This window comes from Nannobrachium achirus (assembly GCF_963921795.1).
Source record: "Nannobrachium achirus genome assembly, chromosome: 17".
Lineage (NCBI taxonomy): Eukaryota > Metazoa > Chordata > Actinopteri > Myctophiformes > Myctophidae > Nannobrachium > Nannobrachium achirus.
This window is the reverse complement of record NC_137824.1, coordinates 37,221,547-37,365,725: the sequence shown is the minus strand read 5'-3', so window position 1 is coordinate 37,365,725 and position 144,179 is coordinate 37,221,547. Positions and strand designations below refer to the sequence as shown.

Below are 144,179 nucleotides of genomic sequence, written 5' to 3'. Positions count from 1 at the left end.
AACGTACAGTACATAGTAATCGGGAAGTCAAAACAATAACTTCAAGAAATGTGCAGGAGTGGATAAAAGAAAAGAAAAATCTCTTAATGTGAAACATTCAACATAAAGACAACAAAAATGTAATACGAACAAATATATGAATATAATAGCTCAGTTAAAACATTATTACTGAGCTTTTTTAATGAAAATTGTTACTTACAAGCATAATTATAATGGCACAGCATGATTACGATGTTGCATTGCTTAATTGCACCAATAAACAATTTAGTTTCTTCTTGAATTAGTTACTTTGGAACAATGCAGTCTCTAATGTGACACAGTGAAAAATAAAAAGGTCTTTGGAATCTAATATAGAATTGGCTAAATGTTGTCTTAAAGAAGGTGGGATAAAGATTACTGGCTGACCTTATATTGTAAAGGGCTGTCCATACTGTCTCCGACCGCTGGAACCTTTCTTCGGAAAGTTCCGGTTCAACTACAAAATGTCGTCTCTTACAACTTCTGAAAAGCATTACCCCGAATTTAGAGTTCGGAGTCGGAACTTTCCGACATAATTTTCGGTGGTCGGAGACAGTATGGACAGGCCTCCATGATAGATTTGGGAATGGAAATGAAATACATTTGAGAAACAAACAAAAGCATTTCCGCTTTCAATTCTTAACCCATTTAGACCGGGAACGCATTATATTAACCATTATCTTATGCTTTAACAATTGAAAAATAGCAGATATACAAGCTCTCAGCGCAGCACCGAGTGCCGCGCTGTGAGCTTGTAGATCTGCTATTTTTTTTAAGTGAATATTTTTGACCTGATTCTATAAATGTCTCCTAAATCCTTCTTCTAAATCAGTGGTTTTCGAACTTTTTCAGGTCAAGGACCCCCAAAATGACATTTATTTGGCCACAGACCCCCATCTCAAAATATTACGTTTTTCAATAGCTAAAGTATAAAATAATTCCAGTTCTAAATGTGGTTAAATCTCCTGATTTACATCAACTGTTTTTTTAAAGGTTTGACCTGCTGGCCAACGGCGGTGCCTCGCTGACCCTGAACTACGAGCGCGCTCCGTTCCCGGCGCTGCAGCGCACGGTGTGGATTCCCTGGAGCGTCTTCCACGTGATGGACACGGTGGTGATGAAGAGGGAGGAGAACGACATCCCCGCCTGCTACCTGACGGGCCTCGCCACGCCCAGCACGCTCATCCTGGCCACGCCCCTCTCCACGCTGTACCGCACCTCGCCCGAGGACAACCCCATCATCCCCGAGACACAGGTGAGACCGAGAGACAAGTGAGTGAGAGAGAAAGGGAAGATGCATACTCCACTTTTAGAGACAATTTACAATTTAGGCATTTAGCAGACGCTCTTAATCCAGAGTGATTTACAATAAGCTAGTTAATACATCAATACGATAAGCAAAGGTAATACATCAATACATCAACATCAATACAAATGCATAGAAATATCAATCAGACAAAATAACGCAGGTAGACCGAGCACCTAATCAGTAAAAAGCTTTATACAAACCCTAAATGCTATCTAGCTTTCGTATATGGTCATTGGGGTGTAGGCGAGTTTATGTATATTATTCGCCCCCTCTATTGATGCACCTTCTCTTTATTGGTACTGTACTGCTCTTGTCTTTGTTTGTTTTTTTTCCCCCTCTTATCTATCTTTTCTTACGTCTCTGTAACTTTGTAAATAACTGTATACTGCTGTGCTTCTACTGGACAACTGAATTTCCCCCTTGGGATAATAAAGGTATCTATCTATCTATCTAAGTGCTATGGGCTTAGGTGGAGACAAATTGGAGACAAATTTATTTCGGTTCAGCTCTGTCTAAACTACAATTATGAAGTCATTCAGAGGTTCGGGGTGGGGTCGGGTACCGTCATTAGTTTGGCTGTTCGGTGCTGCCGAGATTTTGTGACTCCCTGAACCAAACCGAAATAAATTCGGCTCTAAAAGTGGACTATGCATCGGCCCAAACACGTTAGACAGAGACACAGTGGAGACAGAGAGAGACACACAGCAGGGCCGTGCACAGAGCACTGAGGGGGCAGGTGCTCAAACCTCACAAAAGGGGCACTTTTTTTCCCGTACTTTTTGTGGGCGTCCCTCGTGCAATTTCACACCAGTTGCTGCCTGTCTCAAATAAAGTTGTTTGCAGCTGCAAGGTTAACAAGGTGGGGGGGCACTTGACATCACTGCACAGGTGAAAAGTGAAACTAAAACTGACTGATAGCTGCTAGCTCATTTAAATTGTAATTATTACATATTTATTATGATAGCAAAATTATAATTATTTGTCAATCAAATGTTTTCTTGATAAGGGCCCCCTGCACGTGTTTCTGACACAGTGAGACAGAGAGATACAGTGCAGAGAGACTGTAGGACGGATGAGACAGAGACACAGATGAGACAGAGAGACCAGTGGGACAGAGAGATGAGGTGAAACGGCTGAGACAGAGACACAGATGGTGAGACAGAGACACAGGTCAGAGAGATACAGCTGCGACATATCAGACTAATATGAGAGAGAGAATATACTTAAAGCCTTATCTTTTTTTTATTTCTTTTGTGTAGCAACCTGTTTGTCTCTTTGGTTTTATTACTTGGTAATTGGTCTTAACACTAATAGTGCCTCTTAATCTGAAGGTTGCTTGGTGCCTCGGTGCCACGCCGTTTCCTCCATAGGCCGTCGCTATTATTTTGAAGGGCTGGAAGGGGGTTGTTTTTGTTTTTTTGGATTATCACTTGACGGCAACGATTACGTCATCTAGTCACATGACAGTGTGGGTCCAGAAGGGAAACATGGCTGCGCGCATCCCGTGTCTAGAGTGTGCAGAGTGGAGACCCCTTTTTGTATACAAATGTCTTTTATGAGTTATTGAAGTTTCTTTATGGGCCTCTCAATGGATTTACTATGGAGGAGCTTCACTTCGCGTGCACGCCCGACGTGCGTTGTAAACAAATCGCGGACATTACCGATGCGGGCGGGACTGGAGCGACGTACAGTAAGTAATAATATCTTTACTGTATATACAGTAAGATTGACAGTCCTCACCGTCAACGGCGCCATGGTATTAACCCTTTCAATGACGGTGAGCGTCGTCAACAGCAGCAGAACAGTTTTTAATGTGACTGTATGATTTGTTAAGTGTGTCAATTAACTCCTGTTTCACTACAGTACAGGATGATACAGATTTGTATTATACTGAATGATGCAAGATGCCACCTTCATCCTGTTCAGATGGATCAAAGGCGTCCCTGATTTTCACCTGGCCTCTCCACGCACGCTCTGTCCATGTGTCACTTTATAGTGCAGTTGCCTACTAATTTAAAGTCACAGGTGTGGATGAGGCTTATCGGTTAGCTTACGGGGTGGTGCGTTAGGTTATTGCTATGTTCCCGTCGGGGACCTGAGTTGCATTGTCATTCTTTAAATAGACAGCTTTCTGAAAAGTAGAGAACCGTTACACAATAGGGGAATATTTTTAGAAAATTGTCACCTATAACGACATTCAGAAAATAGGGAAGCCAAGTTGAAAGTGCTTAACCCTTTAAGACCTGGAAAGTATCACTTCAGATTTGAACTACTTTAACCATTATTTTATACTTAAGCTATTCAGAAAATGTGTGCAGATCTTTGAATATATATTTCTAAAGCGAAGTGTAACTAAAATCTTTGATTCTGGGGGGTCCCTGGAACAAAATATATTGAAATGGGGGTCGGTGGCCAAATAAAATACATATAATTATGGGGGTACTTGATATGAAAATGTTTGAGCACCACTGCTATAGAAACACACATATGCTGTGTTCTGCCCCCCAAAAAAATACAAATTCCTAAAAAACAGCCTCATCTTCTTTGCTGTCAGGTGCTTCATGAGCAGGTGGCCATCCCAGGCAGTGACCTCAACCTGGTGTACCTGAGCTCGCGGGCGGCGGGCTACAGACCCCTCCTCAAGGTGCTGCTCACGCCGGACCGCCTGCCCTTCGGCCTGATGAAGGTCCACCTCATGGTGGCCGTCATGGGCCGGCAGTTCCAGAAGACCTTCCCGGCGTTCCCGGACCTGTCCTACACCTTCATCTGGGACAAGACGGACGCCTACAACCAGAAGGTGTACGGACTGGCCGAGGCCGTGGGTGAGTTTCACTCACACTCACTGGCTGCTTGTGTGCTTGTGTCAGAGTTCCCACGGTCATGAAATTCCTGGAAATATTTTGAAATTAGAAAGATATTTTTCCAGTACTGGAAAAGTTTTGGAATTTATCAAGGGTCCTGGAAGGTCCTGGAAAAAAATAGCTCTGCATTGTCTTTGGTTATTGATTTTGTTAATACCTCTGAAATGACAAATTAAACATTGGCCAAATTGTCAAAAATTAGAGGCAGAAATTGTGAAAATAAACGATCTACATGCTCACAACGCCTCGCAATCCGAGGCGTTGTGAGCATGTAGATCTGCTATTTTCACAATAGAAACGTGTTATACAAAATTCTTCAACTCTTAGTGCTCGTCAGGTTGGGGGGTCCCCAGTTAAAACATGATTGTTTCGGGGGTCATGGCCTGAAAAGGTTGAGAACCACTGGCATACACTACATGTCTTTGGGCATTGCACATAGGAGTAAGCGACCTGTTATTGAGCTGAATTTTGTTATAGTCTTGGAAATTGGGTTAAATATTCTGGAATAGTTTTGGAAAAGTTTTGGAAATGAATTGGTAAAAATGTGTGGGAACCCTGTTGTGTGCGTGTGCGTGTGTGCGTCAGTGGTGGAAAAAGTACTCACATTATTTACAGATAAAAGTATCAATACTGCAATATAGAAATACTCTGTTGCAAGTAAAAGTCCGGAATTCAATATGTACTTGAGTAAAAGTATGAAAGTTTTGGCATCAAATGTATTTAAAGTACCAAAAGTAAAAGCGATGGGACGCGTTGTCAGCTTATAGATCGGATATGTTCAAATAGCCAAGGAATAAAATTGGAGAGAGGGCGAGATTTAGCGACCTACAACCGGGTCGCGACGTGGTCGGTAGTTTTCAGCGACCGGGTCGCAAAATCGAGCGACCGGGTCGCTAAATGGAGCGACCGGGTCGCTAAATCACCGACCGCGGCACTAAAGCGAGCGACCGGGTCGCTAAATGGAGCGACCGGGTCGCTAAATCACCGACCGCGGCACTAAAGCGAGCGACCGGGTCGCTAAATCGACCGACTGGGACGCTAATTCCATCGACCGGGACGCTAATTCCACCGACTGGGACGCTAATCCAGCGACCGGGTAGGTAAATCCACCGACCGGTGGTCGCTTCCACCGACCTACTAACCCTAACCCTAACCCTAACCCTAAACCTAACCTCAGTAACCTTACCTCAGTTAGGCTAACCTGCCACGCAACCTCCCGACCGTTACCTCAGTTAGGCTAACCTGCCACGCAACCTCCCGACCGGGTCGCTAAATCACCGACCGCGTCGCTAAATGACCGACCGCGTCGCTAAAGCGAGCGACCGGGTCGCTAAATCGACCGACTGGGGCGCAAAATCTTCCGACCGGGTCGCTAAATCTACCGACCTAAAACTGCAGGCAGGTCGGTAGATTTAGCGACCGGGTCGGTCGATTTAGCGGCGCGGTCGGTGATTTAGCGACCCGGTCGCTCGATTTAGCGACCCGGTCGCTGAAAACTACCGACCACGTCGCGACCCGGTTGTAGGTCGCTAAATGATCTCGCTCCTACTGTAAAATTGTGCTAAAGTGGTTAATGTATATTTTATAAAATTATAATTGATATCTGCAAAGTAACTACTAACTAAAGTTTTCAAATGTAGTGGAGTAAAAATATAATATTTGGATCCGAGATGTAGTGGAGTAGAAGTAAAAGTATTGGAAATTGGAAATACTCAAGTAAAGTACAAATACCTGTGTGTTTGGATATGAGGCAGTACCACTGGTATAGAGCAGGGTTTCCCAAACATAGGGATATTTGTATGTTGTGAGTTAAATATGAAAGAGGTGGTGCCATGGTTTTGTACTTGTTCTGTTGTGTATGTGTCTATGGAGTTAACATTACTCTAATATACCCCAAGGTGTGGTGTGGTCACATACAGTAAAACATAATTTTAACACTTTCTGTACACTTTTTTGAAAAAAATCTTCCAAGTATAATCATAATACCTGATGATCACGTTGTAGGGGGGAAAAATTACGGCGCCCCGTCTTGAAGCATTTATAACCTTTCCTGCAAAGAAGTAAATCACTAATTTCCTACCCCGTAGCTCTCAAAGTATTCAGAGACTATATTAATGATTGACAGCTGTGTTTTGTGACACCATGTAGACATCAGAGCGGCTGACAGCAGCTGTTCCTGTTGTTCTAGCGGCAGGCGATGAACCGCACGTGAACTCGACGCCTTTTGTAAAGTTGTGCATTGTTTCTGGTTTCCGCACGTAATAAAGATTTAGCAGCTGGTGTGAACGCAATTCAACACATGAAATCCCATACGGCTGCATTTCTGAAGGCCACTGTTCTTCTGCTGACTGTTGTATTTTGCATGTATAATATTTCATCAAGGGCACTATGGCTAAATAAAATATTGCCTAACAGGCGCTGACCTGAAACAAGTCTGGGATTAAGTCAATAATCCTTTTTCTAAAATATTTTTTGTGGAAAAATGGAGCAGTCCTGCACACTGTCTTCACTTCACAACACTTTTTATAGAGTAACGAAGTCATGATGTCACTCGCTCATCCCCCGGTTCACGGAAGTCATTTATCTATGGAGAATAACATTGAGTCATCTTAAAATCATCTCATATAAGCATTGTGGTCTAAAAATAAACAAACGGTCTCCGCAATATTTTCGGGGAGGTGGCTCTGTATGGTTTATGATTGTCAGTCACTAATATTTGATACAGTCTGTTTCTGGTGAAAGTGTAACTAATTCGGCGACAGTAATATTAGCGTTTTCTCACCATCAGTTGATTCTTCATATTCATATGAGTCAAACCACTGAGATAATATGTTTATGTTTGGAACACAGTTCTTATATGACGCGATATGAAAAAGGTCTATGGGAATTCAGAATGGGGGGAAAAAATGTGAACCAGGTAGGATGTGTAAATGACATCAAACTTCGTTACTCTATTGGTAGGCAACGTTTCGTTCATGTAAGTGAAGACATTTGTGAGGGACTCCTCCATTTTTCCACTTGTCAAGTTCACTCCCCCGACACACCTGTCCCTCTGTAGGTGTGCAAAAGGACCCTTTTCTTCTAAATTGATCATCCATGTGAAAGTTTGAGAAACACTGTTCTACAGCAGTGGTTTTCAACCTGTGGGTCGGGACTCCCAAGGGGGTCCCCAAATTATTTTGGGGGGTCCCCAGATGATTAACTTAATGTACAATGATGTTTTCTCACTCAACAGTAAACAAACCAACATAAAGATTAAGTGTATAGAGGGCATCGACAAAGTGACAATTTATGGACGTTTTAATACCTCTAAAATGACAAATTAAACATTGGCCAAATTGTCAAATATTAGAGGCAGAAATTGTGAAAATAGCCGATCGTTGCGCGGCGTTGTGAGCATGTAGAGCTACTATTTTCACAATAGAACCGTGTTATACAAAATGTAATGCCTCAACTCTTAGTGCTCGTCAGGGTGGGGGGTCCCCAGTTAGAATATGATTATTTTGGGGGTTGTAGCCTGAAAGCGTTGAGAACCACTGTTCTACATAACAGGAGTGTGTAGTGACTGCAGTGTTGCTGTGTGGTGTTTTTTTGGTTCCAGTGTCCGTGGGCTACGAGTATGAGTCCTGTCTGGACGTGGTGCTGTGGGAGAAGAGGACGGCGGTCTTGCAGGGCTACGAGCTGGACGCCTCCTACATGGGTGGATGGATGCTGGACAAACACCACATACTGGACGTTCAGAACGGTAAGACACGCAACTGACACACGCTGGTGTGAACGGCAGGGATGGAACCATATGAGCATTTTATGTCACGATTAATGTGACTAAAGGAATTGCTATTTACGATATTATCGCAATAATCGAAATATCCCTAACGTCAATTATCCTGGGGCGGAACGTTTGCCCAAAAAATAGTCAATCTACAAGCTCACAGCGAGCTTGTAGATCGGCAGTTTTTTGCCAAAGAGATTTGGTAGACAGTAAAAAAAAGAAAAAGACTGTATCAAGTACATTATTTACAGGTCAGTTTGACCAATTATAGAGGGTTTAAATGGTACCGTATATGTAGCTCGGCAAATAAAAGGTGAATTGATCCCAGTGCATGACGGAGGACGATTTCACGATAAATTAAATCTCCACGATATGATTATCGTGAGTGTTTTTTATCACGATAAACGATAACAGCGATTATCGTCCCATCCCTAGTGAACTGTTGGTGTTTGTGTGTGCACACTTTGAAGAGTGTACTTGTGCACGTGTGTATCTGTGTGTCAGAGACAGGTGGTCCTTTTTAGAGTTCTGAACAGGTGGTCTTTACTCTGCGATCGCTGCAATAAATACTCGAATCAAGATGAAATATGGTTCGTCATCTCTGCCGCAGATAATAGAGGAGAACGGTGAAAGGCCAATCATTCACCTTAATGATGGAATAAATCAAGAGTGAAAGACGCCAGTAGACCTGTGTTCACGACGCTTTCACCCTGCTCAGCTGTTTTAGGGAGAGAAACCGGCCTCCTTGTTTCATGCGGATCAGGAGAGCAGTGACATGCTTAACCCTTTCATTTACATAGATGACCTGGTGAATTGCTCCCTGCATCAATCACACTCACTTTGCTGCAGAGTAAAACATAACGCTGCCAACGCCCTCCGGGCTGGTGACACATACGATGCTATCGCGTTACACTCTGACTTGACATGACACAGGGCCAACAGGATCTCATATACCGCTCAAGGGTGTGCCAGTGTAAGACATATGACAGACAAGAGGACCGTAGATGTTGGCCTATAAATACACACTCAGGACAAGGCATTGAATCGATACAGCTCTGTAACACTGGCCAAAAAGTTGAAGAAAGCAGCGCTACAATCAATGACGTGCACGAAAATGGCTCGTGCAGGAAGTGACATCAGAGTACAGTATGTCATTGTCTCCCAGGGGGGAGGGTTACAAAGATCAGTTGGGCGTTGCCTGTTTGGAGGGAGTCCTAACTTGCTTTCATCCACTTTCAAACTGGCATTGCTATTTTGGGCATGTCAAAATATTGTAAAAAGGATCCCTATATAACTTTATAATATATAAATTTGAAATAAAAAATAATTTGAATTAGTTCATCTTTCACTCAATAGGGACCACTCCCGTCGCAAGCTGACGATGTCTGTGTGTGGTCCAGCCCTATGGAATGTATGGAATGCATGTGCTAATAAAAACAACGTAATACTTCCTCAGGTTAACATGAGCATGAAAGCAATATTCTTTCTGTGTTTGTGGAGTTTGAATGTTCTCCCCGTGTTCCCTAGGGTAGGTACTAGGTACCCTCACAAAAAACATGTAGTAATCCTGGTCTCTATATCCGCCTGGTGGAGGGGAAAGGAACTGGTTGGAATAACGTGTTCCTTCCACGTGGTTACGTGTTACGTCCAACTGGGGAAACCCGTCAGGTGATAAGAAGCAGCCTGCTCACTCCTCATGCACTGAAGGCAGCATGAGCTCAGTTCGGGGCTCTCCCCAGGGAAAGCAGTGCCCAGGATTACAGCTTAGGCAATTGGCACTGGATGAAAAATGGGTTACAAAATCATGGGATAAAAATGTATACAAAAAAGAAGAAATTTAGTTATAGAGGGCAATTATAATGTATTGAAACATAAAAGGCTTATTAGCCGCTGATCCTTGAATCAAAAACGTTTAAATAAAAACAGGGTAAAAGAAGAGATGCCTAGTGAGCTTGTAAATTGGCTATTTTCGTCTAGATTGGCTATTTTCACTGTTAGACTATTTCACCGTAGGGTGTGTGTGACACTTATTCTATGTACGATAAAGGAGAATTAAGTCTATTTTTAATTACTCCCCAAGGGGTAATTACTTCCCTGCATTGACCCGGCATTCACCCAGCAGTGGCTTTGCTCCAAGTGTCAGAAGTAAGAACAGGGTTCTCTGAGGAAAAAAGGGTTGGGAACCACTGCATATGATGAGAAACGCACCCTCAGCTAGTGTAGCGTGTGTTATGCTGCTGTTTGTTGTTAACCCATTTAGGCCTAGAATTATTGAATGCTTTAAAGGTGATACACCATGCATTTAAAAAGTATTTATGTCATATTGTTTATGTCCCAAAAACGTTTTTCAAAAGGTTTGAGGCTAAATTACCCCTCCTGAATAGAGAGCCCCTCTCATTTTTGAATGGCTCTCAGAGCATTTTCAGCTGCAGTACCACCTTGGGCCTGAACTTCGCCACCCCCCACCCCACCAAAAAAAAGGTGCTGCCGTCAGCGACGGCAGCAAATCTGGACAGCCTGTTTTGAGAACCTCAAAACAGTGGGATGCTTTTAACCTCCGCCTTCCCAAAACCAGCGAAAGACACAACGGTCAGAAATGGGACTTTGTGAGGATAGAAGGTGCTAGTGGGACCCCAAAAAAAGGTTTTAAAATAGGAAAAGTGAAATGTCATGGTGTATCACCTTTAACCGGTGAAAGATTGCAGATATACAAGCTCACAGCGCGGCACCGAGTGCCGCGCTGCGAGCTTGTAGATCTGCTATTTTTGAAAAAGCCGTGAAAATGTGTGCAAATCTTTGAATATATGTATTTTCAAAGCGAACGTTTGTAACTCAAATTTTGCTTCTGGGGGGGTCCCTGGAACTAAATATTTTGAGATGGGGGTCTGTGGCCAAATACATATCATTTTGGGGGTCCTTCAAATGAAAAGGTTTGAGCACCACTGACATAGTAGTCTCTCAAGAACAGACTAACTGAGCTCCATTTAAGTGAAAAGGACCTTTTCTTTGACGATGGCTAGCCAGATTGCTGACACAGAAACATTCAGAAAGGATTCAAAAGACACTTATAGAATCGGGTAAAAATTCAAATTTTCTAAAATAGCAGATCCGCGCTCGCGCTCCGAGCTTGTATATCTGCTATTTTTCAATAGTTAAAGCATAAAATAATGATACACAATAATGTGTACCCGTTCTGAATATGGAGTATGGTTATGCCTGCCTGTATTGTTATTGTAGCACAGTGTAACGTGTTTTATTGTTAGTGGGATTGGGCTTCTCATTTCCCCGCTTGCTGTAAATGACACTAAACCCAGTCTGTCCTGCCGTCTTTGTCACAGATGATTGATTGATTTGTTACAGTTGTCACACAGGATTTGTGTCCTTGCCCGAGGTCACGGCCCACTGCCGCTCTGTGCAGCGTTCATTTCAATGTTTAATTAATTCACCCTAATAGCATCAGTTTGGAAATAGTGTCTAGATTCTCGCTTTCCGATCTCTTAGTCAGTGGTGTGTGTGTGTGTGTGTGTGTGTGTGTGTGTGTGTGTGTGTGTGTGTGTGTGTGTGTGTGTGTGTGTGTGTGTGTGTGTGTGTGTGTGTGTGTGTGTGTGTGTGTGTGTGTGTGTGTGTGTGTGTGTGTGTGTGTGTGTGTGCGTGCGTGTGTGTTTATCTCATGCATCATATTCAATCATATTCAATTCCTTCTTTCCTAACCCTAACCCCTAACCTCACTCATTCTCTCTCAGTAATTATTTTGTTCACGCTTTTGTGTAACTTTTGCCCAAATGATTAACCACTTAAGCTACTTAAGCCTTACAGGGCTGTGAGCTTGTAGATCGGTTATTTTCTGTATATTTTAAATCTTTTGTAGATTGTAGATTAACTGCCATGTATATATCTTTCCTATTGTTTTATACCTGATTTTCGGTGGCGGTGGCCCCCGTTCACGGCCGTTCAACGTCTTGTCTTTCACACGGAGAGGAAAAAATCCAACCTCTGTTCGAAGTGGAGCTGTGTGTGTGTGTGTGTGTGTGTGTGTGTGTGACAGACACAGACAGACACGGAGACAGACAGACAGACCCACACACACGGCCACGTATAGGGAGCTTGTGTTCCACACAGCTCCAAAAATACAACCGCAGCGATAAATGAGTCAGATACAGCCCATAGAACATGGCGCTGTCTTGACCAAACGAGCAATGTGGGAAAACAACAGGGAGAAAAGGCCATTTTACTGAACCCAGATAGAATTGATGTGAATGAGGAATTGGACCCGGCAGGGCATGGCTTTCGAGATGCATCATGGGATATGAACCTTTTTCGCTCATCAGCGGCCACCGCAACACCTGTTTACCTGGTTACCATGGTAAACAGCTAACACGTCCCTGGACGTGATAACGGAGCTGTGTGATGTTGCACCGCGGTAATTCTTATCACGTTTCTCGATGTTTTTGTCATCCCAAGTGTTAAAGTGATTAACATTACAGTTTCACTTCCAATATTTTTGTGACACCAATCAAATCCTCCTACTATATACGTCTAGGTTGGTAGTTTGATTTAATGGTATTTGTCATAGTATTCTTTTTATAGAAATGTTACCGTGGTACAGGTAGTTCTGAACTACAGGTAGTTCTGCAGTGCTTAAGTATCCAAGATGTCAATATAATAATCACAGTAAAATGAAATGAATTAGTCTTGATGACGTTGGTGGGGAGATATTGTGTTATTATCATAGCACAGTATACGTACATTGAGGAACAGTACAGAGATAAATCAAAGCTCTCAGACTCTGTCTTTTATGAGGGATGTGTAAGAGTTTATGTGGAAATACTTTGTTGAATGTAACACTAGTAAATATGACCTCTTGGAGTTTCCAGAGAGACAGATGGTTCCAGCATGTGGGTCAGTGCAGCATGGATGTAGGTTTATCTGTGAAGAAACTAAAATCTTCTATTTCTTAACCACATGAAACCCAACGTCCCTATTCTGGGGCAAACATTTGTGTTAAAATGGCCAAAATAAAAGCTCACAAAGCGTTGCATCGCAATACGTTGTGAGCTTGTAGAGCAGCTATTTTTAGCCATTTTTTCGTGTAGAAGTGTAGACCCTTCGGGGACCCCGGTCAAATACGCATATGATATACTGTAGGGTTTCATTGGTTAAGTCCTCCCCAGCTAAAAAGCATCATGTTGGGACGATGTGTCTTTTTTATGATGTTTAAAAGCTACGTGTCTGGTAATCTCTGATCAGAGATCTCTACTGATCCTATTGATATGCCTGGTGACATCATGAGATTGAGATCTAAATTCAATGAGTGGGATAAAACCGTGTGGAAACCATAAAAAAAAAATCGAAAGACTTTAGGGCATTCCCTCATATTGGGACTGAATCAGGATCGATGTAAGCAATTTACCCCGAGTGAGAGGACATTATGCTCTGATAATGTCCTGTGTTAGGGGGTGATCGGACGAGGCGAAGCCGAGTCCGATAACCCCCTAACACAGGACATTATCAGAGCATAATGTCCGACCCCGAGTGGTAAATAGCTTTTCTACCACTTTTTCCCATATACATGAAAGAAAACACATAGTTGTAACTTGCAAGGATCTTAAGTTACAATCATTATTGCCTATAAAACTTCCGCCATAACAACAAATAGTGCCACAAACAACATCTTCTACTCACCACCAGATGGCGCCAACTCCATGCTGAGACGCGACCGAGTATTTCCCGGTGAATCTGTGCGCAAAGGTGGGGGCCGATGGGCAAGGAGGGTTGCGAGCTTATGAGAAACAACTAAAATAATAATAATATAAACTTGGCGAAAACAGTTGCGTGCATTAGCGCAAATGGAAAACATTCAATTAACTTCTGAAAAGCCTACACGGCCTTTAAACAGCGTGCATACGGTGCATTAGCGCAAGATTAGATGAGGATAAAGGAAATCATTAAATGGAAAACATTAAATTAACTTCTGAAAAGGCTTCTTCTAAGCCTACACTATATAGCCTACTAAAAACGAGTGAATCTTGCCACACGTGAATAATTGTGGTTCAGTGGTTGTAAACAATAACACAGACAATATAAAATCCTTAGTTGTGGGAAGAAAAGGATATCATCATCATCATCATGGCCCCAAATAACTTTTAAATATCTTGCAATTGGAGACGAGTCTCTTACTAAATCGGCAAGAGTGCCTCTCATTTTCAATACATAAAAGCTAAGCTATACTATAACCTCATCATCATCCGCAATAGTCAGTGGTGCACACTCCCAAGCCCCCACCTTTGCGCACAGATTCACCGGGAAATACTCGGTCGCTGCTGAGACAGATGTCTAGCTTACAGCTAAGCTAACGTCAGTTAAAAGCACCGTTCCGGCCGTAAATAGAGGCTGTTCGCTTCCAGAAAGGCATAGGTTCAGAGAAAAGGGGCTTTAAAGTTGGCGGATTGCATTGGATCCAAATAAATCGGCGACGATAGTACGCACGTTAGTAAACATAGGACGGCTGCGACCGTCATTTTTTGGTGGGGGGAAAGGTGTTCCGACCATGGGTTCCGACTCCCTCCTGAAGTCCCCGGATGCGTTCATCGCGTATTGATCTCGGAAATGTGCCTCATTTGCATGTACATCCGGGCATTTCACACATTCCGGCTATTGTGGCCTCATTTACTACTGTTTTAAGCCAATCACAATCCAGTATTTGAACACGTGACTAGAAAAAGTGGTAGAACTTTCCTTTTTTCACCCCCATTTAGTCATTATGCCAATTGATTCCTCCACATGCACAATTGTGTGTTGTCACTGCTGTTGCATCCTACTGACTGGTCTGCCAGTGAGGAGCCCCCACCGGGAGGACGTAGAGCGAGCCCTCATCTTACTCCTCCCGCCCAACACCCACTGCTGACAGGTGTTGCCCCCCAGCCCGTAGGAATACATGCAATGACGAGTATCACCCTCCGCGCGCTGCTTCCCTCCCTCGAACACTGGCCAATTGTGTTCGTATAGACCAGGGGTCTTCAAGGTTTTCAGGCCAAGGACCCCGTAGTTGAGAGAGAGATGAAGCAGGGACCCCCACAACCTTTTCATAGAGTCCATATGGTTTCATTGGTTGACATCACAATCATAGTGTATTTTGGATTCATTCAAATTGGTGTTTCAGAAATCTAACCACTTGAATAGTCTGCTCTTTTTCCCCATACACCAAACCTCTTTGCGCTGCGCCCCCCTGCAGTAACTCTGAGGACCCCCTAGGGGTCCCGGACCCCCTGTTGAAGACCCTTGGTATAGACGCTTGTCAAATCAGTGGACACTGGACAGGCGCTTTGCCACTGCGCCACACCAAGCACACCACGAACCAGGAAAGTATAGCTACTATACCATCAAAAGGAGAAAGAGGAAACAGGGTAGGTAGAGAAACACCTGGAGACGCTTCACACTCCAAGACCTAAAGAATATTGGAGTGAGCTGGCTGGAAGCAAAAGCCCAGGCCAAGAAGAGAGTGAGATGGAGAGCTCTGGTCTGGACTGGTGAACACCCTATGCCCCTCAACGGGGTAAAGAGGATTATGTCCAAATGTAATTCACCCGAGCGCCCAGGATTGATTTTCAAAGCAGTGGGCGTAGATTTGTTACCGGTGGTTTTCTCTGCAGTCCAAGGCAGGCCCATATCAATACATTTAGATTTCCACACACGTATCGTTAGGAAGAAATCTGTGACCATCTGGCTACACACGTACCTGTCTGGATGTTCCTACTTAAAATCTCTGTAAAAAAAAAAGGTAAATAATAGTTGCTATAGTTGAAAGGCAAAATGTGCTGCGCTAAGTTATGTGGCTGTTACGCTCCTAAAAACTGTGATTTGTTACATTTTAATTTGTCCTTGTGATATCATCAGAGGGACACTTATTCTATGTACGATAAAGGAGAATTAAGGGTATTTTTAAGTGCTCCCCAAGGGGTAATTACTTCGCTGCAGTGACCCAGCAGTGGCTTGCTCCGAGTGAGCCAGCCACCGGGGAGCAGTTGGAGGTTAAGTGTCTTGATCAGGGGACACTTAACCAGGTGACACGAAGCCTGGAGGAGTCGAGGATCGAACCAGGGACCCTCGGATTCCCAGACGCTACTCTAGTTCCTGAAGATGTGGACTACTTAGTAGAGATATTGTAGTGTTAAATCCAGCTCAGTGAAGTCTAATGGGAAATAAAGTAACGCATGGTCTAAAGCCAGTAAGCCACACATAACATCTTTTATACACACAGATTTTTAGGTGTTTAATACAAAGAATTACAAACAAATTCACATTTAACTACAGATGTCAGTGAAAAGCCAGGGCTCTCTGGGAATCAGACAAGTTGGGATATACAATCAGAAATATATGTTTGAACTATACTCTGGTTAAATTCATGTCCCATTCTAAACTGACATGAAGGATGACTTAGGGAAGGAAATCTTTAAACATCCTATGACGGTGATCAGTACTGTTCTGTACACAATTTCAGACCAGAAAGGTCTGAAATTGTGTACAGTACAACATTAACAGCTGGTTCTCAAGTTGTGTGCTGTTATCAATTATCTTTGAACTTATTATATCACTACCAAATACAAAGGAAAACTATACTCATATCATCATCGGTAAAGCTTTTAAGTCATAATTTATGTATTTATTTACAAATCTTTTCTAAAATAGCAGATCTATAAGCTCACAACACATCACGATGTGATGCTATTTTCACTATTCTTGGAGATATTTTCACTATTCTTGAAGAAGTATGAAAGTGGTCAAATTGTCAATTTGGCATTGGCAAATAACACACAAAAACGTTAAATCACTGATTATTATGATTCTGATGGTAGATTTCCTCTTTGATTGGCCATTTCCGTCATTCTCAACTCGTGGCAATTGGTGCTGAAAAGAGAAGAAGGATGTTCCACTGAACAATCTTATTGTAATTTAAAGACAGTGCTGTAGTTATTCTTGGTAAGTAAGTCATTTATGGTTAGAAGTTGTCCTTGGAGAACAAGGAGAGAGAACTTGTCCCACTTCCTGCAGGAGCTCTGGCGTCTCTCCAGAGTTCCCCTCAGTGATCATTTTCATCTCCCTTTTGTTCAGACCTCTTCAATTTAATCCATGTGGACCGGGAACACATTATTACTCTAACCGTTATTTTATGCTTTAAATAGTGAAAAATAGCAAATATACAGTTCCAGGGACCCCCCGAAAAAAAATATATATTCAAAGATTTGCACACATTTTCAAGATTTTTCAAAAATAGCAGATCTACAAGCTCGCAGCGTGGCACTCGGTGCCACGCTGTGAGCTTGTATATCTGCTATTTTTTCAATAGCTAAAGCATAAAATAATTCCAGGCCTAATTGGTTTAATGCCGCAATATTTTTGTTTATATCTAATAGTAGATCAGCTAATATAATTAAGCGTGCCCCACTTTGGGCCTTGATTCACCAAGGGAAGGCCGTGCTGAGTAATTATGCGGTTTTAATGCGGCTTCGCGCGCATTCGCTTCCGCACGCCCCCACACCTGGGAGCTGCCCAGTGCAAACACTGGTGTTGTGCCGTGGGGCACAAAAGCTGTTCCACTGGAGGGAGGTGGAGGTTAAGTGCCTTATACTCGAGGGGCAGCCCGCTGGCAGCTGCTAAGGCATGAAAGGGCATTTCTCATTTACTGTCCCCTGGCCTGATATTTTTCCTGCCTGGTCCCCGGGCGTCGAACCCCTGATTGTGATTCTCCGGTCACGAGACCACATCTCCAAAGAGACCACATCTTCAAACAGTCCGCTTCCACAGACTGCAGTGTACATTTTTAAAACAGACCAATCCATCCATTGATATTATTCCTTCAGAAACCTTTACATATATCATCAATGTTTTTTATTTTAAGTAACACCTTTTTTAAATAGCCAATCTACAAGCTCGTGTGTGCTTGTGGATATGGCCACACACATACATTTTCAACATTTTTGAATAATTGTGCCTATAATGATATGCCCAAAATAGAAAGAAAGTGGTTAAGCATGTCTGTGGGTTTATACTGTAGATATTTAACCAATGAAAAATATGAACGAAAGCCACATAAAAACGACATACATTGGATCCATTGAAATGTAAGTTCTTCTTATTTTTTTATTTTTTTCATTTCCTAAAAAAAACTTTTTGCACATACACGGTTTCTGCCTAACAGCGACGACAGTCTGGGTCCATGTGCTGGTGCTGATGTAAACCTCTTGTGTGTAAGGTTCCAGGAACTGCTTTCTGTCGCGTAAGATTTTGGAAAACTAAAAAAACAACAACACAGCAGGCCATCAGTTTGAAAAAAAAAGAAGACAAGTGTAACTCTGCATCCTTGGTGTTGATTGTTTACGCCAAACTCTGCCAGCTTCTCTTTGTTAGTCACTGAAAATAACAGGCTTACAGCCGAACACAATCTGTCAAACAGCCATCTCATGCGTGTTTGCAAAGAAGGAACATTGAAATGCATTTGTAGCGCCGACTGCCTCCGGTTGCATCTCGTTTCATCCCACCTGTCTTAAGGTACGACGCCCACATCACCAAAGCCTTTCACTGAGGCATGTGTCACAGCGGGGGGCAGAGCTGCTGGAAAGATGAGACCGCATTTGTGATCAGCGGATAGATGCCGATGTGCAAGGTTTCATCTCGGGAATGTGTGATATGCTAATAAGACGCGTGTCCTTTATTTGGGATTGAGCCGTGTTGAGCAATTGGGGTTTATCTTAACGATTTGATGTCTCTGCGGTTGCACATCGTCACGTGCACATCGTGTAGTACTTACACAGATGCTGTAAATAGCAGAAATAAAACACAGATGGTTTGGGCTTTTTTTTGTTTTTAAACAGCAACATGCCCTGAGAAGTTTTTTTTTCTTATTTTTCCTTCTGTTCTGTTAATGGAATCTCTTTCCCATAGCAGATTGCAAGATCCAGACTCCAAATGTAAAAGGTTCCAAAGCAATTTCACCAAAGTCATGTTTTCTGCCTCATCTCTGTTCTCATCTGCGTTGGTTTGTCAAAAGGACTTCCTAACCCAATCCCATTAGCTCAGACGAAAGACGGTGAGCTTTGTAGTCCAGATTGTTTGTTTTGTTTTGAGTATTTCAGTATATGCTTGCTCACATCAAAGTGCCAAAGATCCCCTCACCAGTCGCTATCTGCCTCTGTGTGTGCCAATAGAACGATATCACAGCGTCCTTTGATTATGCATTTTCTCAATCCAAACTGAATTATTCAGTTTGAAGTTAAGCCATTTTATTCAATTTTTTGACATTTTAGATTCACGGTCCACACGGGGGTTGTGGACGTGCCGACGTTGTTCAGTAATACTCGCCGCCACCGAGATGAATCCAAATATCACTGTTTGCCTACGCTGCTGCCCCCCGCCATCGATTCCTTAATGCCGCAAACAAACCTTGACTAATGTCCTCGTCCCTGCAACAAGCAAGGCCACAGTGGTCCACTCGCAGGCGGAGTAGTGACAGGCTAAGTCCAGATGGTCGCTATCATTCTCCTCTCATGACTTAGGCTTCATTTTCTTTGCTTTCTTGTCCGTCTGAGAGCTTGACTGTGATGTGTGCCAATAAAGCATTTTCCACTCTCATCCTCCCTGGCAGTGCTCTCTCCATCTCTCTCTCCAGAGTCTGTCGGACCAGATAAAGGCAAATTACTGCTGTCTGTGCTTTAGTCGTGTTCCCCCCCCTCCATCTCCCTCGCTCTGTTCATTAAAAGAGGATCCAGCCGTTCCTCAATCAGAAACTTGCCTCTCCATCCAGGCTAACAGGCCATTCTTATTTGTCCGCTGCCATGAGTTCACCAACTTAGTATATTACACGAATCACCTCGCATCTCTCAAATGCTGTCTTTCAAACTGTGAGAGTGGCTTCCTGTCAGCTTGTACTCTTGTACGGTTCAATCCTGGCTCCTTCTGGCGTTGTACTGTACGTTGATGAGCAGATGCCTCGCATGGCTGACTCCACTCTACCGCCAGCGCGTGAATGTGAGGTGCGAGCGCGACTGCATGAATGTGAGGCAGAAATTGTAAGGCACTTTGAACGGCTGAGATGACTAGAACGGCGCTTACATAAATGCATGTCCATTCACTGTCACGGCAGACATCTTACATGACGACAAGGGAAAGAGGAGAAAAGGTAGAAGGTGCAATTAAAGCGCTCATCCCTCTCGCCTGCCAGGCCGAGCTCTATGTGAGCATCGGCAGGGTGACATTGCTCGGGGCAACGTGACAGTTTTTGTCAGGTGATGATGGTGCCGTCTGGCACAGGTAGACTCTCGCTCGCAGCCGCAGAAGCAAATTCTACCAATACATGACTCGAATTAGGAATGTTTTGTAAGTGATTAAACTTGTGTGGTGACTGAGTGCGAAAGAAACTCCAGTGTAAGAAGTGCTCCTCTGAGTGTGAACAACACTCCAGAGTTTAAATGTACGCCTCGAAATCACAAGCGATGTGACTGTCTGCGTTATTATGATCATTACCGGTTTGTCCCTGTGCGAGATGTTGAACCCCTGTGCCCAGGGTTCGTGGCATGTTCTTAACCACTATTTTTGCTATTGTTGAAACTTGCCCCAAATACTAATAATAGGGTTAATGTGGTTAAGATACATTTCAATTAAAATTGTAAATACTGATATTATCATGCATGAATGTCAGCTGGCGCTAATCAAATTAATAATGGGTGTGTTAGGTTTTTAATTATTGCACATTGGCATGCTCTGGACACACCTATGAAAACACACTAATTATTTGTTTTGTGTTCCTTACTAGTCTGCCAAGTTCTTAATCTGCTTTTTTTTCTTTCTTTTTTTTCTTTTTTAACCTGAACTGGAAAACGAACTACAAAATCAGCCTGGGGTTTCATTCCCCTTTAACGAAAAGAAGCGCATGCATTTAAATCAGTTTGACCGGAATCAGGGATAATAAAACATGTTCCCACTGGGGATACAAATGAATGACCAGGGGGGACCAAAAGCACAGGCATGGGTCCCCAGTTTTTCCTATGGACATGTCCGTTGAAACCCTAACGCCTAACCCCAACATCTGTCTCTCTGGATAAGGGCATCAGATGCTGTAGATGCCTAAAGCGTAATAATCAGATTTGATACTTCTATACAAATAACATTGCCCACATGTTGTATGTTGTGCTCAGGGATGGTGCGGGTTATGATTGATTGTTGTATTTAATGCATTCCATTAGTCTGTCTAATAGCCTATGGGAAGACTTGTCTGCATTGTAAACTCTGATTGAAGTGTAAATGGAGGGGAACGTGGCAGACTGCCAGAACTATACCTCAGTATCAGATATGTATTTTTAGCTCAAGTGCACAGTCAAAGTGTTATATTGCTGTTTTGCCGCAGTAAGAGTGTTGGCCGCCCCATGTATTTAGACACATGGATGTATCGAGATCATCAGAGACATTACCTAGAGGCTGTTTGCTGTTCGTAGTGTTTCTATATCTGTATCCTCCAGGGCGTGGGAGTCAGCAGTTTCGCATCAGCGACGGTGGCGTTCACGACGCGTTGCCGTCGGTTACTGGGAACGCACACATCGTGGCTCACTCCCGAGTCCCAAGGTCGCACGTCTGATGGCGTCACAAATGGAGCCTGTGTGCCCGTACCGATCCGTCTTTGTTAGCGATGCATTTATAACACTCGCGCTGTACAAAAGGGCCCGCCGCTCCAGGGAGGGTCCTGTCAAGAGAGAGTCTCACCAGACCATGTCTCCATTTGAATTCGCCCTTCAATCGATTAAGCAAATGTATGGAACCCAGTGGAGGGACACTGTAGCATGGTGGCATGTGGCACGATTTCACTGCCTTACATGGAGGGGTTATGGCCACTCGTTGGGGCGATGTACAGTAGGGATGGGATGATAAGCGATATTATCGTTTATTGTGATGAAAAACATCCCATGATAATCTTATCGTGGAGATTTAATTTATCGTGATATTGTCCTCCGTCATGCACTGGGATCAATTCACCTTTTATTTGCCGTGCTGCATATCCGGTACAACTTAAAAGTATTTTTTTCACTCTCTCAAATATCTTTGCCAAAAAATAGCCGATCTACAAGCTCACAACACGTTGCAGCGCGACACTTTGTGAGTGCTCTCAGCATGCCTCCCCTGATACCTCCACCCACCCCTATGACGTCCCTGTCCCTATCATATCCCACCCCTACCCACCCCTATGACATCCCTGTCCCCATCATATCCCACCCCTACCCACCCCTATGACGTCCCTGTCCCATCATATCCCACCCCTATGACATCCCTGTCCCCATCATATCCCACCCCTACCCACCCCTATGACATCCCTGTCCCCATCATATCCCACCCCTACCCACCCCTATGACATCCCTGTCCCCATCATATCCCACCCCTACCCACCCCTATGACGTCCCTGTCCCATCATATCCCACCCCTATGACATCCCTGTCCCCATCATATCCCACCCCTACCCACCCCTATGACATCCCTGTCCCCATCATATCCCACCCCTACCCACCCCTATGACTTCCCTGTCCCCCATCATGTCCCACCCCGTTCTCCACCAAACACTCACTCAATTCCGTAATAAAAATGTAGTTAAAATCTGCCTCTCCCGTTTTAAATATTAATCTGCTGTGACTCGCCATATTCTGTGTCTCGGCGGAGGAATGGATGTCTTGTGGAGGTTGGCGGGGCCACAATGCACCACATTAATCTTCCCTCCCCTTTCGCTGTGACCGAGGGGGAAGCGTGTTCCTTACAAGATTAAAGGGACATTCCATTCCATAACATATGTTACTGTTTGTTGTTGATTTTCAGAGAGCCACTGGAGTGATGATATAAAAGCACAGGCTGCGGAGGTATTAAGCTTGATTTATACATAGCTGCGCGGCGGTGTTGCGCAGCGGAAATACTTTCTGTGTGCAACACGATGCGCAACTAAGTATAAATCAGCCATTAGTGTCCACCGCTAGGATTGATGCTCGCTGCATCGAGGCTCCATTACACCAAGACCACACATCAGTGTCTTAGGCTAAGAGACGCTGATAGAATACATTTACGTTGAGCCTAGCCTTTATTCATGTGTAATAAAGGTAGAAGTAGATATAATCGGTTTTCATGACTGTACAATATAAATGCAATTTAAAAGACAAAGCAATGTGGTGCCGCTATACTCTCGGTTCCATACTGTACATGTGATCCTTCCATTTAGTGAGGACAACTACGGTATAGCCTATAGCATAACTTTCTGTTCGGTGACAACTTAAATATTGCCTTTATCACAAGGTAAATGTCCCATGCCATTTAGATTATATTTGCATTAAAATCTGATCATTTGACAGCATTTAATTAAAGCTGCAATCCTTAACTTACCCAAGAATCAAACCCCGGTCCCCTGTGCGAGTGAAGCATCTTTTTTACTGCTGGCCTACAGTAATACAGAGAACTCGTTTGGACAGAGGATAAATTGCATTTTGAGTTTCATACCACTATGCATTTCTCTATAGAAGAGCAGGTACAGTACAGTAATAATTGTACCTAAGGGCGAGAACAACAAAGACTGACACAATATGTCCATTATGGGCATTCCCAGATATGGACTTATAGTAAGATGACATCAAGGATCTCCATATATGGACATCAAAGGGACAAGGACGGAATTAATTTGCAAGTGTGACTCACATCATGACAACCACACAGGTTATCATGAGACTGACACAATATGTCATTGTCCATATACCTCTATGGGCATTCCCAGATATGCTTAATATTAATGACATCAGGGATCTCCATATGGGCATAGGGACAAGGACAGAATACTTTTGCAAGTGTGGTTGCCGTGACACGTGACGTCTTTTGAATAACACACCATTTAGTCTTAGTCTTAGACTAGTCTTCTGAAATTGTTTAATCTTAGTCTTAGTCTTAGGACTAAATATCAAAAATCTTAGTCTTTTAGTGTTAGTCTTAATGCAGTGTTAATTTTGACAGCAAAGATTTAGTCTTAGTCTTTTGAATAACACACCATTTAGTCTTAGTCTTAGACTAGTGCGACTCTGAAATTGTTTAGCCTTAGTCTTAAGTCAACTAAATGAACACTGCACCAGATGTGGGAAATGAATTGAAGCGTACCGTGTGTTGTTGTTCCCAGGCATTCTGTACAAAGGCAGCGGGGAGAACCAGTTCATCTCCCTCCAGCCGCCCGTCATCTCCACCGTCATGGGGAACGGCCGGCGTCGGAGCATCTCCTGCCCCAGCTGCAACGGCCAGGCCCAGGGCAACAAGCTGCTGGCTCCCGTGGCCCTGGCGTGGGGCGTCGACGGCAGCCTGTACGTCGGAGACTTCAACTACATCCGTCGCATCTACCCGTCTGGCAATGTCACCAGTGTCATGGAGCTCAGGTACAACTATAGGGTCTTTTTTTTATTTTCACTGCATGGCTGAACCACACCTGCAGAGGGACATCAGTCAAGTGAAGCGCACTCTCTGCATGTGTGACATATTGAATTGGATGTGTGTCATCTGGAATGGAAAGATATAGGATAAGATGACGTCGTTGTCGTGGTGGAAACCTTGTATGTACAAAACCGTCCTTTTTTGTTGTTATTTTAAAAACGATTTAAAGAAGTGAGAATAGCCGATCTACAAGCACACAACGCCTCGCATTGCGAGGCGTTGTGTGCTTGTAGATCTGCTATTTTCACTACTTTTGTGGGACACTTTTGTGTGATGTAGGTCTTTAATTTATAAGAAAACAAACTTTGAAACTTGGAGATACAAGGTTTCTGCTTGACAGTGACGATGAATTATATCCTATTCTATGGAACTTAATTTTGGATCTTATGTGCCATGAATCGTGCATGTAAGACTACAAAGTAGGCAACACACTGGGACCATAGACAGCTAAAACATTACATTCTAAGAACACACTATAAAATATGTTAAAAAATAGAGCTATTTGAAGGAGCTCTAGCTGTCTGTGGATTGTACACCCCATCCACAGTAGAATGAGGCTCATCCTTCCCCTGCCCACCAAATTTAAACATATTTTTTCCAATCCATCTCAATTATTAGGAAAGACATCTCGTCTTCACAGTGTAATTGCGATGATTTACGCCCTCATGCCAACTTGGCCGGTCTCTCCGATGAGCCTCGCTTGGCCAATTGCCGTTTTCCAAAATGTCATGATGTTGATTAAATGTACGCCGGCCCCGTCGTCGTACAGTTTACTATACTAATCTCTAAGAGGAAATAGTTCATTAGGCCGTTCCACAAGACCTTGGCAGTTGAGCGTTGTCAAGGTCGTGTGAGCGAGTGAGTGATGCTGTCTGGTTGTGTGAGAGAGTTGTGTGATCGGGTGGTTTGTGAGGTTGTGAGGTTGTCATTGTGAGGTTGTGTTAGTGAGGAAGTGTGGCTGTGCAAGGGAGGTTGTGTGGTTTTGTGAAAAGCCTGGACATAGAAAGGGAATGAGTAATGCTCGTCCCCTCCCTCAGCAGTGAGGTGCCCTTGAACAAGACACTCGTACATCAGTTGCTCCATTGAAGTTGCCCCAGGCCGCTCCCAGGCACCTCCCAGGTGTGAATATGCATAGCTATATAAATGAGAAGCATGTTGATGCTGGAAATTAGAGCATACAGTACATTAAAAAAAAACTTAAACTCAGACCCTTTCGGAGAGAGTTTTTATAAAGTACAATTTTTACTGTTGATACTGTACAGTATAGCCTATCAAAAGTTATAGCTGCGGTATCTCAAATCCAGCAGGAAAATTACATTTGTAGCTCTGCCTAATGAAAATTGAAGTAATAATTACTGAATAAAAGTCTATGGCTGTGAGTTGTGAGCCAAATGACCCCTTAGATCTGTTTCTTATCATGTCAGCATCAGATTTGCCAAAGCAGAAGCCAGAAAAGTGAGGCACGGTAAATCTGAGGGTTTTAGTTTGAAAAGGCCCAGACACCTTGTCTTATTGATCTAATGTCATTTGTAATATGCCAAAAAATATTGTTATTATCTCGATGCTGAGATTGTTCTGCTTCTTGTAGTATATGACATGACACAAGTTTTGCATTTAATAATACCGTTTGAGCGTGTCATTTAAAAGACACCTTGCCCCCACTGGTGGGAGTGTATCAGTTTAGCAAAATAAAAGGAAATGTTACCTTTAATATTATATAATTTCATTCTCAGCAACGAGGAAGTAATAGACTCTTGTTTGATGAAAACTGTCCTGCCAATAGAAACACATGCATGGAAGCTGTTGGTACCTAACTGCTTTCATACCCAAGTGGTTCATTTTAAGTTCTGACTTTTATCCAGTGGAGGAAAAGAAAAACTATTCCACAAAATACACTAGATCTACAGCTGCAGAATTTCTGCTTACACATGCTGGATGTATAGTTCCAGGTACTGTGTATGCAGGAGCTGAAGCGGTTTAATTGCATGGGAAGATATGTATAATGCATGCGTGTTCTGCACAACCAGAATACATGGTATTCCCAGAACCCCTTGTAACTTCCGCTTGAGTTGCTGTCAATGTAAAGTCTGTATTTAGATACTGACCTCAGAGGCTTGTGGGACAAGTGTCAGGATCAATAATCCAATAGGAGAGGTTGAGATGAAGTAAAAACAGACAGTGGTCATGTGGGATTAGACCAGGAGGGAGCGTAGTCTCTGGGGCTTCAGGCTTAATCCCCAGGCATTATTGTTGTTGTTTCTTGGCACCGTTGAAAATGAGGATATTTTCCTCAACGTTTTTCCGATAATTTAATTAGAGCTAATGTTATTTTTAATAATTAATGATGATTAACTAGGGATGTTCAGTCAAGTTTCTTTTCCTATTTTTTTTACTGCGATTTTGAGTGTCTGCTGATACAGGGCCAAGATCTTATCTTTTATATTTTTCAAGATCATACAGTTGTGCAGTGCACTCTTCAAGTAAATTAAAATGAGACAAATCCAATATACAAGAGAAAATGCTTGACTCTTATCCCCATAAGTGGCTTTTGGACTGCTTTCATCACTAAATTATCACTAAATTATCCACAACTTGTTATTTTCAAATATGACATGCTCGTATTAGAATGGTTCGTCTTTTAATTAAACTCTTCCGAGACATTGCTGTCTCGAGGTCGTCACTCTAAATTGAAATTGTAGATTCGATTTTAGTCAGAATCTATCAATCAAGGACATAACTTTTTTTTTTTCATTTACCGTGATAAATAATGGAAACAAGTCCCCAGGACTTGTTTGTGTTATCCTTTTAGCTCAAATGTCTGACTGTACCTCGCGCTGTTTACATTTCTGTATTCAATCAATCAATAAATCAATCAATACCTGTTCCCCTCCTTTTTCTCTTCACCTAAAACAGCCCATCTACAATAAGCCCGCTTGCAGATCTGATATTTTTTTCCAGGATTTTTGCCAATTTTCACAGAATGTTTGCCTATTATGACATGCCCAGAATAGGGACGCTGAGGTTCTGTTTATGGTTAAACTTACTCTTACAATTTAGGCACATAATCTCCTTGCTGCAGACATTTAGCTGCTGCTACACAGTGAAGACGTCGGGTTTTCAACTTGCTGTTGGATAATGTGAGTTCATATGACACCAATGACAGCTGACGTAGACAGAGTGAAATGGCTTAAATATACAAAGGATTCGTTTTTGATCTTGCCAGTAAGTAGCCAATGCTGTTCAATCATTTTTGTGATTGGACATCACTATTATTTACCGACAAGCCTACAAAAGACCAGAAAACCCTTATGTGCTGCTCCTGGATTGTAGTGTTGCCTTGGATCTCTTCATAAGAACAAAGTCTTGACATTTTATGTTTTTTTTTTTTTTTTTTGCTGAATTGAAATTGACTGAAATTTAAAATGTCATGTCTTTACATCTGACACTCCTCACCTCAATTTCCTTTTCCTTCTTTCACCGCTGTCCTTCCTGCCTCCCCGTAGAAATAAAGACTTTAGACACAGGTACAGTATGTGCACGCTGTGTTCATTTCCTCTCTGTCTCCATCTCTATTAAAATCTCTTATACAGTGGGGTTTTTCTAATAGGAATTAGATTTTATCTCTTATCTCTGTTTTTTTATTTCTCATTCAAAGCATCTGGATTGACTCGTAAAAGCTGGTGGGGTTTTATGATTCTGTTTCATTGTATTATACCGTCGTTGTCGGGCAGAAACCTTGTATCTCCCAAAGTTTCAAATTTGTACTTTTTTTGTGTGTGTGCTTGTAGATCTGCTATTTTCACTATTTTAAATCATTTTTAAAATGATAAATAAAAAACAAACGGTTTTGGACATACAAGGTTTCCACCCGACAACATCGATATCCTCTCTGTCTCCATATCTATTAAAATCTTATATTCAGTGATTTTCTTTTTTTTAATTAGAATTTGATACATTTTATCTCTTTACCTCTTATCTTTTCATTTCTTATTTAAAGCATCTGGTTTTGACTCATAAAAGCGGTTGGGGTTTTATGCTTCTGTTTCATGGTATTATACACTGTAGATGTTCGACTGTGATCACCGTGTTCACTTTAACTGCCTTGCTTTATCCCCTTCTAAATCCATCCAGTATTGATTGAGGTATCGTTAAACTTGAGTGTACCCCCCAAAGCTCAATCTATCGCCTTAAAATTAAACTCTTTCTTTTTAAATGGAGCACATTGATGTCCCCTAATCACCTGTTCTGTGATGCATTACATTGAGGAAAGTTAAAGGTCTGCTCAGTCAATGTTTGGCAAACATTATAGCTAGCATTTAATCTGATATTATGTTATAAACATATTTGTAATGTTATCATAGGCTACGCCTGAAAATATTATCTATTACATTTGTTTATCATTCTATGTAGGCTGCCTTTTCCTATGTGAGTGGGAATTGTATGACACAGGTGACTGCAGTCAACCAACAAAGCTATAGCAAGAAGTTGTCCAATTTGTGTGGAAACCATTGACCAGGTTAATACAATACTGTATAGTATAAGCACAAATACCTGGATGTGCATCTATTTGGTAGGGCTGCACCCAATCTGTCATTCCGATATGGATCTGAATCGAAATATAACTATTCGACCATTTGACGATTAAACTGAGAGAGAAAGGCAGTGGATTGAGGGCTCTGTGATTCCTATCATGGACTTTTAGTGGGCAGCCCTTGCAGGGGCACTCCACCACCTCTTGATAACAGAAAACTGCTGCTGCATGTGTCATGTGCTCCGCTTGTAATTTCCTTCCGACGATACTGAATGACTGAGTGGACCTTTAATGAATCCATAATGTCTTTACTAAGTAGGCAGTGGACAATTAAGATCCTGTACCATAATTGGCTGAATGGCTGTAGTAAATTTTCATGCAAACGTTTCCTGTGTCCAGCTGACAAATGATTTCTTAATTTGCTTTTTGGAGAAAAAAATGGAGGCATTTTTCACTACTAATCCTTATTCTACCTCATTCTGAGGGGGTGTTAGGGGTCCATTTGTTAATGTTTTTAAAAGGTTGTCAATTAGCAGAGCCAGATGCAACCCCACCAGTGTTGCCTGTAGGGATGGGACGATAGGAAAACTTCATCACGATTATTGTGACAAAAGAAATCGCGATTTACGATATTAACTCATTGAGTGCCAGCCTATCACCACTAGAGGGCGCCCAGTGACCAGAGAATAATAGAGATATGCTGGTAATGCATGCCCACGCCCTGGAGCCATGACTTGCCTGAACACTTTCCTTTGTGCATGTACAGGAAGAGGATGAAGTTAGCTTGAAGTTAGCTATTGGCTACCAAGCATTTTAGAAGCCTTATTTTCGTCAACTTAGCCATGATTAAACCTTGCACACCTCATGCATGGGAAAAAAACAGAGAAGAATGAGCTCTAAAAAATCCAATGCAATCCTGGATTGCATTGGAGTGGATTTGTGCAGTTTGTTCACAGCTTTCAAACAAAAAAATCCGATTGGAAATCCGTTCAGGCATTCTTGAGATAATCGCCATTATGTTTTACATGTAATGTAAACAAAAATGGCTGCCCTGTATGTTAGATGGGGTTGTATGGGGGTGGAACATGCAAAATCGCGATTGAAATCATGTTCACCAGATTTGATGGGGTCCAAAAAAAAAAAAAAAAAATTCAAAAAAAAAAATTTCAATTTTTTTTTTTTTTTTTTTTTTTAAAAGCCGAACTTGTTCGGGATCGGCACTCTACGATACGCTAATAAAGCCGAACTAGTTCGGGATTGGCACTCAATGAGTTAAGGCGATAATCAAAATTCATTATCCTGGGGGGGAACATTTGCCCGAAAATAGCCGATCTACAAGCTCACAGCATTGTGAGCTTGTGGTTCGGCTATTTTTTGGCCAAGACATTTCATAGAGAGAGAGAGAGAAAAAAAAAGACTGTATCAAGTAAGTATATTAAAAGTACCTTTTACCAATTATAGCAGCTCACATAAAATGCCGTAACTCCGGCTAGGAGAGACCGGGACAGCCGGGGCCGGTACCTATTCGTCCGCCTTGCCGGCGCGGAGACCCCACCCCTCATTTCTCACATGGCCCTCTTCTAGCGCCCTCTTCTAGCGTGAGTGTTTGAATGGTACCGGATATGCAGCTCGGCAAATAAAAGGTGAATTGATCCCATTGCATGATGGAGGACAATATCACGATAAATTAAATCTCCACGATACGATTATCGTGAGTGTTTTTATCACGATAAACGATAATATCGCTTAGCGTCCCATCCCTAAAGCAGAGCCCGATGCAACTCGACCTTAGCACAGAGGACTGACAGTTGAATAATCTAGAAAGTTGTCATCTTCACTTTGTCATCTGTTGGTAAACCTCGCATCATCCTTCCTGTTACTGTCCCTGTGACAACAATGTCCTTTACAAGTAACACACTCTGCTTTTTTCTTTTACTTACACCCTCTTTCTCTCTCTTCCTCGCTTTCTCTTTTTATCTTTCTTGTTTTCTCGGTTTCTCTGCTTGCTAGTCAATATATCTCTCTGCCTCCCCTCTCATTCTCTTTCATCTCAGTAGTTCATCTGCTATGGAGAATCCCCGCACAGATCTTAATGTCGCTTTCATATTGATAAAAATAAAAACTATCTCACAACTCCCTAAAGGTCTATTATCCAGAGTGTCATAATTTCTCTTTCTGTATGTATACAGGGGAAACAGTATGCATGATTATAGTAAGGTTTCCTCTAATAAAAAAAGAAGGAAAAGAATATATATATTTTTTTTTAAACACACTCATTCTATTAAATACCTGTACTAATCAAAGTTGAGTACTAAATTCACATACAGATCTCAGCAGGACTATTTTTCTCCTACCAGATTAAAATAGTCAGTAACCTACATTGGATATACTGTTATAAGCACAAGGACAATATATTCTCAATTACATTTTACGAGATAAATACATAATCTAATTGAGCTCCATTTTATTCAAACTAAATAAATTACCTGAGAGATTATATTTGATTATATTCTGCATCAATGCATCTCAATTTCAACAGCTGTTTTGTCAACTTCACATGTTTGTTGATGTGTTTCTAAACAACACAGCGAATATCATTGACATAACTCATCTTTTCCTTTAACCACAGTAACAACCCTGCACACCGTTACTACCTGGCCACTGATCCAGTGACTGGTCAGTTGTACGTGTCCGACACCAACTCTCGGAGGCTCTACCGGCCCAAGTCTTTGACTGGATCCAAGGACCTGCAGACCAACGCGGAGGTGGTGGCTGGGACTGGGGAGCATTGCCTCCCGTTCGACGAGAACCACTGTGGGGATGGAGGCAAAGCCACAGAGGCCTCCCTCACTGGACCCAAAGGTACTCCTCCATATGACTCAATCCCTCACTGGAGGGATAGAATAGATAGGCCAACCGATTTGTAATGTAATGAAGCAATAATAGCGACTCAATAACTGCGCTCAAGGCCAAATTAAGACGTTGTGATAAAAATGTTTTTCACACTTTTAGAGCATACCTGTGGTCATAACGAGGACATATCTCAATAGATGCAAAAAAATATTTTTATACCAAAAATCCCTACAATGTATTTTTTACTTCCTGCAAACGTGATGTGTGATGACATTGATAGGCCTGCATGAATATACATGAATCTTGATTTCATTCGCCTGCAAAATTTCCATACCTCACGTTCTTCCACACAATCTGAAAACATTGGAGGTGAGAAATAAGCAGTGTAGTAACATAAACATGCTTCACTCTGCCCCCTCTCTCTCCCTGGGGCTGCGTGAAATGCAGGCTACAAACGCATTCTCTGGCTAATGTATTCCCATAGCCCAAGGGGATGGGACCTTCCGATAAATAGGGTCTGAATGCAAACCACAGAAACCCAGGAGGCGGATTCTTGAATCCGCCTCCCCCTGTTCATTACAGGGGGAGGTGGATTCTAAAGAATCCTAAAACCACCCCGGTACGGTTAGGTTCTTGTAAAGGAGTGCTCGTTTTCTATTGACCCCGTGAGACACTGGCGCCGTGTCTAGTGGTGCGGAGGTCGCACAAGCCGACTCTGCGCCTTTAGAATGTGTAAACAGTAACACATCCACGCACCTCCCAGGTTTTGAGACTGTGTGTACTTTATGTGATAGAAGAGCAAAAGGGGCGCTCTGTTTGAGGAGAGGTTCAGCTAGGAGATCATTACTACCTGCTTATATAATCATCTTTAAAACAATGTTTCCCAAACACATTTGTAGGTCGCGGTCCCTTTGTTTTTTGTTTCCTACATTTTGATTTTGAATTATTATTATTCCAAATATTTTCAAAAGCATTTTTCATGAACTAAAAACAAAATTAATTTCATGAAGAAATCAAAGAAATTCCATACATTTGAAAACAAATGTTTAAGAATAGTGAAAATAGCCGATCTACAAGCTCACTACGCGGCGCGACGCGTTGTGAACTTAGATCTGCTGTTTTCACTAGTTTGGGTCCCGGGCAAATATCAAATTTCTCTTTTGGGTCACAGGCTAAAAGGTTTGGGATCCACTGCTTTAAAAGACAACCAAATGTGCTTAAATTCTTGGAGAGAAATTGCGCTGACAGTCGTAAAACATTTAAGTGTGTGCACTGCAGGCAGAAGTGTACAGCAAGTATCTGTGACAGATTTTGATTTGCAGTGCCCGTGTGAGGTACACGAGCACGTCTGTACTTATCCACCATCCGCGGACCCTCGTAATGGGCCGTCACGATGAAAAAAGTCAGACGTGGTTTGTTTTTCATCGGTCGCTGCCAGCACTGAATGCCAATTGTCATTGCTCAGCCTCTGCTGGGGGCTTGAAAGGTTTGTGTGCAAAGTCAAGTCTAACACAGAGAAGTGAGTCTCTAACGATTGTGGGGGTGGGGGTGAGAACAAAGAGCAGATGACTTTCTTCTGCCTTCAGACATTTGACGATGAACTCCGCTCAAACGTGACACTTTTCATCTGTCTGAGAATCCCAGACGGTCAAATAGCCTTTCTCCCCAGGATCCACCGCAGGATCACTATAGGCCATCAATGTTTCAGCAGGTAGCAACCTGACTTAGGCCTGGCCCACGGGTCAAACCCTACCACTCAACTCTCTCAAAAGCTTTTAACCACGTGAACCCAGGCATCCCTATTCTGGAGTGTACATTCGGCGAATATAGCAAGCTCACTGTGAGCTTGTAGATTTGCTATTTTCAGGCGTATATAGTAAATAGGATTTAAGTTGTTGGATTTTATTTTAATACAAATTATACTCTGGAGATAAAGCCAAGAGATAAGATTGATGTTTAAGCTTAATCTAAAGGCAGGATGCTTCACATGGACGCTACCTGAGAAGCAAGATGTTTTTAATTGTTTAGAATTAGTTTTAAAATCACAGCAGTGTGTTATAGGACTATTATAGTGGTATAACATGTTTAGAAGATTGACTATGGTATTGGCTCACGGACACCTGAATCCCACCAGGCAAATCAATAAAGGTTTATCTTGGTTGACTTTCATGGTAGTCATTGGTGATTTTAGTGCAGTACGGAAGTCAATGTGCAGAGACTTTGTAAAGTTCCAACATCCAACATAATGAACTGTATTGCTCCCTTAATACAGTAGTTACGTGTTTTAATGCATTTTAAAGTATGAATTGAAAAGACTAGCCGCAAAATAATCCCAGAAGAAAAGTTTGATTTATAATTGCAATTCAACTGTCCGTCAGACTTCTTAACTGCCCCATGATGTACAATAGGCCTATAATCAACATCGACTCAATTATTCAGATATTGTCAGTAATGTTTTAAAAATTATGGGGGGCCTTCAAAATCAAAAGATAAAGCCATCAACTGGATAATGGTCTATGTGTTGATCCAATATGATATATGACAGAAGCTGTGAATAAGCAAGTATGGAGGGCAGTAATGTCCAAACGTGTTTCTCAAAAGCAGGGAGAGAATGCATGCAAGGTTTAATTGAATTCCCATTGGTGCTGGTTGCCTGGTTTCTATTAGACAGCTCAGTGACAGAGAGAGAGAGAGAGAGAGAGAGAGAGAGAGAGAGAGAGAGAGGGAGGTGTAGACACAGAGAGAGAGACAGACTGAGACAGAGAGAGATGTGGGGGCTGGCACAGCCTGCTAATGTACTCTCCCCATGTGGGACAAACCGACAGCAGCAAACTCAGACCGTGGATCACCTGCAGCACTCTGAGCCCCTGATCCCCGACAACACTCAGTCAGTCGGACAATTTAGTCCTCTGCCCGCGTCCCCATGGCAACCGCTTGTTTGCCACCTCTTTCAACAACAAAAAAATGTCATGTCTGATCATGCTGTCATTTCCTCCCTGGCGTTCATCCCTTCCTCAAACAGAGGACAGATTGTTGATGATTGCAGGCTACCGGCGGAACATTTTCCCTGACAAAACGCACCACTCAGCAACACACGAGGCACAGCTCCCGGGGTCTGTTTTTAGACCTGGGGAATGGGCGGGGCCAGGGGGGGGTGGGTGGTTTTAGATAAAGAGAGCCAGGCCCAGGCAGAAACACACTCATATGCCGTATACGAATACAGCCTTTCCCACTTTCTATCTGAGAAATTATTTAATAGCAGAAAAGCAGCGGCGTCAATTATTGATGCCCGTGCTTTTTTTCCAGTGACCTGAATAATGGGAAGGCAAACTCGACACATGTATCCGTCGTTGTTCCGTCCTCGGAGTCGTGTGAGTGGTGGAGAGACGCGGCGTCCGTCGCAACCCACCTCCGTTCTCTCTTTACCTTCCCCCCCAGTTTACAGTTTACAGTTTAGGCATTTAGCAGACGCTTTTAATCCAAAGCGACTTACAATAAGCAGATACAAAACATCACAAGATAATATGTCAGTACATCAACAGCAATATAACAAGTGCAAATGGATATCTATCTAGAAAAAAACACAATAAAATCCTCCCACCCCCCTCTTTCCACCTCTGTTTCTCAGTGGTGTAAAGTAACTCAGTAAATTTCGTATTGTACTGTACTGTACTGTACTTAAGTACCGCACAATTTTTAGGTGTTATTTGTACTTTACTTGAGTGTTTCCAATTTTCAGTACTTTTACTTTTACTCCACTAAGTTTATTTGAAAACTTTAGTTACTAGTTACTTTGCAGATGTAAATTATGATATTAAAACATACATTAAAGGTGATACACCATGCATTTAAAAAGTATGTCATATTGTTTATGTCCCAAAAACGTTTTTCAAAAGGTTTGAGGCTAAATTACCACTCCTGAATAGAGAGCCTCTCATTTTTGAATGGCTCTCAGAGCATTTTCAGCTGCAGTACCACCTTTGGCCTGAACTGGAAAAAAAACAAAAAAAAAGAAAACGGCAGCAAATCTGGAAAGCCTTTTTTGAGAACCCATGGGATGCTTTTAACCTCCACCTTCCCAAAACCAGAGAAAGACACAACGGTCTGAAATGGGACTTTGTGAGGATAGAAGGTGCTAGTGGGACCCCAAAAAAAGGTTTTAAAATAGGAAAGGGAATTTTCATGGTGTATCACCTTTAACCACTTTAACCCTATGTTATACCTAGGCTATTTCAAAATAGCCGATCTACAAGCTCACAACGCGCTGCATTGCTATTTTCAAACATTTTGTGCTTTAAAATTTGGTACCTTAGTAACTTTTTGATGCCAATACTTTCATACCTTTACATTTTGAAATCCCAGACTTTTACTTGTAACAGATGTATGTCTACATTGCAGTATTGATACTTTTACTTAAGCAAAACATTTGACTACTTTTTCCACCACTGCTGTTTCGTTTCCCTTCCACCTCTGGTCTCCACAGGCGTCGCCTTGGACAAGAACGGCTTGATTTACTTCGTGGACGGAACGACCATCCGGAAGGTGGATCAAAATGGCATCATTTCCACATTCCTCGGCTCCAACGACCTCACGTCTGCCCGGCCCCTGACCTGTGACAGCAGCATGGACATCAATCAGGTGACTGACGTGCCGAGCAAACGATGGCCCACGTGACTGTTGTTGAGGCTCCTCCAACCTGCTCTCACAGAGCCTCACGGCACGATTCAATTTGATTTTGTTTTTCTTATAGTAGACTATGGGGTCCGGGGACCCCCAGGGGTCCTCGGGGGAGTTCCAGGGCGTCCCCAGCTAAATGATAGTTAGGAACCAAATGGACCCTTATTGGTCTGTAAGTCAGAGAGTGTACAAATGGAACCAAATGGACCCGTACAAATAATGGATTTGGTTCCATTTGTACACTTTCAGAGTTAAATTGACATTGATTGTACATTAAAAATGTGGGTCTCAGAGATAGATATGCCATTAAATGGGGGTCCGTAGCCTAATGCATGTCAAACTGGGGGTCCTTGAAATCACATTAAAATGAAATCACTGCTAGAGCAGTAAAAACCTTCTCTTATGGGTGTCCCTGGCATATCTTTGCAAATGGAAGTTCACGGGCTAATAAGTGTCAATTTCGGGGTCCTTGACATGAAAAAGTTTGAGAAGAACTGGACTATACTAGACTGTACATTAGACACAACATCCATTCAGAAAGTGGACACCTGTGACTACTGGGTTCTGTGGATTTCAGGTGATTGTGGAGTGTCTACGAATGTTTAAGAATTCACTTTGACTTTGAGGTTTTTGGACATTAGCCAGTGTTATTACATCCCGACTCACTTACAATCAGTGCTGCTCCGGGATAAGCTTCACTCCTTTCACTGCCAGAGTTAAAACATTGTCTATCCGCCACTGCCAAGATTCATCAAGTCTTTTCACTAACCCTTTGTAAATCATAGAATATTGTTCTTCACAGCGATCCACACACCGATCGCTTTAAAACATGTAGTGGAGTAGCAGAGAATCTGAGCAAGAACTTCGGACCGTCGTGATAATCCGTTCCATGATAGTTATGGCCAATTGAGTGGAGCTTGGTTTCCGGGAAAACAAAAGAGGAATGCCATATGACATACTGTAGATGTCAACCATGTACCATGGGAGTGAATGAAATGATATTTTTTGGGGGGCCAGTTAGATACAGCATGGCTGTCGTTACTCGTTAGTCAAACTCCCACATCGCCAGCAGAATATTGCTCACACACCCACATTATTACTGCCACATCCGCAGCGATGGTTTACGCTCACAGTTCTAGGGAATCATGGCTCTGACATGACATTAATGTTAGAACTCGTTCAGACAACGCTGTGATAGATTGTTATGATATTTCTTTGAAAATAGCCGAGGCGTTGTGAGCATGTTGATATGCTATTTTCACAATAGAACCGTGTTATACAAAATGTAATGCCTCAACTCTTAGTGCTTAGTGGGTTAAATGACCTTCTGCTAAGTATTTTCACTTTTGCACTCAATTCTTGGTTGGGGCTCCTTTTACACAAGGAACCCGAAACGTTTCAGATGAAAGTTGAATTTTAGTGCTATTTAGTGCTATTTTTGGGGTCGCTGCCTGAAAAGGTTGAGAACCACTGCGCTAGAAGACCAAAAATGAGTTTGTTCCACAACAGAGCTGCCTCTCTCTCCTCCGCATCCTCCTCAGAATTTATCTGCCCTGTCCTTCCCATTACCGTCACCCTCGCACCTGGCACCCAGGAATAATGACAAAGAAAATAAAAGCCAGGGAAAAGCTTTCATGAGATTAAAATGAATGTGTTTGTGGCACGTCATAATAATAATCAGGTTCTCTCTGGAAGGAGAATCTTTAAAAGTGCCCTGGCTGCTGAGAATGAGATTGGACCGGGATCGGAGGGCTCTTTACCTCTGTGCCCTTCGAGCTCCATCACACATGACCTTGGGCTTTCTCATTAGTTTTATCTTCAACCGCTTTTACATTTTAGACGTTTAGCTGACGCTCATGTCCGGGGGGACTTACAAGTGCAATCGTAGGATAAAGTTTTAAACTGCTTAGATCGCCAACTTTACAAGCCACCCCAGCAGTGACAAGTCAAAGGGTGGAGGAAGCCACATCGTCTAGACGGCAGCATGTACCAAACGTTTTCCATTTCATTGGAATGATGATGTATGATAGCGGAAGGCGCTATATGCACAGACATATATAGAGAGGAGAGCAGTGGTGGAAAAATGTATCAATATTACTTAAGTAAAAATATCAATAATACAATATAGAATTATTCTGTTACAAGTACAAGTCCGGAAATGAAAAGTATCGGTATAAAAATGTACTCAAAGTACCAAAATAATAGTATAAAGTACTCATTATGCAGCATGTCCCATTTCACAATTTTCAAATGTATACAAATCTTTTGAAAACAAGCTCACAATACTTGTAGATCGGCTATTTTCAAATGGCCGAAATGTATATAGGGTTGAAGTGGTTAATGTATGTTTTGTTATAATAATCAATCTACAAAGTAACTATAGTAACATAAATGTAAAAGTACAATATTTTCCTTTGAGATGTAGTGGAGTAGAAGTAAAAGTATTGGAAATTGGAAGTACCCAAGTAAAGTACAAAAAACTCAAAATTGTACAGTACTTTTGTAAATATATCTATTTACTTTACACCACTGGAGGAGACATTATACGTTCCTTTAGAAAACAAGAAAATCTGTGTTTGTGTGAGAGAGAGAGAGAGAGAGAGAGAGAGAGAGAGAGAGAGAGAGAGAGAGAGAGAGAGAGAGAGAAACTGTATGTATGTGTTGTTCTGGGAGGTCAGCAGAGCTCTGCGATGCCTGCTGATTAATCAGAGAACAAAGCATTTGGAATGTCACAGAGAGGATTGTTCATTAGCAGAGATGCTCTGGTAGGAGCCAGTAAAGACAAGACTCAGGCCAGACGGAAAGACCCTGAGGCAACAGACTGCAGAATAAAGACCTGTCATGGAGTGTCTGGAGAGACGCTACCGACCAATACTAAGCACACTTTGGCATGCTGGATGAGTGACAGCGAAAAGAGGGATTGTTATATTATTATCACGTCCAAACATTCTGGAGACTCAGAGTGCACTCTAGTCTAATATTTAATATCTTTTTTTATTAGACCATAGACTATTAAGATACCTTTCACTGAATGTTTGAAGATGTCGCTGTGATGGATTGAAGACACAGAAAGGCTTTTGTATTCTCACCTAATTTTAAAAAGCCAAGAGATTTACTAATGTTTGAATAAGACACTTTAATTCACTTTACTTTAGATTTAGAAACCAGAGGTTCTCTGTCAACCTCACAACTCACATTAGAACAGTGTTATCCTGACGAGATTGTTGTTACTTTACTTTGTATGTCTGTGCTTTTAGCGATGGTTTGTTGCTCAGTCTGTCCATCCACCACAATTCCTAAACAAAAAATTATCTCAGAAACGAATGCTTCCCGCCTACAAATCAGTGGTGTGAAGTAACTAAGAATGTTTACTTAAGTACTGTACTTAAGTACAATTTTGAGATATTATTTTAAAAATTTAGTTACCGGTACTAGTTACTTTGTAGATTTCTATTATTATTACAAAACATACATTAACCACTTCAGCCCTATATACATTGTGGCTTCGCAACGCATTGTGAGCTTGTACCGGTAGATCTGCTATTTTCCAAATATTTTTATACATTTGAAAACTTGAAATGGGACACTGCACAACGAGTACATTTTGAATTTTTAAGGCTTTTACTCGTAAGGCTGCACCCACATCAAAGTAAAAGTACCTATGAGAGTGGAATCCCCATTCCGCCAATGCATTTCAATGGGAAGGGGCCGTTTCATGCCAGTAGATATCTGCGCGCCGCGCCGACCTTGCGTTTATGCTGGAGCAGTTTTCCCCCTCTGTCCAATCAGTTGAGTCAAAGGCGGAATGGGGAGGGTTCTGGAAGTGACTGACAGGCGCGCAACTGGCTTTGGAACAGAATGCGCTCTCTGCGTTTTTCGTCAGCCGGGCACAAAAAGAGTTGATCCGCTGGCAACCATACTTTGGTGTGGTGCAGCCTAACAGAGTATTTCTATACTGCAGTATTGATACTTTTACTTGAGTAAAATATGCAAGTACTTTTTCCACCTCTGCTCATTCTCCATGGGGGTGGGCATGAACTTTCCACTTCACCACCTGGACGTCATTCTTGATGGTTTCAACTGATGACAGAACACAGTGACCTTTCTCACGGTTGACCAACTGACGTCTGACATCCAATGTGTTAATGTTGTGCAGGTGATCTTGGAGTGGCCCACTGACCTGGCTGTCAGCCCCATGGACAACTCTCTCTACGTCCTGGACAACAACATCGTCCTGCGCATCACCCAGAACGGCCAGGTGAGCAGTGGTGTAAAGTAACAAAGTACTACTTAAAGTTATTCCTGAAATCTGGAGGCCTCTGAGTAAAAAGGCCCAACTGAAAAACACTGATTTAATGACATCATAAACTCATCCCCTCTCCTTTTACCATTCACCCAACACTGTGGGTGTGGCTAATTCCAGCTGGGTCACCACCCACCTGACAACCAGGCATAATTAATGAATAGGTGCGTGTGGCCACATAAAAACACAATTTTAACACATCCTGTACACTTTTTTGGAAAATATCTTCCTCCTAGTATAATCGTACAACCTGATCATCATGTTTTAGCAGGGAAAAAATCATGGCACCGCCTCTTATAGTAATAAATGGGAGTACCTTTCCCACAGGTGAGCATCGCAGCCGGGCGGCCGGTCCACTGCCCACTGGCCGGCATGGATCACGGTGTGGCCGGGGGCCAGCGGGCGCTGCTGACGCCCCTGGAGTCGGCCGTGGCCATCGCCGTGTCCTACCACGGAGCCTTCTACATAGCCGAAACGGACGAGCGCAAGATGAGCCGCATCCGCATGGTGTCGGCGGACGGCGAGATCACGCACATGGCCGGCACGCCGTCCGACTGTGACTGCAAGAACGATGCCAACTGCGACTGCTACCAGACAGGCGACGGCTACGCCAAGGACGCCCGGCTCAACGCGCCGTCCTCCCTGGTGGCCGGGCCCGATGGCACGCTGTACGTGGCCGACCTGGGGAACATCCGCATCCGCGCCATCTCCCGTAATGGGCCCACGGCCACCGCCTCGGGGTCTGCAGGCCTGCAGTACGAGGTCGCCTCGCCCGACGCCCAGGTACAGATGTTAACAATTCATCTGAAATCGATTATTTATAAATTATTCGATTAAATTAAACACTAATCGTTTTGCTTTTCTTAAAAAAAAGAAAAAAAGAAAAAAACTTTTTTTTATGTTACAGGTATGGTGTGTGTGATATAAAATGTGAGGATACCATAATCACAGTAATCCTTAATCATATTCCATCACGTTCAAGGGCTTTTGGAGAGAAATGAAACACTCCTTAAAGCAATGAAAAGGGCAGGTGTGTGTGTCTGTGTCCAGCTGAAGCTCGTTGACGCTTGTTAATGTTATGATGTTATAAGAATAAGAATTTTCCTTTTGGCCCTAAAAAAAGTTCATCAATTAATCGATAAGATGATCAACTTTCCAATAATGAATGAATCGACCATTTGCACCCTAACACCCAGGAGCTCTACGTGTTCGACGTCAATGGGACACACCAGCACACGTCCAGCCTGCTCACGGGGGACTTCAAGTACACGTTCGGCTACAGTGCCGAGAACGACGTCACTGCGGTGACGGACAGCAGCGGCAACACCCTGCGCATCCGCCGGGACGCCAGTCGCATGCCGGTCCGCATCGTGGCCCCGGACAACCAGGTGATCTGGATGACCATGGGGACCAACGGGGGCCTGAAGACACTCACCGCCCAGGGGCTGGAACTGGTGCTCCTCACCTACCACGGTAACAACGGGCTGCTGGCCACCAAGACCTCCGAGATTGGCTGGACAACGTTCTACGAGTGAGTACTTTGAGTTTAGTTGATATACCTGGAAGACGCCCCCTAAGGGCGATCTCCATATCGTCGCTGTCGGGTGGAAACCTTGCATGTCCAAAACCTTCCTTTTTTAGTTATTATTTGAAAAACGATTTAAACTAGTGAAAATAGCTGACCGACAAGCACACAACGCCTCGCACCGCAAGACGTTGTGTGCTTGTAGATCTGCTATTTTCACTAGTTTTGTGCGACAGTCTTTTATGATGGAGCAGGGCTTTACTTTACGAAAAAACGTACAAATTTGAAACTAGGAGATACAAGGTTTCTGCCCGACAGTGACGATATATGGGTTTAATATGGATGACATCAGGGAACTCCATATATGGGCATAAAAGGGAGAAGGACGGAATTCATCTGCAAGTGTGACTTAATATGGCGCGTGACATGAGGCGTAGCTGACTGACTGACTGACATGAGGTGGAGGTTTTGACACTAACTTCTCCCTACGGTCGAAATTAGTTCCCAAAGCTTTTAAATTCAACGACCCCCATAACTCTGAGTGACAGACCTGCAAGGGTCCATTTGGAACCTCAGGAACTGTGAGGATCTCCAGATCCCACTTTGAGAACCATTGTATTATTTTATTTTATATACAGTATATGTTATGTACGTTGATCTAAAGAAAATCTCCCACCACAATAGTCATTCAAAATACAATAACAAAAGAAAGACAGTAACTGATTCAATTCATACCTACCTGTGAGGAATCACACAACCTGTCGCTTGACTGAATGTTTTTTTTTTTTTTTTTGTAAACGTCATTTTCGTTTAGTGGCGCTTGTTGTAACAAAGTATGAATTAGCTTTCATTGTGTATGGCCTAAGGGGCTTGTCACTTGGATGAGAACGAACTCCACTGAACTGCATTACAGAAACCTAATTTCAATATCACATTCATCAGAGATGTAAAACATTTATCTGGATAGATCGGTGTCAAAGTCCAGCACCAAAGATTGATCTAATCTTATAAGTTGGTTCGTTCGGATCAACACAACCTACTTCCAGCCAGTGGTGTAAAGTAACTAAGTATGTTTACTTAAGTACTGTACTTAAGTACAATTTGGAGGTACTTCTACTTTACTTGTGTATTTCTGATTTCCAATACTTCTTTTTACTTCTACTCCACTACATCTTGAATCCAAATGAAATATTGTACTTTTACTCCACTAAATTTATTTGAAAACTTTAGTTACTAGTTACTTTGCAGATATACATTATAAAATTATAAAACATACATAAACTACTTAAGCCCAATTTTATACCTTAGCTATTTGAAAATAGATAGATTGTGAGCTTGTAGATCTGCTATTTTCAATCATTTTGACTTTAAGTACTTATTGATACTCATTACATAGCGTAATGCGTCCCTATGTATCGGTATCAGTTGTAAAGATTTGTATTTTTAACATAATTCTTTTTCTTTTATAATATGAAAAATATATAATTATGTACAATAGAAAAAACTAAAGATAATAATATTATTAAAATGTGCCAATTAGTTGGCCCACTTGCAATATCCTCATGGCCACTGGTGGGTTATTTGTAATGTTCTTGTGGGGTCACCAGGGCAGTAAGGTTAAATCGTGCTGCACTGCAGTGCCTTAAAACAGTTTTAACCTCTGCATCTACAGTGCCTTATCATGCACATTGATATTTAGAACGAATAGAACTCTGTGGAATGTCCTTCATGGTTGTTTGAAGGAGAACCCGGAGTCGAGCTTCCAGTTCTAGGTTTTATATTTAATGAACTTCCACTTTAGTTCGGCACTGGATTGTCAACCTATTTAGACAGCTATATTTTACAGTATCAAGTGAATAAAACTTGGAGGTGAAAAGACTGTGTGTGTGTGTGTGTGTGTGTGTGTGTGTGTGTGTGTGTGTGTGTGTGTGTGTGTGTGTGTGTGTGTGTGTGTGTGTGTGTGTGTGTGTGTGTGGGGGTGTGTGTGTGTGTGTGTGTGTGTGTGTGTGTGTGTGTGGGGGTGTGTGTGTGGGGGTGTGTGTGTGTGTGTGTGTGTGTGTGTGTGTGTGTGTGTGTGTGTGTGTGTGTGTGTGTGTGTGTGTGTGTGTGTGTGTGTGTGTGTGTGTGTTGAGTCTATAATTGCTATCCTTACTTACCTGCCTACCGCTTTAGGGCGCACAATTAATTGAAACCTAATTAAAAAGAAATTGCCTCCCATCTGTAAAGCGAGCCCTGTTAGGTCTGTAATAACCCAAAGGGATGCCTTAAAGTTGTACTATGTAACTTTTTTTATAAAACAAATCTTAAAATTCTCCTAACTATTAAATCACAAAAGTTTTAGAAGATCCACGCCGTGAATTTCAGCCTGTAAAGCCTTCTCTGTATGTAAACTGAGATCCTTGCCGTGGACCGGATCTCGCGCCAAAATTGCGTCATCACACTACCGGCCAATCACAGCGAGGGTTATACAACTGCCGGCCAATCACAGCGCATCTTGAAGTGGGGTCGCTATGGCAGCCATATTTGTTGTCGCCCGTTTGTACCATCCCTTCTCTAGGTAATTTCGCCTACCAGGCAGGGTGAAGGAGTCCGTATCTCTGGAATTACTGAACGCACAGGAACAAGGGACCCCTTAAAAGATAGATCTCAGCGAGGTGGAGGCAGACGCGGGGGTCTGAAGGTACGAAAAACGTCCGAAAGACGCGGACGCGACCGCGGTTTGCTATAGGGCTAATGACCACTAGTTGGGCATCTTACACAGTATGGCTTTAATTTTGCAGTATTTTATTAAACCTATATCTTATAATATCCATAAATTATCCAGAGGTCAGATGGCTGAAGCGAAGGAACATAAAGTCCTGATTATATCATGTGGAATTGATTTATGTGCATTCAATAAAAGAAATAAAATGGGAAATAAATAGTAATTAAACTAACAACCTCAGCAAATGACTGGACCGTAACGCTCTGTACCACCTGGGATGTAATCAGTGGTGTAAAGTAACTAAGTAGATTTACTTAAGTAATGTATTTAAGTACAATTTTGAGGTGTTTGTACTTTACTTGAGTATTTCCAATTTCCAATACTTCTATTCCACTACATCTCAGATCTAAATACTGTACTTTTACCTCCACTACATTTATTTGAAAACTTTAGTTACTAGTTTCTTTGTAGATTTTGATTTATATTACAAAACACACATTAACCACATCAGCCATTATACTGTATCCATTTTGGACATTTGAAAATAGACAATCTACAAACTCAAAATGCATCGCGATACATTTTAAAAGGGGCATTCTGCCTAATGAGTACTTTTACTTTTGGTACTTAACCACATTTTCATACCAATACTTTTGTACTTTTTGGCTGGATTCCCCATTCCGCCTATGCATTTCAATGAGAATGGATTTTTTTTTTTTTTTTTTTCTGAAATCCTCTACTGGCATGAAAACGCTCCATTCTCATTGAAATGCATTGGCAAATGGCTAATCCACTCTCATACATACTGTAGGTACTTTGGTGTGGCTTTAGCCTTTGTCAAGTACATTTTGAAATACGGACTTTTACTTGTAACAGAGTACTTCTACATTCAAAATAAATTCAAAAGGGGATAAAATAGTAACTAACAATCTAAGTAAATGACTGGGCCATAACGCCCCGTACCACCTGGAATGTTATCTGGAAATGCAGTAGTTCAGTTTGAAACAGTTATGTAACATTAAGGATAATTATACATGACACGGTAGCAACCGCAACAGCCCCCCCAGTCAATGACACTGAAATGACACATCAATCTTCCAAATTGAATTAATGTAGAATGTAAATGACCGTCACGAGTGTGTGTTTTTAATCTTGAAATTGACAGCTGATGACACCATGTATTCGTGTTTGATGAACACTGTGCTTTGATGTGGCAGCCTCTTCAGTCAACCTCTAAATCATTTTCTTTTGCTTTTCCAAGTGACATTTGACATTTGAATTACAGGGAAAGAGAACGGTCTCATTCACTAAGTTTAACCAATCAAGACCGAGAACGCATCCGTGAACACTGTGAGAAAATTTGCAAACCTTTAAATATATTTTCTTTTAGAGTGTACATTTGTAACTCAAATCTTTGCTTCTGGGGGTCCCTGGAACAAAGTATTTTGAAATGGGAGTCCGCGGCCAAATACATACAGTGTAATCCTAGGGGTCCTTGACATTAAAAAAAAACTTTGAGCACCACAGATAAAGAAACATACGTTTTTCAGAAAGCCATTAGGATTTTGAAGACATTTTAGGTAAATCCAACGATTTTCTGAAAAAAACGTATGTTTCTATATGATCAGTGCAAGGTTCTCAAACTTTTCCTGTCTAGGATCCTCCAAATTATATGTATACAGTACGCTGACCCCCCATCTCAAAATATGTCGTTAACCCCCCAGAAGCAAAGATTTTAGTTAAAAATGTAAAAAAAAAATACATGTATATATTCAAAGATTTGCACAATTGTCACGATTTTTCTAAAACAGCAGATCTACAAGCTCGCATCGCGGCACCCGGTGCCGTGCTGCGAGCTTGTAGATCTGCCATTTTTCAATAGCTAAAGTATCAAATAATTTCAGGTCTTGATGTTTTAAAGATTGGTGATAATTGAATGTCCTGTCTTCCTCTCTCCTCTCCCGCCTCGCAGCTACGACAGTGACGGGAGGCTAATGAACGTGACCTTCCCCACTGGCATGGTGAACAACCTGTACACGGACCTGTACAGCGCTCTGACCGTGGACATCGAGAGCTCACTGAGCGAGGAGGAGATCAGCATCACCACCAACACCTCCACCATCCGTGCCTTCTACACCCTGGCTCAGGGTAGGACACACACACACACGCACACACACACACACACACACACACACACACACACACACACACACACACACACACACACACACACACACACACACACACACACACACACACCAGGGGTCATCATTGTGTCCGTACACAGACATTTCTCAATTTTTGTGCTCCATTTTTGTCTAATAAAATACTCATTCAATCAATCAATTTGGCAAGTACTTGGTCCAGTCCGTGGCACATTTTAGATCTTCTTTTACACAAACCATTACAATGTTCTTATTTTGGTCATAAGACCCAATTACTGAATGTCAGGTCTCCAGGTTTTCTTCAGATTCAGAATATGTCTGACTAGGGATGGGACAATATGAAAATGTCATATCACGATTATTGTGACAAAAGAAATCACGATTTACGATATTATCACGATAATCAAAATCCATTATCCTGGGGTGGAACATTTGCCCAAAAATAGTAGATCTTCAAGCTCACAACGCATCGTGATGCACTAATACTATTGGTTCTCAAATGTTTCATTTGCAAGGACCCCCATGACTCTGAGAGTGTACAAATGGAACCAAATGGACCCGTAAGGGCCATCCCACAGACGTGTTATGGCCATTCGGGGCTACATAGCTCTTTAAGTGTTTCTGGTAATATTATTGTCTAGTCATTTTGGGTGTCTGTGGCAAAGATTTGATTTTGACAAAACTGTCCACCACAAGCCAGCATGGCGATGACCCCTTACACACACACACACACACACACACACACACACACACACACACACACACACACAACTTGCCGTCCTCCCAGGCGTTGCAGCTACAACAAGTCCTGTTCTTCACGGCACGCTTGTTGAACTACTGCTCCACTGTGATTGTGAAAATTCTCAGCCATCAGGCGTTTGCAAGGGTCTGTTAACTAATAACGTAACTACGTATACATTCATTTTGTTCTTCGGTTCAACAATAAAGGCAAACAAGATGGAGTCTAAATGAGGCATTGCGTTAGTTCATGCAGGGCACGGGTAATCAGCTGTCATTCTGCTGATTGCTTTCAATCAGCCACGCTTGCCTACATGCCAATCACACCTCTTTCCCTCAATAGGCGATCCGTTTAAATATGGCTCCCTCCTACACTGGAGTTCTACTTTTCCTTGCTGCCACATGCTGTTGCTGCTGGCACAGCTTGCCTCCACCACCCAGCCACCACCTCATAGTCCAGAGGCTTGCATTAATCAAACATTTAAACTGTTGAACTGAAATTCATGTGTGCACGGCTCTAAAGTAAACTGGAATTCAATGTTCGCATGGCTCTAAACTGATTCAATTGATTCGCATCGCAACGCATTGTGAGCTTCGGCTATTTTTCAAATGTCCGAAATGTATATAGGACTGAAGTGGTTTCTGTATGTTTTGTGATAATAATCAAAATCTACAAAGTAAATAGTAACTAAAGTTTTCAAATAAATGTAGTGGAGTTGAAAATTGGAAATACTCAAGTAAAGTACAGTACAAATACCTCAAAACTGTACCCATTCCCATCCCTATATAAGTATAGACTAGGGCTGGCTGTCATGATCATAATTATTTTGTTGACGATTGTCATACCGTACAAACAATTACGATTTTTGACATTGAACATTGGAACATACAGTACAGTTCATAAATAGAAAACCTTTGAATTTTCAAATTGCTCAAAATAGCTTTCAAAATGCAGATATGACAAATAACTTAAAGCAGCACTATGTCACTTTCCTCTTCTACCCCGGATTTGATCCGATAGTGCTTAAAATGACATTTTATTCATTGAAAAGAAGCTGCACAGTAAGGCTTTAAATACACAAAGAAATGACTGACAAATACACCACTGCTGGATGTCTAAATGGTTTTATGTGGGGCTCAACATCCAGATGGCCCATTTTCCCCTTCTATAGACACTTCAGTTTCGGTCCTTTTGATCCGAAAACGCTCCAATTTGAAACAAGTGCCTTCAAAGTCATTTAGCACAATTATCCCCCAGGATCGTTAATAACGGATTCCTCCACATAATTACCCATTATGCTGTGTTTTAACCCATTTAGAACGGGTACACATATTGTGTATCATTATTTTATGCTTTAACTATTGAAAAATAGCAGATATACAAGCTCACAGCGCGGCTGTGAGCTTGTAGATCTGCTATGTTTGAAAAAATCGTGAAAATTAGAATTTTGACCTGATTTTATCAGTTTCTTTTGAATCCTTCTAAGGTTTTTTGAAAAACCCTATGTTTCTATGTCAGCAATCTGGCCAGCCATCGTCAAAGAAAAGGTCCTTTTCACTTAAATGGAGCTTAGTTATGTCAGTGTTTCTCAAACTTTTTCATGAGAAGGACCCCAAAAATTATATTTGGCCATGGACCCCCATCTCAAAATATTTAGTTCCAGGCACCCCCCAGAAGCAAAATTTGAGTTACAAACGTTCGCTTTGAAAATACATATATTCAAAGATTTGCACACATTTTCACGACTTTTTCCAAAAATAGCAGATCTACAAGCTCGCAGCGCGGCACCGAGTGCCGCGCTGCACCGAGTGCTCGAGTGCTCGCAGCGCGGCACTCGGTGCCGCGCTGTGAGCCTGTATATCTGCTATTTTTCACCGGTTAAAGCATTCAATAATTCTAGGCCTAAATGGGTTTTAATTGCCCTTCTGCTTCATGCCTTCCGTCTCTCCAGACCAGTGCAGGAGCAGCTACCAGGTGGGCGTGGACAACTCTCTGAGGATCACTTACGCCAACGGCATGGACACCCACTACCAGACGGAGCCCCACATCCTGGCGGGGGCCGCCAACCCCACCGTGGCCCGCCGCAACATGAGCCTGCCGGGAGACAGCGGGCAGAACCTGGTGGAGTGGCGCTTCCGCAAGGAGCAGGCCAGGGGGAAGGTCATCGTGTTCGGCCGCAAGCTCAGAGTGAGATATTTTTTGTTTGTTTTTTTTTGTTTTTTTTGCTGTGACATGGAAAAATATCAAGAACCAAGGTCATACTAACTGTACCCTTGGTGGGTTTGGCAAAAGGGCCTTTCTGTGTGGAGTTTGCATGTTCTCCCTGTGTCCCCTAGTGCAGTGGTTCTCAACCCCCAGATGATTAACTTCATGTGAAACATTGTTTTCTCACTCAACAGTAAACAAACCAACATTTCTAAAGTGACAATTTAAGGACTTTAAAGGAGTAGTTCACACCAAAATGACTTTTTTTCTATTGATTACTCATGCCATGGAGAGTAGAGTTCAATAATATTTTTTGGTTTTTGTTACATTCCTAAGACAAAAATTTGATTCGAGTAAATTTACCCCCCATTGATTCCGGATGGGGACCCGTTTCGAAACGGGTCCCCATCCGGAACGAATGGGGGTAAATTTATTGTTATCACATTTTTGTCTTAGGAATGTGACAAAAAACTAAAAATATTATTGAACTCTAGTCTCCATGGCATGAGTAATCAATAGAAAAAAAGTCATTTTGGGGGTGAACTACTCCTTTAAAGAAATGTTTTAGTACTTTAGTCAGACATTGGTCAAATTGTCAAAAATTAGAGGCAGCGTTGTGAGCATGTCGATCGGCCATTTTCACAATGGAATAGATTGGGTTAAACTAAATGTAAGGCCAACTCCTCCAAATGCTTGTGCAAGGTGGTGGGGTCCCCAGTTCAAATATGATTATTTTGGGGGTCGCAGCCTGAAAAGGTTGAGAACCACTGTCCTAGGTTAGGTACCCTCACGAAACACATGCAGTAATCCTGGTCTCTATACTGCCTCCCCCTGGCCAGCCTGAAAGGAATGAGTTGCACTTGTTACACAAGCTTAGGTCTGCCGCTTTATGGAGTTTGAATCGTGACATATGAGGTTTCCACCCGACAGAGACTATAAAGACTGTCTTTGTTCGTTCTTTGCTGGATTTTCGTTTGTTGTGAGATCCAAGTAAAGTCTAGTTACACTTGTCTTGAGATTGTCCTCTTCTCTTTTAACCTGAACTGGAAAACAAACTAGACATTCAGTCTAGGGTTTCATGTCCCTTCAAGCCCTATATATTTCATCATATAGTTGTTGTCGGGTGGAAACCTTGTATGTCCAGAACCGTTCGTTTTGTAATTATCATTTTAAAAATGATTTAAAATAGTGAAAATAGCTGATCTACAAGCACACAACGCCTCACGATGCGAGGCGTTGCGTGCGTGTAGATCTACTATTTTCACTAGATTTGTGCGATAATCTTGTACTATGTGATGAAGCAGGGCTTTACTTTACGAAAAAAAACATACCAATTTGAAACCTGGAGATACAAGGTTTCTGCGCGACAGTGACAATATGATAGATAAAAAAATCTAAATCTAATCTAATCTAAAATCTCACAACACAGCAGTTTCAGCATTGTTTTAGCTATTTTTAAATTATTTAATGATGATGATGATGAAATAGATTTTCTCAAAATAGGGACGCCAGGTTTAAAGTGGTTAATATTGCTAGGGTTGGCGTTTAGTTTTTATTTTGTTTGTTTTTGCTACTATTTTATCTACTGCCAACCACATTAAAACTTCATGCATCCATGGTACTGTAAAGTCACTTACCAAAAGTCTCCTGCCTTTGAAGGTGAAGAAAAGTACTGCGTTAAACCTGCCTTTTCTCCCCCCCTGTCTTCCCCTGGGCCTTTATGGGTCATATAAACATTTAAACTTGCATATAATGGGGATATCAATATTTCCTGCACTGTATATTACTTCACGTCGTATATACCCCTCCCCAGAAACTGTCTGTTCGATTGATGGTTTGCTTTATGAACTTAACTGGGGTAGTTACTTTGCCTCACAGCAATTTTCGTCTCCAGTAAATTTAAGGGGGGTTGCGGGTGTCGGGGTGTGATTTAAGCGCACCTGAGCGATTGCCAGAGTGTCTAATGAAGCCAGCAATGGGGGCTGTTAATCTCTCTTTGACGTCCACAGGGCAGTAAGAGCTCACAGCATTTTAAAACACTGCCACAGAAAGAATATGTGAACCTCTCCAAATGTATCCCTGTTTCAAGTTGCTCTTTTTTATTTGTATTTAATGTAACTCTAGTTTTTTAATGCATTCAAGTGCTCTGCAGCCTTGGGTGTGCAAGGTTTAATCATTGCGACTTACTTGCCCCAATAACCTGGCATACATAAAACAGATGCTCACAGTAGAAGAATGGAACAAAAGAAATGCAGACAATATACGTGATATAAAATACAAGTAAATGAACAATATAAAGTGCAGAAAGCGACTTCCACTGCTGCTAAGCTCATAACCTCCCTCCAATCCACTTCTTGTATCAACCTCCAACCCTTTATTTGAACAGATTATGACAGCGGTTCTCAAATTGGGGTCCGTGGACCCCCAGGGGTCCTTGAGGGAGTTCCAAAGGGTCCCCACCAAATGGACCCCTACAAGTCTGTACAGACTGTACAAATGAAACCAAGTTAAATTGACATCGTTTTTACTTTACGGTCCCAGAGATAGAAATGCCATTAAATTGGGGTCCGTAGTCTAATGCAAGTCAAACTGGGGCTTGAGGCGTAAAGATCTTCTCTTACTGGGGTCCTTGCTCCTTGGCATATCTTTTCAAAAGGAGTGTGCAAGCTAATAAGTGTCATTTTGGGCATCCTTGACATGAAGAAGTTTTTAGAACCACTGGATTATAATCCTTAATTCTTTATCCTGAATCCCGGCAGGTGAACGGTCGGAACATCCTCTCCGTGGACTACGACCGCACTCTCCGCACGGAGAAGATCTACGACGACCACAGAAAGTTCCTGCTGAAGATCATCTACGACGCGGCGGGCCACCCGGTGCTGTGGGTGCCCAGCAGCAAGCTGCTGCCCGTCAACGTGTCGCGCAGCAGCGGCGGGCAGATCAGCGCCCTGCAGCGCGGTCCCACCACCGAGAGGGTGGAGTACGACACCCAGGGACGGCTGGTGTCCAGGGTGTTCGCCGACGGGAAGACGTGGAGCTACACCTACCTGGAGAAGGTGAGGAGAAGTGCTAACGCCGTCAAATCCTTTTCCACTTCTCTAATGACCACACTATTTCTTAACCACTTAAATGACGACTCTATTTCTTAACCACTTGAACCCCCTGGTCTTAGTGAAACGGACCTCAGTTGCAACAGTACTTGGGAGATGCAACAGTACAGAACGGATTGCCGATCTACAAGCTCACAATGCGGCACGTTGTGAAGCACTGTGAGCTTGTAGACCGGCTGTTTTTTTTAATAATTCCCCCCTGGAATAGGGTTGCTGCAGTTCAAGTGGTTAAGGTGCAGTCACACTGGAAGCAATATAATGATTGCAATGCTTGAATCGTGGGAAACGCTTGATGCAATATATCCCCCGTACTGGCTGATGCTCAGTTTGCTTCGGTGAAAATTGGCTTTATTTTCAATATTTTTTTTTACTTTCATGTCATTTTGATGGGAAATATTTCTCCATGTTGCATCTTTATCATTTTTACGTTAATATTGAATCGTGTGCGAATTAACCTTTACTCTGAGCAGAGAAAGGATTTCAGGGAAAGAAACCTTGGAGTTGGAGTTGCAAACCCTGCCTTGCTGGAAACTAATGTATGGCTAGAATGTATATGGTGGGGTAGAGGAAGCACCCACCATCCACATGGATCACCTTAATATACTTTTTAAAATAGGGTTGTTCGTCTGCTCTGGTTCAGCACCTCCTGACTCCGAACAGTTCCCAACACCAGCAGGAAATAGATTGCCGGTGCGCTGTGGAAACCTCGCTGTAAAGTTCACTCAGGTGTGCCTGCGCGGTGTGTTCCAATTTTGACCAGGCCGGATTTAATTTAACTTCCCTCCATGTGAACATGTACCCAGACAACAGGTTTTTGTTCTCACTCTCTCTCTCTCTCTCTCTCTCTCTCTCTCTCTGTCTCTCCATCTCTCTCTCTCTCTCTCTCTCTCTCTCCATCTTTCCTTCTGTCTCTGTCTCTACCCGTCCGTCTGTCTGTTTAGTTCTCTTTTATTTTCTCTGTCTATCTGTTTTTCTCTCCCTCTCTTTCAGTCTATTTCTTCCTTTGTCCAGTTGCTCTCTGTCCTTCTCTCTCTCTCTCTCTCTCTCTCTCTCTCTCTATTTAATTCAGCTCAATTCAGTATTCTTTATTGGCATGAATGTCAGTAATATTGCCTAAGCGTCAAAGATAATACTGTTCAATAATGGGATGAAAACAACATGAATACAATTCATAAAATTAATATAATAAAAAGAAAAAAAAAAAACTAACCATTAGGTTTTAAAAACAAAATGCTTATGTTATTTCACATACCAGCCTGTCTGGGGTCGCTTTAGTTGGCAGAGAAGACTACTGTAGTGCTCCCAGGAATACAATCCATGGCTTATTTTCTGCTTGCTTGCCTGCTTTTTCACCTTGTTGTTTAGGCTATCATCTATCATGGATTCATGTCTAATCTGTTTGTACACAATCTTCTGTCACACGTTTTTTTTAAAGACATTAAACAATGTTCTGAGCCGAGCACTGTCGTATGATGCTCGCTCGCACGCACTCGTATCGTCTTGCGCAGGCAACTTAATGTGGACTGAACCTACAGTCCATGGGAAGGGATTGTGTAGGGGGTGGAGACTGTGTCTTAGCAACACTGTGTTAATAAGCCAATGGGCTGCTTACAAACAGTGCAGCGCCTCTCACAGCAATAAGATGCAGCACTTGTCTCAGAGGAGAGCTGAGTGGAAGCTCACTGACAGGCAGAATCGCTGTCATTTCTCAATTAAATCATCCCGTCATTCATATTTATCCCCCAACCTTCAAATACGGGACAAAGAGCGTCCCGGTTCAGTTCAATACGGGACACGTCTTTTAGTTTCCAAAAAAGGGACGATCCCGTATTTTACGGGACGGTTGGTAACCCTACTACGTGCGCATCCCGCATCAAAAACTCATTCAAGTCACCCAGGGACTCATTCATGTCATGGTCCTGGGGTCCATGTTAAAATAATTTACCGCGTTGCGGTAAAAGAAAAAATAAAGACATTCCACCGACAGCACCATTGTTCATGGGTGAAAGCATCCTACTTTACCCTACGTTGACACAAATAAAATCCACGTAGAAAGTCTTAAACAGGCGATAGAAACATCAAAGTTTTGATTCCACCGACGTCCGACGCCATTTTGTGCACGTAAACTTTATATTGAGGACTCATAAAACTTTTCTGGGACCCATTTGAATGACCACCTGTGGGTCCCACCCGGGACCCATTACATTGAAAACCTAGTAACATCACTGTGTGTGTGTGTGCGCGCGCGCGTATGTGTGTGTGTGTGTGTGTGCGTGCACGTGCATGCGTGAGTGTGTTAGTACAAGTATATTACTATACTTACGAGGGCCTGTAATTGAGAAACAGCCTTCTGGTGAGGTCCTTTTCCTCAAGTGAAGAAAGTGTTCAAAATATATGAATACAAAAGCATGCATGTAAAAGACAAAAGTTAAGTAGAAGAGAAGCAGGAAATGTTGCTCTGTCTCCACCTCTCTTCTGTAGACAGAGCTGACACAGCCTGAAACAAACTCTTTGCAAACAGCGCACATCAAAACAGCTGCTCCATTTTTGTCTGTGTACAGTACAGCCCCCAAACCAGCTGTGCTAGACGCACACCAGTGCTTGTCCACGTTCCGCCTAGCGACCCTTCACCCCACTGTTCTATTTCCAGGCATCATCACCGCTACTGAAAAAAAAAGATTTAGTTTTATGCACCCAGGTACCCATAAGAATGGCAACTAGATAAACGATAATATCGCTTATCGTTCCATCCTTAGCATAGACTTGAGCATAGAAGTGGTGGCATTGGGGTAGAGTGGCTGGTAGAGTTCGAACCCGGGCTCCCTTAGAGTTAGTGTCGAAAAGTCCTTGAGCAAGACTCTGAACACACTAATTGCTCCCGATGTGCAGGTTGGTACCTTGCATGATTGTCTCTGCCATCGGTGTATGAATGTGTGTGAATGGGTGAATGTAATGCACAATTCATGTAAAGCGCTTTGGATAAAAAGCACTATTATAAATGCACCATTTATAGACTCCAGTTACAAAAACAAAAACTTGCCGGGTGCAGGACTCCAAAAGTACACTTTTTATTTTATTATAGAAATAGGCTTAGAGGAGAAGTCCTTATGCACACCTACAAGGACAGGTGCGTCTGAACAGTGACGGTGATAAATGGAGAAAAGGAGTCCCGCACCCTGTCTTCACTCTCAAGAAAAAACGCTTCGGTCATTCAAAACGACCGAAATGTTGACCGAAACGTTGTAATAAATGTCTTGTGAATGAAGACAGTGTGCGGGACTCCTTTTCTCCATTATAGAAATAGGCAACATGACAAACCCGGTCGTGTTTCAGTTACAAAGCCTTCCTCAGTGTGCCAATGACGCAGGGGAAGGCTTTGTAGTCGAAGCGCGTCCGGTTGTGCTTGTGCGGCGGCAGCAGATTCCAAAGCTGCAGACTGGTCCCAACCTGTTGTTGTGGCACAATAGAGAAGGACAGACTGATCAGCCATAGCTCTGGAGATTGGCGATTCAGCTGAGGAATCAAGATGCCTCTGACAGAACAAAATGTCCCACAATGTGTGCATATCGTCACTGTCGGGCAGAAACCTTGTATCTCAAGTTTCACATGTGTATGTTTTTTGGTCAATTAAAGCCCTACGTCATCATACGCACACAACGCACACAACACCTCGCTGTGCGAGGCGTTGTGTGCTTGTACAGTAGATCGGCTATTTTCACAATTTTAAATTGTTTTTAAAATAACAAAAAAAGGAAGGTTTTTGACACGTAAGGTTTCCACCCGAAAACGACGATATCCATTGGTGCTCTCCCTGCAGAGTGTGGCAGTGTGACGCTTACTGTTGGTGCTGTGGGAGGTACTTCACTGCGCTGTCAGTGTTTTGCACTAAAGACTGATTTATACGGCGTCGCACGACAGTGTGACGTGCTGAAATACCAAGCTCTGTGAGCGCTGTGAGCTTGTACATCTGCTATTTTCAGCCCCCACAATACCACTGTAGGCTACGGTAGGACAAAGTATAAATCAGACTTTAGGCAGCCAGGTCTGTGTCAGCCACTCTCTTGTGTAGTTTCTGATCAGTTTTGGTGCTCAGATGGTGTACTGAGCCAAAAAGCATTGAACTTTGCTTTTAGTTTTTGTGGTAGATGGCCAATAGTTAATGTAATGTTCTGTTTCTTGAGCTATAATGTAGTTGGAGCAGATTGTGTGTGGGGGCAGTGAGCCTGAGGACCAGCTGGCTGAGGGGACTCTTTATCACTATATGTTCTCCTCTTGGAGGCGGAGGGCTTTGTAATGGTGGGAGTTGGTTTCATTTGCTTTTAGGCAGTGGTGGAAAAAGTACTAATTTTTTTTTACTTAAGTATATGTATCAATTCTACAATATAGAAATACTCTGTTAGGGTGCCCTCACACCAAAATACCTAGAGTGGAATCCACCAATGCATTTCAATGAGAATGGAGCGTTTTTTTGCCAGTAGAGGATTTCTGCAAAAAAACGCTCTAATCAATTCAAATAGATGTAGTGGATTAAAAGTACAACATTTTGATCCGATATGTAGTGGAGTACAAGTAAAAGTACTGAAAATTGGAAATACTCAAATAAAGTACAAATACCTCAAAATTGTACCTAAAAGTACAATACTTAAGTAAATGTACTTAGTTACTTTCCACCACTGCTTTTAGGTATTTGTAGAATTTGATTGAGTATTTTCATTTATTTATTTATTTTTCTATCCTATTTAGGGGGAAATTGGCAGAGTTCATTGTCGGGAGTGCTCATGTGTACTCTGAGATTGCTCACAGTGAAACAGTTTAAACAAGTTAAATTATTTTGACGGACTTTGAATTATTGATGGTGAAATTGTTTTCGGGTGTTGTGTCTGTGTACAGTTTTGAGAATTATGTATAGTGTTTCAGTAATTGTGTTTAAACTTCTGAGAAAAAAACAGGATGGGCTGAGACTGCAGCCTCAATTTTCATAGCACATTTATTATTATGCAGTACATTGTTTTAATTATATCATAGATTTACCCCCTATGTCCTTTTCAATTAATTTCATGAACAGACCATTGCAGCAAAATGAGTAAAATCTTTTCATGAAAATCTACAAAACGAGAGAAAACAAGAGGAAATAAATAATACATGTTTATTAATGAGGGTGTGGAGGATGAGTACTGTAGTCGGCTGTTAAAGGAGTAGTTCACCCCCAAAATGACTTTTTTTCTATTGATTAGTCACGCCATGGAGACTAGAGTTCAATAATATTTTTAGTTTTTTGTCGCATTCCTAAGACAAAAATGTGATAACAATAAATTTACCCCCATCCGGAATCAATGGGGGTAAATTTACTCAAATCAAATTTTTGTCTTAGGAATGTGACAAAAACCAAAACATATTATTGAACTCTAGACTCCATGGCGTGACTAATTTTGGGGGTGAACTACTCCTTTAAGGATGCTTCAGAATAACTTTTCTCAGGTTGTTGCTGACGCATTCTGCCTCAGTATTCGTTTGGGTCACATGTATTTCTATTTTTAAAGATTGATGTGATAATTCCTTCGCTCCAGATGTCAAGCTGGAGGCTCAACTCTCTCTCTCCTCCATCTTCTCTCTCTCCGTGTCTTCTCTCTCTTTTCTCTGTTCCTGTCTTCTCTCTCTCTCTCTGTGTGTCATATCCCTCCATGGTCTCTCTATCAATCAACCATCAATATTGTCATTGGCATTTTATGCTTCAGTGGTAGACCATACAAATACTGTTAAAGGGATATTCCACTTTCAAAAAAACTTTTGGTCATTTTATCATCTAATCAGGCTTTTATGAACACCCTGAACAGATTTTAAGTTGCTTCATTCAATATTTAGATATTTGATGTAAATGTTATCAGGCCCTCCAGGCCCAGTTCCTCTCCACATACACACCCATTGTAACTTCAAACTCCATTTTAACCATGATAGATTAATTAAAAACAACCATTATTTTTTCTGGTGACTCATAATACCCTCCTAATACGTGAGCAGGCCGTGTTTTTTCGATAACTTTTTTCGTATCCAATTGACGCCTCTGCTCGGCCACTCTCGGGCCACTCGTCCTGGTTGCGTGACCGAGGCGAGGTGGTGTCAGCGAGGTGATACGGGCAGCTCCGAGCGCTCAGGGACCTCAGAGCAACCTCTCTGACACAACGCATGACTGAACCTGGCATCTCTGCAGCCAGGGTGGCGAACCTCTGCAAACCCCACTCTAATCCAAAGTGCATATGAATTAATCAAATAAAGTCTGGATGGGGCTTAGTTAAAAATAAACACACGGCTGTTTGTTCGTTTGGACCGCGCACCCGTGTTTGTGTGTGTGTGTGTGTGTGTGTGTGTGTGTGTGTGTGTGTGTGTGTGTGTGTGTGTGTGTGTGTGTGTGTGTGTGTGTGTGTGTGTGTGTGTCTGTCTGTTGACATTTCTTGACATTTCCAACTTTAAGTTAACAATTTAATTAGGGTTGCAAAAAAGTAAATATAAATTTTAATAAAATGCTAGATTTTCTAAAAGATCTAAAAATAGCTCAAAGCTCATAAGTTGGGAGCGTGTAGATCGGCTATTTTGGCACGACAATGTATGACAATCAGACTAACAAATATAATTGATTAAAAACAAATTATTAGAATTATTATCATCATATTATACATTATTTTTTTATTTTGTAAAAAACACGCAGAATAAGATTATCAATAGAATAATTACTAAGATAATTGATAGTTGCAGCCCTAGGTTACACATCTCCATTTAGAAACATTGCCATTCAGAAGATTGACTTCCATTATTCTAAATGGCGGTGTCACCTAAACCTAACCTTAACCCTAACCTCAGTGGGGGTGTTTCTGAATAACAATTATGAATTATTCATTTACAGTACCAAAACTTGTGTTTGTTTTGTTATTGACCTCTTCTCTGACTCTCTCTCAGGGGCGTCAATTGGGTATGGCAGGGGTATGCAGCTGCCATACCCTGGGTCCAGGGGGGAAAATAAAAGTTACTTTTAAATACAAATCCTTTGTCTATCTGTGCTGGTTATTATGTTGTTAAATTACATAAAAATTGCCACAAATGCAAAATGTAACAAAATGGTCACTTTAACAAGGTATTATAATTATATTCTTCACACTTGTATTCTACCCATCTTGACAAAATGGTATATACCCAGGTTCCGCAGGTCAGCTGCACAGGTGCAATGCGTTATTGTTAATTGTGGCACGTTTACTAACATGCCAAGTTTAGCTGCACTTGAACAACCATTCCAGGCTGCCATATCCAGCCCAAGAAACCGTAGAAACGGGGGGGGGGGGGGAAATAAAATGTACCATGAAAATAAATGTATCATGCCTGTTGCCTTCGCGCGCGTGCAAGACACCAGTCATGTTGCCATACCTTAGCTTTTTCTGAACTGACGCCACTGCTCTCTCTCTCTCTCCCTTCTCCCTTCTCCCTCTCCCACCCCCCCTCTCTCTCTCTCTAGTCCATGGTGCTGCTGCTGCACAGCCAGCGTCAGTACATCTTCGACTTTGACGCCCTGGAGCGGCTGTCGGCCGTCACCATGCCCAGCGTGGCGCGCTACACCATGCAGACGGTGCGCTCGGTGGGCTACTACCGCAACCTGTACCGGCCCCCCGAGAGCAACGCCTCCGTGGCCGTGGACTACAGCGAGGACGGCCTGCTGCTGCGCGTCTCCCACCTGGGCACGGGCCGCCGCGTCCTCTACAAGGTGTGGAACGTGTGCGTGCATAGTGGACCTGTGGGGTCGGGACCCCCAAGGGGGCTCAAGTTATTTTGGGGGGGTTCCCCAGATGATTAACTGTGTGCAAAATTGTTTTCTCACTCAACAGCAAACAAACCATCATAAAGTTTAAGTGTACTATAGAGGGTATATGCATATTTCTAAAGTGACCATTTAATACCTCTAAAATGTTTTTTTTTACATTGGCCGAATTGCGGCCCGGGTGGGGGGTCCCCAGTTAAAATATGATTATTTTGGGGTTCGCGGCCTGAAAAAGTTGAGAACCACTGGCATACAATACTGCAGGGAGAAGCTTCTTTTGGCAAATGTTCCGCCACAGGACAATGGATGTTGGGGATATTTTGATTATCGCGATAACATTGTAAATCGCGATTTATTTGGTCACAATAATCGTGACATGACATTCTCATATGGTCCCATCCCTAGCCGTGGGATAATAAAGGTATCTATCTATCTATCTTAAGTACCGGCGGCAGAACAAGCTGTCGGAGATCCTGTACGACTCCACGAGGGTCAGCTTCACCTACGACGAGACGGCGGGCGTGCTGAAGACGGTCAACCTGCAGAGCGAGGGCTTCATCTGCTCCATCCGCTACCGGCAGGTGGGCCCGCTGGTGGACCGCCAGATCTTCCGCTTCAGCGAGGACGGCATGGTGAACGCACGCTTCGACTACACCTACGACAGCAGCCTGCGCGTCACCAGCGTCCAGGTGGGGTTCGGTTTCGCCGACAGAAAGTCTGACGAAAAATGTCTGTCGACTTTTTTTCACTGATGAAAGCTAAATAAAAACGAAACAAAAACGAATTTATGATGACTAAAACTAAGACTAAATATATTGACAATTTCGTCAGCAAATAAAAACTAGACTAAAATGTTTGACAGGGACTTGTAGAGAAGAGATCCAGTAGATCTAAAAAGACATGTCATTTTATGTTTGGTTGCGGTCTAGATCTACAAGCTCACAACGCGTTACAACGTGCCCGGCTATTTTCAGCATGCAACCAAGTGTAAAATCTGCCATTACGACGCCATCAAGGCCAGCCAAAACACATTTTAGTTGACAAAATCAACTGTAGATTTAGTAGCCGAAAATCTTATGATATTTGTGATAAAACTAAACTAAAACTAAAACTTTTCAGATGACTAAACATAAACTAAATGGAGTTTTATTCAAAAGACTACAACTAAAACTAAATGAAAAAATGTGTTTTCAACACCATGTCCAGGGCGTGATCAACGAGACGCCGCTGCCCATCGACCTGTACCAGTTCGACGACATCTCCGGCAAGGTGGAGCAGTTCGGCAAGTTCGGCGTCATCTACTACGACATCAACCAGATCATCTCCACGGCCGTCATGACCTACACCAAGCACTTTGACGCCCACGGCCGCATCAAGGAGATCCAGTACGAGATCTTCCGCTCGCTCATGTACTGGATCACCTTCCAGTACGACGACGTGGGGCGAGTCACCAGGCGGGAGATCAAGATCGGCCCGTTCGCCAACACCACCAAGTACAGCTACGACTACGACGTGGACGGCCAGCTGCAAACGGTCTACCTCAACGACAAGGTGAGCCGTGGTGTAAAAGTAGTGGTCCCCAGATGTCCCCAGATGATTAACTTAATGTGAAACATTGTAAACAAACCAACATAAAGTTTAAGTGTGTAGAGGCGGGTATCTGCATATAAGGACTTTTTAATACATCTAAAATGACAAATTAAACATTGTCCAAATTGTCATATATTAGAGGCAGAAATTGTGAATTTGTCATATATTAGAGGCAGCATTTGTGAAAATAGCCGATCTACGTATATGCTCACAACGTCTCTCACAATAGAACTGTGTTATACAAAATGTAATGCCTCAACTCTTAGTGCTCGTCAGGGTGGGGGGGTCGGTAACCTAACCTAACCCTTAGTCGAAATAATGACACGTAGAAATAGCGACATTTCTCCCTTTTTTCCGCCCCTTAAGGTGACGTGGCGCTACACCTACGACCTCAACGGGAACCTCCACCTCCTGAACCCGGGCAACAGCGCCCGGCTCCTGCCCCTGCGCTACGACCTGCGTGACCGCATCACGCGCCTCGGGGACATCCAGTACCGCATGGACGAGGACGGCTTCCTCCGGCAGCGCGGTGCCGAGATCTTCGAGTACAACTCCAAAGGTTGCTCTCAAGTTAACTGTAACCTAACTAACTTTAACTGGAACCATAGTTGTACTGACTCTGACCTCTAAGGACTTTTCCAGGGAGGGTTCCCTTTGACACTTTTGCCGTGTCACAGCCAAAAAACACTTTTGTTGTGACTGTTAGATCGCAGTTTAGTATGTGAACTGTCACGGCTTGACCGTATCTCTATCACGCCTGACAATGTGGTCCCTCTGACACGTCACTGTGACATCACAGTGATGTCAGATACTCAGAGCAGGGATCTCCATATATGGGCATAAAAGGGATTCATGGCCATGACAGATGGCATATCTAACTATTAATTTAGCAAAAATGTCTGTCTGACCTTCTGCATGCTGATACTGCACAGTTTCTCTGCCATGGTAACCGTCTGTCTGCATGCTGACATGTCATACTCTGACGTCATAGTAATGACATCACAGACTGGCCTGGACACGGAACGCCATGTATGGGCATAAAGATCTGCCCAACGGGCACTCCAACATGGAACACCATATATGGGCATAAAGATCTGCCCAATGGGCACTCCAACATTACTTCTGAGACTCCTACATTCAATCCCTCAGATACTGTTCACACCCCTGTGCACAGTGCACACCCCCCTGGCGCAGGACTAGTATTCTTGATTTTTCTTTTGTCCTTGTTTTTTCGCTTTTCTTTTGTACTCTTTTCTTTTCATACTTCTCTGTAACTTTGTAACCTTAACTGCTGTGCCGCCTCTGGGCAACTGATTTCCCCCCTTGGGATAAAGGTGTCTAACTGTCTATCTATCTATCTATCTATCTATCTATCTATCTATCTATCTATCTATCTAAAGGGCTGCTGGTGAGGGTATACAGCAAGGTGCAGCAAGGCTGGACCATCCAGTATCGCTACGACGGGCTGGGCCGCAGGGTCTCCACCAAGACCAGCCTGGGCCAGCACCTACAGTACTTCTACGCCGACCTGAGCTACCCGGCCCGGATCACGCACGTCTACAACCACTCCAGCTCGGAGATCACCTCGCTCTACTACGACCTGCAGGGCCACCTGTTCGCCATGGAGATCAGCAGCGGCGAGGAGTTCTACATCGCATGCGACAACACCGGCACGCCGGTGGCTGTTTTCACCAGCAACGGGCTGCTGGTCAAACAGGTAACTGTAACCTAGGACAACTGTTACCTAAGTCAACTGGAACAAAAGTTGTACTGACTCTGACCTATAAGGGCTTTTCCAGGGAGGGTTACTTGTGGTGTCTTGCTGTGTCTCCCTTTCTTGTTTTTATTCTTGTTTTATTTGCACTGACAAATGGAAACTTATTGTTTGGCCCTGCTCTATTGGGTTGTGTTGGTAGTATTGAGTACTATTGCTGTGTTTGACATGGCGGTGAGATACTTGTGTAGCACTGCATTGTTAAGTTGTGCTTTCAGTATTGCTATTTGTGTTGTGACATGACACTTATGAGCGTTGACAGTTTTTTGACACTTTATATATATATCGTCGTTGTCCGATGAAAACCTTGTATGTCCAAAACCGTTCGTTTTGCATTTATCATTTTAAAAATTATTTAAACTAGTGAAAACAGCCGATCTACAAGCACACAACGCCTCGCGGTGCGAGGCGGTGTGTGTTTGTAGATCGGCTGTTTTCACTACTTTTGTGCGACGGCCTTGTATGATTAAGCAGGGCTTTACTTCGCGAAAGAACCTACAAATTTGAAACTTGGAGATACGAGGTTTCCACCCGACAACGACGATATATTCTTCTTTTATTGTGCCTTGCTCTTTTTGACTGTACACAACAGTACTTTTTTTCCTTTTCATAATTCTCTGTAACTTTGTAAACCTTATACTGCTGTGCTGCTTCTGGGCGGCTGATTTTCCCCCTTGGAATAATAAAAGTATCTGTCTGTCTGTCTATCTATCTATCTATCTAGGTCCAGTACACAGCCTACGGGGAGGTCTACTTCGACTCCAACCCGGACTTCCAGCTGGTGCTGGGGTTCCACGGAGGGCTGTACGACCCGCTGACCAAGCTGTTGCATTTCGGGGAGCGGGACTATGACATAATGCCCGGCAGGTGGACCGTTCCCGACGTCACCACTTGGAAGAGAATTGGCAACGAGCCGGCGCCGTTCAACTTGTACATGTTCAGGAACAACAACCCTATCAGCAAAGTGCATGAAGTCAGAGAGTACGTCGCCGGTAAGAAAGTCGATTGAACATGGCACTTATTATTATGACTATTTACTATTATTGATATTACTATTTACTGAATTATTATAGTACTTTTATTTGTATTTACCAAATGCTGGATTTCTCCAATCATCTCAATTTGTGGTGTTGATGTTTTAAAATGTGTTTATGGCATAGTATAAACTGTTAAAGGACCTACACCATGAATTTTCACTTTTTCTATTTTAAAACCTTTTTTTGGGGTCCCACTGGCACCTTCTATCCTCACAAAGTCCTATTTCTGTACATTGTGTCTTTCTCTGGTTTTGGGAAGACAGAGATGAAAAGCTTTCCACAGGTTCTCAGAACAGTGCTGTTCTGAGAGTTGACGCATGTGACGTCACACGCGTTTCCCGTTTTTTTTTTCAGAGTCAAAAAAAAAAAAAAATCCCAAAAAAAAATTTTTTTTAAAAAAAATTTTTTCAAAAAGTTTTTCTTTTCAAAAGTTTTTTTTTTTTTGAAATTTTTCAAAAAAAAATGTTTTTTTTCAAAAACTGTCAAAAAGTCAAAAAAAAAATTCAAAAAATTTTTTTTTTCAAACTTTTTTTCAAAACTTTTTTCAAATTTTTTTTTCAAAAAACCTTTTTTTTCAAAAAAAAATTTTTTCAAAAAACTTTTTTTTCAAAAAACTTTTTTTTCAAAAACTTTTTTTTTTCAAAACACTTTTTCAAAAAACTTTTTTTTTCAAAAACTTTTTTTTTTTCAAAAAACTTCTTTTTTTTCAAAAAACAGAGGCCGTTTTGGTATTGCAGCTGGAGAGCCTCATTATAGTAGAGCTAGAACAAACAAAAAGAATGGTCAGAGTGTTTGTTGAGGGTTAAAACCTGTCTAAGACTCAATTTTGAGCATATATTTATACAAAAAATATAGTTTTAAAAGCATGGTGTAGGCCCTTTAACATCTCAATCAAGCTGTCTCTCCACACAGTGCACTTAAACTATTGTACATATGTACCTATATGTGTACAGTGTGTTCTCTGCAGTATGTACAGTAGCTGAGTAGCTGACCTCATTGACTTCCAAACAGATATGTAAATATTTCAGGCTTCAATGTCTTCTCTCTCCCCCAGATGTCAACAGCTGGCTGGTAACCTTTGGCTTTCATCTTCACAACACCATCCCTGGCTTCCCTGTGCCAAAGTTTGACCTGAGCATGCCATCGTACGAACTGGGGAAGAGCCAGCTCTGGGATGATCTGCCGGTTGGTCCTCTGAATCTTTTGTTTTGTGTAGAATGTTGAATTTAAATGTGACAGAACGGTAGAGGACCAGAGCTACAAAACAAGGTATCACCTGCAGCATTCTACAAGCTGAACTTTTTTCAGCTTGGGCAGGGCTTCCTGAACCAAAGAAAGAAACCATGCAAGGACAAAACTGTTTTATACTCGATACTTAACTTTATACACGCGGCCACGACTGAGTCGACTTTTTCGTTAATGCCCTACTATAAATTCAAGTTATTATTATTATAGTAGGGTATTAACGAAAAAGTCGACTCAGTCGACTTCATTACACAAGTCGACTCGCACCAGAGAAAGTTCAAAGTCGAATTTGAAAAAATAAAATAATGCTTTCTATTGTGAAAATAGCAGATCGCGAGGCGTTGTGAGCATGTAGATAGGCTATTTTCACAATTTCTGCCTCTATATATTTGACAATTTGGACAATGTTTAATTTGTCATTTTAGATGTATTAAAAAGTCATTTAATTGGCACTTTAGAAATGTGAAGAAACCCTCTATAAATTGTTGGTTTGTTTACAGTTGAGTGAGAAAAGAATGTTTCACATTAAGTTAATCATCTGGGGACCCCCCAAAATAATTGGGGGGTCGTGTGTGACGTGATGACGTCATCAAACGATAAAGTCGACTTCAACTCAACTTTTTACTGAGTCGAGTTGACTTGCAAAAATCACAAGGTGTTAATGCCCTACTGTATAGACAAATCCACAGAGCTGCCCTATAGGTGGTGAAATCATAACTGCAGTGTCAGACTCCTGTTGTGTTGTGGAAATAAGCAGTTTTGCTCTGTTATACTACCTCTATTTTTAGTACTAATATTTTACTGACAAAATCCTCTGGCAGATACAAAGTGTCACTGATGTTCATCAAGTTATAAATGTCACATGTTCACATTGGGTCAAATAGTCTATTATATTCGGCTGAATTGCAATTGTTAATTCATAATTTCAACCGCATCATACCGACGACAGCAGACATGAATGTTAAGGGACAAAACATCAACATCAACATAATTCTGTCTGTGCGAAAAATTCATACAATGCTGGACCACCATAACCTAATGTTCGGCTAGCAGAAGTGTTCGGCAAACCAACTGGTGAGGCACTGCCGAGGTTAACTTTCTTTCTTCCCCTTCTTTTTTAATGAACGTACATTTGACAGTTTTAAAATGTTTCATTGTTACAGTAAAAGAAAAAGAAAAAAGGTGTGCCTGACACTGGCACAGAGGTTGCCATGTGTTATAGAATAAAGTTAAGTTAATTAACACCCCCCAAATGTGAGAAGACAGTGAACTGTTTGGTAGAACTCTGCCGACGCTCTGTTGGTTTGTCGTCTCTGAGGGTTTACAATAAAGCAAGCTCACATTAATTAATAGATAGAATTTCCACAACACACACAAAAGCCCCTAAAATCATCACAGGGGATTCATCTACTTTTGTCTGCAGAACTAAGCTCGAAAACACCATTATCTTGATGAGGAGACGAGAAACCTTTTGAAGCAGAGCAGCTCCGTGCTCCTAAATGGCTGTGGGGAGTCAGGTAGTGTCATGTTCAGGCGTTAACGTTTCACTGCACACTCCCTCCTACAGTCCATCTCTGGGGTCCAGCAGGAAGTCGGCAGACAAGCGCGCTCTCTCCTGTCATTCGAACGTCTGCCGGAGGTCCATCTGAGCCGGGGCCGCCGGGGAGAGAAGTCGTGGCTCTGGTTCTCGGCGGCAACCTCCCCCATCGGCCGGGCGGTCATGTTCGCCATCTACAAGGGCGGCGTCCACACGCACGCGCTCAACGTGGCCGGCGAGGACTGCGTCAAGGTAGGGGTGGACGATAGGTTGATGAATATTATTGAGACGATACAATGTCTCCACGATACAATGTCTCCATGCAGGCCCGTTGCAGGTCAGTTTTTCACCCGCGCACAGGAAATTATTCATTTTTCAAGTAAAAAAAACGGTTAAAACGGTTAACCGTTTATGCTTAATATAATAGGGTTTATATAAAGCATGATGTCTTAATTTTACCTTGCGAGACGAGTTGATGTTCCTATTTTCTCTCTACAAGATGTATAACGGCGAGCGGGGATGCTCTTGCTGGCAGAGGCCTTCTGTCCATGTTCTGCTCCAAACGTACAAATGCTATATATAAGGTGCTCACCGCATTGTCTAAACTGTTTCTACCGACCCGCAAACTCCTCACCATGTGTTAGTCCATATGTTTCCAATAAATGAATGTTTACTCAAACTTGTCTCAGAGTCTAGCGTTTCCTCGTCGCCGCAATGCTTCCGCAAACAAACAAGACATGAATGCTTCCGCCTGTAAAACGTCATGTCCTAGTATGAGCGAATAGCGAAGGAGATTAAGTGATATTTTCACCCAATGAGATTCCAAGATTCCGCAGTGGAAACGTTAATGACATCACTGAGCCTACCGTAACTGACAGTGTAAGTGCGCCCTCAAATCGACCCGAGTCAAAACGGCCCGAGTCCTGTTGAACTCAAGTGTTTAACGGGCCGGGGCCCCCACCCCCGCAGTTTCTCCGGAATACCTGGACGCACGGGAACCAGGGACCCCTCTAAAGATACATCTCGGCGAGGTGCAGGCGGACGCGGTGGTCTGAGGCCCGGTCCGCGGCGAAAACTGCCGAAAAAAGTAGACACGACCGCAGTTTGCTATACAGCTACTGACCACTAGTTGAGCAACTTATACAGTATAGCTTTAACTCTGACTGTATACAAATGAAACCAAATGGACCCATTTGGTTTCATTTGTATACTGTCAGAGTTACATACTTGCAAAGGGTCAATTTAGACCTCCCAAAAGGAACCCAGAGAGTCCCTGGACTCCACTTCGAGGACCACTGACTGGTCTAAATGGTCTGTTACTCCTTTTTCTTGTAGTTTTTGTTACCTTGTAGTGGTTGTACTGTCAAGTAACTTGAAAAATAACCATAAAAACCAACATAAAAAATAATCGCGATAAGATCGTGTATCGTGATACAGCTTGGAAAAATATCGTGATATTGTATTTTTTCCACATCATCGCCCATCCCTGCGTCAAGGTGGCCACCGTCCTCAACAACGCCTTCTACCTGGAGGACCTGCACTTCACCATCGAGGGCCACGACACGCACTACTTCGTCAAGCCGGGGCTCCCGGACGGCGACCTGGCGGCGCTGCACCTGACCAGCGGGCACAAGACGCTGGAGAACGGCGTCAACGTCAGCGTGTCGCAGGCCACCACCGTCATGGACGGGCGGACGCGGCGCTTCGCCGACGTGGAGATCCGGCGGGGCGCGCTGGCGCTGCACGTGCGCTACGGCTCCACCGTGGACGAGGAGAAGGCGCGCGTGGTGGAGCTGGCCCGGCAGCGGGCGCTGGCGAGCGCCTGGGCCCGGGAGCAGCAGAGGGTGCGGGACGGCGAGGAGGGGATTCGGCCGTGGACCGAGGGGGAGAAGAGGCAGCTGCTCAGCAGCGGGAAGGTCCTGGGGTACGACGGGTACTTTGTGCTCTCCATCGAGCAGTACCCCGAGCTGGCCGACAGTGCCAATAACGTTCAGTTCCTGCGGCAAAACGAAATTGGCAAAAGGTAACAAAACAGAGTTGCTTTTTTTCCTCCCCCTTTTTTTCTTCCTTTCTTTTTTTTTTTTTTTTTTTTTTGCCAAAGAGACTTCTTGGGTAGATGAACACTGATGGGTGAATGAACAGCAGACCTCTGAGGTTAGAGGTTGTTATGTACACAGAGCTGTCAATGTGTGTTTTTTTGTTACAAAGATGATGAAAAAATCAAGGTCAAAAGCAATGCTGTGCATTGTGACCCTGGGACTGCAGAGTAAATGTATAACTACACACAAGCCTTAACATGGCAATTACAGGTCAGCTCCTCTGTAGCACAAAACCTTTTGGACTGTGGACTCCGTGAAGTGAATCAGAGGAACGCTTGTGTGTGTTTAGGGGTGAACTATTTTAGGAGTTTGGTTTTTGCTCTCTTTTGATTTGGGGAGGTTTTTGCTCCTCTGAGAGTATTTAAAGAGGACAGGAAATGTTTACAATATGCATATCTGCACTTCTTCTGGAACAATGATATAACAAGGCTTGCAGAGCTAGCTGTGTGCGCTTCTTGTTTCTTTTTTTTTTTCTTTTTGTTGTGTTTTTTTAATCAAAGACCTCTACTTTTGGAGATATTCACACCAAACAACCACTATGTAAACCAGAAATCAGCACTGTAAAACAGCAAAATGTCTTATTCTATTCTAGTTCTACTTTTAAAAAATATATATATAAAAAAAATCAATGTTGTAATAAATCCCATGTTTAAAGACTCAATATCCATGTCGGGTCAAAGGACAATAACGGTAGGTTGACAAAACAAAAGGCACAGCTGTGTCTTGGATTGCGCAGGGACACCATGTTTTGTAAATTATGCAAGAGTTTTATGGGTTGTTTTTTTTTTTAAACTGAAATTGAATAATTGTCCGTACTGCTCATATTAACAGTAATTTATGTTGTGTTTATACATTACAAATAAAACCGAACCAATTTAGATTATTATTATTATTTTCATTTTTGAAACATGCGGAGTGTTACATTACAGCTTATTATTTTTTTATTTAATTTGTTACATTGGCGATATTCTTTACATCTATTTAGCAGAAATCTGTACATGTAGTGACTGGTGAATACAAGGTGTATCTATAACAAGCAGTGAAATATTGTTTCCACTAGATTTAATGTTTATTGGGCATGGTGCCTTATGACCTGGCTTCCTGTCCAATGAATATTTCATCAACACAAATATTTCATGAACCCATTTCACATAAACAAGGTTTCCATGTTTCCAGATAAAGACTCCATCCATCCATATTCTTAATACTGTAGGTATGTCCATAGCTTGTGTTTGAAAGTTCAATGCACTCATACTAAGAGGAAAATGTTTCAGTTTGTTGCATTTTTATTTGCGTCATTTTCAGTGAAGAAACAACAGCGCTTGTTTTTCTTTCTTTTCTTTCCCCAGATGGTAAATGGTAAAGATGATGTTTTTTAGGTGGTGTTTTTCAGCTCAAGAATAAAAAGAGAAATGTGATGTCTTCCCAGGACTCAAACTTACAAAAACACATTATAAATTAATCACTTTGGCCCAATTTTGTAATAGTATAAATCGCAGATCTACATAGAAGCTAAAAAGATGTTGCATCAAAAAATTGATTTGTTTGGAGGGAACATTTATTTTTATTTCCATAAAATATATATATTTATTATTCTTTTTTTGGAAAGGGGAAATAACTTCAACAACATCACAACTGCTTCACCAAAATGTTCACAAATTCTGCTGCATGACCTCAGTATTGACCACTGTCAACCTCACATCCCTATTTTGGGAATGGAAGAATTTATTTTTTCATGAAAAGATGTTCATGAAATTCCAAATGTCAAGATTTTTCTAAATTCTTTCATTCTTCAAAAATGCCGGAAAAAGCATATCAGCTCACAATGCGTTGTGAGGTTGTAGATCCGCTATTTGAACGACTCCTTCACTCCTTGTAGCGCAGAGTATATAGTATACTGTATAGGGATTACTTCAAAAATACAACAAAAATATAACATGGCCAGGGGAGAAAAAAACGAAAAAGCATAATTTAAACTACAAAGAAGGAGAGGAGAAATCCTGCTGTCCTTTGAAGTCAGCTGTTTGAAGTTGGGCTAAATTCTGACTAGGGCAAAATGTGAATGTAACGACTTTAACCTGATTCCTTTACAGCAGCTCCCTGCATAATACAATATTCTCATTCAGCGTCATAATCCCATGATTTCTGCGTCTTAGCTTCTGTGTGAACAGTGTCTAAATGCACTTTTAATTACGTGTAATTAATGAGCTGTGATTGCACTGAGGCGAACAGCTGATCAAAGCAGGGAAGAGTTTATCTGCTGACAAGGACACAGATCACTGCTAACAATCCTTTGATGTGATGCTAATTTAGTGTTCCATGGCAAACTTTGGCAACCATGAGGTGTGGATGTGTATGGAGGTTCTGTTCTGTGTGTCTGTGTGTACCCAACCTGCACAGTTTAACTTACATGTTATTAAACTAGAGTTTAATAATGTGTTAGTCGATATAATTACAATGAAATAGTGCATGTACAGTAGAGACCAGCAGGGTACTGCAATTGTGAACTATTCGTTTCCCGTTGTTATTTCCCTGTGTGTTATGAAATATTAATTATCATGAGTTTGTTTGCGAAATCAAAATGAACTCGTGCAAATCCAAAGTGTTTTGATGGGTCCCTAAAGAGATCATTTGAAACCACAGAAAGTGAGGGGAGAAAGACTCTCCCACAATGAAAGGCCTAAATCTTGTCACAGTCTTGCTCTCCAATGCCCCCTAGTGGTTCAGAACCATCAGTTCCCAAAGTATATGTATTCAAGCAGCTGAAGGATGGATAAATTAGCAACTAAATATATATTTTACATACATTTTTGTCAAGGAACACTTGTCTGAAAAGTCATTCAACTGTCTGTAAGTCTGCTATGCCTTAACAGCTATTTGAATGAGCTATGTGTCACTGTCACACCAGATATATCACAACATAAAACACACACTATAGGCTAATTCCAACAGAGCTGGCCATGGTCAGACATTGTTCCAATGATTTAAGGAGACATCAAACGGAATAGGTGAACAAATATAGAGACATGCGTGTCAGTAGCCTACTTTCCAGAAGTGTGACCAGTGTGATCGCAGCAGGCTTGTTCAAAGCAGCATGAACAGCAGAGACCAGCAGCAGAGCATCTAGACCTACTTCAAAGGCAAAAGAGATGGCACGACTTTGCAATGACATCAAAGACATCGTGCAATAACAGCATCATAACACCCCAATGTTCTTTTATTCAACTGAGTGGCATTCATTGCAGTGCAGCAGCACAAAGGTAAAACGTGTTCAAAGATTGACATATGTCTGCAATCAACTCATTCAGCAAGCAGTTTATTTCTGGTTCTATAATATGCTAATTCACCTTTGCATTGCAGGGCCCATGTTTAGGCCTATACTTTGTTGATGGAGTTTTAGGTTAAATGAGTAGTTCACCCCAAAATGACCTTTTTCCCTATTGATTACCCATGCCATGGAGACAAAAGATTGGTTGTCGTAAATTTACCCCCATTGATTCCGGTTGGAGGTATATTCATTGCAATGAAATTATTATCTTAGGAATGCGACCAAAACTAAAACAATATTATTGAACTGAAGTCTCTATGGCATGAGTAATCAATAGGGGGAAAAAAGTCATTTTGGGGGCCATTAGTGTACTACTAGGGTTAGTTACTGTAGTACTATACAAAAAAATCCTCAAAAAGTGTACGTAAAAGTGTAAAAGTAAGTACACTTTTTGAAATGTTACCTTTTAAACACTCAGGAGTTTGCTGGGTACTTACCCTTACAGTACGTGAATTTAAAGCTAGGATACAGTATTTACATTATGAATTCATCTTTGATCTGTTGGCATTGGCTTTGTCGCCCTCTTCAGGATTATCTTTCAATAATATGATGAATGTTACCAAAAGGAAAACTGGCATTGAGTCTACTAGAGGGTAGTGAAATTCAGGGATGTGCTGGCCATTGGGAAAAGCGGGACAACTCCCGAACGGCCGGTCCATTCCCGGCCGGTCCAGGCCGGAAATTAAAAAAGAAAAAAAAACATTGGCCGCTGGTAATTACGGTAACTGCCTTCGTTCCATTTTGAGGGCTGGGTGGCCCACAAAGTAAATATAACTCATGTAATAGGCCCACTGGCTTGTCTCTCATGATCTGAAATGGACAATCGTTGACTTAGCAGCAGTGCTATAGAGAGAGATCTCTCTCTCATGGCTGCCACCGCCTATGTTACCAGTTTTGCCATAGCAACACTACTTTTCCTGGTGGTATTGCCTGGCAACACCACACTCATATGTATCATATGGCATTTTATTTAGTTTTGAGCATTTGTTTTTAATTAAAATATAAACCCAGAAAATGTGGTTAAAAAGTTAAATGTAGGCCTACGTCGTCATGTACCGTACCATGTACAAGGGTGCGGAACATTCAAATGATAAGTAATGCCCAAATGCGTCTATAAAAACTAAATATAGCAAAACTACTGAGAATGTATTAAATATTTCAACCATCACAAATCAATCAACAAACTTTTTTTCTTTTACAAAAAATACTTAATAAACTCCTTATTGTCTATGCCAATGTGCTACACATTTTACAATGATAGTATGTCTGCATTAACCACTGAGCCACAACGAAACATAATAAGCCATTGTTTTGAAAGCCAATGTATAAGCTCACAACACATTTTCAGAAATGTTTCTCATCATTACGTATTTATTTATTTACTTGGCCTTCAATGACATGCCCAAAATGGGGCATGCCAGGTTACATATTCTGAAGAAAACCTTAAGACTTCCAGGAGGTTAAGACAGGCATTAAATATGGCATGGTGAAAGTCTATTACGTATTTGGGATTTCAATATTTGGGTATTATCTGTACATTTAGTACTTTATCGCACATTAAATGAGCCAAAGGGCCATTTAGGATGGGTGCAGACAGAGGTGAGTGGCTGCGTGTCATATGCTTATTGTAGAGATTGCTGGCTTGTCAGAGGTTATAGCTGAGGTGAGGAGACCAAGTTCTACCAGTTCTACCTTATCAATCCAAAACTTTTTTGGTACGGTAGCTTCGACAGTTTCTTTCCATTGGGGTGATATCTTGATGAGAAATCTTCTATCATGATGACACAGTCTAGACCTTGCAGAGTTGTGATACAAGATATGTGGAACAATGGAAATAGGTCATGTACTGTACGTGACGTACATGACCAGTGATTAGACAATGATGGCATGGCAGGATTTAAAGGAATGCAGTGTCACGTGACGTCTACTGTCATGCAATGTCTACTAACTTTAATCAGAGGTGAGCATATTTATAAGCCGGAGGTCTGATGGTGATTGTATGTGGACCCTAGGCTGTGGTCAGTGGTTTCCACTGAATATGATTATGGAGTATTACTACTAGTAGCATATTGTTATTTTTGGACACTTTCAAACACTTTCTCTGAAGGGTTTACTTGTCCAGTGCTGCCCCTCCTTTGCCCTCCTTTGCTTCTGAACAGATCTGTTTTTGATCTTTACCTGCACAATTCTTCACTGCGGTCCCATTGACCTTAGCTGTTTCATTGTCTGACCACCATATGAATCCATTGTCCAAAAATAGGTTTCTCCAACAAAAGATTAAACACACTTTTTGCTATTTTCAGGGAATTCAGGTTATTATCAAATATTACTTCTAGCTGTCTTGTTCTCATCTGATGCAATCATGTACCATGTACCATGTACAGTACCACAAATCTCTTGCAACATATTAATGAGAAAGTCATCCCAACACAATTAGGTACTCAACAAAGACAATATTTATATAGACTATAGACAAGTACATAGACAAGTCTTGCAATCACATTGGCCCCACTGGCTTGTCTATCATGTGAATACCCCCCCCCCCCCACCACCACCAAATCTGGCGCACTGCTAATAATAGCCATGCACAATGAGGGCCTCTCCAATTCCTTTTCCCGGGCTGAATCAGGGGCCCAACACGACCCTGGTGAAATTGATTTTAAGATTGCAATAATCAATATTGAAGAAGCCCACTATTCAGACCAGGTTTCATTCCTGAATGTAAAATGTAACAAAATAATTGTAGGATCGCAAAACATCACAGAATTAAAATACATCACAGCTTTGTATTCTAATCCAATTGTGAAATCCTCCTCACTGAGAAACATCAATCACAATCACAATTCAATTCTCACTTGACCCTAAACCCAATAAGCCACATCAAGGCCACGGCTTTCATCTAAAAGCAAACAGCTGAGCCTCCGTTTCAGTGCTGGAATTCTTCCCAGAGCCGTGAACTGCCGGGGCACCAGAGGTCAGAGCAACTTTCTGCTCCTTTCACAGCCTTCTTTGATTGACAATTTAGAGAGTTTTCTATGTGCTCTTATGTTCCCATCCTGGCAAGAAATGACAGAAGGACTCCAGGCACAGATTGATGTTTTCTGTCATTTCTTGTGTTGCTGGAATAGAGCCTCAGGGTACCAATAGCCTACATCAGAGCTCCTATATTAGAGCAGTGGTTCTCAACCATTCAGGCCACGACCCCCAAAATAATCATATTTTACCCTCACCCCTCACCCTGATGAGATAAGAGTTAAGGCATTACATTTTGTATATAACACGGTTCTATTGTGAAAATAGCAGATCTACGCTGCGAGGCGTTGTGAGCATGTAGATCGGCTATTTTCAGAATTTCTGCCTCTTATATTTGACAATTTAGCCAATGTTTAATTTGTCATTTTAGAGGTATTAAAAAGTCCTTCGATTGTCACTTTAGAAATGTGCTATACACTTAATCTTTATGTTGGTTCCTTTACCGTGAGAAAACAATGTTGCACATTACTGTAAGTTAATCATCTGGGGACCCCCCAAAATAATTTGGGGACCCCTCTCTGGATCCCGACCCACAGGTTGAGAACCATGGTATTAGAGGGATGTCTGTGTTTGGGTTTTAGTTGAAGTTTGTTTTTCGGAATGTTTCTGGAATTCCTGTTATGAGTCATCTGGTGCTTCGTCGTCAGAGATTCTGTGGTGTTTGTTTACAAATAATTAACATGGAACATTAATATTGTTGTTATTTTTTATTCATCATCAGATTTTCTGTTCAGACAGGCACAGTGAAGAGAGAGAGATTGTGTATGCTGGTTGGGGATGTGAAATAAGCTTGTGCTGCAGCGCAATATATGGAGGAACAAAGTTGTTGGCAGCTTGCCGACAGTGTAGGAAACCATGCAAGGCATCAACCTGCTCTTTGGTAGTAGCCTAATTAGGGATTCAGTCATGCTCATGGACACTTCCAGGAACACTTATAAGTATATGGCATGGTTATGCCAGATTTACATCATAACCTGTCTGTAAGCAGCAGAACAGAGGATCAAAATGAATGAATGACATACTGTAAAAGGTGTGTACAGGGTGTACAGGACACTACTATCACCTTGCGTGATCTTTTATTCACAATTATACCAAGCCGTTTGTAGATGTTGCCTGAGGATGAACTGTGTAAACTACTTTGGTGTTGACTCTAGTTGTGTTGATCGGTTCCTTTCCAATAGAAGATGGTGAGCCTAAATGATAGCATGTCAGGTCCTTCCCCCCAGGGGTTTGTTCTGTAATTACTCATTTACCACATATTCTAAATTAATAATAATAATAATAATAATAATCTTTATTCCTCCCAAGGTAAATAGCCATTAACACAACACAAACATATCACAAAGACAGATCATCAGGTCCCCACTATATGCACAGAAAACCATCCTACCGTCAGAGGCGAGGCAGTTTGTTTTAGTTAGTTAGAAAGTTTTTTAGTTAGTTAGAAAGTTTTTATTTCGGTCCCATTTGGCAGCCAGTATAGCCAGTATAGATATTTCTAGATAAGGATATATAATAAACATACACATCTATACTATAATTTTGCGAATGTCTGTCTGAGTGAGTGAGTGTCTGTCTGTATGAAACAGCGTTTCTCCTCGGTGGCTGGAGCAATTGATCTGAAATCGCATCACCATTAGCATATGAACACACCTGACATAACTGTGAAGCCCGTTTGTCACTTTCACAAATCGTATGCTGTATAATAGCATTTTTATGGTGTATCTATATCTATTTAGCCTACAGTACCTTTTGTGACCACACATGTTAAGGGAGGGGCGCTGTTGTTCAGGCCATGCACAATCACACACAAACCCACACACACACACACACACACACACACACACACACGGGGGGGGGGGGGGGGGGGGGGTGCCCTGTTACAGATGTTGTCCAAAAATCATGCAGATCGGTACACAGTATCTCTGTAGCCGTTAAATGGAACAGGTATTTCTTACATTGATGCTCCTACATATTAGCATGCAAGCACCAGTTAAAGTTACTTTCCATCCCTCATATACTGTGTGCACAGTGCACATCCCATAACCCACACACTGCACATCATTTCGGAGCTCATATCTTTGAACGGGTAAGGGCTAGTGTAATATAAACAGTAAGACTCACACCCACTATAGTACCGATGTTATATTTTATACATTTATTACTTATTTATAATAAATGCATTAATATATTTATAAATGTGTGTGTATTTATTTATAATGCTAATATAATTTTAATATATTATAATGTTCTGTATTTATTTATTATCTTTGTTTTGAACATTCTTTTGAATTTAGTGATTGATGTCCACACTTTCAGTTCTTTATCCAAGCTATTCCATATGCTTACCCCTCTTACAGATAGACACCTGTCTTTTATGTTGGTTCTTGGGGTTGATCCCTCAAATACATGTGTCCCCCTGAGTTGGTACTGGGTCTCACGAGTGCAGCGATGGCTAAGGGGACAAAACTGTCGGTACGGCTAGCTCACATTTGTACTACACGTCTTGTAGAGTAAGGTTTGCCATGTGAAGGAGGTGATAAGGTGGTAAGAAGCGCCACAGTTCCTTGCCAACATCCGCCTGAGGATGAACTGTGTAAACTACTTTGGTGTTGACTCTAGTTGTGTTGATCGGTTCCTTTCCAATTGAAGATGGTGAGCCTAAATGATAGCATGTCAGGTCCTTCCCCCCAGGGGTTTGTTCTGTAATTACTCATTTACCACATATTCTAAATTATTAATAATAATAATAATAATAATCTTTATTCCTCCCAAGGTAAATAGCCATTAACACAACACAAACATATCACAAAGACAGATCATCAGGTCCCCACTATATGCACAGAAAACCATCCTACCGTCAGAGGCGAGGCAGTTTGTTTTAGTGCAGCGATGGCTAAGGGGACAAAACTGTCGGTACGGCTAGCTCACATTTGTACTACACGTCTTGTAGAGTAAGGTTTGCCATGTGAAGGAGGTGATAAGGTGGTAAGAAGCACCACAGTTCCTTGCCAACATCAGTCATGGATATCAACAAGATGGATCAGAATTGTTGCTTAGCTATCTGAAGAACATTAAACAGGTGTGTGGTGTGTTGCAACTAACTATAGTTCTTTGTTTTTAGACAGCTGTGGTGGGCCGGTCTGGCCCAAAATGTCCAGGGCAAAAATGTTGTCGCAGTCCAGCTCTGGAGAGATAGGAAATGCTGACATAGTCATCTGGTGCTTCATTGTTGTTGGTATGTATTTTATTATTATTTCATGCTTTATTCAGACAGGTACAGTGAAGAGAGAGGCAGGACATGTGGACAAAGATCAGAAGAGTGACATGCAGCAAATGGCCCGGCCAGCAGGGAATCGAACCGGGTACTTGCTGTCAGGCCTATGTGGTACAACTCTGCTATCTGGTCGCCCAACATGGTATATTATTAACATGTTTATTGTGCACCGGGTCACCCAGATAGAAGAACTCCACGTGCTGTTGAAATGTGGAGGTCGAGGGGTCATTGGAAACGAGCAGCCCTGGGCCCCCAGGACCCAATAGCAGGCATAGAGCTCAAGGACAGAGGTCAGTCCAAGAGAAAAGCAGTATAAAAGTAACATTTTATGTGGCAGTAAGACATGTTGAAATATTGGTTTTGGCTTACATGCATACCTCTTCTCTTATAATAAGTGACAGGCATACCAAGAATAATAACTGTAAAGATAACTTTAACGATAATGTGAGCATCGACTCTCTGATGATGATAACGTTCTGTAAACATGTTGCACGTGGAGTGATGTGTTGAAAGTGATGCCCTGTAAATTAGCTTGGATGGATAATTGGATATCAGTCTTTTTATCTTTCAAAAGAAGTTAAACGTTTATGGTTCTTCTTGGTGTGGACGGCCATTTAGACCTTGGAGATTGATGTTGATTGCTGCAGCTTTAAAGGTTAAATTTCACTTTTTTTCCGATTCACAAAACATCATCTCCATATGGGTTCTCACATTAGTTATATTCATTATAAGATGGTACCATTTCTAAGATGGAATGTCGAACATTTGCCTACCAATGACATCATCTTTCATGATCCGCAGTTCCCATTTACCGCAGTTCCCATTATATGTAATCCCCAGAATGTCCGAACTATAGCCTATAGTGACTAGACAGAAATGGCATCATTGTATAATGAGCATTAGCTGAGGACCAATTAGCCTATATGAAGATAAGGTTGAAAATAGGTGAAGTGTTCCCTTTAACAGTGCAGCGTTCAGCCTGGCTGCTTCCACGCCCCAGTTCAGAAATAGTTGCTTGTTATCGTCTCTCACATCTTCTGAGGACAGTTGCATGGGCTTTGGGGACTGCAGCTACAAAGAGCCAGGGTGGGAAACAAGGGTGCTGCTGCTGAGGGTGGGTGGGAGGATTTGAGTCGTTCTGATGAAACTGGGTTAAGCATTCTTAAAAGGCCTTTGATGCTGATTGACAGCGGTTGCTGTGATGTTGTTTTTCTGATGGTTGCTTGAGGGGGTAAACTGATCATCCTTTCCAACTAGACTATAGCCTGATGTTGTGAATTAACGAATATTTCCCTTGTATCATATAGGTGATTATGTCAGACTAGTGGCTAGAGGCAGGTTCAGAATAATTATGATGATTATAATGATGATGATGATTATATTTATTTATGGTATTTGAAAAAGAGAGATCGAGGCATTTTCAGGCCCAGGACTCCGGATCCAGCCCTGTAAGCAAAACAATAAAACAAGAGAAAGCAAAAGGATATAATATAATGATATAAATGATATATAAAAAAATATAGTTAAAGTGATTTTTTTTTAAATTATTTGATCTTTAACTCATTGGCCGCCTCCCCCGATAGTCACGAGAAAATTCCAATGTCGCTCCCCGCCAGGCCCGATAGTCCCGAGAATTTGCTTTTATATAATGTAATGTTTAATTACATAATTATGCAGCCCGTGAAAAAGTTTGAGCTTTCAGTCATATAACGAACCAAAGATATCACTCATCAAAGTAAGTGTGTTTGAAAACAAGAGTGTAATAACGTATAAATCTCAATAGAAATGAATAAAACTCCCAATAAACCACAGTGAATGCATTTAGCGTGGCAGAGCGCAGCCCGCAGAGTGCAATCAGCGGCACACTGGCCACACGCATGTAAAGGGATGTGGGGCAGGGATGTGCAGAGAATATTTAGAGAGGCAGGGGCTGACATTTCTAAAGGGGCCTTTTGGTGGACAATTCTATTGAATGCAGCCCTCAGGGGCAGGGGCTCAAGCCCCCTTTGATGTCTATGTGTGTACATGCCTGGTGAAGGGGCTGGCAGAAGCGACAACGGAGCAGCTGGATCTGAGACCATTTTGCACAAATCAAACAAAATCCAGTAAAATGTTCACTTGGAAAGCCATGACCTGCCTCATTGGCCAACAACACACAGCTTCATCATAACCCCCAAAGTCTCGACAACAAAATATTATGTCCCAGGCAGCCAGACAACAACGAAGATCAGAAGATCAGATCAGCAGGAGCGTCACAAGGGAAAAGTGGGACGAGTCTGAGTTACTAGGGCCCAAGGTGGAAGGGGCTTCATTATTTTATACTTTTGCTATTGAAAAATAGCAGATCTACAAGCTTGCAGCGCGACACTCGGTGCCATGCTGTGAGCTTGTATATATCTATTTTTTTAAATCCCCCTATGTAGAAAATTCATGGGGGGCCCGCAGTGAATCCTTGTACCCAGGGCCCAGCACCGACACCCAGTTGGAACAGATCCTCAGCCCACTACAAAGTGTACAAACACAACGTATAGAAAGCCTGGTGAGGCGAGGCCGAGGTTACAAACAACACAATCACCTACTGGACAAGATGCAGTCGGCCGGTCCAGTCACCACCAACCGATCTTCAAGCCCTGCTACGGGAGTGGAGAGGAGAAAATATCCCCCCCCCCCGGCGGAGTCCTCAATCAGGCGACCATTGTCTGAAGAAAAGCAACGTGTTGCGTCCATATAACTTCCATCGGTATGTAACAAAACTGGTGAAAATAGCAGATCTGCAAGCACACAACGCCTCGCATCCAAGCGCGACCATGGAGCCTGATGGAGGAGTTGTTCTAGGTGTATTATATTCCAGTTATCAGGAAAGGGTCGCGTCCAAACTCCCAGCGGTGGAACAAAAAAAAAGGAGTGAAAATAGCAGATCTACAACGCGTCGCGACAGTGGAATCCAACAGGGAAGAAACGAAAACACGGCGATCGTCATTGTCAGTAAGTTACTGTTGTTTCCATCCTCCTAACCTAAACTAACTGTAACAGTTAGCTTACCTAGGCTAGAAGACTCTTCCTGCTCACTTGGCTGATATGCTCCTGCGTGCGTCCCTATGGCGTGCACGCGCAATCGCGCATGTGCGCGTGTTTGAGGCGTGCCGCGCAACAAGTCCTTGCAGCCTGAAGCCGTGAAGGAAGGAAACGAGCTCGCGCCTGAGGCAATATCACCACTGGGCGTATGTGATCGCTGCAGTCTGTTCCGCTCTAAAGCCCGCCTACTGTATCCGGTTATGTAACACTCACATGCATGCAAGACACGTTTCCGCATCCGGTAATAGACCCAGGCCGGATCACCAACAAGCAGAGTAACTTGATTGCTATCAGTTCTCTACCAAGCCACCGAGGCAAGCCAGTAGTTTGCGCACATCAAGAGAGCTGCTCTCATGCTCTGTCAGAGCATGAGAGCGATTCAATTCAAAGGAACGTTATTGGCATGAGAAAACATAGGCTACGTTTACATCGCCAAAGCAAGTGCCACAAATAAATAAAAGTGTGTGTGTGTGTGTGAAAATGTGATCTGTGCAAAATAAAACACTTGAATGCTGAATAAAAGGTAAAAAGCTTATTTATATTTGTGTGAAGTCAGTATGACGCCCTAAGGGCAAGAGGTGACCTATTACAGCCCTATTACACTATTCCAGTTATTGCCCTATTACACAATTACACTTATTACACTAGTAAACTTATCTGATAAGTGCCTGACGCCATAAATACAAATATCAACTGAATTATCCACTTGAAAAGCGATCGATCACAAAAAGGTCAATATCTCCAGTTTTATCAATTAGAGCTGGATTTTGGTCAAAAATGGCTATTTTGAGATGGCTGCAACTATAGAAAAAAAAGCTTTTTATTTTATTTTTTTATTTTTTGGTGAGACTAGAGGTTGTCTTCTTTCTTTTCAGGTACTGTAAGACATTGTCGAAAAAACACAGAATTTAGGAAAAATGTCAATATAAAAAAAATATATAAATTTTTTTATTAAACAAAATGGCAGGAGAGCCATACAGTCAATGTTAAAATGGCGGCCAATGTGTTAATGTATTCATTTGTGTAATGTTGCAGCCGGTGGAGCTAATTTTAATTACCTTATTTAAGCTGGGTAGCTTATCCTATTTACAAATACCACATTTAATCTAAATATGCATAAGTAACAACAGTAGCAACTAAAGCAGTCAAATAAATTAAGTAAAAATACAATATTTCCCTCTGAAATGTAGTGAAGCAGCATACAATGTAAATACTCAGCTATAGTTCAACTTGAGTAAATGCAGATAGTTACTGTACATTCCGTCACTGGTCTATAATGAGTTACAAACAAAACCCAAATACTCTTGTTGAGATAATCATCACTAATCTACAGTACGGTCACCTTATTTCAACAGGCAATTGAAAGACCAAACAGTGACGTGCAGTAATCATATTCCAGGAAAAACACACACACACACACACACACACACACACACACACACACACACACACACACACACAGGTTGCAAGCAACAAAGCACGTAAACACAAGAGATGTTCATACAAAGATGGAAGTACTTATTAACTAAGCTTGGCTGAGTCAATATTTACAGGTTGGTTCCGTGAATCCTGTATTGGCATTCATCAGGTCACCATCAGCTTGCATAACAAGCGTGCAGGGGAAACGTTATGTCTACAAGGAGGGATGTGAATGCACTGTGGTAAATGGTCATGACAGACATTTTGATATGGCCACACAAATGTGAGCACGCACTTTCAGTTGAAATATAGTTTAGGGTTAAACATTTAAGACAATCCATCAATGAAAAACTAACAGTACAGTATTCAAAAAGGCCTCTTTAATGAAGAAAATAATGGATATCAAATTAAGTTAGATTGAAACAACAGCATATTAACAATAACCACACATAATTGTCTTCTTCTTCTTCTTTTTATTATTATTATTATTATTGGCCAAATGTGACTTATTGGGGGCTAGTAGGCCTTTAGTAAATAGTAAGAAATCACTGGCTTATTTTGTCTAAAAAGACATAATTAGCCACTTGACATAATTGCCCCCTCACACTCAAATAAAAATCCTAAAATTGTTAAATCTATCAAATGTAAAAAAATAAAGATAAATAACACTCAGCATTTCTTTTCTCTAATTACAATCTAAAATATGAACCCTTGTTGTAAAAAAGACAAAGTTGTCCTTTAAAGATTAAAGAAGAAGAATTAGATGTGAGAGGAGCAGTCTGAGGATTGAATTCCCGTTCATCTGAGGACATCTACCATTTTTTCAGATGTTTTGATCACATATAGAACACAAACAACAAACTCACGTTTTAGAGGTATCTGTTTACATCAAAATGGAAATATCCATGTGACTTTTTGTCACATGAAAGTACAGCAGGTTCATCAAACACACAGAATAAACACAAGGAACATGGAGGCGGGCCGGATGGACAGATTCATCCTGCTGTCTGATTGGACAAGGTGAGCCTTTAAAAGTCGGAACTGCGTAAAGGATGAGCTTAGTAAAACCTAGTAAAGCCCAGAGAAGCACATCTTCGCTGCAACCCTATTGGATAATCATGAGTGGATGTCCGTACTTTGAAAAGAAGCACTTGTACGTTGAGTCCTCTTCCATCCTCTGGAGCAATCTGTCTGCTTTTAGAGACAGCTGACGGAGGGCTATTCTATTAACCGCTTGAACCCCAACATGCCTATTCTGGGCGGAACATTCGACAAAAATAGAAGATCTACAAGATCAAAACGCTTCGCACCGCACCGCGTTTTGAGCTTGTGGATCGGCTATTTTTTGCGAAGCGATTTGGTGACTTAAAAAAACGGTCCGAGTTGTAACTCATCTGAGTTATACGTTTGTTTCACTTAGGCAAGAGGGTTTACGTGTTTACATTTTAATTCAGATATTCTCAATTGATCTATAACAGCTCTTGGAGCGGTGGTTCTCAAAGTGGATTTCAGGGACTCTCTAGGTTCCTTTAGGGGGTCTAAATTGACCCTTACAAGTCTGTACCTTTGACGTGGTTCCATTTTTACACTGTCAAAGTTAAGGGGAGACCTTTAAATTTCAAAGTTTGAGAGACACTGCCTCTTGGAGCATTTAAGTGCTCAACATCATCAGTTTCTTGTCCCTGCTGATGGCTTGTCTCTCCACACTGCAGGTTATTCAAAAACAAACCTCCTCCGCCCGAGGAGGATGACGCCGCCCAGGCTGGGGTCAACAAGGCCAGTAAAGGGGGCATCATGTATGGCGACTACCTTCAGGTAGAGAACCTCCACAAGCCGCTTTAGCTTGATGTTCAGCTAAAGCGTTTCAGAGGAATTTGATGAGCACATTTTCGTTTATATTTATATCTAGTTGTGTGTCTTTCAGCTTGACAAAGTCCTGAGAGCCCAGGTGCTTCAGAGCGAACTGAAAAATGATAAGATCCATGATGAGCACCTCTTCATTGTCACCCACCAAGGTACAGTAAATAGCAGCTCCGCTGTCTAAATACTACACGAGTTGACACATTCTTTATTCTGTTTAGAATTTGACCAAATCTATTGATCAGAAGACATGCATTTTTCTTTTGTTTCCCCCTTTGTATTGCAATCTTTTAAAGAATATTCTTCTAAAAGTGCAGTGGTTTATTTTACATTCTTTTGATACAGCTTATGAGCTGTGGTTCAAGCAGATTCTATGGGAACTCGACTCTGTGCGAGAGATCTTCATCAGTGGACATGTGAGTTTGCCGGGGACACACTGAAACAGTATTTCCATTTTTGGGGGCTTTTTCTTATTTAATTTAGTGGTGAAAATAGCATGAATAAATGAAAAACTTTTACTTTACTGGAGTATTTCCAATGTTCTGTACTTTTACTTCAACTCCACTACATCTCAGAGGCACATATAGTACTTTCACTCCACTACAATTATTTGAAAACCTTAGTTACTCGTTTCTTTGTAGCCCTATTTGTCCATTTGAAAATAGCAGATCTACAAGCTACCTGTACAAGCATCATGAGAATGCATACATTTTTATACATTTTATACATTTAAAAACGTATGAAATGGGACATTCTACGTAATTTATTTTACATTTTGATACCAATATTTTTGTACTTTTACTAAAGTGCATTTTTAATTCAGAACTTCTACTTGTTACTAATATTTCTACATCGCAGTATTGCTACCTTTACTTGAGTAAAACAGTCCTTTTTCCACCACTGATGTAGGCTACAGCAGTGGTTCTCAACATGGATTTAAGGGATTCTCGAGGTTCCTTTATGGGGGTCTAAATTGTCCGAGTTAAGGGGGGACATTGTGTAAAAGTTTGAGAAACACTGGGCTACAGTACAGTATGTACCTGACCAGTGACATGTTTGTTGCAGGTTCGTGATGAGAGGAACATGCTGAAGGTGAACACGCGGATCCACAGGATCGTCATGATCTTCAGACTGCTGGTGGACCAGTTTGCTGTCCTGGAGACCATGACGGCGCTGGACTTCTTTGACTTCAGGTGCAGTTCTAGAGGACCTCTGACCCTCCTCATGTGACAGGCTCATTGCAGAGCCGTAGTTGTGAAAGCTGTTTGTATGGGGCACCTCTTTATGACTGCACCCTTCCTCTTCTGTTGACCGTCCTGTGGTCGTGTGTCTGTGCACAGTATTTGTGTGTCCTTGTGTGTTTGTTTGGGCCTGTATGCGGTGTATCACTGCATGTGTGTGCGTGCGCACATACGTGGTATGTTTGTGTTCACATATTGTAGGCATATGCTACCACACTAGGTTATTTCGATGATATATATATATATATATATATATATATATATATATATATAATATTTATTTATTTTATATATATATATATATATATATATATATATATATATATATAATATTTATTTATTTTATATATATATATATATATATCGTCACTGTCGGGCAGAAACCTTGTGCGCCCTAAACTTCTTTGACTTGTTTTACTATTTGGAAAAACATTTTAAAATGTAAATATTTAAAATTGATTTTCAAAAAAATAACAAATAATAAAGACTTAGGGATAAGATATAAGGCATGGACGAAAATAAGACCCTGTATCTCCAAAATGTGTAAAACAATGTGTAAGTAAAGCCCTGCTTCATCATACAAGACTGTCGTACAAAACTAGTGAAAATAGCAGGTCTACAAGCACACAACGCCTCGCATCAGCTATTTTCATCTTTATTTATTTATTTATTTATTATGATAAATACAAAACGAACGGTTTTGGACATGGGTTTCCACCCGACCTGATATCCTAGTTAACTTGTAGAACTTTTTTTCTCCTTTGCACACATCCTGTATTTACATGACCACTTACTTACCCTATAGTTGGTTGACCAGGGCAGGGTTCATACCATACTAATTGTAAAATGTTTGTACGTTTTGTGTACAGGGAGTACCTGGCCCCTGCCTCTGGCTTCCAGAGTCTCCAGTTCCGTCTCCTGGAGAACAAGATCGGGGTCCCAGACAACCTGAGAGTTCCCTACAACAGACGCCATTACAGAGACAACTTCAAAGGTCATGACAGTGAGATACTACAAGCCACAGAGCAGGAGCCTTCCCTACTGAAACTGGTGGAGGTACGGTAGCTCACATTCATGCATTTCACCAGTGGTGGAAAAAAGTAATACATGTTTTGTAAAAGTGTCAATACTGTTATGTAGACAATTTGAAATACCCTGTCACAAGTAAAAGTCAGGAATTCAACCTTTACTTGAGTTAAAGTAAAACAAGTATTGATGTCAAAATGTACTTAAAGTACCAAAAGTAGAAAGTGCTCATTATGCAGAATGTCCCTTTTCAAGTTTTCAAATGTATAAAAATCTTTCAAATGGCAGAAATTAATTTAGGGCTGGAGTGGTTAATCTATATTTTGTAATGATATCTAAATCTACAAAGTAACTAGTAACTAATGTTTACAAATAAACGTAGTGGAGTATAAAGTATAATATTTGGATCCGAAATGTAGAGGTAAAAGTATTGGAAATTGGAAATACTTAAGTAAAGTAAAAATACCTCAAAATTGTACTTGAGTACAGTACTTACACTAAGTAAATGTACTTATAGTTACTTTACACCGCTGCATTTCACATAAAAGTCTTTATTGTGCCTCATAAATATCTCAATGGCTGAAAACACAATGATGTGTTTTGATCTTACTTCTGCTTTCCATTTTGGTAAACAGTTTGTGAATTAAGCTTTTTATATAAGCCGTACACAAGTCAGAAACCAGGAATAACCAGGAATTCAGATGTAAAACTAATTTACGTAGCCACACATTGAGTACAGAACCTAACACACTGTACTTTGTTTGTCTGAAATATCAACAATTGTAAATGATTTAAAAAATATTATGCAAACACATTATGTAAGAATAATCTTCTTCTTCTTAATGCTATAGTGTCTGAGTGCCAAACCAAAATAAATGATAGTGTTATGTAGAGAAGTCATAACATAGGCTACCTTGTAGATTGAGTAAAGCTCTGTTGTTGTTGTTCATGTTGTCAGGAGTGGCTGGAGAGAACTCCTGGCATTGAGGAAGATGGCTTCAACTTCTGGCAGAAACTGGAAGTCAACATTATGTATGGCTTGCAACAAGAGAAGGAGAAAATCGAGGTAAGTTGACTTTCTTCTCCCTACATTATGTTGTTTGTGTGGATAAATGAAATGACTGACTGATAGTGTGTTTTAATTTACTGTTGCTGTTGTCAATTCTGACAGAAAATTACTGACTCTGAAGAGATGCAGGAGATGATGGAGGAACTGGCCAAGCAGAAAGATACTTTCTCTTCGCTCTTTGACGAAAAACGTCATGAACATCTCCTGAGTAAAGGTGCGAGAGTCCAGAGTTAAATTCTGAATTTTGAAAGTTTCTCCTAAATGAGAACTTCACCGTTACTTCACACTGCTACTCCAAGAAAATGATTCCTACGATCAAAGTAAATTCTATTATGGGTTACTATAAAATGAGTCTTACTATAACATGAAGCTTAAACTTGTCAGCTTCACCAAAATTCTGGCTTCTCATAAGTAAAAGCAAAAGCTAAAAAAAAAAACAATGATGTTGGTGAACTGTCAAAATAATCTGACAAGGTGACTTCCTTTTAACAATTAATGATTTCTTTCTTTTGACACAACTATACACTATAGTGTAATGTATGTGTAATTTTTTTGATTCCATGCCATGGTATATAGAACGATGTCAATATCAATTTATTACATGATTTCAAATGAATTATTTGTTTACTGTGTGTGCAGGTGAGAGGCGTCTGTCATACAAGGCTCTCCAAGGAGCTCTGATGATCTATTTCTACAGGTAGGAGGAGTTCAAACCAAATCCTTCTCATATCACCTGCTGTGTAGTCAAAGAACGTTTACTGATTATGCATGTTTATTCAGCAACATCCTGCATCATACACACACACATAAAAGTATGCAAGACCTCTACCATAGCTGTTGATGTTATTCTTTCACTTCCCTGGCCCAGAAGAACTTCCAAGCTGTGTTGATTTCGTCCAATAAAATGGTCGTCAACTACCTTTTTTCACTGACCAACGTAATCAAGACTAAATAAAAACTAAGCTATATGATGCCAAAAAAGAAGAGTAAATATATTGCCAATTTCGTCAACAAATAAAAACTAGACAAAAATGTTAGGGGGGGGGACTAGCAGAGAAGAGATCCAGTGGAACTAAAAGACAAGAAATGTTATGTTTGGTATTGCTCCGGTGTTGCGCTCTGAAAATAGCAGATCTACAAGCACACAACGCAACGCAGCACGCTATGACCTTGTAGATCGGCTATTTTCAGCATGCAACCAAGTGTAAAATCCCACCAAAATACATTTTGATCGACTAAATCAACTGCAGATTTAGTTGACTAGACTAGACTAATGCCTCATTTACATACAGAAAAGCCAAGCTAATGGTTTGCTTGGTAATTCAATGTATTCTCTATGCAAACCAGCTTTTAAAATTTCCAAGCTGAAAAAAAAGCTTGGAATTTTTTAAAGCTGGTTTGCATAGAAAGCAAACCATTAGCTTGGCTTCTCTCAGTGTGAATGCAGCTTAAGGCTAAAACCAAATGACACTTTATTCAGAAGACTATGACTAAAACTACCTCAAAATGTGTTGTCCAAAATCCATCTCCCACAGTGCAGTATACCTAACCTTACAATGTACAACCTTCTGTTTCCCATCAGAGAGGAGCCCAGGTTTCAGGTTCCCTTCCAGCTGCTCACCTCTCTCATGGACATTGATACCCTGATGACTAAATGGAGATGTAAGTCACTGCTGTCAGCACACACACACACACACACACACACACACACACACACACACACACACACACACACACACACACACACACACACACACACACACACACACACTCAATCATCATCACAAACTGCTTATGCTGTACCAACCAGAGGACAAGACATATTACTGTATGTATGTTCAGCCCATTTTATGCCAGAGGGCAGCAGTGTTTGGGGATTTATGGGGAGTGCCGTAGCAAACGCCATAAATCCCTCTGGCAGACAAGTCACACAATTTATACCACATCTAGTTTTTGAGCGGTGGTAGACCGCTCCATAGCATGGCCGTGTGTGTATCCGTGTATCCGTGTATGTATGTGTGTATGTAGCCTGAACTACCACTCAGTGACCAGAGAGGGTGCTCTTGAGTCTAGTCTGAGCATCAACTGCAATATTCTCTCTCTCTCTCTCTCACACACACACACACGCACACGCACGCACGCACACACACACACACACACACACACACACACACACACACACACACAACCACCGCTCAGTTCACACGGGTGTGATTTTTTTTTCTTCACCTGGAATACGAGATTGTATATATTTTTCCAATAAAGATGTTTATTGATTTGAAGAACTCACACAAATGAGATTTCTCATTGTTAGACAGTACATCAATAACACTGAACTCAACTCAACTTTAGAAACAACAAGAAAAACATGGCAGACAGTACTAATATTTCTGATATAAGTAAAGTGCAATATCATGTACACATACAAGCATGTCAGATATTCCTGATATGAGTAAAATGAATAACACCAAAGGATGTGTTGTAGACAGAATTCTTCATACACTCTTAAACTCAATTTATTTCCCATCGCAACTCGTCACTTTCCAACTATAGCTAATCTTCAAGATCATCAAAAACAGTGTTAGCATGAAGATGTGTTCATGTCAGCAAGTGACAGCTTTCGTGCTATGGATTATAAATTAACCCTCAGTATGCATTGCAATACATGATAATGAGGAATGATTCCCTGGCTATTGTAGAGGAAAAGATCAACCCGCAATGTTTAATGTTTGCTTAATTTGTCTTTTGCTTTAGACAATCATGTGTGCATGGTGCATCGTATGATCGGCAGCAAAGCTGGCACAGGGGGCTCATCTGGGTACCACTACCTGAGGTCTACCGTCAGGTAAACATCATCATCACAGTCAGGGGTGGACTGGGCATCGGGCATACCGGGCATACGCCCGGTGGGCCGACTATACAAGTGGGCATGTAAGAATGATCACATGATTGGCCAACTGGCTTGTCTATCATCTGAATACTGGCCTAGTAGCCCAATCACAGGCTATTGTGGCCCAGGAGTCCCACCCAAACATTTAACAGCATACAAGCCCACAACGCGTCGCTGTCTCGACGTGTTGTGGGCTTGTAGATCTTCTATGTTCAAATCGCACTGGTTGTGGTGGGCAGGTCTGGGCCGAGATGCCAGGGACGTATTTATGTCCCAGTCCAGCCCTGATCACAGTTGAAACTGTTGAATGGTCAATTCACACCAATGGGTGTCTACAAGGCATCTCTTCTATGAGGATCCAGTCTTTATAAAACGTTCCAAACAGTACATCATAACTTAATAATTTTTAAAATTATTAAGGCAAAATTGGGCAACATTGGATTACTTTTGTATTTCTTTTCTTTTCTTTTCTACTGAATATAAAAGCTACCTTTGTTTTCCCCAATGCTGATTATCATCACAAATGGACTGTTTTTTTGTTGTTCTTCCGTTCCAGTGATCGCTACAAGGTGTTTGTGGATCTGTTTAATCTGGCTACGTTCCTGATCCCTCGTAGCTGGGTGCCAAAGCTGAACCCCAGCATTCACACCTTCCTGTACACGGCAGAGTTTGACAGTTCTTACTGTAGTAGTGATGACTCCGACTAGACTGCCGAGTCCTCGCCTAAGATGTCTAGTGACGACTCCGACTAGACTGCCGAGTCCTCGCCTAAGATGTCTTCTTCTCTCTGACGTCAGTCCTCTGAACACCGATTGACTCGCGTGGCAAGCAGGTCGATTGAAACATTTTAGTGGCAAGAACTAAGCCTACATTTAATGAATGTTTTAATCTCAACATGATAGACCTGAACGCATGGGTTTATGGGAAGGCAAATGTATATAGTCTGTCATGTCATCTTCTCCTCTCCCTGATGCTTGTGAGAATTGGGTCAAAGAAAGGAAGTCATACACAATGTCTCACCAACACCAACATGTAAAATGGGACAATTTGCACATTATAAAAGATGTATGGTATGTACATATTGTTAATATAGTAAAAAACTATAGGCTACTGTTTGTATAGTATACTATATATGGTGTTAAATTAATGTTGTAATGTATTTATGCAGTGATCAACAAGTAATCTCTGTATAGACAAATCACTTGTAGTTTGTCCCTATGTTGTATTATTTACCAAGTAAGTGTGTTTTTGTACGGTGCATTTATTGATGCTGTATTTGTGTGTATGTGTGGGGGATCAATTCTGACCACAATTGTATGCTGCCATTGTCCCTATAAAGACTCCATTAAAGTGACATGAAAATAAATGACTAAATTATTGCAACAATACACACAGATAATGAACAATAAGTACTGTAGTTAAAGGAACACAACCGCCACAGAATCTGCAACACCTGCCAAGAACAAGGAAAGCGATGAATAACAGTTTACTTTTTAGTAATGTTCTCATTATAAGACTGTTGAGAATCATGCATACATTATAGATTAGCCACGTTTATATTAGTAGTCCTTAATACACACTTACTGCTTTCAATTCCTGAAAATTTTGGAGTTAAGTGGTTTCTTCCTGATAGCAGAGATATAATAGTTTAACGAATAAAGAAAGTTACACTTACCACAAATATTCCCTCCTATTTTTATGTAGACATAGCCGTTGTTTCCCCAGCTAGTTCCCCATGAGTTCTGGACAATCCAGTATGGAATATCACCTTAGACATGACACAACGCAGCACAACACAACACAACACAACACAACACAACACGACAAGCAGGTTTTTTATTATTCACAATAAGCCACATGGTTATCACTGTGCAAATGTGTGTAATGTATTATACATAAATATTAACCATACATTTGTATAATGTTTTTTTTTATGATATGCCATGGTATACAATTTTTAGGTTGTTTGTCAGAATGTAGTATATGCCTGTGTGAATTTATACATTTGTGCTGTCTTTGTATCTTGGTTTGTTGTGTACCCTGCTGAAAAAAAGAAAGAAAAAAAAAAACAGCTGATGATGATTGCTGTTTTCTTTTAGGCTGGTTTAGCTGGTTTATCAGGTTGGACAAACTGGTCAGGCCATGGTGCACCTTACAGGTTTGTCAATACGCCTGTAGTTCATTAGTTGGTCACCCAGTTAGGATAAGCTGGATTCTCGTGGTCAAGCTGGTCAGCCAGCTACTGTAAAAGCCAAAGATGTGATGGTGTAATGGACCTCAAACTCTCAGCACTGCATTTGGGCACTAAGTCATTGACCAAGTAATGGTGTAGTAATGCTCAGTCTTTCAGCAGAGAGTTTCCATTGGCAAGTCCCAGGTTACTGATGCTTAGTTGAACCCTATGCTATAGAATTTTAAAGTTTTGCCAGCTATACTACAAAAGAATAACTCAAAAACACTATAACACAAATGTCGGGTAGAACAGTAACCATGCCGGTTCTAAACTCACAGGGGCCCTAAGCAAGATTCTACATGGGGCCAAACTGAGTTGTGTTCGTGCAACTTCGTGGCGAAAGAATTTGGCTGTTTGAAGGCAGAATTAGACGAATATTAACATTGGGATTAGACTATTGGGTAACACTTTATAACTAGAAAGATGCAATTCTGGGAAATCGCGGTTGCTTATTTAATGGCTTGATAGCCAAAATGTCACGTGAAGCTCGACCAATCCTCAAGCTTGCACCACTCCTCCATTGGACTCAATGGACTTTTTGCATTTTCCTATTTCCTATTTATTGTCTCCACCAGCCAAAGGCAGGGGGAGAGTATGTTTTCGCCCCTGTCCGTGCGTCCGTCCGTGCGTCCGTCCGTCCTCCAAGTTTGTTACCAGCTAATCTCCGGCGCCGTTGGCCCGGTCGCTGCCAAAATGAGCACACACACTCCCTGGATGCCAATTCAGTACCTCTGCCCCACACTTTTTCAAATGGCCCTGTTCTAGCGCCACCATGAGGCCGATGTTTGCAAAACACATTTCTGTACACTACTCCTAGATTTTGTCCAAAAATCACGCAAATCGGTAGACAGTATCTCTACAGTCATGTGATCGACATGGATCTGTCTGATTGTCCATATTCCATCCTGATTGGCTGAGATTAGCTTTCAAAGTTTGTAAGATTGGTCCGTTTTGGACAAAATGCCTCAAATCACAAACGCAGGGTGCAATTTACATGAAATCGCGCACACACGTTCCCACTAGGCTGAGGAAGAAATGACACTTCAAATTTTTTAAATCAGCCTCATGGTGGCTCTATAACAGGCCGATTCGTGGTTTTACCTATAACTCCACCGATCAGTTTCAAACTTTGTAAGCGCACTCCCTGGATGCCAATTCAGAAACTCTGCCCCACATTTTTCACATGGGCCTGTTCTAGCGCCACCAGGAGGCTAATTTGTGCAAAACTACCTTTTGGCCAGTACTCCTACAGATTTTGTCCAAAAGTCACGCAAATCGGTAGACAGTATCTCTACAGTCATGTGATCGACATGGATCTGTCTGATAGTCCATATTCCATCCTGATTGGCTGAGATTGGCTTTCAAAGTTTGTAAGATTGGTCAGTTTTTGACAAAATGCCTCAAATCACAAACTGGTCTACTGCATGTTCATCACCGCTACAGACCTACAGTAGGCTACTTCATCATGTTCTGGACGGTAAGCAGGCTCTGATATTTTTCTCAGTAATTTCATGAATAGACTAGAAAGAAGAAGTGTGGTTGCCGTGATGCGAGTCACACTTGAATTCCGCCCTTGTCGTTTTATGCCCAAAAATGTCTTATTTTTATTGTTCCCAGTGTATTTTTCCATCCCAAAAAATACAATTCATTAACTTTAAGCCTTGGTTTTCATTTCTGTGATTTTCTGAGTGAGTGTGTCCGAACAGTTCTCTCCTGAAAAGGGGACTGGTGTGATGTCACACCAGGGCCCATTTCCTATTGGACCCCCTCAAGAAGGGGGCGGTACTTTTTGGGAGGCTATATTTTATTGAGACTAGGCCTATATGAGGTGGAACCATGAGGTAAAGTGGTACAAAAATTGGAACAATACAGAGAAGATAAGTATGGTGCCATGCTAAAATTGGAACGATACAGAAAAGATTAGCATGGCGCCATATAGTATCAAAGACAAATGTGGTCTAGAACCGCAAACCGTGAGCTTACAAACCACTGACATAGGTCTGCTGCCACAGAAGCATGGAAAAGCTTTGCAGTGAACCATTACCATCATAGCCAGTCAGCACCATGGAAAGTCACACTGACAGGTCTTGATCATGACTATAGATATGGGTACAGTATTGCATAAAGATTGGACATAATCTGTCAGAGTAATATAACTTTTGGCTAGTGTTGTTAAAAATCCTTGTGTTTTATTTTGTAGCATTATTTCAGTGTGTCCTGTTGTTTCTTAGGTTTTACTTTGTTCTTGTGTTCCTTTTATTCTGTAGGCATTATTGTTCCTATTTTCCCTGGTCTACTCTGTTACTGTTACCTGTCTTATCTCACATCCCTGTGCTTGCCAGTTTTCTCCACCTGTGTCCTGTTAGTTTCTTAGCCAATCCCTGTGTTGATTGTCAGTTGTGTTCACCTGTGTCTGGTTAACCCTGTGAGTATTTAAACCCTCAGTTTCTTGAGTTCTCTGCCAGTAGTTAATTGCGTTCACAGTTTTCAGTAGCAGTAGCTACGATTTAGTGGTCTCAATATATGCCTACATTAATTCTTGTGATCCTGTATTTGGTAGAAAAAAACATTGTCTATTAGACCTGCTCTAACTCTTGACCAACACTTGAGTCACACCCTGACTAAAAGGGGTTTAGTATGTTTTATGGGAATAATCTATGAAAAATGTCATGCTAAAAAAAAAGTCGTACTTTCTTGTGAGGCTAAATTGTTTGCAGTACAGCTATCAGTTGTTTGTTTAAATAATTGGTGTTTTTTGCAATGAATACATAAAATGGAAGTAGTAGTTTTCAATGTATGTAATTTATTAGAACAGCTCAAAGCAATGCAATTCAGAAGTTTTCTCGAATAAACTTAATTTAGCTAATCAATGAAGCTATGGTTATAATACCAGAATGAGAAACTAGTTGCAAACAGTCATATTTTTTTATTCAACCGTCAAAAGTGGAAACTGCAAATGTACTTGATTTAAAAAAAAAAACATTTTTAAAAAATAACTTGGTTGAAACTGCTATAGTCTTTCTTGATCATCTGAAACTAAGAAATTGTGCTTTCAATGAACGTGTAAATCTGGGTGTTCTAATAAGATGGTTTTAAAGAACAACCTAAATTGCAGTTGTCATAATGAACTCTGGTCATATGAGGGTGTATCTAGTAGATTCAGTCACTCTGTCAGGGGTAGAGGTGTTTGCTGTGGATTTTCATCTATTGACTTGTCGGCTATCCTTTTCACTTTGAATATAACCTCCGACATTTTGTTCGTGTGAAAGTTCTGGTTGTGCAGTGGTAAAGTAGAGGACTCACAACCTGAAGGTTGTGGGTTTGAAACTCACTGCTGGAAAGTCTTCAACTTTGGTATTTTTAAGGCGAAGAGCATGGAAGCAGACCACCGCCCTCGTCACACCCTCATTTAGCTCTGGTAGGAGAGCCTCTTTTAGCTCCGGTAGGAGAGGGTGGAGCATAGATAAAGCCTGCCCCTAGGGGGAGGAGTTTAGGAAATTTACATATTAATTATTGCGACCGTAAGGTCGCAGTTTAGTATGAAAACCTCCACCGGCCGTCCGTCGGTCACACGTGCGGTCGACCGCACGTCACACGTGCGGTCGACGTGTGATGAGGTCACGATGAGTCATCTATGCCCAAATATAGATTTCTAGGTCAGATGGCCCATAGAGTTTGTGATGTCAAACCTAGCAACCCAATATAAACAAACCTGATGTCAGACCTGAAGTATCCTTTTATACCCATATATGGAGATACAGAGATCTCCATATATGGGCATATTAGAAAGCCCATATATGGGCATATACGGATGACATCAGGGATATCCATATATGGGCATAAAAGGGACAAGGGCTTACAGTTAAGAGATCTCCATATATGGGCATATCAGAAAGCCCATATATGTTCATATACTGATGACATCAGGAATATCCATATATGGGCATAAAAGGGACAAGGACTTACAGTTAAGAGATCTCCATATATGGGCATAAAGGGACAAGGACTGTTACAGTAGATATAGAGATGTCCATATATGGGCATAAATGAACAAGGACTGACAAACACTGAGATCTCCATATAACCTATGGGAATATAAGGGACGAGGACTGTCAGCTTGTAGAACTATTTTCTAAATATTGTTGTACATTAAAAACTTGAAATGGGTCGTTCTGCATAGTACTTGGGATTTGTTGATGTAAATGTTCACATAGAGTGTAATAATTGGTAAAACAAACTTTTGGTCTATTTGTGGAGATAAGCGACCAACGGTCGCTTATCTCCCGATTAGGGAGTCTTACTGGTATAATTCATTTAGTCTTCAACTTTGGTATTTTTAAGGCGAAGAGCATGGAAGCAGACCACCGCCCTCGTCACACCCTCATTTAGCTCTGGTAGGAGAGCCTCTTTTAGCTCCGGTAGGAGAGGGTGGAGCATAGATAAAGCCTGCCCCTAGGGGGAGGAGTTTAGGAAATGTACATATTAATTATATAATTCATTTTTTATTGTATGATACTTTTGAAGTGTTGGTTATTGTTTAATTGTGTTTTCACCCCATTTTTTTAGTTCTCCCTTTATTATACTTATTATTTTATTGAGGCTTTTGAGATTTTTGTTGATTTTACTTGAGTTGACTTATAGTTTAGATCGAGTTTTGAGCTTTTTTATTTGAGTTGACTTTTAGTTTTGTTTGAGCTTTGAACCTACAACCTTTGATATATGAACCTTCGATTCATCTTTTGAGCCACGCTGGCATAGAGAGATAATCAGGAATGTTATATTTAACCCACCTTTTAGAACTCAAATGCACAGTGAAAACATTGATCATGGGTTTTGAACCCCGGACCTTCTATATATGAACCCTTGACTTATCTCTTGAGCCATGCTGACATGAAGAATTAATAAGGAAAGTAATATTTAACCCACCTTTTAGAATTCAAATGGACAGTGAAAATGTTGATCATGGGGTTTGAATCCAAGACCTTCTGCATACAAACCCTTGACATATTTCTTGAGCCATGCTGTCATGCAGAATCAGTCAGGAAAGTAATATTTAACCCACCTTTTAGAATTCAAATGGACAGTGAAAATGTTGGTCAAAACCGTGAGCTAACAAACCACTGACATAGCTCTGGTCCCACAGAAGTGTGGCAAGCTTTGTAAATAACCAACCCAGCCAGCCAGCCAGCCAGCCAGCCAGCCAGCCAGCCAGCCAGCCAGCCAGCCAGCCAGCCAGCCAGCCAGCCAGCCAGCCAGCCAGCCAAGGTTTGGACACACTCTGTGAGAGTAATATAGTGTTCGGCTAGTAATATTTAAAATTCTTGTGTTTCAATAGAATTATTTGTAGCATAATTTTAGTGTCCTGTTTTCAGTGATTTCTTAGAATCAACTTTGTTGGTGTGGTGCTTTTATTTTGTAGGCATTATAGTTCCTATTAATCCCAGTTGTGTTCACCTGTGTCTGGTTAACCCTGTGAGTATATAGACCCTCAGTTTCTTGAGTTCTCTGCCAGTAGTTAAATGCTTTCACAGTGTTCAGTAACAGTACTTACGATTTAGTGGTCTCAATATATTCCTACGTTTATTCTTGTGATCCTGTGTTTGGCGGAATAAACCATCTTCTATTGGACCTGCTCTGCCTCTTGACTGATCACTTGAGTCACACCCTGATTAACAGGGGTTTAGTATGTTTTATGGGAGTAATCTATGAAAAATGTCCCTTAACATCACGCTAAAAAATGTCATACTTTCTTGTGAGGCTAAATTGTTTGCAGTACAGCTATCAGTTGTTTGTTTAAATAATTGGTGTTTTTTGCAATAAATACATAAAATGGAAGTGGTAGTTTAGCAATTTACATAATTTATTAGAACAGCTCAAAGCTCAAAGCAAAAGCAAAGTTTTCTCGAATAAAATTAATTTAGCTAATCAATGAAGCTATGGTTATAATACTACAATGACTAGTTGCAAACATACAGTAGTCATATTTTTTTATTCAACAGCCAAAGTGAAAACCGCAAATGCACTTGATTTAACAAAAAACATATTTAAAAAAGAACTTGAAACTGCTATAGTCTTTCTTGATCGTCTGAAAGTAAGAAAGTGTGCTTTCAATGAAAGTGTAAATCTGGGTGTTCTAATAAGATGGTTTTAAGAACAACCTAAATTGCAGTTGTCATTATGAACCCTGGTCATAAGAGGGTGTCTAGTAGATTCAGTCACTCTGTCAGGGGTAGAGCTGTTTGCTGTGAATTTTCATCTATTGACATGTAGACTATCCTTCTCACTTTGAATATAACCTCCAACATTTCATTAGTGTGAAAGTTCTGGTGGTGCAGTGGTAAAGTAGAGGACTCACAACCTGAAGGTTGTGGGTTTGAATCTCACTGCTGGAAAGTCTCCAACTTTGGTCTTTTTAAGGCAAAGAGCATGGAAGCAGACCACCGCCCTCGTCACACCCTCATTTAGCTTAGCTCTGGTAGGAGAGGGAGGAGCCCAACCTCTTCTTCACGCCCTCTTTTAGCTCCGGTAGGAGAGGGTGGAGCATAGATAAAGCCTGCCCCTAGGGGGAGGAGTTTAGGAAATTTACATATTAATTATATAATTCATTTATTGTATGATACTCTTGTGTTGGTTATTGTTTAATTGTGTTTTCACCCCATTGCATTTGTTTTAGTTCTCCCTTTATTATACTTATTATTTTATTGAGGCTTTTGAGATTTTTGTTGATTTTATTTGAGTTGACTTTTAGTTTAGTTTGAGTTGTGAGCTTTTTTATTTGAGTTGACTTTTAGTTTTGTTTGAGCTTTGAACCTACAACCTTTGGTATATGAACCTTCGATTCATCTTTTGAGCCACGCTGGCATAGAGAGATAATCGGGAATGTTATATTTAACCCACCTTTTAGAACTCAAATGCACAGTTAAAACATTGATCATGGGTTTTGAACCCCAGACCTTCTATATATGAACCCTTGACTTATCTCTTGAGCCATGCTGACATGAAGAATTAATCAGGAAAGTAATATTTAACCCACCTTTTAGAATTCGAATGGACAGTGAAAATGTTGATCATGGGGTTTGAACCCAAGACCTTCTGCATACAAACCCTTGACTTATCTCTTGAGCCATGCTGTCATGCAGAATCAGTCAGGAAAGTAATATTTAACCCACCTTTTAGAATTCAAATGGACAGTGAAAATGTTGGTCATGGGGTTTGAACCCAAGACCTTCCACATATAAACCCTTGACTTATCTCTTGAGCCATGCTGACATAAAGAATCTATCGGGAAAGTAATATTTAGGTCCGTAGTGGTCTAACGATCAGACTATCTGTGCAGTTCTTCCATGTTCAAATCTTAGTCCTCATACATTTCTGTTGTGCGCTGACATTTTCAAGGTTAAAATACAAAATTCAAATGGACAGTGAAAATGTTGGTCATGGTGTTTGAACCCAAGACCTTCCACATATAAACCCTTGACTTATCTCTTGAGCCATGCTGACATAAAGAATCTATCGGGAAAGTAATAGTTAGGTCCGTAGTGGTCTAACGATCAGACTATCTGTGCAGTTGTTCCATGTTCAAATCTTAGTCCTCATACATTTCTGTTGTGCGCTGACATTTTCAAGGTTAAAATACAAAAGAACAATTCAAAAGCACCTGATGAAATCTGGAGTGGAATATAGTGTAGTGGATTGATGATTGGACTCCCGGTTCAGAGGTTCCATGTTCAAATCCTAGCCCTCCCACAGATCTTTGCTGTAATATTTGGACCTTTTCAAGGTTTGATTACAGAAGAATTACTCAAAAGCGCCAGAATTTGTGGTGGTCTAATGATCAGACTCTCAATTCAGAGGTTCCATGTTCAAATCCCAGGTCTCATACAGTTCAATGCTTGTGAACTTTGATCTTTTCAGGGTTAAAATACAAGAAAAACTCAAAACAACCAGGAGATACCTGTTGAGGGCCCAAAGGTGCCTTGGCTCAATGGTATGGTCGCTTGATCGGTTGTCCCTGTTACAGGCAGGTTTCAGACAGGTTCAAGTCCCATGCCCAAGGTACACAGAGGACCATCGGGAGGGGTGTCTCTCCCCCTGTTTCCTGAGAGCTAAAGGTGGGGGGTTATATCTGAAAGAACTCTATCCAACAAATCTTTTACAGAAATAAATTATGACCTACATGCTTTGTGACCATTGAGAAAATTGAGACAATTTTAGCCTTAAAAAGGTCAATGTACTCCAGCGATGAACTGTAAGTGGAGTGGGACTTGAACATGGTACCTCTTAGCAGCGAGTCTGATCTTTAGACCATTAGGCCATCTCTCACTGCAAATTTACCGGTGCTTTTAAGTAATTATTTTGTATTTTATTCTTGAAAAGGTCCAAGTAATAGAGCAGCAATCAAAAAAAATCTTACCTACATGCCTCGACACCACTGGAAGAATTTGAGAAAATTGAGGCAATTTAGCTTTAAAAAGGTCAATGTACTCCAGCGATGGACTGTAGGTTGAGCAGGACTTGAACATGGAACCTCTTGACCGAGAGTCTGAGCGACAGACCATTAGGCCATCTCTCACTGTAATGTGTTCTGGTGCATTTGAGTACTTATCTGTATTTTAACCTTGAAAAGATCCAAGTAATAGAGCAGCAATTAGTAGGGTGACTGGGTTTTGAACACAGAACCTCCGCACGTGAAGTCTGATCTTTAGACCACTACACCATCTCCAATCTAAAAACATCTGGTGCTTTTGAGTAATTATTTTGTACTTTGCCCATGAAAATGTCAAAGTAAAACAGCAATGTAGGAGGGCTGAGATTCTGGAACAGGAGACATGGTCAAATAACAGGAGACTTCTTCCTAAAACAGGAGGGTTGGCAGGTATGCTGATGAGAGATGGTCTACTCTAGCTGTCTAAAGATCAGCCTCTCAGTGCTGAGGTTCCAGGTTCAAATCTCAGTCCTTTTATGTTGCTGTATTACTTGGACCTTTTTCAAGGCTAAAATACAAAAGAATTAGTCAAAAGCACCAGGAGCTATCTATGGTGAGAGATGGTGTAGTGGTCTGAAGGTTAGACTCTCGGTGCAGAGCTTCCGTGTTCAAATCTCACTCCTCCTATGTTGCTGTTTTACTTTAACATTTCTTTCAAGGTTAAAATATAAAAGAGTTAGTCAAAAGCACTGGAAATGCGTCTAGTGGTCTAAAGATCAGACCCTCAGTTCAGAGGTCTCATTTTCAAATCCGAGTTCTCGTACAGATCATTGTTGTTACTTTTCGAGGTTAAAATACAAAAAAAGCATTCAAAAGCACCGGATGATGGTGTAGTGGTTTAAACGTCAGACTCCGAATGCAGAGGTCACATGTTCAAATCCATTCCTGTAGTGCTTTGCCCTTTTCAAGGCTAAAATGGAAGAGAACAACTCAAAAGCACCAGGAGATACCTGTCGAGGGCCCAAAGGTGCCTTGGCTCAATGGTATGGTCGCTTGATCGGTTGTCCCTGTTACAGGCAGGTTTCAGACAGGTTCAAGTCCCATGCCCAAGGTACACGGAGGACCATCGTGGAGGGGTGTCCCTCCCCCTGTTTCCTGAGAGCTAAAGGTGGGGGGTTATATCTGAAAGAACTCTGTCCAATGAAAATTTTACTGAAAAAATCTCACTTTCATGCCTTGACACCACTGGAAGAATTTGAGAAATTTGAGGCAATTTAGCTTTAAAAAGGTCAATGTACTCCAGCGATGGACTGTAGGTTGAGCGGGACTTGAACATGGAACCTCTTGACCGAGAGTCTGAGCGTTAGACCATTAGGCCATCTCTCACTATAATGTGTTCTGGTGCATTTGAGTACTTATCTGTATTTTAACCTTGAAAATATCCAAGTAATAGAGCAGCAATTAGTAGGGTGACTGGGTTTTGAACACAGAACCTCCGCACGTGAAGTCTGATCTTTAGACCACTACACCATCTCCAATCCAAAAACATCTGGTGCTTTTGAGTAATTATTTTGTACTTTACCCATGAAAATGTCAAAGTAAAACAGCAATGTAGGAGGGCTGAGATTCTGGAACAGGAGTGGTGTAGTGGTCTGAAGGTTAGACTCTCGGTGCAGAGCTTCCGTGTTCAAATCTCACTCCTCCTATGTTGCTATTTTACTTTAACATTTCTTTCAAGGTTAAAATATAAAAGAGTTAGTCAAAAGCACTGGAAATGCGTCTAGTGGTCTAAAGATCAGACCCTCAGTTCAGAGGTCTCATTTTCAAATCCGAGTTCTCGTACAGATCATTGTTGTTACTTTTCGAGGTTAAAATACAAAAAAAGCATTCAAAAGCACCGGATGATGGTGTAGTGGTTTAAACGTCAGACTCCGAATGCAGAGGTCACATGTTCAAATCCATTCCTGTAGTGCTTTGCCCTTTTCAAGGCTAAAATGGAAGAGAACAACTCAAAAGCACCAGGAGATACCTGTCGAGGGCCCAAAGGTGCCTTGGCTCAATGGTATGGTCGCTTGATCGGTTGTCCCTGTTACAGGCAGGTTTCAGACAGGTTCAAGTCCCATGCCCAAGGTACACGGAGGACCATCGTGGAGGGGTGTCCCTCCCCCTGTTTCCTGAGAGCTAAAGGTGGGGGGTTATATCTGAAAGAACTCTGTCCAATGAAAATTTTACTGAAAAAATCTCACCTTCATGCCCTGACACCACTGGAAGAATTTGAGAAAATTGAGGCAATTTAGCTTTAAAAAGGTCAATGTACTCCAGCGATGGACTGTGGGTTGAGCGGGACTTGAACATGGAACCTCTTGACCGAGAGTCTGAGCGTTAGACCATTAGGCCATCTCTCACTATAATGTGTTCTGGTGCATTTGAGTACTTATCTGTATTTTAACCTTGAAAATATCCAAGTAATAGAGCAGCAATTAGTAGGGTGACTGGGTTTTGAACACAGAACCTCCGCACGTGAAGTCTGATCTTTAGACCACTACACCATCTCCAATCCAAAAACATCTGGTGCTTTTGAGTAATTATTTTGTACTTTACCCATGAAAATGTCAAAGTAAAACAGCAATGTAGGAGGGCTGAGATTCTGGAACAGGAGTGGTGTAGTGGTCTGAAGGTTAGACTCTCGGTGCAGAGCTTCCGTGTTCAAATCTCACTCCTCCTATGTTGCTATTTTACTTTAACATTTCTTTCAAGGTTAAAATATAAAAGAGTTAGTCAAAAGCACTGGAAAATGCGTCTAGTGGTCTAAAGATCAGACCCTCAGTTCAGAGGTCTCATTTTCAAATCCGAGTTCTCGTACAGATCATTGTTGTTACTTTTCGAGGTTAAAATACAAAAAAAGCATTCAAAAGCACTGGATGATGGTGTAGTGGTTTAAACGTCAGACTCCAAATCCAGAGGTCACATGTTCAAATCCATTCCTGTAGTGCTTTGCCCTTTTCAAGGATAAAATAGAAGAGAACAACTCAAAAGCACCAGGAGATACCTGTCGAGGGCCCAAAGGTGCCTTGGCTCAATGGTATGGTCGCTTGATCGGTTGTCCCTGTTACAGGCAGGTTTCAGACAGGTTCAAGTCCCATGCCCAAGGTACACAGAGGACCATCGTGGAGGGGTGTCCCTCCCCCTGTTTCCTGAGAGCTAAAGGTGGGGGGTTATATCTGAAAGAACTCTGTCCAACGAAAATTTTACTGAAAAAATCTCACCTTCATGCCTTGACACCACTGGAAGAATTTGAGAAAATTGAGGCAATTTAGCTTTAAAAAGGTCAATGTACTCCAGCGATGGACTGTAGGTTGAGCGGGACTTGAACATGGAACCTCGTGACCGAGAGTCTGAGCGTTAGACCATTAGGCCATCTCTCACTATAATGTGTTCTGGTGCATTTGAGTACTTATCTGTATTTTAATCTTGAAAAGATCCAAGTAACAGAGCAGCAATTAGTAGGGTGACTGGGTTTTGAACACAGAACCTCCGCACGTGAAGTCTGATCTTTAGACCACTACACCATCTCCAATCTAAAAACATCTGGTGCTTTTGAGTAATTATTTTGTACTTTGCCCATGAAAATGTCAAAGTAAAACAGCAATGTAGGAGGGCTGAGATTCTGGAACAGGAGACATGGTCAAATAACAGGAGACTTCTTCCTAAAACAGGAGGGTTGGCAGGTATGCTGATGAGAGATGGTCTACTCTAGCTGTCTAAAGATCAGCCTCTCAGTGCTGAGGTTCCAGGTTCAAATCTCAGTCCTTTTATGTTGCTGTATTACTTGGACCTTTTTCAAGGCTAAAATACAAAAGAATTAGTCAAAAGCACCAGGAGCTATCTATGGTGAGAGATGGTGTAGTGGTCTGAAGGTTAGACTCTCGGTGCAGAGCTTCCGTGTTCAAATCTCACTCCTCCTATGTTGCTGTTTTACTTTAACATTTCTTTCAAGGTTAAAATATAAAAGAGTTAGTCAAAAGCACTGGAAATGCGTCTAGTGGTCTAAAGATCAGACCCTCAGTTCAGAGGTCTCATTTTCAAATCCGAGTTCTCGTACAGATCATTGTTGTTACTTTTCGAGGTTAAAATACAAAAAAAGCATTCAAAAGCACCGGATGATGGTGTAGTGGTTTAAACGTCAGACTCCGAATGCAGAGGTCACATGTTCAAATCCATTCCTGTAGTGCTTTGCCCTTTTCAAGGCTAAAATGGAAGAGAACAACTCAAAAGCACCAGGAGATACCTGTCGAGGGCCCAAAGGTGCCTTGGCTCAATGGTATGGTCGCTTGATCGGTTGTCCCTGTTACAGGCAGGTTTCAGACAGGTTCAAGTCCCATGCCCAAGGTACACGGAGGACCATCGTGGAGGGGTGTCCCTCCCCCTGTTTCCTGAGAGCTAAAGGTGGGGGGTTATATCTGAAAGAACTCTGTCCAATGAAAATTTTACTGAAAAAATCTCACTTTCATGCCCTGACACCACTGGAAGAATTTGAGAAAATTGAGGCAATTTAGCTTTAAAAAGGTCAATGTACTCCAGCGATGGACTGTAGGTTGAGCGGGACTTGAACATGGAACCTCTTGACCGAGAGTCTGAGCGTTAGACCATTAGGCCATCTCTCACTATAATGTGTTCTGGTGCATTTGAGTACTTATCTGTATTTTAACCTTGAAAATATCCAAGTAATAGAGCAGCAATTAGTAGGGTGACTGGGTTTTGAACACAGAACCTCCGCACGTGAAGTCTGATCTTTAGACCACTACACCATCTCCAATCCAAAAACATCTGGTGCTTTTGAGTAATTATTTTGTACTTTACCCATGAAAATGTCAAAGTAAAACAGCAATGTAGGAGGGCTGAGATTCTGGAACAGGAGTGGTGTAGTGGTCTGAAGGTTAGACTCTCGGTGCAGAGCTTCCGTGTTCAAATCTCACTCCTCCTATGTTGCTATTTTACTTTAACATTTCTTTCAAGGTTAAAATATAAAAGAGTTAGTCAAAAGCACTGGAAAATGCGTCTAGTGGTCTAAAGATCAGACCCTCAGTTCAGAGGTCTCATTTTCAAATCCGAGTTCTCGTACAGATCATTGTTGTTACTTTTCGAGGTTAAAATACAAAAAAAAACATTCAAAAGCACTGGATGATGGTGTAGTGGTTTAAACGTCAGACTCCGAATGCAGAGGTCACATGTTCAAATCCATTCCTGTAGTGCTTTGCCCTTTTCAAGGATAAAATAGAAGAGAACAACTCAAAAGCACCAGGAGATACCTGTCGAGGGCCCAAAGGTGCCTTGGCTCAATGGTATGGTCGCTTGATCGGTTGTCCCTGTTACAGGCAGGTTTCAGACAGGTTCAAGTCCCATGCCCAAGGTACACAGAGGACCATCGTGGAGGGGTGTCCCTCCCCCTGTTTCCAGAGAGCTAAAGGTGGGGGGTTATATCTGAAAGAACTCTGTCCAACGAAAATTTTACTGAAAAAATCTCACCTTCATGCCTTGACACCACTGGAACAATTTGAGAAAATTGAGGCAATTTAGCTTTAAAAAGGTCAATGTACTCCAGCGATGGACTGTAGGTTGAGCGGGACTTGAACATGGAACCTCGTGACCGAGAGTCTGAGCGTTAGACCATTAGGCCATCTCTCACTATAATGTGTTCTGGTGCATTTGAGTACTTATCTGTATTTTAATCTTGAAAAGATCCAAGTAACAGAGCAGCAATTAGTAGGGTGACTGGGTTTTGAACACAGAACCTCCGCATGTGAAGTCTGATCTTTAGACCACTACACAATCTCCAATCTAAAAACATCTGGTGCTTTTGAGTAATTATTTTGTACTTTACCCATGAAAATGTCAAAGTAAAACAGCAATGTAGGAGGGCTGAGATTCTGGAACAGGAGACATGGTTTTATATGAGATACTTCAATGGTTTCCAGTGGAAATAAGCTTAGTCTTTTCATGGATCTCCTTTTAGTAGACCTTGTACCAGTGAACTGTACCGTCATGAAACTGTACCTTTTCCTATGCAAACTTCTAATAAAGTCTTCAATCAATCAATCAGTCAAATAACAGGAGACTTCTTCCTAAAACAGGAGGGTTGGCAGGTATGCTGATGAGAGATGGTCTACTCTAGCTGTCTAAAGATCAGCCTCTCAGTGCTGAGGTTCCAGGTTCAAATCTCAGTCCTTTTATGTTGCTGTATTACTTGGACCTTTTTCAAGGCTAAAATACAAAAGAATTAGTCAAAAGCACCAGGAGCTATCTATGGTGAGAGATGGTGTAGTGGTCTGAAGGTTAGACTCTCGGTGCAGAGCTTCCGTGTTCAAATCTCACTCTTCCTATGTTGCTGTTTTACTTTAACATTTCTTTCAAGGTTAAAATATAAAAGAGTTAGTCAAAAGCACTGGAAATGCGTCTAGTGGTCTAAAGATCAGACCCTCAGTTCAGAGGTCTCATTTTCAAATCCGAGTTCTCGTACAGATCATTGTTGTTACTTTTCGAGGTTAAAATACAAAAAAAGCATTCAAAAGCACCGGACGATGGTGTAGTGGTTTAAACGTCAGACTCCGAATGCAGAGGTCACATGTTCAAATCCATTCATGTAGTGCTTTGCCCTTTTCAAGGCTAAAATGGAAGAGAACAACTCAAAAGCACCAGGAGATACCTGTCAAGGGCCCAAAGGTGCCTTGGCTCAATGGTATGGTCGCTTGATCGGTTGTTCCTGTTACAGGCAGGTTTCAGACAGGTTCAAGTCCCATGCCCAAGGTACACGGAGGACCATCGTGGAGGGGTGTCCCTCCCCCTGTTTCCTGAGAGCTAAAGGTGGGGGGTTATATCTGAAAGAACTCTGTCCAACTAAAACTTTACTGAAAAAAATCTTACTTACATGCCTTGAGAGCACTGGGGGAATTTGAGAAAATTGAGACAATTTTAGCCTTAAAAAGGTCAATGTACTCCAGAGATGGACTGTAGGTGGAGTGGGACTTGAACATGATACCTCTTAGCTGAGAGTCTGATCTTTAGACCATTAGGCCATCTCTCACTGCAAATATACTGGTGCTTTTGAGTAATTATTTGGTATTTTATTCTTGAAAAGGTCCAAGTAATAGAGCAGCAATCAATAGGGTGACTGGGATTTGAACACAGAACCTCTGCACTGAGAGTCTGATCTTTAGACCACTACACAAGTATGAAAGACACTGATAGCTGAGACAGTAGACAGTGTATAATAGCTTTTAGAAAGGCTACTCGACAAGCCCTTCTGTTTTTCTCTTTTTTTTTTTTGCCTTTCTTGAGATTCCGTGTTCAAATTCCAGTCCTTCTATAGTTAGTTGCTGGAGTACTTTGACATGATCCGACTTTCAGCTCTGAGGTTCCATATTCAAATCCAAGGCCTCCAACAATGCTTTAATACTTTGACATTTTCAAGGTTAAAATACAAAATAATTACTCAAAAGCACCTGAACAACTCTGTAGTGGGAGATGGTGTAGTGGCATAAAGATCAGACTCTCAGTGCAGAGGTTCCATGTTCAAATCTTAGTCCTCATACATTTCTGTTGTGCTCTGACATTTTCAAGGTTAAAAAACAAAAGAACAATTCAAAAGCACCTGATGAAATCTGCAGTACGATATAGTGTAGTGGATTGATTATTGGACTCCTGGTTCAGAGGTTCCATGTTCAAGTCCCAGCCCTCCCACAGATCTTTGCTGTAATATTTGGACCTTTTCAAGGTTTGAAATACAAAATAATTACTCAAAAGCACAAGAAACTTTCCAGTGAAAGATGGTGTAGTGGGTCCGGGTACTAACGTATAATTAGTTTTTCTCTTCAAAATAAAACACGGAACAGGCCATATTCCCATGTTTTACTTTTAAACCTAAAATGAAAAACAGAAAACAGAACCCTAGAAACATATTTATAAAAGAACTTGGTTGAAACTGCTATAGTTTTTGATCATCTGAAACTAAGAATGTATGCTTTCAATGAAAGTGGAAATATGGGTGTTCTAATAGGATGGTTTTAAACAACCTAAATTGCAGTGGTGTTACAATCTTGGTCATGAGAGGATCTAGTAGATTCAGTCATTCTGGGGTATTAATCATAGAAAATGTTTTTTTTTTTTAATTATGTCCTTTTTTACCCCATTACAAGTTTGATTTCATCAGCTGTTTTATTGAGGCTTTTGAGATTTATTTTTGAGTTGCTTGGTTGGAGTGTTTTGTTTGAGCTTTGAACCTTTGATCTATCTTTTGAGCCATATCGGCTCAGAGATTCAAATGTGAACGGCAGACTTAAACCACCTTTTAGAATTCAAATGGACAGCGAAGATGTTTGTCACTCTATGGTGCTGACTATGGTTACTGACCTGGTTGCTGACTATAGCCAGGCTGGGACAGAAGCTGACTGGCCTTTCATTTAATCGTTAGAGGTTTTGTCTGCCAGGTCGACATGTTGTTGGGCTTGTAGATCTGGTAGAGCTGTACAGTGTACACCCTCTTCTTTCATGAATCGCACGTTGGTTTGTGCTTAGAGAAGATACACACCCCTTCAGTCACTTTATTTACACTATTTAATTACGAACACCTTAGTGATGAGACCCATTGTGCCTTAAAACCACATGGTTTCGAACCCTAGATCTTTCATATATGAACCCTAGACGCATGTCTTTTGCCATGCTGACATGGATAATCAATCAGGAAAGTAATATTTAACCCACCTTTTAGAATTCAAATGGACAGTGAAAATGTTGGTCATGAGTTTTGAACCCCAGAACTTTCATATTTAAAGTCTTGACTCATCTCTTGAGCCATGCTGACATGGATAAATAACCAGGAATGTAATATTTAACCGACCATTTAGAATTCAAATGGACAGTGAAAATGTATGTATAACCAAGTTGAGTTTTGAACCCAAGATCTTTCATATATGAACCCATGACTTATCTCTTGAGCTATAACAACTTCAAGAGATCAATTGAAATGTTACAATGTAATACTTAATCCACCTTTTAGAATTTGGATGGACAGTCAAAATGTAGCTTGGCGTTGCCAGCCTCTTTCACACACTACATTTTTAGACACCCTTCATTATACTTATTATTTTATTGAGGCTTTTGAGATTTTTGTTGTTTGAGTTGTTTTATTTTAGCTGACTTTTAGTTTTGTTTGAGCTTTGAACATTCAACTTTTGATAGATGAACCATGCTGGCATAGAGAGACAATCAGGAATGTAATATTTAACCGGCCATTTAGAATTTAAATGGACAGTGAAAATGTTGAAGTTGAGTTTTGAACCCAATGTCTTTCATATATAAACCCATAACTTATCTTTTGAGCCACGCTGGCATGGAGAATTTATCAGGAATGTAATATTCAACCCACCTTTTAGAATTCAAATGGACAGTGAAAATGTTGAACCCCAGACCTTTCATATATAAAACCTTGATATATCTTTTGAGCCATGCTGACATGGAGAATTAACCAGGAATGTAATATTTAACCGGCCATTTAGAATTGAAGTTGAGTTTTGAACCCCAGCCCTTTCATGCATAAACCCTTGATTTATCAGTGAAAATATTGACCTGGTACAATATACATACTATCGCTTCATCTTGCTCTTTGATTGCAATCTTTAAACCCCCTCTGGAATTACTACTAGACTTTGAAATGCACTTTTAAATTACTACACTTATAAATACTTTTAATCTGTAAATGCAATCAGCAGGACACCGCAGGGAATTGAACCCTGTCCTAGTAAACCAGGTGTGCCATACCAGTGTCTTTTACTTCTTGACTTATTTACAGGTTGAAGATATCACACATAAACATTCAAACTAATTTCCACTTTTACATGAAGACATTTAAACTTTTACATTTTAAACTAAAACAATAAACATTTAAAAGGACACATAGGAAGCACCATAGACGACGGAAAAGCACCATAGATGGCAGGGAGGCACCATAGATGGCAGAGAGGCGCCAGTCACCATAGAAGACAGGGAAGCACCATAGGAAGCACTGGGGTGGGTGATATGGTGATAAATATCGTTGAGACGATACAATGTCTCCACGATATGCCTTTTCAGAGATATCGTATATATCGTGATACAATGAGGGAGGCTTATAACCAGTAAGACTCCCTAAAAATGTGTCACCCAAAAATGTGTTTTGCAAGAATCGGCCTCATGGTGGCACTAGAAGAGGGCTATGTGAGAAATGAGGGGCAGCCAAGGAGTGTGTGCGCAAAGTTTGGCATGGATAGGGGAAAAGTGTGACATGACGGACAGACTGACTGACAGACTGACAGCCAGTGGAGGTTTTGATAGTAACTGCGACCTGACAGTCGCTAAATCAGTAGTTCTCAAACTTTAAAATGTTAAGGTCTCCCCTTAACTCAGTATACAAATGAAACCAAATAGACCCTTCCATTTGGTTTTAGGATATTGTATTTTCCCATATCGCCCACCACTAGGAAGCACCATAGACGACGGGAAAGCACCATAGAAACACCATAAGAAGCTCCATAGAAGACAGTGCACAGGAAGCACCCAAGATGACAGGTAAGCACCTCACAACGCAATAGACCTTATTCATACCGTGGCCATCTTGGATCACATGACTTCCTGGGATAGCAGCCTGCATTACAAACCATTGTGAACAATGGAGCGATGGTTCCAAAATATGAGTTCTATTCAACCAATTTAATTTTTACCAAATTGACAAATGGGCAGATGACAACATCAACATCCCAAAAAGGATTACATAGAAGGGTACATCCACAATATTCATGGTAGTTAGGTTGCAACTGTGTACAAAGACTTGCTATCTGTGCAGTGCTTGCTCCACTATCATATTAACAATTTGTTGTTAGATTGTTTCTGATTAATATGCAAAAAATCACGATACAGTAACTATATGATGGCAGAGCAAGCACTAGTCTGCATACTGTAGCAAGTCTTTGTACAGAGTAACACTGCAACCTAACTACCATGAATATTGTGGATATACCCTTCTATTTAATCATTTTGGGGATGTTGATGTTGTCATCTGCCCATTTGTCAATTTGGTAAAAAGAAATTGGTTGAATAGAACTCATTTTGGGACCATCGCTCCATTGTTCACAATGATTTGTAATGCAGGCTGCTATCCCAGGAAGTCATGTGATCCAAGATGGCCGCGGTGTGAATATGGTCTATACATCATGGTGCTACATGTTGTGAGCTTGTAGATCAGACAATAATATATACCCATACCCAAAATAGTGAGGTTGAAGGTGGTTAAAGGAGAACTAGTTGAAGGTAAAGTTAGAAGCAGCAGTAGCTGTACATACCGGTGGTGTCGTATCCCACCACTAGCACGGCGTGGTTGGCCTGCTGACTGGAGCAGTGGTGTTGAATGACTCCACCCATGTAGTCCTGCCAGCTCACAGCGTCCACCGTCACCACCAGGGGGCCTCGCTCGACCAGCTGAGTCTTCATGGCCTCCTCCTGGAGTCTGGATACCAACAGCAGGGGGAGTAACGGCTCAGAGGTAGGGAGGGGATGATAGTGGAGATTTAATTTATCGTGAAATCGTCCTCCGTCATGCACTGGGATCAATTCACCTTTTATTTGCAGAGCTTTAAACCCTCTATTGGTAAAACGTACTTTAAAAATACAGTACGCTCTACCAAATCTCTTTGCCAAAAAATAGCCGATCTACAAGCTCACAACACGTTGTGTTGCGACGCATTGTGAGCTTGTAGATCGGCTATTTTTTGGCAAATGTTCTGCCCCTGGAAAATGGATGTTGGGGATATTTTTATTATTGCGATAATAGCGTAAATCACGTTTTCTTTGGTCACAATAATCGTGATATGAAATTTTCATATGGTCCCATCCCTAATCAGAGGTCATCAATGGCAAAAAAATGCTAATTAAGTATTCAATAAATCAATCTGTAACAAGATGTCTTTCACTCTTTTTATTGAACAATCAATCTATGTACTGTATACATGTAATATTTATGAATAATGTGTTAAGGTTGGGCGATAGGCGAATATTCTTATCAGCCATCGTCGGTCCAAAAATCAAAGATATATGTGAGGGCAGCTCCCCAGTCCTCTAAGCTTGAGTTATACTTCGGTGTACAGCGGGTCGCGTGTCAAAAATAGCATATCTACAAGCTCACAACGCTCACTCTGTCACTGACCAAACTTGTTCAGACAACGAAGTATTGTAAAACACCACTTCCATAGGATATTAAAGCCAAGATCACAGGCTAGGAGATGAAGTTACGTTGAAGCAGACATTACCTCTCAGTTTGCAATGCCTTACTTTACTTGATTACTCCCTGGAGAAAGTAATTGTTACACTACTTGTTACATTACTTTTGCGTTACTCCATAAAATCGCCTGCGATGCATTGTCACGTAATTTGCCACTTAATATAACATAACCTTACTCATGTCGATATATTAGCACAAAGCTTTATCCTAATAAGGAGGATATACACAAGATCTTTCTTTATGCTCTTTAACACAAAGCCAACAAACAACGTAGGTCACACAGGACACAAATCACCAACTTATAGGTGATATATTGCTTTTGATTGTATGCCAATTAAATTATTCTATACTGTTATGCAACTCTATGTCCAACAGTATTATGCCAATGCAAGTTGCATAATTTATGATGTGATGTGTGTCTCTGAAAATAAAGTGCTTCCACAATCTGTTAGTATAACAGATGATTTGACGAGTTATACTGTTTGTAACATTCTGTTTGTGTATGTATGTCATGTGGGGTGACAGGGCCTTCTTGATGGCTGCCCCCTCACTGTGGAACTCACCATCAGCTCACATCAGAGCTGCCCCCACCCTCACCATGTTTAAAACCACTCAAAATCTTTTCACACTGGCATTCTCTACATAATTCCCAAACGCCCTCCGTTTTATCTTTCTTTTATGCAATTTTTTTAACCTTTTTAACTCATTCGCTGCATTTCAAAAATGGCCACTTTCAGGCTGAACTGCCAAATACTAAATATACTGCCATTTACCGGATCACGGGTCATGCACGACCATGAACAGATCATGCACCACGTGTGTGCATGCCATTCACAGCTTTCAAACAAAACATTTCGCTTGGAAATCTGTTCATGCATTCATAGGGTGGCCACCAGCAGGAACTCAGAAAGGAGGACACTTTTCCGGGCGCCAGGGGCAGAGCGTCCGGTTAAGCTGAGTAAGCGGCCGCTTACTGGCCCGCAGACCACGGGGTCCTGGCCGTCAGCCTCCGACTGACCGTCAGTCTCAGTCCAAATGACCGTCAATCTGCCTGACCGTCTGTCGGAGTCCCCCTCCCTCGCAATTGGGTCCCCTTTCTGTAGCGCGCTGCCTCTGTTACACCTATTTCCTGTTATATTAATCTGGGTAAAATGTCACGCATTGGGAAGAAGTAAAGGGGGACACTTTATTGTGAAGGACAACAGGAAGAGCATTCACAGACAGACAATCAGACAATATGTTGTTTACGTTTAGTGAGAAGTGTAGTGATGGCTGCAGTGGAACCGCGCACTTTCAAAACCTTTTGTAATTGATATGTAGGCCTATTTAGTCACGGACCCCCTTCTCAAAATATCTTGTGCCAGCCAGGGTCCCACATAGACCGCCAAGATTATTCCACATTTGGACACTTTTTGAAACAAATTAGATCAACCTCATAGCCTATACATCAGCTATTTTCGAATATAATGTAAAATAGTTTTAAAGTGGTTTAATTAAGACCAGGTACGCCATTTATTTATGCAACCAAATATCCTTCATGAATTACTGTATATTTATTTTGCAAAATATTCCTGAGTTAAATTGTTCCAATTGAAATCTAATCCACAAGACTGGCATATCATAAATAATAAAACAGAGAAAGGGGAAGAGAAGGGTAGACTTGTTATAGCTCAGCTGCTGTTATTTTGTTCACAATTGGGGAATGGGGATCCGACGGGGGAAAGAAGACGAGAGGAAAACCTGCAGCACATTCTGTCAGTCAAAGCATGCCGCTGCGTTTTACCTATCATTTGATCGTTGCTGACATCAACCATGTCTGTTACACTTACACACAGTGCAAAGTGCATGATACTCGTCAATTCTGCTCTTCTTTATCAACTAATTTACCTCGCTCCGTTGTTGGCTAAATTAAGTTTCGTTTCGGCGTCTTTGGGCAAATCTGCTGCAGTTCATCTGTGTTACAACTACAGCAGCCAATTTGCCGTCGGTTTCATCCGACAGGCACACAATAAACAAGCGTGGGAGGAGCGCTTAGTGTGAGTAACAGTTGGGAGCGAGTACTAAACGAAATGCACACACGTTGCATGCGACAAAGCTGTTATTCTATACCAATGAAACAGGAGATCTGCCGAGATATGTAAATCTAACCAATAACACATGCACAGTAGCCTAATCACTCTCATAAAGCCGGACAATTAGGTGTCCGGCCAGAGGTTGCACTGGGCGGAGGACAGCATGGTCAACAACTGGACTGTCCGGCTGAAAACCTGACGAATGGCCACCCTAGGCATTCATGAGATAGCAGCCATTATGTTTTCTTCAAATGTAGACAAACATGACTGCCATGTTTGAAAGATGGGGTTGGTCTGGGGGTCAAACATGCAATTTCGCGATCGCGATCATGCCTATAGTAGATAGTAGGAAGTAAATGTTATGCAAATTTGGCCCCAACTCTGGAAACGGGAATAACTTGGGAAACTCAAGTCAATGAGTTAATAAAGCTGTTTTTATTATTGTTTCTGTAAAGCGACTTTGAGTAACTTAAGTTGTATGTATTATTATTATTATGTATACGATATACATATGCTTATACCGTACCTGCCTGGTCGCTCAGGCTGCGGCACTCGTTCGGGGCATTCCGAAATGCATTTACCTGCAAGTACCCGTGAGGATCCGAGCTTAAAAAATACATATTAAACCCTTCAACTGAAACCGAAACACACAGTGTACACACACACACACAGTGTGCATGACACAATCGTCCGCTGCAGCTCTCAGAGAGGCAGGGGAGGTGCACTCAGCGACCTAGAGTAGACGAGAAGACGACCCGCCAGATCGGGTACATTTTCCCGATTTTTCCTGATCAGAATGTTTCTCGGGTGAATTCGGTTTGTTCCAACTATCCTCGGTTCCGATTCGGACGGGTCTAATTTGTTGGACCCGCGCTACACTCTAACGCTACACTCTAATTCACATCCCATTTAGACCGGGAACGCATTATTACGTATTATTACTTTAACCATTATTTTATGCTTTAACTATTAAAAAATAGATATACAAGCTCACAGCGCATATTTTTGACCCAATTCTGACCGAAGTTTTGCACAAGGCGCATGTGCAAGACACCAGTCACGTTGCCATACCTTAGCTTTTGCTGAACTGACGCCACTGTCTGAGGATAATAAACAAGAGGGTTTGACTGGGTTCAGAGCTGGATGGATGCATGGGACCCTCTGTGTCTCAACAAGCTCGCTAAGGTCAATTCTGCTCTTCTTTATCAACTAATTTACCTCGCTCCGTTGTTGGCTAAATTAAGTTTCGTTTCGGCGTCTTTGGGCAAATCTGCTGCAGTTCATCTGCGTTACAACTACAGCAGCCAATTTGCCGTCGGTTTCATCCGACAGGCACACAATAAACAAGCGTGGGAGGAGCGCTTAGTGTGAGTAACAGTTGGGAGCGAGTACTAAACGAAATGCACACACGTTGCATGCGACAAAGCTGTTATTCTATACCAATGAAACAGGAGATCTGCCGAGATATGTAAATCTAACCAATAACACATGCACAGTAGCCTAATCACTCTCATAAAGCCGGACAATTAGGTGTCCGGCCAGAGGTTGCACTGGGCGGAGGACAGCATGGTCAACAACTGGACTGTCCGGCTGAAAACCTGACGAATGGCCACCCTAGGCATTCATGAGATAGCAGCCATTATGTTTTCTTCAAATGTAGACAAACATGACTGCCATGTTTGAAAGATGGGGTTGGTCTGGGGGTCAAACATGCAATTTCGCGATCGCGATCATGCCTATAGTAGATAGTAGGAAGTAAATGTTATGCAAATTTGGCCCCAACTCTGGAAACGGGAATAACTTGGGAAACTCAAGTCAATGAGTTAATAAAGCTGTTTTTATTATTGTTTCTGTAAAGCGACTTTGAGTAACTTAAGTTGTATGTATTATTATTATTATGTATACGATATACATATGCTTATACCGTACCTGCCTGGTCGCTCAGGCTGCGGCACTCGTTCGGGGCATTCCGAAATGCATTTACCTGCAAGTACCCGTGAGGATCCGAGCTTAAAAAATACATATTAAACCCTTCAACTGAAACCGAAACACACAGTGTACACACACACACACAGTGTGCATGACACAATCGTCCGCTGCAGCTCTCAGAGAGGCAGGGGAGGTGCACTCAGTGACCTAGAGTAGACGAGAAGACGACCCGCCAGATCGGGTACATTTTCCCGATTTTTCCTGATCAGAATGTTTCTCGGGTGAATTCGGTTTGTTCCAACTATCCTCGGTTCCGATTCGGACGGGTCTAATTTGTTGGACCCGCGCTACACTCTAACGCTACACTCTAATTCACATCCCATTTAGACCGGGAACGCATTATTACGTATTATTACTTTAACCATTATTTTATGCTTTAACTATTAAAAAATAGATATACAAGCTCACAGCGCATATTTTTGACCCAATTCTGACCGAAGTTTTGCACAAGGCGCATGTGCAAGACACCAGTCACGTTGCCATACCTTAGCTTTTGCTGAACTGACGCCACTGTCTGAGGATAATAAACAAGAGGGTTTGACTGGGTTCAGAGCTGGATGGATGCATGGGACCCTCTGTGTCTCAACAAGCTCGCTAAGGTCAATTCTGCTCTTCTTTATCAACTAATTTACCTCGCTCCGTTGTTGGCTAAATTAAGTTTCGTTTCGGCGTCTTTGGGCAAATCTGCTGCAGTTCATCTGCGTTACAACTACAGCAGCCAATTTGCCGTCGGTTTCATCCGACAGGCACACAATAAACAAGCGTGGGAGGAGCGCTTAGTGTGAGTAACAGTTGGGAGCGAGTACTAAACGAAATGCACACACGTTGCATGCGACAAAGCTGTTATTCTATACCAATGAAACAGGAGATCTGCCGAGATATGTAAATCTAACCAATAACACATGCACAGTAGCCTAATCACTCTCATAAAGCCGGACAATTAGGTGTCCGGCCAGAGGTTGCACTGGGCGGAGGACAGCATGGTCAACAACTGGACTGTCCGGCTGAAAACCTGACGAATGGCCACCCTAGGCATTCATGAGATAGCAGCCATTATGTTTTCTTCAAATGTAGACAAACATGACTGCCATGTTTGAAAGATGGGGTTGGTCTGGGGGTCAAACATGCAATTTCGCGATCGCGATCATGCCTATAGTAGATAGTAGGAAGTAAATGTTATGCAAATTTGGCCCCAACTCTGGAAACGGGAATAACTTGGGAAACTCAAGTCAATGAGTTAATAAAGCTGTTTTTATTATTGTTTCTGTAAAGCGACTTTGAGTAACTTAAGTTGTATGTATTATTATTATTATGTATACGATATACATATGCTTATACCGTACCTGCCTGGTCGCTCAGGCTGCGGCACTCGTTCGGGGCATTCCGAAATGCATTTACCTGCAAGTACCCGTGAGGATCCGAGCTTAAAAAATACATATTAAACCCTTCAACTGAAACCGAAACACACAGTGTACACACACACACACAGTGTGCATGACACAATCGTCCGCTGCAGCTCTCAGAGAGGCAGGGGAGGTGCACTCAGTGACCTAGAGTAGACGAGAAGACGACCCGCCAGATCGGGTACATTTTCCCGATTTTTCCTGATCAGAATGTTTCTCGGGTGAATTCGGTTTGTTCCAACTATCCTCGGTTCCGATTCGGACGGGTCTAATTTGTTGGACCCGCGCTACACTCTAACGCTACACTCTAATTCACATCCCATTTAGACCGGGAACGCATTATTACGTATTATTACTTTAACCATTATTTTATGCTTTAACTATTAAAAAATAGATATACAAGCTCACAGCGCATATTTTTGACCCAATTCTGACCGAAGTTTTGCACAAGGCGCATGTGCAAGACACCAGTCACGTTGCCATACCTTAGCTTTTGCTGAACTGACGCCACTGTCTGAGGATAATAAACAAGAGGGTTTGACTGGGTTCAGAGCTGGATGGATGCATGGGACCCTCTGTGTCTCAACAAGCTCGCTAAGGTCAATGACCAGTGTGTTCATGGCCATGTGTCTGTTGACACAGTAAACATGTGGACAAATAAAACCGCCCCGTGTTCCCTTCTAGTTTATGAACAGATCATGTGACCCCCATTTAATCCCTGCAAAAAGGGCCTCCGGTGTTAATTGTTAGCCATTACCTCCAGAGTTCTGTTGCACATTGTGTGTGTGTGTGTGTGTGTGTGTGTGTGTGTGTGTGTGTGTGTGTGTGTGTGTGTGTGTGTGTGTGTGTGTGTGTGTGTGTATTACCTGAAATCGTATGCAGCGAAGTCCTTCAAAACAAGCCCACCATGTGATTGAGAATAAAAATGGCAGATCCCATTCTGGGCCTTGTAGGGATACTCTGTCTGAGACACCAACTTCACGCAGGTCTGAGGATCACGTTTCATTTCATTCATACATTCATACATACATAAATACCGTACATCAGATTATAGAGCATAGAGCAACATTTGCTATTTAACGTTTAACATATTCATCTTTATTGTCACATCGCGTGTAAAACAGTAGTTGAAATTCGTGTTTGGTGCAAGCTCTGTTATTTTTGATCGTTTTAAGGTTAAAGGAATAGTTCACCATCAAAATGACTTTTTCTAAGCCAATCATTTGAGGAGACTCTTTGCAAGCCCATTGATTCCAGGCAAATGCATTTGGGTCTCCATCCAGAGTCAATGGGGGTACAATTATTATAATCAAATTATTGGCTTAGGATGAGACAAAAAATAATAATAAGAAATCCATGGGGTGAGTAATTGATAGAAAAAAATAAATCATTTTATCATCACAAAATATATATTTTTTTCTACTTTACTGCTACATTTCAGACCAATTTCCCCTCTGGGACTAATACAGGCAATCTTATCCAATCTCATTGTATACCATTCAAAATGTGTAAAAAAAAAGGTTAAAAATACAAAATAAAACCTTGGAGTCCAGACCTGGTTGAGCCACCTCAGGGCGCTGATCGTGGACCCTCCATTACAGCCGTGGTTCTGGTAGGAGCAGTCCAGGACCTGCTGCACGCTGAGTGGAACCAGACCCCGGGCCGCTGCAGCGTGGACAGACTGCATGGCTCCTACCACACTGAATGCCCAGCAGCTGCCACACTGTGGGAGCCAGCGAACACAGTGTCTCAGTGCTGTCACAATTATTACATAATCGTCTAATCGCGATTATTTGACATAATCGTGATTATTTTTCATAATCGTTTCCACGTTGAAAAATGTTCATATATTTTTTTAAAGTAAAAAATAGTGGAAATAGCAGATCTATTTCCACTATCAATTTTATTTTTTAAGTATAAAGTTGTCAAATATGTCAGTAATTTCATTGTATATTTAGGTTATGTGTAATATCTGCAATGTGCAACTTCAAAGCCTACAAGCCAAACAGAAATGTAATTGTCAACGACAAAAACACAAACAATTGTTAATTGCAATTATTTGAGAAAATTAATCGTCATATAAAATGTCATAAGGACAGCCCTAGTGCTGTTATTTCTCAACCTGTTCAGGCCGTGAGCCCCCAAAATAATCATATTTGAACTGGGGACCCCCACCCTGACAAGCACTTGGAATGTATGTTTGACTCTGGTACAATAAACATTGTGGAAAAACTAGCAGATCTTCAAGATCACAACGCCTCGTAGTGAGCGTGTAGATCTGCTATTTTCAAAATGTTTGCCTCTTTCTTATATTATTTGCCAGTTTTTAAAGTATACCGGTAGTTTGTTGATGACTTTTGATGCACTAAAGGTATTTTTCTTTGCTTTCTTTCATTATTTGGCTTTTTTATTTATTTTTATTCTTTTTATTATGATTTTAAATTAAGAATTTATTAAAAGTCCTTAAATTGTCACTTCACTGTCATCTAGGGACCACCCCCCAATATCATTTGGGGACCCCCCCCATCCTTATGTCAAGGACCCCCACATTTCATTTGTACATGGTGTATTCAACCGCAGACATTCATTTGAAAAGATCAATGCCACAGACCCGCCACAGACCCGAATAAGAAAAGATTTTCTGAGATTTATCAACATTTTCGAACATCTTTATGGGCTACTTGTTACAGAATTCGAAGACTGCAACTGCAAAGGCGTGATCTCGGCCGTGATTCAACCTTGACCTTGGGACAACCAGACCCAACAACTGGCCAATGGACCAGAGTGACCTGAATGGGACGTGTGGTTGTAAAATGTCAGAGGGAGAGAGGTTGGAGCTAGACCATTAATGATTTGTAAGCAAACAATAAAATCCTAAAACGTCCAGGGAGCCAGTCAATGGTCAGTACAGAGTGTGATGTGCTCTCGCTTTGGGTTTTCCTGTTAAAACAGGGGTCTTCAACAGAGGGTCCTCAGAGTCACTACAGGGGGTCCTCCAAATCTTTGCGTGATAGAAACCTCTTTTATCCTTTTTTATACTGTATTAACCACTTGAACCCTAGTGTCCATATTCTGCGAACTTTAGCCAATTCTGAGAACTTTTGCCAAAAATAGCAGATGGTTTTGTAGAGGGGGAAAAAGAGCAGACCAAGTACAGAGTGAAAGCAAGGTCAACTTTATTAAGTATTGACGGTTCAAGTGGTTAAATATCTGAAAACACACATTGACTTGAATCCAAAATACAATGATGATTGTGCTGTCAAACGATGAAACTACAGTATATGGAATCTATGAAAAGGTTGTGGGGGTCCCTGCTTCATCTCTCTCTCTCAACTAAGGGGTCCTTGGCCTGAAAACGTTGAAGATCCCCATGTTAAAAGACTAGCTGCGGCATTCTGGACCGAGTGCAAGCATGAGAGGGAGGCCCGGCTCAACATGAAGAGTAGAGATATGAAGATAAAAATGACTTGACCTTCCATAAGAGCCTCAGGCCTGAGCTCTTAGTTTAGTTTAAAAGTGTCTATTATTACACCCTTATTTGGTGCAATGGTATTTTACAAGTTAATTGCCATTCCCAGCGGGCATGATAACTAAAAAGATATCTATACTTGTATCGTTCACCATATATCGTTTTATTTTTTCTTCTTTTTTTTCGATTCAGTGTGAACAGTGCCATCCACTTGACGATTTCTTTTAAATTGTACTGTTATAGTTATAGTGCTCAGTGTGAATGGCCCTAATCTCTTAGCGTGCCTGACTTTGACTTCTACAATTATTCTATTCGTATTGATTGTTCTTACTAGGTTGATCCAACTATAATGAATGTATACTCATCTAGTTCACATTGTAAATCACTATGAGTGGAGGCAGAAGGTTTCACATTTTGGGTTTATTTTAGTGGGCTCTGATAGGAAACTTTGGTCTGTGCAATTGCTTTTTTTTCTGTCAAAATGATGAAAAATGAGGGTCTCTTCTCATCTACTGAAAAACGCTTTCATCAAACCTCTTGGGGAAGAAATCCTCAGAGTGTGGCTCAAAAATAAAACAGAATCCATAACAGACTGTGTATTTCAAATAATTATTTTAGACTCCTACGGTATTGTGCTGTCAGTCCAGTGGTACTGTTACAGTAAGGGCTCCATAAAGATTGAAATACACAGGCCCCTGACCTGAATCTAGCTCTATTTGAATAGAACGCTTAAGATTGGACAGGTTTGAGGGACTGGTTTCAACATAGAAACTATTCTATTTAAACCAGCTTTAAAGCCTTCATGAGCAGGGATCAACAGTGAGTATAGATGTAGGGATGGTATAAGAGAGGCATGAACTTCTATTTGCGGTCAACTGAGACAAATTGTGATCTGCTGCCATCTAGTGGCAGTTCATCAAGGAGGCATGATTTTAAACTGATAAGCTATAAGGACCAAACATTGATAATATTTTTCCACATAATGTATACCTCTTTGTTTAGCGGAAAAACACTTGAGGGGAATGCTGACAGTTAATGGAAGTGGTCAATTTAATCAATGATCAAAAAATATCTAAAGTATAGATCAATTTTAAAAAATACCCGAAAATGGCAGATCTACAGTGCAAGCTCACAACACATTGCCTTGTTATGACTTATAAGGTTGTAGTTTGACTGTTTTCACAATTTTGAGGTGGCACCATTGTACAATGAAGTATAAAATAGGGCGTGTGGTTAATCAAACAAATCAATATGTATTCACTTTTTCCCCCCATAGTTAATTTGTTGATATGTCAAAAATTAAAAGCGCTTCTTGATTATTCGATAGTTGCAGCCCTTGAAAAGAGACTGGGTACACTGTTACAGTATTACTTTGTTGATGGAACTCACACACATTAAACACATGTTGGAAACTGTAGCCTTTAGTTAATCAGACTATCGATTTAGTCGATTATAAAAAAAGAAATGTATTCACTTTTTCCCCTTTGTTAATTTGTTGATGTGTTAAAAATAAAAAGCGCTACTTGATTATTTCGATTAACTGAAAAAGTAATCGAGAGAATAATCTCTAAATCGATAGTTGCAGCCCTTGACCTGAGACTGTGTAAGTAGTAAGTACACTGTAAAGTATTACTTTGTTGAGGGAACTCAAACGCATTTTGTTGGAAACTGCAGCCTCTTGCAGTTTGTAAAGTGCCTCTGTCAGGATTGTGATTTTAGGCTGTTTTTGCAGTCCAAACACGTAGTGTTGATCTTAACTTCTGATATCTCAGATTCAACAGCAGATAGTTCTTGAATTATTACCATTTCATTTCATTCTTCATACTTACATACTTGTAAAAGCCATTTCACTGTTTTTGTTTTGATTAGTTATATTAGTTTTGATGGGTTATTGGTTTATTCGATTATTATTTGTGGGCAAGCACTAGCACAGAACAATGACCATGAGAAACTGTTTGTACTATGCACATTTGGGAATCATTGGGATAAGTAAATATTCAAACTAAAGTTCAAGTTGTTGTGGACAATGTGTTCTTTCGCCAGTGTACAAGACAAGTCTCAAGGTGCATCGTGGGTTTTATTGACTTTAGTGAAGGTTTGTATCAAGCCAATGAAACACCATTACAATTACAATGCTAATACAATAGGGGTACCCGCTGGCCTACTGGTCCAGGTGCATACCACATAGGCTCTGATGCGGGTTCGAGTCCCGATCCCGACGACCTTTGCTGTGTGCCACTCCCCATCTCTCTCCCCATTCCTTGTCAGTCTACTATCAATAAAAGCCCCAAAACAAATCTTTAAAAAAAAACAATACTAATACAATCAATGTTATAATAAATGTTTGTTTGTCTGTCTGTCATCTGTGCGACATCATATGTTATAATAGATTATTTTATTGCGATTCTAACTGAAGCTGAAGCTCTACCAAACATCAAGGAACTTCCATCCGTCTGTTCCTCTATTCATCAATTCATAATCTGTTCATGCATCTGTATGTCCCTCCACCTACCCATCCACCCATCCATCAATCCATCCATCCATCCATCCATCCATCCACCCATTCATTAGTTCTTACAGCTTTTTGATCCTGTACAGGTCCCACCATATTATGGTCTCTCCAGTCAAAGCAGGGTGGTGGACCATCTCTCCTCAGTCCAGAGTAGACAGGAACTGGTTCAGTGCTGGCCTGCAGGTAGGCAGCTGGGTGGATAAAATTAAGCTTATTTTAGTTTTTACAGCATACTGGTAGGAGCAACGTGTTAAGACATTAACAAGACAAGAGAACATTAAGAAAATAACAGTAGGAAGGAATAGAACTAATTATTGATTTATTTGGGTGAAATAATAATAATAACTAGACCTATTTATTCATGGCTGGCTGTTCCTGATTATTATAATTTATAATATGGGTAATAATCAAACAGGCTAGAGACTCAGAATGCATTATAGTTTACAGCTTCAATGTCTTACTCCTGAATTCCTCCTGTGACAGGTCAGAGAAGTGGTTGATACCATACTGGGCAGACTGGCCTGCTGGGAAGGAGTTCAAGTATTCATGTCTTTTCACTGACTCCTGTGACCACACACACACACACACACACACACACACACACACACACACACACACACACACACACACACACACACACACACACACACACACACACACACACACAAACAGCAAATACAATATGATTCGTGTTAATGTGCAGCACCAAACATAGCCGAAAGAAATCTGGCTGAGATACATAATTTTAACGGCTTAGCCTACCTGTAGAGGTGTGTGATTAAAAACGAAAGGAATTAAAATGCCTGAATTGTTTTGCAAATCACTTTCAAAATAACTTTTGGTCATTTTATCGTCTAATCAAGCTTTTATGAACACCCTGAACAGTTTTTAATTTGCTTGATTCAATATGTAGATATTTGATGTAAATGTTACCAGGCCCTCCTCCTCCAGGGCTTCTCCCCATACACACCCATTGTAACTTCAAACTCCATTTTAACCATGATAGATTAATTAAAAACACACATCATTTTTTTTTTCTGGTGACTCATACTACCCTCCGAATACGTGAGCAGGCCGTGTTTTTTCAATAACCTTTTTCATTTATTTTAACTTTTGGTCATTTTATCGTCTAATCAAGCTTTTATGAACACCCTGAACAGTTTTTAATTTGCTTGATTCAATATGTAGATATTTGATGTAAATGTTACCAGGCCCTCCTCCTCCAGGGCTTCTCCCCATACACACCCATTGTAACTTCAAACTCCATTTTAACCATGATAGATTAATTAAAAACACACATCATTTTTTTTCTGGTGACTCATACTACCCTCCGAATACGTGAGCAGGCCGTGTTTTTTCAATAACCTTTTTCATTTATTTTTAATATTTTTTATTGTATTTAATTTTTTCCATTTTCCCAAAGAATTATTAAAAATAAATGAAAAAAGTTATTGAAAAAACACGGCCTGCTAACATATTAGGGTATTATGAGCCAACAGAAAAAAGTGGGAAGTGCATGCAACCATACAGAGATATTCACTTACAGTAAGCAGTGAATATTAGTGCAGATGGGTCCTACATTGCTGCAGTAATCAAATCAACAATTCCCCCCCCCCCCCCACCACCATTTTGATTGATACCAATACTTTTACTCAAGTAAATGTTTGATGCCATACTTTTACTTGTAACAGAGTACTTTTACATTGCTGTATGAAACTTTTACTCGAGTAAAGAATTTGAGTAGCTACTTTTTCCACCAATAATAATATGCATTTGATCGATTTTGACACGATAATGATAATCTATGATCATACGAGAGTAAAAGTCGGTAAAAATACAGATGATAGCCTATAGTCTTGTTTAATTTGGACAAACAATTAATAACCAATGTCTGTCACTGCCTCGCTGTTTTCCTACCTGGAAATAGACGTGACGCTGGTAATACTCCAGACTGTTGAGCTCATAAATGCGACCAAACTTCTCTCTGAACGAAACGAAACTATCTCCAATCACTGTAACGTTCAACTTATCCATAGAACAAGCATTTCGCCCAAACAAAGAGACTGAGACTACAAAGTCTATAAATATAGAGAATCCACCACCCCTCATTTGACAGACAGCTGTGCTTTTAATCAACAGTAGTGTACATAAAATAAAATCTGATTTTAAGTCATGTCTGTTATGCTGATTATGTAACCCCTATTGAATTATGTGACTCAAGAGGTCACTGTGTAAGCGAGAATTTGTCATGTATTATCTGACTGTCAGTCTGTCACATAATTCGATATGTCACAGTTTTCTGCGTAACAATGAACACAAACCATTATGACGCAAACCAAGGAAGTTTTTACGCAATCAGTGCCTTGACGCAAAACGAGGGAACCATATCACTCTGTACGCATTCGTTTTAGTGTTCCAGCTTTTGACTGACTGACTGACTGACTGACTGACTGACTGACTGACTGACTGACTACTTCAGTTTGCAATTTGCAGCACAGGACGTTACAGTTGTAACAGTTCAGATACAAGGTCTACTGATTTAAACCCAAGAAAGCACAATTTTGTTTACATTAGGGTCCTTGTACTCAATTCATTTTGATATTAAACATTAAACGACAGACTAATATCAAAAAATGCTATGCAAAACATCATATAACAGTCAGAAATCAGAAATAACAAAATATAGGACTACTGTAGGACCTATATGTAGTAGGCTACACTAAAGGGGTGGGGGGGGGTAGGCTTTGACCTTTTACAGGGACCAGTGTCAAGTTGCAGCCACCATACTGTCAAATCTGGGTTGAACGTGATTTGTTCTAACTCTGTGAAAAGTGTAAGCCTGATTGAGGTGCCTAGGCACAAATCACATAATAGGCTGTGATGCCTGACAATGTATTGTGGGTTCAAGCCCTGATCCAGATGGCATTTTGATGCATGTCACTCCCCATCTCTCTCTCCCTGTTAACTGTCTGTCTACTGTACTACTACTAGGCAAAACAACCCAAAATGTATCTTTGGGAAAAGTTTAAGCCTAACACCAGGAATCCCACCCCCTGTACATATTTGCTATAGTGTGGATGATGTCTTTTATATTATTGAATATTAGTTTGATCTCAATGAATTGAATACATCGGATCACAATGGACGTACCATTAATATATAGCACTACCATTGTATAATAATTGTATCGTACAACTGACTGTACTATTTGCAAACCGGATTCAATGAACAAAATCACCTGTCTTCTCTCTCCTGATTGGATCAAATTGTCTACAGCAGGGTTCCCCAATAGGCGGCCCGCGGGCCATTTGCGGCCCACGGGGGGCTACTGTCTGGCCCCCACCAACCCCAGTAATAATGGTGGTATAAGAGCAGCAACAACACTATAGTATATCGTCATTGTCGGGTGGAAAACCCGAATCTAAAAATGTGTACGTTCTTTTGCAAAGTATAAGCTCTGCTTCATCATACAAGGCCGTCGCACAAAAGTAGTGAAAACAGCAGATCTACAAGCACACAACGCCTCGCGGTGCGAGGCGTTGCGTGCTTATAGATCGGCTGTTTTCACTAGTTTAAATCATTTTTAAAAAGATAAATGCAAAACGAACGGTTTTGGACATACAAGATTTTCACCCGACAACGACGATATCTGAACTGTCACTGGAGTAGCGGGAACGCCACCGTCGCCCCCTGCAATGCTGTGGCCCTCGGCTTGGTACCCTAGACATAATTTGGCCCTTGGGGAAAAACTAATTGGGGAACCCTGGTCTACAGCAATGATTACTATCAGAATATAGAGCTATGCACTTATTTCAACTCTTATACTGTAAGTAAGCAATGACCATACATGAAGCTAGTTAACATTTGTTTTTTAGGTTTCTTTAGAACTTGATTATATTGTGTTTTTCTCTAGATAGATATCCATTTACATTGTTATATTGCTGCTAATGTACTGACCTATTATCTTGTTTATTATTGTGATGTTGTATCTGCTTATTGTAAGTCGCTTTGGATTAAAAGCGTCTGCTAAATGCCTAAACTGTAAACTGTAAACTGTAAGCACATTAATAAACACTGGATGGAGGGGGATGGCAAGTATACTGCAATATTGGTGAGTTTCTGTTTGGATGAATGGGCTGTCAAGGGTTGGTATTGCAACATAGATGCCAGATAACATTATAGCATCTGAGTTGCTTGCGGCTATCTCTTTGCCAGAAGTTGTAGATCTACAAGTTCACAACACAGCCCAACGCAATGTGTTGTGAGCTTGTAGATCTGCTATTTTTGGCTAATGTTCCACCAGTGCAGTACATTATATAGAGAAAAGCATTAAAAATATACAATTTAATTTCCATCCAATTACTATCCAAAATGCCAAAAGGTCAAAAACTTTTATTTTGATTGTGAAGTCCATATATTTCCTGCTGTCCTGTAGCTTAGCTGTGGCTCATGTGACAGCTTCAGTCAGAGACTCGGACGAAACAAAAAATAGACTGCTATAGTAAACTACACTGTATGTGCATTTGGAGCTATACTATCTGACCCCTACCTAACTGACTGACTGTAACGTGTTGGGGGATAAGATGCCAGACGCGAAAGAAGAATTCTACAGTAAGCCATTTGCGGTGCAGCTGTCTAATGTTTATCTGAGCATCTTTGCCCTATTCTGCTTCAAACTCTTCGTAAAGATCTCCCTGAACATACTCACATACTTCTACGTGATCAGAGGGAACCGCAAAGAGGCAGCCAGGATATCTGCAGAGTTCTATGACTATGGTCAACAACACAGTGAGTATGCAACACCAACTCAAAGACAGGAAGAGGTATAAGCCTGAAGTTAAGACATGCCCGACAGTATATGCCAAAAATAATATTTAACATGAAAAATATTCTTTGCTGATACTATCAGAAATATATGCATCTGTGTGGGGCTTCAGTGAATAATTACTGTGATGTTACTGTATTGGTACAGATTTTCACAACACTACAACAGTGCATACCAATATACGTTTTATCTGCAATTGCCCATTATCTTCTGAAATCTACAGTACACAGTCAAATCCTCCGTGTCAACTTAACTCCAAGAGTGTACAAACAACTCAACTGAGACCCAGCCAGCTGTGTTTTCTTTCCTCTCTAATTTATTAATAGAACAGGGTTATGAAACCCCCCCACCCCCTCAGCGGCCTACTTTCCGTTCTCAACTGTACCTCAAAACACACACACACACACACACACACACCCACACACACCATTTGCTGTTGTCAGGGTCGGGCAGTTTATGGACATTTTTCGGGGAGATTCAGGGAGCAGACGAGAGAGAGCCTAATAATTCAAAATGGAAACTCTACAGAATACTAATCAGGTCGGTTCAGGGCATTAGTCCCGCTCTTTTAGTTCAGACCCCCCTCGTTCCTCAAACTATGTTTGATGTCTGGAGCTGCCGTCTGATCTCATCCCAAACTGACACTCGTCATTATCGAGCAGAACAGACTGCATGAATGCAATGGCATCATGAACTGAACAGAGGAAATTGAGCTGGTTTTGGTTTCTGTGTATTAACTGAGCGGTATGGAGGAAGATGATGATAAAGCTGTATGGAATGCATATGGTGTTATTATGGACATCGACCCAGGTGTGTTTTATTTGTGATGTTCATGTTACACTCTACCATTATTTGCATCACACCAATAGCATTTGCAAATGAATTACCGTATGTAATATGTGTCATGCAAAATGGGTGGTCAGACATTTGTTAAATACTTTTTTGTATTTTACTTTTCTTTATCTAGATATAGTAGAAGAGTGTAGAGACAGACACAAGACATAACAGGAGTTAAAATCAAACTTTTAACTCACAAAGTGCATGTGGTCAGTGTTCCAACAGGCAATGTACCAATAATTTGCCAGGACATTGGTCAGTCACTGAAAAACTAAACTATGTCTATGAACTATTGTGTGGTGTATACATTAAATGAAGACCACGAAGAAGGTCAATGTGGCAAACTACACAAAGAAAACTACACCGTGGTGATGACTTATCACTGCAGACTGTACTCTGATAGGGCCTTAAGGGACACATTTCTAAGTATCTTGTAGAAAAAGGTTCCAACACATTTCAATTGTTACAGCAGGCAGGTGTGTGCATGACAGTAAAACGTTTGTAAATACATTAATGATGTGATTATAATCCATTTCTAATGGATAAAGCCTAGGCCTGGACGAAAGGTCACGCTCACTGCCCCTCTCATCCAGGCTTCCAGCTATTGTCTTCTCTTTTATGCCAGAGCCAACAGGAGGCTCTCTCTGAGTCTCTGCTGCTTTTCATAACGTACTAACGGCAGTTTTCCGCAAGTGGCCTCTCAATCCGACCTTTGCCATCAGGTTACACACTGATTGAGCAGGGAATCCTCGTCATCCAACTTCCACAGTCATCAGCCATGATGTCCACCAGAGGTACCCGGTACCAGAGGGTCCCCAGCCAAATGAGTTACTGTAAAATAATAGGGGGGTAACGATACAGTAACTGCATCGATGCATCGATTATAATTTCAACAATCAAAGTATATAGATATGTAAACAGCAACAATATTGTATGGTTTGACTTTGTATTGTATCGAATCATTTTGCGATGGAAAAAAATGAAAAATGTTATACTTACAAAATAGCCTATCTACAAGCTCAGCAGAGAGGTTGTACTGTAGAGCTCTAGGAATCATTTTGAAAATATTATCTTATGGGGTCCCTAGGACAAAATCATTTCCTGATGGCGGTTCATGGCTGAATACATTTCAATTTGGGGTCCTTGATATGGAAATGTTTGAGAACCACTGATCTGTACAGAGTTTCTTTTTCAGGGTCCTGGGCCGACCGCTCGCCTCTGCATGACGCTGCTTGTCAGGGCCGCTTGCTCCCCCTCAAAAACCTCATTCAACAGGTGGGAGCCAGAATCACAACAATCACATTCATACAGTACATAGTGAGGTTGAGAATCTGATTATACAAATGACCCCAGGTTAACAGCAGTGGTGGGAAAAGTACCGTTTTGCTTCAAGGAGCTATAGTCAACTTTTTCATTGTAGGGCCTACACTTTGTTTACATCAACAATGTAAACAAAGTGTCAGTCTGACAATGGCCAAAATGATTATTTTATCATTATTTTTACGCTGTTTGTGGTCATTTTTTAATAGAAACACATATGAAGCTTATTTTTTTATAAAATATTTTCGAAACATTATTTTTATTTTAGCATCCGTTTTTCAAGAAAAAGTTGACTATAGCTCCTTTAAGTAAAAGTATCAATACTGCAATGTAGAAATACTCTGTTACGAGTCTGGAATTGAAAATGTACTTGAGTAAAAGTACTAAAGTATTGGAATCAAAATGTACTTAAATTACCAAAAGTATAAACATTATGCAGAACAAGTTCACCTTTTGAAAATAGCAGATCTACAGGCTCACAATGCGTCCCTTCGCGACACATTGTGAGCTTGTGTATCGGCAATCTTCAAATGGCCGAAGGGCTGAAGTGGTTTGTGTGTGCATGTTTTGTGATCATAATAAAAATCTACAAAGTAACTAGTAGCTAAAGCTTTCAAATAATTGTAATGGAGTAAAAGTACAATATTTCCCTCTGAGATGGAGTGGAATAGAAGTAAAAGTACTGAAAACTGGAAATACTCTAGTAAAGTAAAAGTACCTCGAAATTGTACTTGAGTACAGTACTTGAGTAAATGCTCTTGGTTACTTTACATCACTGGTTAACAGTGTATACATTATCACAGTACATGGTTCCGTGTGCTATTTATTGCACGGCAGGTAATGGCAATATTTCCTTTGGATCATTGACTGTCTCTCCCACAGGGTCACAATGTGAATGTCATGACCATAGATCATGTGACACCCCTCCATGAGGCCTGCCTGGGAGGCCATGGGATGTGTGTTAGGATCCTCATCGATGCAGGAGCCAATGTAAGTCCCTGTGTGTGTGTGTGTGTGTGTGTGTGTGTGTGTGTGTGTGTGTGTGTGTGTGTGTGTGTGTGTGTGTGTGTGTGTGTGTGTGTGTGTGTGTGTGTGTGTGTGTGTGTGTGTGTGTGTGTGTGTGTGTGTGTGTGTGCGTGCGTGCGTGCGTGCGTGGGTGGGTGTGTGTGTGTGTGTGTGTGTGTGCGCGCGCGCGCGCGTGTGTTTGTGTGTGTATGTACTGTACAGTACAGTATGTGTGAATGTGTCTGTCAGAGCTGCAAGATGTGGCGAAATAAAATCATATCTCTTTATGCCAAATATTTCGATATCAATACGATATATGATATTACCTTACAAATGTCATATTCAGTGAAAACAAGTGGAAAAATAAACATTCAAAATTATCACTCTTGATTTTAAGTGCTATTGGGTTCCCACACTTGTTATTTGCAAACACTTATCAAGTGTTTGCTACACTTGATAAGTGTAGCAAAAGTTAAAAATATTATTTTGAATTTCTCTGACCAAAAGTAAAACGCATACTTTCCTAGGATGCATGCTCTTATTTTGAAGTGTCTACTCTCGTTTGACTTGACACGAACATGTTAGTCACATCAAAGTCACGGTAAACCACTGAGTTAATTTTCACCCGTATATTTATTTTATATAAATAAATTATATATATTTATCTATAAATAAATATACGGGCACAATTGAACTCAGTGATCGCAATATGGGGGCGATATATCGCCCATACCGTTGCCTTTTGCGATACTGATATTGCGCGTGGTCATACTGAGATAGCGATACGATAATATATTGTGCGTGCTTGCATGCTACTCTGTTGCTGTAATTTTAAAGGTGTTCTTATAGTTAGTTTGGTGAGATAACGTGTTAAGAAAAGAAAATGTGTTGATGTCCAGGTCAATGTGTGCACCATTGATGGTGTCACGCCACTGTTTAACGCCTGTTCAGTGGGCAGCGTGTCCTGCGCTGAACTCCTCCTGGAGAATGGAGCCAAACCTCAGGCTGCCGCCATGCACCTCCCATCAGCCATGCATGAAGCCACCAGCAAAGGTAGTCCATCTACTGGTCCGGGGACCCCCATGGGGAGGTTCCAGGGGGTCACCAGCTAAACAATTGTAAACTTGGCTTTTGAGGTCATCAGACGTACACATTTTGCAGGGGAAATTAATTTCCCCACACTATTATGATGTCTTCAAATCAGAACAATGGCATTTGTTTTCAAAACCAGCGAGGTGTCTCTTTTAGAGAAAGCCCTTCACCCAGAAAGGTGTGCATGGGTATGGTTCATGGCTTCATCCTTGCCCTCAGGACACAGCGGCTGTGTGGAGGCTCTGGTGACGTGGGGAGCAGACGTGGACATGGACATCCCTCACCTGGGGACAGCGCTCTACACAGCCTGTGTCTATCAGGAGCTGGAGTGTGCCAGGAGGCTCCTCAGAGAAGGTTCCATTCATTATTAACACTTTAAGCCATTGCGGTGATATACTCCCCATAGGCGTCTATTCATTGCTCTGCAAAGAAACTGCTTTATCTCAGAATCTTTCTCCAAAAACGCTTTGATCGCCAAGAAACCCTTTTTTTCACAGCAACACTGCTTTACAATTTTTCTTTTCCTTGTGAAAGTAAACACCCTGATCCACATCAAAACATAGTGAATTTCAACAACATGGACACGATCGTGGCTTCCGGGCATCTTCAAAATAAAGCGCAGTGAATGGCGGCACACTGTATCCAAATAATGAATTATATCCTGGCACTAAAAGTGGTGTAAAGTATTCAAATGTTTTACTGAAGTAAAAGTGTCAAGGCTGCGCTGTAGAAGTACTCCGTTAGTAAAAGTAAAAGTCAGGAATTAAAAATTAAAAAAAGAGTAAAAGTACAAAAGTATTGGTATCAAAATGTACGTAAAGTACCAAAAGTAGAAAGTACTCATTATGCAGAATGTTATTATTCAGAAGTTCAAAATATAGAAAAAATATTGTGTAAATAGCCGATCGGCTATTTTCAAATGTATTGCGACCGTCAAATCGCAGTTACTATCAAAACCTCCATCGGCTGTCAGTCTGTCAGTCACACGTCACACTTTTGCCCTTCTCATATCTCCGCCACCGTTGCCCCGATCCATGCCAAAATTTGCACACACTCCTTAGCTGTCAAACCACTACCCCCACCCCTCATTTCTCACATGCCCCTCTTCTAGCGCACCATGAGGCCGATTCTTGCAAGACACATTTTTGGACACTGCTCCTACATATTTTGCCCTAAAATCACGCAAAGCAGTACACAGTATCTCTACAGTCATGTCATCAAAATGCATCTGTCCCATCTAGCGCCACCATCTGGCTAATTTTTTTAAAACACATTTTTGGACACTGCTCCTACAGATTTTGCCCTAAAATAACGCAAAGCGGTACACAGTATGTCTAAAGTCATGTCATCAACATGGATCTGTCCCATTTCCCATATTCCCTCCTGATTGGCTACCATTACCTTCTAAAGTTTGTGTATGCAACCTGACGGTCGCTTATCTCCTGATTTTAGGAAGTCTTACTGGTATAGGGCTCAAGTGGTTAATGTATGTTTTTTAAGAATAATCAAAATCTACAAAGTAACTAGTAAGTAAGGTTTTCAAATAATTGTAGTAGAGTAAAAGTACAATATATGCTTCTGAGATGTAGTGAAAGTACAACTGAAAGTATAGAAAATTGGAAATACTCCAGGAAAGGTACTTCAAAATTCTACTTACTATAGGCAAAAAGTAGTATAACATGCATGTGTACATTCACAACACATGTACTCCATGTATACACACCAAAACCAATTCACATACGATACGCACGATTATACAGTACTGTACATGCACACAAGCACGCACCCTCATCCCACAGGGACACAACATGGAGATGATGTTTCCATAATGAGGCACACTGTGCCTGTTCTCCATACAGGGGCCAACGTCCAGAAAGGGAAGTTTTTGGACTCTCCTCTCCACGCGGCAGCAGAGAAGGACTGCACCGCCGTGGTCAAGCTGCTGCTGGACTTTGGGGCTGACATCAATGCCAGGAACCTAGACTATCAGAGACCTGTGGAGGTGTCTCCCCCTAGCAGTCGCACAGAGGGCTTACTACTCCTGTATGAAGGTACCAGTTTCACTTTCACATGCTTTTGGACGGTGTTTTACAGGTCTGAACAGCGTCCTTTGGCTCTGTAAAGTTAGAATTACTAACAAAAAGCATTGTTCTGACCTCTCTACAGCGACTCCTCGCCTACTGAGTCAGTTGTGTCGTCACTGTATCAGAAGCTGCGTTGGTAGAGACAGACTCCACCTTCTCGTTCACCTTCCCCTGCCGAACACGGTCCAAAACTACCTCCGCTACAGATGACCGTCTGCCTGGAGTAGCCTGCCTGGGTTGCCACAAGAACTGTTTATGACACAACACACAAACACCACATGGCACCTCAGTAAAGACACCCCTTCAATAAAGACATCTCCTCATTGAAGAACAGGGAGTGATTTAATTAAAAAGGGGAGGATTTTCTTTTTGTTACAACTAATATACTTGTAGCCTTATTCATAGTACCAAATACAGAAAATATCTACAAGGGAGCTACAAGGGATAAAATCGGTGATAGAAATGAGTGACCAGATGGGGACATCAGAAGCAAAGGGATGGATTTCACCTCATCCCTCTCAGCAAAACGAACCCTGAGAAGAAATCCCCTTATCAAAGACTTCCAGGACCATGGACAGTTCCTCAGCACTCAGTCAAATTAAAAGTTTTTTTCTTTTTCTTGTTTTTTCTTTGTGTTTAAAAGTGTTACATAGCTCTATATTCTGATGATTGTTAGTATTCAGGGGTTTCCAGTCTCCATGTCTTTCCAGCTCCAGATACATTTTCAGGGAGGGATACTAATTTCATCCAAAACTCAATGCTGTTCAACCGCCCCCTATCAACATTGGGATTGGCTGATATGCTCACAGCTCTCCGCTCAATGGTATGTCCCCTGACTCCCCTCTATATCTTGTTTCACTTCTAACAATATGGAAGTTTGATACTCATGAAAAGCATGTGCTCATGAAAAGCTGTTTCAGCTTTAATACAGCTCATATAATCTTAAAGCCCCCCTGCCCCGCTCAGTGGGGATTGGCCTCCGCCAAGGTGCATTTCCACCTACCCTGTTTGTGATATCGTGGAGGAAAAGGTCTACGGCTTGGTGAGCTGAGGATTGCTTCACTGCATTTTGCAGATGATGTGGTCCTAATGGCATCATCAGTCTGTGACCTACAGCTATAGGATGTGATCTGAAGGTCATGGTTCTCAGCAGGAAGCCGGCGGATTGCCCACGCTGGGTAGGGAATGAGAACTTACCCTAAGTGAAGGAGTTCAAGTATCTCGGGTCGTGTTCACAAGTGCTGGGAAGCAAAAGCTGGAGATCACCTGGAGAAATTGGAGCAGCAGGAGTGGTATTGAGCTTGCTGTACCGCACTGTTGTGATGAAAAGAGAGCTGAGCAAGAAGGCAAAGCTCTCGATATGACGGGCAATCTTCGTTACCACGGTCACCCTTGGTCATTCATTTGATCCAACACATATAGTAAACCTTCTAATCCGCGAGGGCCGTGTTTTTTCAATTGCTTTTTTTTAAGGAAAAAAGTTTAATAGTTTACAAAATAAAATAAATTAAAAAATACATACAAAATACATAAAAAAGACACGTCCCTCTCAAGTCTTTTGAGCATGAAAATCATGGGTTTCTGTGTCACACCTTGCATGCATTGTAGTGTGTTTTTTTACTTAATATGTTATGTTCAGATGATAAATAATAAAGGTCAGAAAATGTTTGCAGTTTGTTTGTCTTAAAGGAAAGAAGGTAGCTTCTCTTTCACAGCTGATTGAGTGTTAACCTGGGAAGAGGGGAACACAGAACCTGGGGAACATAGGGAGGACCCCCTGGTGGAGGTAATAGCCTGGGGGTTTTAGCCTGGGTTATGTTACATTTAACCACTTAATTAAAAACTGGACATGTCATTATTAAAAATAGCTGATCTACAAGCTCAAAATTGTGTGTTTGTGAATTCTAAACCATAGTTTCAGTGAAATACAGAAATTGCAAGATAATAGGCTGGAGAGAGCTTCTTCTCAGTTTAACTACAATTATTAGTTGTTTTAGGCTCCCTCGCTACACCTCTGTCATCTCCTTTTCTTTAATTAATTAAATTAATTCACTAGGCCTATTTCATTCATGAATATTAACCCTAACCCTAGGCCATTTAACACTAGACAGATCTTGGGTCCAAGCTGTTCCCTAGCAACACAAGTCCACTGACAAGGCCTAACCCAGGAGCACATGTGACATGACATCACCTTACCTTCACAACAAGGTTGCCATGGAAAGGTAAACAAGTCACAATGTTGTAAGCATTAGCCATAATGCTGCTACAGTACAAGCTTGGAGAAGCTTTACTTTTCTAAGGCTAGACAAAGCGGACTCCTCTGGGAAACACAGCAGGAAAAGAAACAAAGCCAACACACAACTATAAACACGCTATGTAGCATGGATTATTCACATCCTCCCAGAAAGTCAGGGCTCCCAAGAGATGTCCTGAAATGGCTTCAAGGCCTCGATTTGTCCATTTCTCCAAGGAATGTGCACAGGTGAGTTCACAGCAGGCACACCTCTTGATTAACAAACTAAAACCCAAGCTACACAAGGTGATTGACTGCACAGTCTGGCTTTTCAGCGGTGCAAAACTTTAAACTCTAAAACTACGGTGGCATTGGCAATAATATATTTTTAACTGTTTATCATATTGACTGGTTTATTGTTCTGAATCTGATCTTGCGTCTTTATGTATTATATGCTAATTCTGGTGCTGGTGTTTTTAATTGCTTTTTTTTTCTTTCTTTATGTTTAGAAATGCCAGCTGTTATTTAAAAAATGTAAAACTCAATAAACATATTTGAGAGAAAAAAAGAAAAGCCAGCTGTTATGTGGTAGCCTCATCACTCACATATACCGTATAGTACAATCTTAAGTAGCCATATCATTTAGAGATTCTTACCACTATCATGCTAGTTTTCATTGTTGTCAGCAGATTTAGAGGTCATTGTCTATATTTAATTTTACAGTGATAGATAACACAGATAGTGATAGCACCTACTGTACATCCATTCAACAACTTCAACCATAGAGTCTAGGTGTCTATCAGTTCTCCCTGTATATTCACAGAGACTTCGCTAATGGTTGCATTGTGGCAGAGATCTTCTCTTTGTACTACCCCGAGGACTGTTCAATGCATTCATTTATCAACGGGACATCACTTACTGCCAAGCTGGGGAACTGGAGCCAGTTAGAACGGGTAAGCTGGGCCAAGAGAGGAAATGGAGCCCCAGCTGCCAGCCACAACTTCATGGCTGTGATCATCACTACACTAATACATTGGTCTCACTCTCATCCAGCATCCAATGTTACAGACATGATCACATCCATTTCAGTTAGACGCTGAACCCTGCAAGGGCATAAGTTAAGATACACAGATATAACTTCATACAATCCACAAAATCATAAGTTTATCATCATTTATGATGAGTTAGGTTGAACGTGTCTGGCTGCCGTGGGTTTATATGTGTATTAACTTGTTAGCGATTGAGAATGGGGGGGAGAAGAGTGAGGCTGAACATCTACACTTGCCTTCCGTGTCTACCTGAACTATCGCTATGCTTTGACATTTCTACAGTGAGCTTGGCTAGTTATGATTCAATCACACAATGCTTATAATATTAAACTAAACTGTGTTAGTATATGCTACTACTCAGAGTGTACAAACTGATCTGTAATTTTACTGTGTAGGGCTCTATTTGTCTCTCTCACTCTCTCACTCACTCTGTCCCCTTTTCTCACTGTTTGTGTCTCTCTCACTCTCTGTCTTTCCCCCTCTATATCTAACCACTCCCTGATTATGACCAGGACATGCAACAAACTATCTGGTAGGTGTAGGACGATAAACTTGCGGTATTCTACGAGTGCTCCCCAAGGACCACTGGTGTACAACATCTAGGCGACATGTAAAAACAATGTTTTCTGCAAAGTGTTTTTTTTTTTTTTCTAAATATTTTTAGTTCTTCAGTTTTTACAGAAGCGACGCCTCCAGCTGACGAAGGAGGCCGTTGAAGGAACCATGCACTGCAAACCAGGAGCTGCAGAGGTGCTTGTGCAGGAAGTCTACGGCCTACTAACCAACCGCAGGTCACACACTGGGCAAGCCAGCAAGACAAATATGACACAGATTTATTTTAAAAATAAAAAAAATTGGCAAAAAACTAAAACAGATTTGACATACTGTATATGTTTTTTTTGGTGTTGTTATTTTGGATGGATGGGTAGATCACACAGGTCTGTCCTTATAGGATTATTAAAAGCCTGCGGGACGCAGAGTTTGACTTCAGCGACCGGCAGTACCAGAACCAGCTGCCCATGGTGGCCCGCTCCACCGCATCCACCGCCATCAAGAACAACCTGAGCCTCGGTGAGTTAATGGCGGAACCCGACATCAGAACCAACCAAAGGAAGGTCTGGGACATCATACACAAACACCTGGAGCACAGAGCCACAGACCGGCTGCACAACCCTGGTCAGTATCGGTAAGAGATAGGATGTTATTTTAACCAATCTGTATAGTAGATTAAGCTAAGTTGCAATAGAACTAGTACCTCTGTGGTGGTTGGAGGTTGCCTCGCTGACATTTCAACCCTGGTGTTTTGAACATCGATTGTTGAAGAATAAATTATTTGAAGCAGACTGGATTGATACTAGACACTAGATTCAAGATTCAAGATTCAATAACTTTATTGCCATGTCAACAAGTTGATAGGAATTTGTCTTGGTTCACTCTCAACATAAAACAAAAAAACAAGGACAGTGCACATTATACAGACATCCATAAACACACAAAGTAAACAACAGGAAACAATCCCCAGCAGCAGTTTAAAGTGCTATATACATACAGTATATTACCACATAAGTGCATAACGAGTCAGTGCAAGTTCAGGTGTCTAATAGCTAAGGGGTAGGTGCTGTCTCTGAAGCGAGATGTTTTGCTTATAATGCTTCTGTATCTCCTGCCTGATGGGAGGAGATTGAAGAGGTAGTGAGCGGGATGAGAGTTGTCTGCTATGATTTTATTAGCCTTCCTAATTATTCTTGTGGAGAAGAGTGATGAGAGTGAGGGGAGGCTACGTCCTATGATCTTTGATGCTCGGCGTACTACCCTCTCTAGCTGAGTCTTGTCCTGGGATGTTGTGTGACCAAACCAAACAGTCAATGAAAAGGTGAGCACACTTTCAATGGTAGCCCTATAAAAGTGGGTCATGGCCGCCTGCTTGGCTGACCCTGAACTTTTTTAGCTGCCGCAGGAAGTAGAGCCGCTGGTGTGATTTTTTGATCTTTATACTGGTGTTGAGATCCCATGTAAGGGATTCATGGATGGTGGTCCCAAGGAACTGAAAGGAGGAGACCCTCTCAACCGCTTCCCCATTAATGGAGAGAGGGAGGAGGGGACTGGAGATCTTTCTAAAATCAACAACCATCTCTTTGGTTTTAGAGATGTTGAGGATCAAGTTGTTGCTCTCGCACCATCCCACCAGCTCCACTACTTCTCTGCGGTAGTCAGATTGTACCAACCGCCATGTTTATAATGTAGTTATGACATCATTGCAATTACCTCCCTCTGTCGGGACAGGGAGACAATGGACATAATTAAAACCTAGGGATGCACCGAATATTCGGCCACCGAATATATTCGTCAGAATAGTGCAAAAAAAACGCATATTCGTCTTTCTGCCGAATAGATTTTAAGGCTACCGTGAACCTACATCGTCTCTTGGGTTACACTGATCGCACTCACACAAATGCCCTGCACCCTCGGTTGACATGGCCATGAACTATTGAATCTTGAGTCACCCTATAGTGGCTTATATGTGACATTGAACCTGAGCATAATATTAATAATAATGTAGATCGATGCCTATTAGTAGGTGATTATATATATTTATATAAAACACCTTAGAACACCATGAGTAGCCTACATTTATTTTCAGCATGGGTGACCCAAATGGGACTCACAACTTTAACCCTGGCATTGGTACAGAGTACAGACACAATAATCTCAGATAACTACACCGGGTATTGTCAACGTTAGTGCCTCTCTCTGCCCTCGAGCAACAGA

At 41.4% G+C, this 144,179-nt stretch overlaps 5 protein-coding genes across 5 annotated transcripts in view; 4 read left to right on the top strand and 1 right to left on the bottom strand.

The window, feature by feature from the left end:
• The window catches only part of LOC308301539 (teneurin-3), a gene marked incomplete at its 3' end in the record, with an annotated part of 266,579 nt that extends 196,311 nt beyond the window's left edge, over positions 1-70,268 (top strand). Inside the window, exons 15-36 of the mRNA XM_080745556.1 lie at positions 1,012-1,273; positions 3,882-4,149; positions 7,790-7,933; positions 24,141-24,390; positions 27,949-27,969; positions 31,606-31,838; positions 36,313-36,467; positions 40,663-40,764; positions 41,137-41,592; positions 42,006-42,340; positions 47,011-47,186; positions 49,894-50,129; positions 52,907-53,203; positions 60,759-61,004; positions 61,502-61,747; positions 62,265-62,609; positions 63,015-63,207; positions 64,049-64,365; positions 65,147-65,414; positions 66,514-66,644; positions 68,272-68,493; positions 69,738-70,268. Coding sequence (XP_080601682.1) covers positions 1,012-1,273; positions 3,882-4,149; positions 7,790-7,933; positions 24,141-24,390; positions 27,949-27,969; positions 31,606-31,838; positions 36,313-36,467; positions 40,663-40,764; positions 41,137-41,592; positions 42,006-42,340; positions 47,011-47,186; positions 49,894-50,129; positions 52,907-53,203; positions 60,759-61,004; positions 61,502-61,747; positions 62,265-62,609; positions 63,015-63,207; positions 64,049-64,365; positions 65,147-65,414; positions 66,514-66,644; positions 68,272-68,493; positions 69,738-70,268 — 5,434 coding nt within the window. The remainder of the gene's footprint in view (positions 1-1,011; positions 1,274-3,881; positions 4,150-7,789; positions 7,934-24,140; positions 24,391-27,948; positions 27,970-31,605; positions 31,839-36,312; positions 36,468-40,662; positions 40,765-41,136; positions 41,593-42,005; positions 42,341-47,010; positions 47,187-49,893; positions 50,130-52,906; positions 53,204-60,758; positions 61,005-61,501; positions 61,748-62,264; positions 62,610-63,014; positions 63,208-64,048; positions 64,366-65,146; positions 65,415-66,513; positions 66,645-68,271; positions 68,494-69,737) is intronic.
• Positions 70,269-85,513: 15,245 nt separating this feature from the next.
• On the top strand, positions 85,514-93,924 carry tdo2a (tryptophan 2,3-dioxygenase a). Its single transcript, XM_080745557.1, has 12 exons — positions 85,514-85,625; positions 86,185-86,287; positions 86,397-86,487; positions 86,678-86,748; positions 87,398-87,525; positions 88,443-88,629; positions 89,558-89,665; positions 89,771-89,882; positions 90,308-90,365; positions 91,251-91,330; positions 92,423-92,513; positions 93,115-93,924. Exons 1-12 carry the CDS (start codon positions 85,525-85,527, stop codon positions 93,263-93,265), a joined length of 1,281 nt encoding a protein of 426 aa, XP_080601683.1. The 5' UTR covers positions 85,514-85,524; the 3' UTR covers positions 93,266-93,924.
• A 147-nt stretch (positions 93,925-94,071) lies between these two features.
• Positions 94,072-129,084, bottom strand: ctso (cathepsin O). Its single transcript, XM_080745558.1, has 7 exons — positions 128,883-129,084; positions 127,427-127,529; positions 127,032-127,156; positions 122,540-122,707; positions 121,851-121,972; positions 114,586-114,749; positions 94,072-94,326 (listed from the first exon to the last, which is right to left on the bottom strand). The coding sequence occupies exons 1-7, from the start codon at positions 129,072-129,074 to the stop codon at positions 94,148-94,150; spliced, it is 1,053 nt and encodes a 350-aa protein (XP_080601684.1). The 5' UTR covers positions 129,075-129,084; the 3' UTR covers positions 94,072-94,147.
• Positions 129,085-131,548: 2,464 nt separating this feature from the next.
• Positions 131,549-138,338, top strand: asb5a (ankyrin repeat and SOCS box containing 5a; the record flags this gene model as incomplete). The annotated part of the gene is made up of 7 exons (XM_080745881.1): positions 131,549-131,753; positions 133,823-133,902; positions 134,830-134,937; positions 135,852-136,005; positions 136,264-136,398; positions 137,904-138,095; positions 138,211-138,338. The coding sequence occupies 7 exons, from the start codon at positions 131,549-131,551 to the stop codon at positions 138,336-138,338; spliced, it is 1,002 nt and encodes a 333-aa protein (XP_080602007.1).
• Positions 138,339-140,309: 1,971 nt separating this feature from the next.
• spata4 (spermatogenesis associated 4) lies at positions 140,310-142,600 on the top strand (the record flags this gene model as incomplete). Its single annotated transcript, XM_080746711.1, has 4 exons — positions 140,310-140,350; positions 141,185-141,314; positions 142,092-142,201; positions 142,363-142,600. The coding sequence occupies 4 exons, from the start codon at positions 140,310-140,312 to the stop codon at positions 142,598-142,600; spliced, it is 519 nt and encodes a 172-aa protein (XP_080602837.1).
• Positions 142,601-144,179: the final 1,579 nt, after the last annotated feature.

Excerpts from the sequence above, each read along its gene's own strand:
- tdo2a (XM_080745557.1), top strand. The coding sequence starts at position 85,525 with ATGAGCTTAGTAAAACCTAGTAAAGCCCAGAGAAGCACATCTTCGCTG. Across the intron at positions 88,630-89,557 it reads CCCTACTGAAACTGGTGGAG|GAGTGGCTGGAGAGAACTCC; the intron begins GTACGGTAGCTC and ends TCATGTTGTCAG. Across the intron at positions 89,666-89,770 it reads AAGAGAAGGAGAAAATCGAG|AAAATTACTGACTCTGAAGA; the intron begins GTAAGTTGACTT and ends CAATTCTGACAG.
- ctso (XM_080745558.1), bottom strand. The coding sequence starts at position 129,074 with ATGAGGGGTGGTGGATTCTCTATATTTATAGACTTTGTAGTCTCAGTC. Across the intron at positions 121,973-122,539 it reads CCCTGAGGTGGCTCAACCAG|ACCTGCGTGAAGTTGGTGTC; the intron begins GTCTGGACTCCA and ends CGTGATCCTCAG. Across the intron at positions 94,327-114,585 it reads GGTGGGATACGACACCACCG|GTGATATTCCATACTGGATT; the intron begins GTATGTACAGCT and ends GTCATGTCTAAG.